This window comes from Oncorhynchus tshawytscha, linkage group LG08 (assembly GCF_018296145.1).
Source record: "Oncorhynchus tshawytscha isolate Ot180627B linkage group LG08, Otsh_v2.0, whole genome shotgun sequence".
In the NCBI taxonomy this organism is placed as follows: Eukaryota; Metazoa; Chordata; class Actinopteri; order Salmoniformes; family Salmonidae; genus Oncorhynchus; species Oncorhynchus tshawytscha.
Genome location: NC_056436.1, coordinates 8,654,483 through 8,760,080, shown reverse-complemented (window position 1 = coordinate 8,760,080; position 105,598 = coordinate 8,654,483). Strand labels below are relative to the sequence as shown.

At 42.8% G+C, this 105,598-nt stretch overlaps 3 protein-coding genes across 5 annotated transcripts; 2 read left to right on the top strand and 1 right to left on the bottom strand.

Moving 5' to 3' along the window:
- Positions 1–756: 756 nt before the first annotated feature.
- On the bottom strand, positions 757–2,949 carry LOC112256944 (complement component C1q receptor). Its single transcript, XM_024430539.2, has one exon. It carries the CDS (start codon positions 2,666–2,668, stop codon positions 881–883), a length of 1,788 nt encoding a protein of 595 aa, XP_024286307.1. The 5' UTR covers positions 2,669–2,949; the 3' UTR covers positions 757–880.
- A 44,031-nt stretch (positions 2,950–46,980) lies between these two features.
- LOC112255810 (calpain-1 catalytic subunit-like) lies at positions 46,981–74,000 on the top strand. Of its 3 annotated transcripts, XM_042325181.1 has the most exons (22): positions 46,981–47,110; positions 53,623–53,879; positions 54,002–54,071; positions 58,310–58,428; positions 58,642–58,775; positions 58,860–59,034; positions 59,652–59,726; positions 59,881–59,966; positions 60,949–61,023; positions 61,150–61,310; positions 61,422–61,588; positions 62,697–62,708; positions 63,385–63,593; positions 63,765–63,822; positions 63,929–64,009; positions 65,699–65,756; positions 66,246–66,310; positions 69,016–69,084; positions 69,230–69,308; positions 71,619–71,735; positions 72,187–72,239; positions 72,520–74,000. In XM_042325181.1, exons 2-22 carry the CDS (start codon positions 53,643–53,645, stop codon positions 72,544–72,546), a joined length of 2,127 nt encoding a protein of 708 aa, XP_042181115.1. In that variant the 5' UTR covers positions 46,981–47,110; positions 53,623–53,642; the 3' UTR covers positions 72,547–74,000. The 3 variants fall into 3 exon arrangements, 1 of the variants encoding a protein (XP_042181115.1); XR_006083861.1 differs by lacking the exons at positions 69,230–69,308; positions 71,619–71,735; positions 72,187–72,239; positions 72,520–74,000 and adding an exon at positions 65,904–66,005 and having other exon boundaries at positions 69,016–69,085; XR_006083860.1 differs by lacking the exons at positions 69,230–69,308; positions 71,619–71,735; positions 72,187–72,239; positions 72,520–74,000 and having other exon boundaries at positions 65,904–66,310; positions 69,016–69,085.
- A 9,641-nt stretch (positions 74,001–83,641) lies between these two features.
- LOC112256945 (calpain-1 catalytic subunit) lies at positions 83,642–105,389 on the top strand. Its single transcript, XM_042325180.1, has 22 exons — positions 83,642–83,778; positions 85,531–85,787; positions 85,910–85,979; positions 88,256–88,374; positions 88,592–88,725; positions 88,881–89,055; positions 89,591–89,665; positions 90,064–90,149; positions 91,883–91,957; positions 92,106–92,266; positions 92,433–92,599; positions 92,939–92,950; positions 93,124–93,332; positions 93,808–93,847; positions 94,186–94,254; positions 94,426–94,483; positions 94,797–94,861; positions 99,138–99,206; positions 99,780–99,858; positions 102,836–102,952; positions 103,166–103,218; positions 105,263–105,389. Exons 2-22 carry the CDS (start codon positions 85,551–85,553, stop codon positions 105,287–105,289), a joined length of 2,097 nt encoding a protein of 698 aa, XP_042181114.1. The 5' UTR covers positions 83,642–83,778; positions 85,531–85,550; the 3' UTR covers positions 105,290–105,389.
- The last annotated feature ends 209 nt before the right edge of the window (positions 105,390–105,598 follow it).

The following is a 105,598-nucleotide window of genomic DNA, read 5'->3' as shown; positions in this document are numbered from 1 at the left end:
TCTACACAGAGAGAGTAACAAAATCAATTTGGCCGCCTCGAGGTCAGGGTCCCTGGGCACGTGCCCTACATGCTATTGGTAATTCAGATCTGATTATTACAAGTTTAGATAGCTGGCTAGACTAACTCAAATAAATGATCGGTCTAAAAAATTATAACTGACATGGGCTAATTGAGTGACCGTCAGTGAATGACATGGGCTAATTGAGTGACCGTCAGTGAATGACATGGGCTAATTGAGTGACCGTCAGTGAATGACATGGGCTAATTGAGTGACCGTCAGTGAATGACATGGGCTAATTGAGTGACCGTCAGTGAGTGACATGGGCTAATTGAGTGACCGTCAGTGAGTGACATGGGCTAATTGAGTGACCGTCAGTGAGTGACATGGGCTATAACAAGAGGAAAACTGCTGATGCACAACCAAGTTTCGAAATTGCACCCTGTGTTTTCTACTATTCCAACTCAACAGTGAGTTGAGACCCTGACTGAGGTCTGTAAACCAGACGTGCACACAGCAATGGACTGTATAGGAAGGAGTATAGCAAAAATATAAATAATGATTACCGTGCAATAAAAGTAAGAAATGACCCACTGCTGGGTCAAAATACACGAATAACAAGAACTCGGGAAAATAGTAAAAATCAACCCAACATTTTTTTCGAGAGTATGACGATGAAATAACATTGTTAAACCGTTATGAATAAAACATACTTAAAATTGGATATGTGCTTTGATGAAGTCTTAAAACACGCTGTAAAAAATAAAACATTTGTATTCAGATTCTTCAACGATTTTTAAAATATATTTTAGTAGGTAATGCAATGTCTGAATATTATTTAGATTTGTTATCGTTTAACATTCCAAGAGTTCACACAATTTCAAGCTGTGCTTTCAAGTGACCCGTCAAATGTTTCCAACCGAGTCTCTATACCGGAAGCCACCCAACAATAACTGTCAGCAGTGGCGATTTTCTTCCTCGCTTCTTTTTTTGAATGGCTGCATCGAAATATGACAATAACAGAGGTTACTGCAATGAGAATAAGTAGTGGAACAACAGAAGCAATGACGCAAATAAACAGCCAAGAGCTAAATAAATGGTAATTATGCGTTGGCCCACTCATTCCAATGGTTTTGCTGGACGGACTATGCTGCGTAATGTCGTGCGTAATGTCGTGCCTAATAGTGTCTTGAGGTGGTCCGTGGGTGAACTGAGTCTCTTTTTTTAAGTCAACCGGCGATATGGTTATAATGTCCATGGTCTCGTCGTGTTGGTCAGTGTCTCTATGATCACTTGACGTCTCCGCAGTGGAGACAACAGTCACATCTCGAATGCAGGTCATTCCATTAGGGTGTAACCGGAAGTTCTGATGGCAAGAACACCTGAAACTACCAATGGTATTAGTGCATTTGTCCTCGCATCGATTACTGAAGCATTCGTCTATGTCTATACAAGTATTACCGTTCTCAGACACAGTGAACCCCGCGATGCAATGGCAGGAGAAGGATCCTTCAGAGTTAAGACATATTTGGGGACATCTAGATTCCGTGCACTCGTCTATATCGTGGCATTTGCCCTCATCCATTGTGTAGCCTCCCTTGCACCTGCATGTGTAACTACCTTGGGTATTGATGCAATGATGACCATCGCAGGCATTAATATGGCATTCATCAACATCAATACAACCAAATTGGTCTTTATCCAATTGGAAGCCGTTTGGGCATACGCACGAGAAGCCCGTCGGTCCTGTTACACATTGGTGCTGACATGGAGAACTGTGACAATATTCCTTTAGGCCACATGATACTCTGTCCTGTCCTAACACATAACCGTCCTTGCATTCACAACCGACACCACCAGCGTCACTATCAACGCACAAATGATCACATCCACCGTTTTTATATCCACAGTTCTGTTTATCTGAGCCGCAAAACGGACCAGGGATAGTCCAACCATAGACACCATCCGTTAATTTACAAATAGAAAAGTGATCAGTGTCATTGCATCTTATTTCAGCATATGTTCCAAATGGGAATGCAGTCATGTTATTATCCCCATTTAATGCATTTGCTGAGAATGGGAGCATGTAATTCACTTGCTCTCCTCCTGCCAACAACAAAGGTTTACACATTCCCTTGAAATAGAATTTGCACGAGTAAAAAGCCTCGTCTTTGCAAGATCCATCCGTCCATTTCAATTCATTGCGACTCCATAAAGAATAATGTACCAACACGCAACGCTCCTCTGTGCAGGTGCTGCGAGGTTCCTTCTCCCAGTTCGAATATTGGGAATATTCCCCTCCAGATATCCACTTAAAACCGTTGAGACTCATGTCCCTTATAATGCAATCGCCTTTACGCAATTTCAAACCGATCCAAAATTTGAAGTCCAAATAGCGATGTCTTTCGTCGATCTGCGAAAGGGTTGACTGAAGTTCTGCTATCTCGCTTTTGTCTTTAGTTGTTACCAAGTAACCTCCGTCACCATGGCATTTCAATCGAGCGTCTTCAAAGCTGACTCCCTCCATGTGAAAAGAGAAACAGGCATTGGATGTACACACAGTTGCTTCTCCGTCGGTGTCTGCTCCAGTTGCTCCCCACATAGAGAGTTGCAGTAAAAGTAACAACAGCATCATTCCCACATAATCCAATAAACCAACAGCAATCATTGATTTAATTTATTAAAGGCTACATTTACGCCTTATTGGCAAACGGACGACAAATTAGGCCCCTTATTCCCTGCAAGTGGTGCGAATTTGAATTGTACATTCAAGCTCCTGCCAACAACAAAGGTTTACACATTCCCTTGAAATAGAATTTGCACGAGTAAAAAGCCTCGTCTTTGTATGTGTATATAAACATTAGACCTAAAAAAAATATTGCAGCACATTTTTGTCTTCTGCTGAACAAAGTTCCATTGTGGAAACCAAAAACAATAGCAGCAGCCTCATTGTTTTGACTTGTTTTCCCGATGGCTACGTGTTTAGTAAACGTGACAAACTGCTTGTTTGGCCTACACCACTTTTAGCCGATGTTGAATTGCAAACGCAAAACATAGCATTTAATGATTTCGCAATCTATTAAATCAATTCCCATATGAAAGTAACAATTTGTACGTAACAATTGTTCATAGCCTATCATATGTATTTAATTTATTTCGAAAGCTGTTGATTTCATTATTTATTTAGTTATGTTGACTAACTTAATAGGCTACATTTAAGTTTAAAGAAATAAGCCTTCATTAAAAATTCCAAGTAGACAGACAAAAACGGCTTCCCAAATAGAATTAATTCAATCATTTGTTTCCATGTTGCAGAGAACAAGGCCTTTTCCTGACAGCCTTCTTTTAATTCATTTAAAAGCTCTGCTGAAATGAGAGCCCGGAAAAAAATGACAATAGTTAACTAGATGGTAACTTTACAAGTACAGTTGTGGGGCTTGGAAGTTTAACAAGTTTTATGGTAACACTTTCCTGGACACCCAGCATCATAACACATGATGACGTGGTCACAACCAAAATTTGTCATAACCTGTCATAATATTGTCATATTAACTGTTATGACCGTTCTATTTACTCCTTCATTTCAAACGTGTTTTCTCCCTGTCAAGAAGTGTCCTTCCATTTGAACGTTATGTTTTTCTTTGTTTGTATTTGTGATTCATTCTTTACGGTCAAAGGTTTTTTTTTTCCATCATATTTTAAGTAACTTGCAGAAAATACACTCTATGACACTGTCATGAAGCATTATGACCATCCTGTGTCACTTTACTTGGACTAAGATAATACCCTCTATGACACTGTCATGAAGCATTATGACCATCCTGTGTCACTTTACTTGGACTAAGATAATACCCTCTATGCCACTGTCATGAAGCATTATGACCATCCTGTGTCACTTTACTTGGACTAAGATAATACCCTCTATGCCACTGTCATGAAGCATTATGACCATCCTGTGTCACTTTACTTGGACTAAGATAATACCCTCTATGCCACTGTCATGAAGCATTATGACCATCCTGTGTCACTTTACTTGGACTAAGATAATACCCTCTATGCCACTGTCATGAAGCATTATGACCATCCTGTGTCACTTTACTTGGACTAAGATAATACACTCTATGACACTGTCATGAAGCATTATGACCATCCTGTGTCACTTTACTTGGACTAAGATAATACCCTCTATGACACTGTCATGAAGCATTATGACCATCCTGTGTCACTTTACTTGGACTAAGATAATACACTCTATGACACTGTCATGAAGCATTATGACCATCCTGTGTCACTTTACTTGGACTAAGATAATACACTCTATGACACTGTCATGAAGCATTATGACCATCCTGTGTCACTTTACTTGGACTAAGATAATACACTCTATGACACTGTCATGAAGCATTATGACCATCCTGTGTCACTTTACTTGGACTAAGATAATACACTCTATGCCACTGTCATGAAGCATTATGACCATCCTGTGTCACTTTACTTGGACTAAGATAATACCCTCTATGACACTGTCATGAAGCATTATGACCATCCTGTGTCACTTTACTTGGACTAAGATAATACCCTCTATGACACTGTCATGAAGCATTATGACCATCCTGTGTCACTTTACTTGGACTAAGATAATACCCTCTATGCCACTGTCATGAAGCATTATGACCATCCTGTGTCACTTTACTTGGACTAAGATAATACCCTCTATGCCACTGTCATGAAGCATTATGACCATCCTGTGTCACTTTACTTGGACTAAGATAATACCCTCTATGACACTGTCATGAAGCATTATGACCATCCTGTGTCACTTTACTTGGACTAAGATAATACACTCTATGCCACTGTCATGAAGCATTATGACCATCCTGTGTCACTTTACTTGACTAAGATAATACACTCTATGCCACTGTCATGAAGCATTATGACCATCCTGTGTCACTTTACTTGGACTAAGATAATACCCTCTATGACACTGTCATGAAGCATTATGACCATCCTGTGTCACTTTACTTGGACTAAGATAATACACTCTATGCCACTGTCATGAAGCATTATGACCATCCTGTGTCACTTTACTTGGACTAAGATAATACACTCTATGCCACTGTCATGAAGCATTATGACCATCCTGTGTCACTTTACTTGGACTAAGATAATACACTCTATGACACTGTCATGAAGCATTATGACCATCCTGTGTCACTTTACTTGGACTAAGATAATACCCTCTATGCCACTGTCATGAAGCATTATGACCATCCTGTGTCACTTTACTTGGACTAAGATAATACCCTCTATGACACTGTCATGAAGCATTATGACCATCCTGTGTCACTTTACTTGGACTAAGATAATACCCTCTATGACACTGTCATGAAGCATTATGACCATCCTGTGTCACTTTACTTGGACTAAGATAATACCCTCTATGCCACTGTCATGAAGCATTATGACCATCCTGTGTCACTTTACTTGGACTAAGATAATACACTCTATGACACTGTCATGAAGCATTATGACCATCCTGTGTCACTTTACTTGGACTAAGATAATACACTCTATGACACTGTCATGAAGCATTATGACCATCCTGTGTCACTTTACTTGGACTAAGATAATACCCTCTATGACACTGTCATGAAGCATTATGACCATCCTGTGTCACTTTACTTGGACTAAGATAATACACTCTATGACACTGTCATGAAGCATTATGACCATCCTGTGTCACTTTACTTGGACTAAGATAATACCCTCTGTGACACTGTCATGAAGCATTATGACCATCCTGTGTCACTTTACTTGGACTAAGATAATACCCTCTATGCCACTGTCATGAAGCATTATGACCATCCTGTGTCACTTTACTTGGACTAAGATAATACCCTCTATGACACTGTCATGAAGCATTATGACCATCCTGTGTCACTTTACTTGGACTAAGATAATACACTCTATGACACTGTCATGAAGCATTATGACCATCCTGTGTCACTTTACTTGGACTAAGATAATACACTCTATGCCACTGTCATGAAGCATTATGACCATCCTGTGTCACTTTACTTGGACTAAGATAATACACTCTATGCCACTGTCATGAAGCATTATGACCATCCTGTGTCACTTTACTTGGACTAAGATAATACACTCTATGACACTGTCATGAAGCATTATGACCATCCTGTGTCACTTTACTTGGACTAAGATAATACACTCTATGACACTGTCATGAAGCATTATGACCATCCTGTGTCACTTTACTTGGACTAAGATAATACACTCTATGACACTGTCATGAAGCATTATGACCATCCTGTGTCACTTTACTTGGACTAAGATAATACACTCTATGACACTGTCATGAAGCATTATGACCATCCTGTGTCACTTTACTTGACTAAGATAATACACTCTATGACACTGTCATGAAGCATTATGACCATCCTGTGTCACTTTACTTGGACTAAGATAATACACTCTATGACACTGTCATGAAGCATTATGACCATCCTGTGTCACTTTACTTGGACTAAGATAATACACTCTATGCCACTGTCATGAAGCATTATGACCATCCTGTGTCACTTTACTTGGACTAAGATAATACACTCTATGCCACTGTCATGAAGCATTATGACCATCCTGTGTCACTTTACTTGGACTAAGATAATACCCTCTATGCCACTGTCATGAAGCATTATGACCATCCTGTGTCACTTTACTTGGACTAAGATAATACACTCTATGCCACTGTCATGAAGCATTATGACCATCCTGTGTCACTTTACTTGGACTAAGATAATACACTCTATGACACTGTCATGAAGCATTATGACCATCCTGTGTCACTTTACTTGGACTAAGATAATACACTCTATGACACTGTCATGAAGCATTATGACCATCCTGTGTCACTTTACTTGGACTAAGATAATACACTCTATGACACTGTCACGAAGCGTTATAACCATCCTGTGTCACTTTACTTGGACTAAGATAATACACTCTATGACACTGTCACGAAGCGTTATGACCATCCTGTGTCACTTTACTTGGACTATGATAATACACTCTATGACACTGTCACGAAGCATTATGACCATCCTGTGTCACTTTACTTGGACTATGATAATACACTCTATGACACTGTCACGAAGCATAATGACCATCCTGTGTCACTTTACTTGGACTAAGATAATACACTCTATGACACTGTCACGAGGCGTTATGACCATCCTGTGTCACTTTACTTGGACTATGATAATACACATTATGACACTGTCATATGACCACTGTCATGAAAGATAATACACTCTATGACACTGTCATGAAGCATTATGACCATCCTGTGTCACTTTACTTGGACTAAGATAATACACTCTATGACACTGTCATGAAGCATTATGACCATCCTGTGTCACTTTACTTGGACTAAGATAATACACTCTATGACACTGTCATGAAGCATTATGACCATCCTGTGTCACTTTACTTGGACTAAGATAATACACTCTATGACACTGTCATGAAGCATTATGACCATCCTGTGTCACTTTACTTGGACTAAGATAATACCCTCTATGCCACTGTCATGAAGCATTATGACCATCCTGTGTCACTTTACTTGGACTAAGATAATACACTCTATGACACTGTCATGAAGCATTATGACCATCCTGTGTCACTTTACTTGGACTAAGATAATACACTCTATGCCACTGTCATGAAGCATTATGACCATCCTGTGTCACTTTACTTGGACTAAGATAATACACTCTATGCCACTGTCATGAAGCATTATGACCATCCTGTGTTACTTTACTTGGACTAAGATAATACCCTCTATGCCACTGTCATGAAGCATTATGACCATCCTGTGTCACTTTACTTGGACTAAGATAATACACTCTATGACACTGTCATGAAGCATTATGACCATCCTGTGTCACTTTACTTGGACTAAGATAATACCCTCTATGCCACTGTCATGAAGCATTATGACCATCCTGTGTCACTTTACTTGGACTAAGATAATACCCTCTATGCCACTGTCATGAAGCATTATGACCATCCTGTGTCACTTTACTTGGACTAAGATAATACCCTCTATGCCACTGTCATGAAGCATTATGACCATCCTGTGTCACTTTACTTGGACTAAGATAATACACTCTATGCCACTGTCATGAAGCATTATGACCATCCTATGTCACTTTACTTGGACTAAGATAATACACTCTATGCCACTGTCATGAAGCATTATGACCATCCTGTGTCACTTTACTTGGACTAAGATAATACACTCTATGCCACTGTCATGAAGCATTATGACCATCCTGTGTCACTTTACTTGGACTAAGATAATACCCTCTATGCCACTGTCATGAAGCATTATGACCATCCTGTGTCACTTTACTTGGACTAAGATAATACCCTCTATGCCACTGTCATGAAGCATTATGACCATCCTGTGTCACTTTACTTGGACTAAGATAATACCCTCTATGCCACTGTCATGAAGCATTATGACCATCCTGTGTCACTTTACTTGGACTAAGATAATACCCTCTATGACACTGTCATGAAGCATTATGACCATCCTGTGTCACTTTACTTGGACTAAGATAATACCCTCTATGCCACTGTCATGAAGCATTATGACCATCCTGTGTCACTTTACTTGGACTAAGATAATACCCTCTATGCCACTGTCATGAAGCATTATGACCATCCTGTGTCACTTTACTTGGACTAAGATAATACACTCTATGCCACTGTCATGAAGCATTATGACCATCCTGTGTCACTTTACTTGGACTAAGATAATACCCTCTATGCCACTGTCATGAAGCATTATGACCATCCTGTGTCACTTTACTTGGACTAAGATAATACCCTCTATGCCACTGTCATGAAGCATTATGACCATCCTGTGTCACTTTACTTGGACTAAGATAATACACTCTATGACACTGTCATGAAGCATTATGACCATCCTGTGTCACTTTACTTGGACTAAGATAATACCCTCTATGCCACTGTCATGAAGCATTATGACCATCCTGTGTCACTTTACTTGGACTAAGATAATACACTCTATGACACTGTCATGAAGCATTATGACCATCCTGTGTCACTTTACTTGGACTAAGATAATACACTCTATGACACTGTCATGAAGCATTATGACCATCCTGTGTCACTTTACTTGGACTAAGAAAATACACTTTATCATCAACAAATAAGCCAAAAAGGCAGATCAAGTACGTGTCCTTATGTCAATCATCAGTCTAAAAGAGGGTGTCTTGTCCTGCTCCTGAAATCTGCTTCTGCATTCAACCCAGTATTCGGCAACAGACCATTGGGGTGTGTGCATGTCTGACATCAATTTGTGCACAATAACAATAATAATTTAACATGGTCAATTTCAGAAACGGTTATATAACAAAAACATATTGTTCACTTGTAGGTTACGGTGTAATGGAATGTTTTGCCTTGTGTGGACGGTTGTGTGGGTTTTGTCATCTTATGTAGGTGTTATAACCAGCCGTACAACAATGCTATATATGTCACACAAGATCAAAATATATGTGTCGTCATGACAGCGTTATGACCATATTACGACAGGTTATGACAAGTTAAGTCAGCCGTTATGACATGGTTATGAATTTGTCTTATGGTGTTATGACACTGTGTGTCAAGTAAAGTGTTACCAGTTTTACTTTAATCATATTTTTTGAATAGTGAAATAATTTCAAATGCTCGTTCATAGTCAGTAGTGGGCAATAGTTTTTGGTCAGTAGTTGTGGTCAGTAGGTGTGTGGTTTAGTAGTTGTGGTCAGTAGTTGTGTGGTTTTGTAGTTGTGGTCAGTAGTTGTGTGGTTGTGGTCAGTAGTTGTGGTAAGTAGTTGTGTGGTTTAGTAGTTGTGGTTCAGCAGTTTTGTGGTCAGTAGTTGTGTGGTTGTGGTCAGTAGTTGTGGTCAGTAGTTGTGTGGTTGTGGTCAGTAGTTGTGTGGTTTAGTAGTTGTGGTCAGTAGTTGTGTGGTTTTGTAGTTGTGGTCAGTAGTTGTGTGGTTGTGGTCAGTAGTTGTGGTAAGTAGTTCTGTGGTTTAGTAGTTGTGGTTCAGCAGTTTTGTGGTCAGTAGTTGTGTGGTTGTGGTCAGTAGTTGTGGTCAGTAGTTGTGTGGTTGTGGTCAGTAGTTGTGTGGTTTAGTAGTTGTGGTCAGTAGTTGTGTGGTTTTGTAGTTGTGGTCAGTAGTTGTGTGGTTGTGGTCAGTAGTTGTGGTCAGTAGTTGTGTGGCTGTGGTCAGTAGTTGTGGTCAGTAGTTGCGTGGTTGTGGTCAGTAGTTATGTGGTTGTGGTCAGTAGTTGTGGTTTAGCAGTTTTGTGGTCAGTAGTTGTGTGGTTCAGTAGTTTTGTGGTGAGTACTTGTGGTTCAGTAGTTGTGGTTCAGTGGTTGTGGTTCAGTAGTTGTGGTTCAGTAGTTATGGTTCAGTAGTTATGGTTCAGTAGTTGTGTGGTCAGTACTTGTGGTTCAGTAGTTGTGTGGTCAGTACTTGTGGTTCAGTAGTTGTGTGGTTGTGGGAGGTAGTTGGAGTCAGTAGTTGTGTGGTTCAGTAGGTGGGGGGTTCAGTAGTTGTGGTCAGTATTTGTATGGTTGTTGTCAGTAGTTGTGTGATTGTTGTAGGTAGTTGTGGTCAGTAGTTGTGTGGTTCAGTAATTGTGGTCAGTAGTTGTGGTCAGTAGTGGCCATCAGTAGTTGTGTGGTTGTGGTCAGTAGTTGTGTGGTTCAGTAGTCGTGTGCCCTCCAATTAGTATGATACTGTATGTATTACGTATCTTGTATATTTTGTTATTGTTATGTGTCTATGGTCTATGGCTATGGGTTAGGGTTAAGATCAAGGTTAGGTTAAAGGTTTAAGGTTAGGGTTAGGGTTAGCTAACATGCTAATTATTTACAAAGTAGCTAAAAAGTAGTAAGTAGTTGAAAGGTTTCTCAAATGCAGAAGTTGTCTTTGATAAGATTTGAACACCCAACATTTGGGTTGCTAGACATGCACGTTATATGTTTTTGCCTTAATTGTGTAACCATACCAAACATAACATTTCATACTATTTTCAGAGTCCCGGATTTACATTTACTATGTTACGTCTAGTCTATGAGACCAGGCTGTTTACACAGGCCCGATTGCTTCTGCCAAATATAAGGCCCTGCCTGAAACCCGAAATCAGAAATAACTCCCTCAATTAGTAAATCCTTTAGCTGCTGCTCTCTGTCTCTCACTCAATCACTCCCGCATACTCCCATTTTCTTCTGAGCTGTCCTGTATTATTCACGACTGTAATCTAGCCTGGGCTTAAGCAAGGAAATCATGTTCTGATGCTGATTGGCTTATTTTTAGGCAGTTACAAAACAAGTGTTCTTTTCTTCTCAGGGAGGCAAAGTCTGAATATTTTATGTCTGTTACCACTGATAACCTGAATGACCCTAGAAAGTTTTGGAATGCTATTAAGTCTATGTCTGGTAACAGTAATGTTAACGAATTACCGTCATGTGTTTTGAAGGACTCTGTTGCTATATATGGCAAAACTGAAATGCTGAATTGTTTCAATGAGCACTTTGTATCATCTGGTAGGCTGTTTGAACCCTGTGTGGATGAAGTAGTGTCCTCTGTCACTGTACAACCCTGTGTGGATGAACCAGTGAGAGCTTGTCAAACATTTTTATCATTCTCAGTGCAGGTGGTACATAAAGCCCTGAAATCCTTAGATCAGAGAAAGCCTGCAGGTCCTGATCTTTTGGATCCCTGCTTTTAAATCTGGCAGCTGATTTCATAGCTGAACCACTTACATATCTGTTCAATCTAACCCTGGAATGTAATGAAATTCCAAAGATCTGGAAATCAGCATTTGTCCTACCACTTTTAAAAGGGGGAGATCCAACTCTTTTAAATAATTATAGGCCAATCTCAAAGCTGTCACCCCTGGTGAAAATACTTGAAACCCTGGTAAGTGAACAGCTAAAATACTTTTTATTTACTAACTCTATTTTATCAATGTACCAATCAGGCTTCAGGAAGAAGCAGAGCACAATTACAGCAGCCATGAAGGTTTTAAATTATATCACTGAAGCCCTTGACTGTTACGGTTTTCTAGTGGTGATGAAGGAGAGTCGGACCAAACTGCAGCGTGTCGATTGCGATCCATATTTATTAAACAAAACGTATTAAACAAAACACGTAAACACGAAACTAAACACTAAACACTACAAAACAAAAACGTAATGAAAACCGAAAACAGCCTATCTAGTGCAAACTAACAGAGAGTACAAGTAAGACACTAAGGACAATCACCCACGACAAACTCAAAGAATATGGCTGCCTAAATATGGTTCCCAATCAGAGACAACGATAAGCATCTGCCTCTGATTGAGAACCACTCCAGACAGCCATAGACTTTGCTAGATAACCCACTAAGCTACAATCCCAATACCACCACCAAAACCCCAAGACAAACACACCACAATTACAAAAACCCCATGCCACACCCTGGCCTGACCAAATACATAAAGATAAACACAAAATACTTTGACCAGGGCGTGACATTGACAAAAAACAGCACTGTGTCTCACTTTGTATTGATCTCTCTAAGGCTTTTGATACAGTTGATCATGCTATACTAAGGCAGAGATGGTTGAGTGTAGGTCTTTCAGAGCATGCAGTTGCATGGTTTGCTAACTATCTGTCTGATAGAACTCAGTGCACTCAATTTGATGGTCTTATGTCTGTTAAATTGTCTGTCCTTAATGGCTCTGTACTTGGTCCTCTCTTATTCACTATTTATATAAATGATTTAGACAAAAATGTCCAAAATGCACAACTTAATTTTTATGCTGATGATACTGTTATTTACTGTTGTGACTCATCTCTTACAAAAGCTTTCCAGAACTTGCAAACTGCTTTTTATACTGTTCAACATACCTTGTGTCAATTGAAGCTTATCCTCAATACTGACCAAACTAAACTAATGGTGTTTTCTAAAGCAAGAAATAGACCTCTGAACCTTTCACCTATTACTACCTGTCAGGGAAAGGAGATTGAGGTTGTAACCTCATATACATATCTTGGAATTCTAATTGATGACGGCCTCTCTTTAAAATTGCATATTCAACAACTTATAAAAAAATTGAAGCTGAAATTGGGATTTTATTTTAGGAATAAGGCCTGTTTTTCTTTTGAAGCCAGAAGGAGGATAGTATCAGCTACATTTATGCCTTTACTAAACAATGGGGATATTTTATACTGTATATGAATGCTTTCGCTCAGTGTTTGAGATCAATTGACACTCTTTACCATGGCACTTTGAGATTTATTTTAAACTGCAAAACCCTTACGCACCACTGCACTTTGTATACCAGGGTTGGCTGGCCTTCTCTAGTAACTCATAGGCTCAGTCACTGGTATACTTTTATTTACAAAGCCATTTTGTGTTTACTACCTTTTTATTTGGGCATTTTTATTGTTCAGAAATGTGGTGGGTACTCTCTTCATTCGCTGGACTTTATCCTGCTAACTGTTCCAAATGTCCGAACTGAATTTGGTTAAAGGGATTTTATGTACTCTGTGCCATTGGAACACCTTACAAAATACTTTTAAACTTAAGAACTTGTCCCAATTGGTGTTTTTAAATCACAGATGAATGATTATGAGGCTGATTCCCTGACCTGTCAATGTTTTTAATTAACTGTTTGATTTTGTTATACTCTTGTGAATTCAATGGTTTTTACTAGATTACTTGTAGTTTTTCATGTTGTCTGTCTGTCATTTTTGTAATGACTTTGTGCTGCCTATCTTGGCCAGGACGCTCTTGAAAAAGAGATTTTAAATCTCAATGAGCCCTTCCTGGTTAAATAAAGGTTAAATAAAATCAAATAAATGACACTGCTCATGGCGACTCTGAGCGTGTGAGAGTCCATAGCAACAGCTTCGATTGGGCTGCTCTGCTCGATGTAGAGATATGAGAGAGCAGTTAGCTGTTAGCTACTTTTCATCACTCTAAACTCCGACAAAAGCTCAAGGAACGTTATTATTTTATGTGAAAAAATAATCTCTCTTATATTTGACGAGGTTGAAGCACTTCTGACTTCATGTTTTGATTATTAGTCAGATATAACTGTACTGCGTAGCAGAGCACGAGAAAAATGACTCAAGATTAAAAATGTCAGTGATCAATTTAGTGATCCCCCAAGCCGTACAATAGTTATTGATGTGGTCAAAGTAGCTGATTTGTGTCAAAAGTTGCATTATTGAATTTACAGTGAAGGGATTGTTGGAAGTGATGTCAAAATGGGTAGCTTTAAAATGTTGAGGAAATGCCATGAAAATGAATAAATCAAATCAAAGTTTATTTGTCACGTCCGCCGAGTACAATATGTGTAGTAGACCTTACAGTGAAACGCTTACTTACAGGCTCTAACCAATAGTGCAAAAAAAGGTGTTTAGGTGAAAAATAGGTAGGTAAAGAAATAAAACAACAGTAAAACGAAAGGCTATATTCAGTAGCGAGGCTATAAAAGTAGCGAGGTAACATACAGACACCGGTTCGTCAGTCTGATTGAGGTAGTATGTACTATAAAGATTGACGTAAAGGACAAAAATGTATAACCTAAAAAGTATAAAATATGTCAAAGCGGAATACAAGCAAATCAAACCAGATCAGTTTACATGTTATAAAGTTTGAATGGTGTTTCTAGCTTAAACGGTGTAGAAGCAGTTGAGTGCTAAATAATTATAATAAAAGTAGGTAGGTTGAAGATTGAAGTGTTTTTTGCTTCGCAAGCCCCCATCATTTATAAAAAGATAAAGGCAGGGTGTTAGGAAGTTCCTGGGTCAGGATGTGTGTGTACAGCATGGGGACATATTTTTATGCGATTGTGAAGGGCTACTGATGGAAGCTCAGCCAGTCTCGCCACTCTCAGCAAATCTAACCCTGTTTTTACCCTTGGCAGACAGCGGGGCATTTCCTTTTTAGCTATCATTATAACTGATTTGAACCAAACATTGACAGATGTTCAAGATGTCTGTACGTGATTGTGTTCTATAATGTTAGTGGTATTAGCTATCTTGCGTATTGTGATTTTGTCATGTGTCTATGGTTTTATATAGTGGAGAAAAGTAAATGCAGACATTTGATATGATTCCCATATGGAATATTATTTATAATAATCTTTTGAAGTGTCTACCCACTGGGCACAAGCTGGTCGAATCAATGTTTTTTGGATGTTATTTGTCAACGTAGCCCGATTGTGACGTCGAATCTACATTTTAAACAAATTTGGATTATTTGCAAAATGTTACCAGTACTGTTTTCACATCATTTAAACCAGCTTTACAAACATTGAAATGAGGGTAAAACTTTAACTTCAATACAACGACTTAATAACCTGACTATCAGGGTTTTACAACATTCTATTAAACAAATATATAAATGTAAAGTGTTAGTCTCAAATAAAAGATCCCAGAAAAGTTCAATATGCAAGTAAAGCTTGTTTCTATCAAATGTTGTGCACAAATTTGTTTACATCCCTTTTAGTGAACATTTCTCCTTTGCCAAAATAACCCATCCACCTGACAGGTGTGGCATATCAACAAGCTGATTAAACAGCATGATCATTACACAGGTGCACCTTGTGCCGAGGACAATAAAAAGCCACTAAAATGTGCAGTTTTGTCATACAATACAATGTCACAGGTGTCTCAGGTTTTGAGGGAGTATGCAATTGCCATGCTGACTGCAGGAATGTCAACCCTGAGCTGTTGCCAGAAAATGTCATGTTCATTTCTCTACCATAATGTCATTATAGAGAAAGTGGCAGTACTTCCAACCGGCCTCACAACCGCAGACCACGTGTAACCACGCCAACCCATGTCCACCACATCTGACTTCTTCACCTGGGGGTTGCTGAGGAGTAATTGTGTCTGTAATAAATCCCTTCTGTGGAGAGAAAACATAATTATGTGTGTGGGCCTGGCTCCCAGGTGTTTTATTGTTGCATGTTGCATTTATATTTTTGTTCATTGTACATTTATGACATTGAAGTGGCTTTGGTGCATCTTTCACCATCTTTGTGTCTTCAGACGGGGTTTCATGAATCGCACTCCGACAAAAGTAAGCGAGGCAAAATGTATATTTCTTTCAGTAGAATTTCAACGTAGTTATCAGAACTATGTATATGTTCAAATTGCTTTAAAAAATGCCACGTAATTCACGTCAGCGTGAACGAGTCTACATATTATTCATAATATATATGCATAAGATAATATTGAAATGTAAAATGTTTATTATATTCATATCATGAATTTGCCGTTCTATTTATAGGGCTAAGATGCCATATGATGTTTTGTCATTTACTTTGCATGAAGTGTTGCCACTAGTGAAAAGGTGTCTTGTCAACCTGTTCGCGAAATCGTCTGACAGCTTCAACTGATTGACCCGATAATAGTAGTCTACTGTAATTTACACAGATAACAACCCATCTCAAGCTAATCAAGCCCTGTGGAGAAGAAGACCTCTGAATAGGTAAGACACAAACATTTTGTCACCTATAAATCCAAATGTCTCTTAGTTTAATGGTTTGTTGGACTAGTGCAATTTAGCTATGACTTCTCATAAACGGTGACATGAATTACAATGCGGATGTTTTAGCTCTGACAGAGTCTATCGATAATGGGACATCTGTCATACATACTGAAACTAGGGTAGATGGTAACTTGACTGACCCCTCCTCCATTGTTACAAGTGATCGTACTGAAAGGTTGTTTGATAGTGATGAGATTGAGCGGTCGTCTGATAGCGTGTGAAGCAGGATCTTCTCAAACTGCAAAAAAAAAGGTGGTATTTGTGAAGCTGGCATCTTGGAATAATGAAATCAACCTCACCAGGGGTGCAGTGGGTAGTTTATTGGTCATTCTCAAAGAAGAGGGGCTGAATATTCAAAAATATACCGGTGTTGTGCCGAATAGCTCCCCACTTGCAGAATTAGTAATGTAGGGTATGTAAACATTATATTAAGTGGCATTGTTTAAAGTGACTAGTGATACATTTATCACATCCAATTTTTAATTATTAGTGGCTAGAGATTTGAGTCAGTATGATGGCAGCACTCAATGTTAGTGATGGCTATTTAACAGTCTGATGGCCTTGAGATAGAAGCTGTTTTTCAGTCTCTCGGTCCCAGCATATGATCGTGTAGAGCAGGGTATATAGTACCCCATTCATATACGCTAACTACAACTTTAGAGACTATTGAAGAAAGTATCGTCTGACCAAGGGGAGTTTTGTTAAGACCCTCGACGCTTGCACTAAACATGAATACTCATCGCTTGAGGTACTCTTTGAGAAACATTAGGAATATATATATTTTTAAATATCAGAGAGAAATAATACTACAAAAAAAGTTAACTATTACACAACTTTTTATAGGGTTACCGTTTCCACCTGTCCAAATCTCCACGGTACACCGTGACAGTAAGTAACATTATATATATTATTTCTCGCTGACATGAAAGGTGACATGAACGATCACTATCGAAAGCGATTATTGACATCTCTAAATGTTAAAACACAGCGTCGGAATTGTAGTTTACGCAGAGCCAAATGTGGATGAATGTAATGGCTGAAAACCCTTTATGTGGAGAAGGGTTTTCAAAAAACTAGCTGTAGCAAAGACTCTGGTTGAGCATCCAGATTTCATTGAGGATTCAATAGATTTGAAAATCAACTTTGGTGGTGTTCCTCTCTAAATCCTCTCGCTGCCAATTTATTTAGCTTTCATTTTTGTGTTTGTATTTATTATGGATTCCCATTATCTGCTGCCAAGGCAGCCGCTACTATTCCTGGGGTCCAGCAAAATTAAGGCAGTTTATACAATTTAAAAAACCATTAAAATACATTCACAGATTTCACAATACACTGCATGCCCTCGGGCCCCTACTACACTACTACCACGTAACTACAGTACTAAATCCATGTGAACGTGTGTGTATAGTGCGTATGTTATTGTGTGTGTATGCACATGTCTGTGGCTATGTTTGTGTTGCTTCACAGTCCCGGCTGTTCCAAAAGGTGTTTTTTCAGGGTTTTAAAAAAAATCTTAATTTGACTGTTTACATGACTTCCATCCATTTTGTTTCCTTATTCTCTGGAGAGACTAAACCAGTGCCTGTGGATACATGCTTGAATGATGTCCTGTCTGAGTCATGTCCTGTCTGAGTTGAAGTTGCTCCTGGTTTCAGCTTCTGAAACATGCAGACTGTCTTCCTCTCAGAAAACCAAGGTGTCGGTGGCTCTGATCTCCTTTCCAGGCTTATTGCCAAAATAATTTTCCCATATACAGTTGACACTTAAAAAAATGATGTAGCTGCTGTAGCTGTCTGTGTAGCTGTCTGTATCAACCATGGAAAATAACTCCATATTGCCTTTGCGTGGTAGGCTAGGGCACATATCATCTAACTTCTCATCAGTTCTTGCTTGACTGATACTTGTCTCTGAAATATGCTGCAAACTCACCACATTTAGATGTGGCGGAAAGTTCACACAGGTTTGCGGGGCCGGTATTTATCAGGTCATCAATGGTTGAGAAGAGCACTATCGAATTATACTGAGTTAATAGTGATGAAGGTATACAAATAACCTTGTTATAAATGCCAAGTTGCTCTCTCAGAATATCATAATGGACCTGCCACTTTGACTTTCTCCACTTCCGCTCTACATTTCTGCAATTTCTCTTTTAATTGATTTAGTTTATTCATTCCAAGGGGCTCTCTGTTTGGTTGTGGCCTTTTTTCAACTTTACTGGAGCTGTGGCATCAATGGTTGCCCTTCATTTGCTATTACAGTTATTAACTAAATCATCACAAGAGGAAGGTAGAATAGGTGGTGGAGTATTGTTCAGACACTCAATCAAATCTGTAGCAACTTCAGAAATATTGCGTTCAGTATTGCCCTGTGCTGTGGGCAACACAGTGATGATCAGATAAAGCAACATCACAAATAGAGGATATGTCAATAGAAAACCTCTTGGTAATAACCAGATCCAGAGTATGGCCGCCGTTATGGGTGGGCCCAGTAGAAAGCCCCTTGATAATAACTAGGTCCAGAGTATGGCCACGGTTATGGGTGGGCCCAGGAGAAAGCCCCTTGATAATATCTAAGTCCAGAGTATGGCCACGGTTATGGGTGGGCCCAGGAGAAAGCCCCTTGATAATATCTAAGTCCAGAGTATGGCCACGGTTATGGGTGGGCCCAGTAGAAAGCCCCTTGATAATAACTAGGTCCAGAGTATGGCCACGGTTATGGGTGGGCCCAGGAGAAAGCCCCTTGATAATATCTAAGTCCAGAGTATGGCCACGGTTATGGGTGGGCCCAGTAGAAAGCCCCTTGATAATAACTAGGTCCAGAGTATGGCCACGGTTATGGGTGGGCCCAGTAGAAAGCCCCTTGATAATAACTAGGTCCAGAGTATGGCCACGGTTATGGGTGGGCCCAATAGAAAGCCCCTTGATAATAACTAGGTCCAGAGTATGGCCACGGTTATGGGTGGGCCCAGTAGAAAGCCCCTTGGTAGTAACCAGGTCCAGAGTATGGCTGTGGTTACGGGTGGGCCCAATAGAAAGCTCCTTGGTAAAGCCAGATCCAGAGTATGGCCACGGTTATGGGTGGGCCCAGTAGAAAGCCCCTTGGTAATAACCAGGTCCAGAGTATGGCTGTGGTTATAGGTGGGCCCAGTAGAAAGCCTCTTGGTAATAAGCAAGTCCAGAGTATGGCCATGGTTATGGGTGGGCCCAGTAACATGTTGGATGAAGTCCCTAGAGATCAAAAGATTCATAAATTCACTGGCCTTGGAGTCAGTTTCTTTGACAACACAAATATTAAAATTGTTCTCATGGACAATAGACAATAGTTCAGATAAATCAGTAAAGTTCAGGAAATCTCCAAGTAAAACAGAAAGAGAAGTACATTCAAATCATTTATAATCGGTGTGTCTAAACATCGACAGTTTGTGTACATTGAATTTACTTGGCATGGTTGTATTCTGTATATTGTGTGTTTAGAATCGCAGGAGGAATGTAGTCTCCCACCTCTAGCCACTACTGCCTCTAAGTAGGGTTGCCCGCAATGATGACTAATCAAGCCCTTGTCCCTGAACCCTAGCCACTGAACAACCACCTTGCCTTTTAATAGACTGGGAGGACCTTGTACAATATTAATTCAACTGATCCTTTCAAATCTACAAGTATGTGGCTAGTGGGGAGGTAGACTCAACCCAGACAGAACAGTCCATTGTTAGTGTAGTGAAACGTGAAACTGAGCTGAAATCTGTCTGGATTTCCGGGGTAGAGGCTTGGGAGGCATGTTGTAGAATTTTGGTTTAAAGTTTGGTAATGTGTTTAGTTTAACGTTTTAAAAGTCTTCCACTTCAGTAACATTTAAACGCTTGACAAACGTGTGTAGAATAAGGCTGGATGTTATTTTACACATATTTTATTTCCAGACAAAGGTCTACCCAAACCCCCACCAAAATATGCCCTGACGGACCAGAAAACCTGCCACTGCTACCAAGAAGGAAAACGCAAAAACGCAGCACAAGCCACCATGTAACGATGGGGAGGACGACCCTTCACAATGTATTCCAACCCCTTTTTCTTGATCAAAGGTATTCTAACTGTAAAAACAGCAAAGGTACAGGATGGCAGGCAGGCTCAGGGTCAGGCAGTGGTAAGGCGGACGAGAAAAAGGGAGACTAGGGAAGGTTTCCCCTAGTCTCTCTTTTTGTCGTGCGAGCAGAGACAAAACACTGATAGGCTTGAACAAACAAAACTGGCAAACTGGCATCATACAGACAGAAAGCACAGGTATAAATACACAGTGGATAACGGGGAAGATGGGCGACACCTGGAGAGGGTGGAGACAAGCACAATGACAGGTGAAACAGATCAGGGTGTGACATGTCGTACCGGATGGACAAATCCACAGAACCCTGACAAACGGCCTTGTGTTCTACACAGAACCCTGACAAACGGCCTTGTGTTCTACACAGAACCCTGACAAACGGCCTTGTGTTCTACACAGAACCCTGACAAACGGCCTTGTGTTCTACACAGAACCCTGACAAACGGCCTTGTGTTCTACACAGAACCCTGACAAACGGCCTTGTGTTCTATACAGAACCCTGACAAACGGCCTTGTGTTCTACACAGAACCCTGACAAACGGCCTTGTGTTCTACACAGAACCCTGACAAACGGCCTTGTGTTCTACACAGAACCCTGACAAACGGCCTTGTGTTCTATACAGAAGCCTGACAAACGGCCTTGTGTTCTACACAGAACCCTGACAAACGGCCTTGTGTTCTATACAGAAGCCTGACAAACGGCCTTGTGTTCTACACAGAACCCTGACAAACGGCCTTGTGTTCTACACAGAACCCTGACAAACGGCCTCCTGTCAACGATTAATTTGAAAGGACACAAAAGAAGAGGGTCTTTGAGGACTCCAACCTTTGCAGCATCATTATAGACACAGTTAGAAACATGACCTTCTACATGCCATTTGAATACATTCTCTAGCTAATATTTGTTTTCACCCCTTTTACAGCAGGTGTGAGTCTTGGCGAATCAAATACTACAGGCAGAAATACTACAGGCAGAAATACTACAGGCAGAAATACTACAGGCAGAAATACTACAGGCAGAAATACTACAGGCAGAAATACTACAGCCAGAAATACTACAGGCAGAAGTACTACAGGCAGAAATACTACAGGCAGAAATACTACAGGCAGAAATACTACAGGAAGAAATACTACAGGCAGAAATACTACAGGCAGAAATACTACAGGCAGAAATACTACAGGCAGAAATACTACAGGCAGAAGTACTACAGTCAGAAATACTACAGGCAGAAATACTACAGGCAGAAATAATACAGGCAGAAATACTACAGGCAAAAGTACTACAGGCAGAAATACTACAGGCAGAAATACTACATCCAGAAATACTACAGGCAGAAATAATACAGGCAGAAATACTACAGGCAAAAGTACTACAGCCAGAAATACTACAGGCAGAAATACTACAGGCAGAAGTACTACAGGCAGAAATACTACAGGCAGAAATACAGGCAGAAATACAGGCAGAAATACTACAGGAAGAAATACTACAGGCAGAAATACTACAGCCAGAAATACTACAGGCAGAAATACTACAGGCAGAAATACTACAGGCAGAAATACTACAGGCAGAAGTACTACAGGCAGAAATACTACAGGCAGAAATACTACAGGCAGAAGTACTACAGCCAGAAATACTACAGGCAGAAGTACTACAGGCAGAAATACTACAGGCAGAAATACTACAGGCAGAAGTACTACAGGAAGAAATACTACAGGCAGAAATACTACAGGCAGAAATACTACAGGCAGAAATACTACAGGCAGAAATACTACAGGCAGAAATACTACAGGCAGAAGTACTACAGGAAGAAATACTACAGGCAGAAATACTACAGGCAGAAATACTACAGGCAGAAATACTACAGGCAGAAATACTACAGGCAGAAATACTACAGGCAGAAGTACTACAGGCAGAAATACTACAGCCAGAAATACTACAGGCAGAAATACTACAGGCAGAAATACTACAGGCAGAAATACTACAGGCAGAAGTACTACAGGCAGAAATACTACAGCCAGAAATACTACAGGCAGAAATACTACAGCCAGAAATACTACAGGCAGAAGTACTACAGGCAGAAATACTACAGGCAGAAATACTACAGGCAGAAATACTACAGGCAGAAGTACTACAGGCAGAAATACTACAGCCAGAAATACTACAGGCAGAAATACTACAGGCAGAAATACTACAGGCAGAAGTACTACAGGCAGAAATACTACAGGCAGAAATACTACATCCAGAAATACTACAGGCAGAAATACTACAGGCAGAAATACTACAGGCAGAAATACTACAGGCAGAAATACTACAGGCTACAACCTGCCTGAAATGTGCAACAGACTGCAAGGGTGCAGCGGAAGGTTCACTGAGCAGCAGGAATGAAGGGATGAAAGAGGTCATAAATAGTTGGAAGCATCAAAGCCTTTTTTTGGCTCATTGTATATCTAGGTCTTTACTGAAGCCTGTGACAGAAATGCATGTTTTTGTCTTGTACATCTATTTTGTGTTGCAATAAAGGTGTTTATTTAAATGCATATCAGCTTTTACATGGACAGAGGTTCACACAATGCTGTTCCACGATCCAGCTCTAATCGTGTTACACATCATGACAGTAGCCAACAGTAGTACAGACCCTTAGTCTGGAAGATACATGTTGCACCATGGGTAGAATGGTATTATACATATCGGGTTTCTTTTCAAGTGTGGGCAACATCAAAGGTCCTGGTTGATACACTAAATGACCAAAAGTATGTGGACATCTGCTCATCGAACATTCTCATTCCAAAATCATGGCATTAATATGGAGTTAGTCCCCCCTTTTCTGCTGTAACAGCTTCCACTCTTCTGGGAAGGCTTTTCACTAGATGATGGAACGTTGCTGCAGGAACTTGCTTCCATTTAGCCACAAGAACATTAGTGAGGTCGGGCACTGATGTTGGCGATTAGGCCTGGGTCCTCGTCGGCATTAAGGTTAATCTCATTGATCAACGTCTCAACCAAATACTACTCACATTTCCACATGGAATTGATGTGGTGTGCACAGTGGGAGTAACCTTGGGTGGGGTCAGTGAATTGTTCTTGACTTCCTACGGTATGTAGATAAATGTGTGTGCATAGACCACTTCCTGGGTTTGTTTAAAGATAGGAAGCGCCAAAACACAGGAAATCGTGCAAGAGGCCCCTCGAGCCACTGGCCCTCTCCGGCTCTGCAGTCCAATTATTCTGTTCAATCTTTTTTTTTTTTTGCACGTATGAATATGATGTCACTTCCTGGAAACAGTCCACATCCATTACAAATGTTCCGTTAAAAGACTCCTATTATCAAAAGCCTAACAATCAACCCACATTTGGAAACTTGGAAACACTTATCTCCCTCACTAGCTTTAAGCACCAACTGTCAGAGTAGCTCACAGATTACTGCACCTGTACATAGCCCACCTATAATTTAGCCCAAACAACTACCTCTTTCCCTACTGTATTTAATTAATTTATTTATTTTGCTCCTTTGCACCCCATTATTTTTATTTCTACTTTGCACATTCTTCCATTGCAAATCTACCATTCCAGTGTTTTACTTGCTATATTGTATTTACTTTGCCACCATGGCCTATTTCTGCCTTTACCTCCCTTATCTCACCTCACTTGCTCACATCATATATAGACTTGTTTCTACTGTATTATTGACTGTATGTTTGTTTTACTCCATGTGTAACTCTGTGTCGTTGTATCTGTCGAAATGCTTTGCTTTATCTTGGCCAGGTCGCAATTGTAAATGAGAACTTGTTCTCAACTTGCCTACCTGGTTAAATAAAAGTGAAATAAATAAATAAAAATACAATTTAAAGATGCAAATGGAGGTTTAGTTGGTAATATGTCAAAGTTTGAGTTGAATTTTGACTGTCTGGTTCAGACATTAAATTATATATTTATCTTTTCTCTTATAGATGTCCTTCTATGAAATTAAACTGCACAGATAAACCCAGTTTTAGGCAAACAATGTTTTTGCTAGTGGATTTGGGGAGGTGTGCACTTTTTGTGGTACCAGAATTTCTCCCTCCTTTGCCCAGCCCTGATAGAGAGCTCCTGGCCAAGGTAACAGTTTGTGTTAATATGGTGTGGCACCGCCCTCTGCTGGCACAACAGGAGTCTGCAGAGACACAAAACTAATCTCAAATCATTCCTCATGCATAAACTGGTTGGTATATAGTAAACAATATGGTGAAACTTCAACCTAGCCTATCAGAGGGCAAGTTGGCACCATTGCGAGATTGTTTACACCAATCAAATCCTCTCAGATCGCCACAAGCCCCCCCACCCATCCCTTTATCAAAGGTGTAAATTATTTTTGAATAAATTAGCAAACATTTTTTTTAAACAACATGTTTTCCCTTTGTCATTATGGGGTATTGTGTGTAGATGTGTGGAAAAAGTCAAATGTAATATATTTCTAATTCAAGCTGTAACAACAAAATGGGGAATAAATCCAGGGGTGCGAATCCCTTGTGAAGGCTCTGTAAGAGTGGTTGAGTGGGAGTCGGTGCAGAAAGTCTCCTGAGAAGCAGAGAGTCAGTGAACACAGTCTCTAAGGTGCAGGTGACTGTCTGTGGTCTATTGAACAGATGTTCTGGGAACACAGTCTCTAAGGTGCAGGTGATTGTCTGTGGTCTATTGAACTGATGTTCTGGGAACACAGTCTCTAAGGTGCAGGTGATTGTCTGTGGTCTATTGAACAGATGTTCTGGGAACACAGTCTCTAAGGTGCAGGTGACTGTCTGTGGTCTATTGAACTGATGTTCTGGGAACACAGTCTCTAAGGTGCAGGTGATTGTCTGTGGTCTATTGAACTGATGTTCTGGGTTGGGCTGCGGTGGATATGGACGGTTGCACCAGTTTTTCTCCCCGTAAGACACTTGACCCTTCTTCCCCTGGTCTGCTGACACAATCAGGTCCTCAAAAATGAGGAGAGCGCCAGGGTTGGGAGGTTATTTAACAAGAATTATCTGGCTCTGTCTCCACATCAGAATAGTTATTTTGACCAACTGGACAAAACTTGAGAAATGACAGGAGACTAAGTTATTCTGCCCAATAAGCAAACGGTCTTGAACACTGGAATCCCAAAACTAAAAAAACTACACACTAAAGTCTCACTTTTCCCAACACAGTCTCAACTTTTCAAAACTCGCTACTGTATTTAAAATGTATGGACTGGTTTACATTTATAAACAAACCTGTCTCTAAGGCAATGCCACCTTTGTTTTTTTTATGTCCCATTCCTTTGCCCTGTCAGGTGAGTTCAACGACTTCTCTGTCTTTCACATACCGATGTGCAGCTGCATCTGAGGAGTCAGTGTGGTGTATTAGCAGTGGTTATATTAGCAGTGGTTATATGTTACAGTCAGTGTGGTGTATTAGCAGTGGTTATATTAGCAGTGGTTATATGTTACAGTCAGTGTGGTGTATTAGCAGTGGTTATATGTTACAGTCAGTGTGATGTATTAGCAGTGGTTATATGTTACAGTCAGTGTGATGTATTAGCAGTGGTTATATGTTACAGTCAGTGTGATGTATTAGCAGTGGTTATATGTTACAGTCAGTGTGATGTATTAGCAGTGGTTATATGTTACAGTCAGTGTGGTGTATTAGCAGTGGTTATATGTTACAGTCAGTGTGATGTATTAGCAGTGGTTATATTAGCAGTGGTTATATGTTACAGTCAGTGTGGTGTATTAGCAGTGGTTATATGTTACAGTCAGTGTGATGTATTAGCAGTGGTTATATGTTACAGTCAGTGTGGTGTATTAGCAGTGGTTATATGTTACAGTCAGTGTGATGTATTAGCAGTGGTTATATGTTACAGTCAGTGTGATGTATTAGCAGTGGTTATATGTTACAGTCAGTGTGGTGTATTAGCAGTGGTTATATGTTACAGTCAGTGTGATGTATTAGCAGTGGTTATATGTTACAGTCAGTGTGGTGTATTAGCAGTGGTTATATGTTACAGTCAGTGTGATGTATTAGCAGTGCTTATATGTTACAGTCAGTGTGGTGTATTAGCAGTGGTTATATGTTACTGTTACAGTCAGTGTGATGTATTAGCAGTGCTTATATGTTACAGTCAGTGTGGTGTATTAGCAGTGGTTATATGTTACAGTCAGTGTGATGTATTAGCAGTGCTTATATGTTACAGTCAGTGTGGTGTATTAGCAGTGGTTATATGTTACAGTCAGTGGTGGCGACCCATCATTCAGGTCCCCACCTGTTTAGCATGTAATTTTGGCATTAATACCTGTCACATATCAGTTTGCAATCAATTGAAACAATGTAAAAAAAAACATTGAGTTAATAAAGCCGCATACAAACTTGGTCTTTTCTTTTCTTTTTTTTGAGTAAGGCAGCTCCAAAATGCAGGGGTTTCAGTCTAGCTCAGTGCTTTCTGTGGTGGTGGGGCAGTGGAAAATCCAGAGCGTAGGTGTTGGTAATGTTCTCTAGTTGCGCCGTGAATGGCTCAATGTTCTGTCACTCATGGGGACATTACGTCACCTCAAAATCTACGGGTAGAGCTTCAAAATTGAAGTCCCTTGGGTGATGCCATAGAGTTACATTATAAGTGCCCATCCAAGAAGGCTCAATGTCATTGGCCACAGATAAAATGACGTCAAATCACGTTATATCTAATGTAGCTTTAATTGGACTGATCATGTCAACATCATACTTTCAAATTCTTAGCTAGCAAGCTAGTAGTAATCATCATGAATCAAGTCGACAATCTACTGGCAAATCCTTTTCAATCCTTGTCAAATGAAGAGAATAATGAAGATAAATTATAGATAAAATGTATTGGTGCTCATCGGCCATTGGACATAAACATTACACACATTACAACATGTTAGAACTTGCAAATTAAACAATGAGTGATTTGAAAGAAATCAGCGGCTAACTACAAGCATTGCAAAGCAATCAGTCGCCTGCTATTGCTTACCGCCCAAATAGGTCCACAGACGATGCAATCTCAACCACACTGCACACTGCCCTAACCCATCTGGACAAGAGGAATACCTATGTGAGAATGCTGTTCATCGACTACAGCTCGGCATTCAACACCATAGTACCCTCCAAGCTCGTCATCAAGCTCGAGACCCTGGGTCTCGACCCCGCCCTGTGCAACTGGGTACTGGACTTCCTGACGGGCCGCCCCCAGGTGGTGAGGGTAGGCAGTGGTTCTCCTCCCCGCTGATCCTCAACACTGGGGCCCCACAAGGGTGCGTTCTGAGCCGTCTCCTGTACTCCCTGTTCACCCACAACTGCGTGGCCATGCACGCCTCCAACTCAATCATCAAGTTTGCGGACGACACAGTCAGTGGTAGGCTTGATTACCAACAACGACGAGACGGCCTATAGGGAGGAGGTGAGGGCCCTCGGAGTGTGGTGTCAGGAAAATAACCTCACACTCAACGTCAACAAAACTAAGGAGATGATTGTGGACTTCAGGAAACAGCAGAGGGAACACCCCCCATCCACATCGATGGAACAGTAGTGGAGAGGGTAGCAAGTTTTAAGTTCCTCGGCATACACATCACAGACAAACTGAATTGGTCCACTCACACAGACAGCATCGTGAGGAAGGCGCAGCAGCGCCTTTCAACCTCAGGAGGCTGAAGAAATTAGCTTGTCACCAAAAGCACTCACAAACTTCTACAGATGCACAATCGAGAGCATCCTGGCAGGCTGTATCACCGCCTGGTATGGCAGTGCACCGCCCTCAACCGTAAGGCTCTCAGAGGTAGTGAGGTCTGCACAACGCATCACCGGGGAAACTACCTGCCCTCCAGGACACCTACACCACCCGATGCTACAGGAAGGCCATAAAGATCATCAAGGACATCAACCACCCGGCCACTGCCTGTTCACCCCGCTGTCATCCAGAAGGCGAGGTCAGTATGGTGCATCAAAGCTGGGACCGAGAGACTGAAAAACAGCTTCTATCTCAAGGCCATCAGACTGTTAAACAGCCACCACTAACATTGAGTGGCTACTGCCAACACACTGTCAATGACACTGACTCTACTCCAGCCACTTTAATCATGGGAATTGATGGGAATTGATGTAAACATATCACTAGCCACTTTAAACAATGCTACCTTATATAATGTTACACCCTACATTATTCATCTCATATGCATACGTTGATACTGTACTCTATATCATCGACTGCATCCTTATGTAATACATGTATCACTAGCCACTTTAACTATGCCACTTGGTTTACATACTTATCTCATATGTATATACTGTACTCGATATCATCTACTGTATCTTGCCTATGCTGCTCTGTACCATCACTCATTCATATATCCTTATGTACATATTCTTTATCCCCTTACACTGTGTATAAGACAGTAGTTTTTTTGGGGGGAATTGTTAGTTAGATTACTTGTTCGTTATTACTGCATTGTCGGAACTAGAAGCACAAGCATTTCGCTACACTCGCATTAACATCTGCTAACCATGTGTATGTGACAAATAAAATTTGATTTGATTTGATTTGATTTGATTTGGAGTGGGTGTGTGGTCAAAGTCTGGGTGACCCACTGGAATTGTGATACGATATAATCTGTCTGTAAACAATTGTTGGAAAAATTACTTGTGTCATGCACAAAGTAGATGTCCTAACCAACTTGCCAAAACTATTATTTTGTTGATAAGAAATTTGTGGAGTGGTTGAACAAAGAGTTTTAATGACTCCAACCTAAGTGTATGTAAACTTCCGACAACAACTGTATGTGCATTACGAAATCATGTCCAATCAATTGAATTTACCACAGGTGGACTCCAATCAAGTTGTGGAAACATCTCAAGGATGATCAATGGAAACAGGATGTAACTGAGCTCAATTTCCAGTCTCATAGCAAAGGGTCTGAATACTTATGTAAATAAGGTATTTCTGTTTTTATTATTGAATACATTTGCAAACATTTCTAAAAAAAAAAACTGTTTTCACTTTGTCATTTTGGGGTATTCTGAGTAGATTGCTGAGGATTTGTATTTATTTAATATGTTTTAGATTAAGGCTGTAATATAATTTTTTTGGTGGAAAAAGTCAAGGGTTCTGAATACTTTCCGAAAGCACAATATACCCCTTTATTTATCCTACGGTTCTGAGTTGGAGTACTGGGAGAGTACTCTAAGAACATGTAGCCAATGTGCAAGTTGTAAAAGTAAGCATTAACCTTGCGGATAACCCCTTCCATCTTGCTTGATGAACGCCGTTCTGGTGCAGCTGCTGGAGGAGGGCTCTGCGGCAGCTGTGATTGTTGTTGGAATAGTTGTGCTACAGTACTTGTGCATTTGTTCATATCAGCCACCGTGTTGTAGTCCGGCATCTTTCTCAGCCTGGCCATGAGTTGCTGGAAATCCATTCCCTCGTTTGTTGATGCATCTTTCCATTGCACAAACACATCGTATCAATGGGAAAACAAATAAAGAGCAAATAGCCATTTGTCTCATTTGCTGTATTTTGCAAGGTCTGGTTAGCTAGCTAGCTACCAAACTATCCGTTCTTCCACCAAAGTTGGGTAGCTAACGTTAGCCAACTATGTTTTGCTAAATAGCTAGCTAACCCAAACTATCTTTGACCTTGATAGTTTGTGATATGTAGCCGATGTGTGCCTTTAAAAAAAAAATGTATGTAGTTCTGTCCTCGAGCTGTTCTTGTCTAATGATGTTCTGTTATTATGTCATTCTGTGTTATGTTTCATGTTTTGTGTGAACCAGGAAGAGTAACTGCTGCTTTTGCAATAGCTAATGGGGATCCTAATAAAATACCAAAAACTTGCCAGCAACATTAGCTAGCTATCTATCTTGTTTGGTCAAAACAGCAAATTGCAACATTTGTTAGTTAGCTAGCTAGTAACTCTAGTTTTTGATTACTTTGGCTGTAGTAACTAATTGCTAATTGCTAACGTACAGCTGCTACAGTGCTAACTAGCAGAGATAGCTAAATATGTTAGCTAGCTAGATTGCTTTGTTGACAAATAATAGGACTGCTTCTTGTTGTTCTTTTTGGGGGAGTAAATCAGCTTTCATATTGCAGATGGGATGTGGCTTCCATTAATATAATTGTCTGCATAATTTCCAATCCACATATATATATATTTTTATAAATATATACAGTACGGTCAAAAGTTTGAACACCTACTCAATCCAGGGGTTTTCTTTATTTTTACTATTTTCTACACTGTAGAATAATAGTGAAGACATCAAAACTATTAAATAATACATATGAATCATGTAGTAACCCAAAAAGTTTGAATCATCATCAAAATATATTTATATTTGACATTCTTCAAAGCAGCTACCCTTTGCCTTGATGACAGCTTTGCACACTCTGCTAAGTGGTTCGGCACTGACAGACAGACAATAGTGGATTTAACCGGATGCAGAGCTAACACCATGCATCGTTACACAGTTTGTGTCTTGTTATGTGCTAGTTTCTCATGTCATCAATATAATTTCAAGCCCGCTGTTGAGGTTTGGGGCAAGGCATTGCAATCTGTATCAGAGGCACAGTTTATTCCAGTTCAGAGAATTATGAAGTGCCGTGCCTGTATAAAGTGCAGTTTGCCAGGACTACAGGTAACTGTGCTAGTACCAATTTTTAAGTAGGGCTACTTTTTTAGGTATTAGGCTACTTGGAGGTGAAACTATAAGAAATCAAGGAGCATTGGGAATCTGAGGGCAAAGATACAATTTATTTCTTAAATTGTAGTGGTAAAAAAAATGTTGATTTTTCAAATTTTTGTGTGTTTATTTTATAAAAATGAATCATTCTTATTATATGTTTTATTATCCATTTTTATATGGAACTTTGCATTGTACTATGAAACTGCTTAATTTAAAGTGATTAAATCTCCTTTGTCAACCAGCCTTTTTTAGCTTTGCCTTTAATCAATGAAGCCTTTGTGTTTTATTGCTGTGCTTGTTTTTTCTTCATTTTATTGTTTAAGTGTGTTGAGGGGATGGCTGCCGTTATACGGGCTCTAACCAATTGCACTATTTTGTGTGTTTTTCACAAGGTTTGTAACTTATTTTGTACATAATGTTAATGCTACCATCTTTTATGACTGAAAATATCTTCTGGACATCAGAACAGCGATTACTCTCCTCAAACTGGAGGAGGATTTCTCTTGATGTAAGGGGTATATATCCTGATGCCTAGTCACCTTACCCCTATAGATATCTACCTCTATCACTCCAGTATCCCTGCATATGTAAGGGGTGCGTAACTGGTGGCAGGGAAGTCAGACACTGGAGAGCAGAACTGGGTAATAACCGGAGCAGTTTAATTATCAAAACCAACTGCATCCAGAAATACAAAATATGGGTACAAAATCCGTCGTGCACCAGTCAAAATGTGCACAAGCACTTACAACAAACAATTTCACACACAGACATGGGGGGAACAGAGGGTTTAAGTACACGACAAGTAATGAGGGAAATGTGAACCAGGTGTGTGGGAAAACAAGACAAAACAGATGGAAAATGAAAGGTGGATCAGCGATGGCTAGAAGACCGGTGACGTCGACCGCCAAACAAGGAGAGGAACCGACTTCTGCGGAAGTTGTGACACTTTAGTAAAAGGCCCAAATCCCAGTCATTCGCTTGAAGAAAATCAGGAAAAACAGGGGGCGGAGATTAGGGTTAGGGTGCCTGGTGAGAATTTGTCATCAAGTGGGTAACCCGCCTCTACCATCTGTTCTATTGGCCAAAGTGCAATCACTGGAGAATAAACTGGATGAGCTCCTTTCGAGACTATCCTACCAATTGGACATTAAAAACTGTAATATCTTATGTTTCAATGAGTCGTGGCTTAACGGCAACACAGATAATATATACAGTGCTTTGCAAAAGTATTCACCCCCTTGGCATTTTTCCTATTTTGTTGTCTTACAACCTGGAATTAAAATAGATTTTGTGTAATTTGATTTACACAACATGCCTATAACTTTGAAGATGAAAAATATTTTTTATTGTGAAACAAACAAGAACTAAGACAAAAAAACTGAAAACTTGAGCGTGCATAACTATTTACCCCCTCAAAGTCAATACTTTGTAGAGCCACCTTTTGCAGAAATTACAGATGCAAGTCTCTTGGGATATGTCTCTATAAGCTTGGCACATCTAGCCACTGGGATGTTTGCCATTCTTCAAGGCAAAACTGCTCCAACTCCTGCTCCAACTCCTTACAGCAATATTTAAGTCATACCACAGATTCTCGAATGGATTGAGGTCTGGGCTTTGACTAGGCCATTCCAAGACCTTTAAATGTTTCCTCTTAAACCACTCGAGTCTTGCTTTAGCAGTATGCTTAGGGTCATTGTTCTGCTGGAAGGTGAACCTCCATCCCAGTCTCAAATATCTGGAAGACTGAAACAGATTTCCCTCAAGAATTTCCCTGTATTTAGCGCCATCCATCATTCCTTCAATTCTGACCAGTTTCCCAGTCGCTGCCGATGAAAAACATCAACACAGCATGATGCTGCCACCACCATTCTTCACTGTGGGTATGCTGTTATCTGGCTGATGAGAGGTGTTGGGTTTGTGCCAGACATAGTGTTTTCCTTGATGGCCAAAATGCTAAATTTTAGTCTCATCTGACCAGAGAACCTTCTTCCATATTTTTGGGGAGTCTCCCACATGCCTTTTGGCGAACACCAAATGTGTTTGCTTATTGTCTTCTTTAAGCAATGGCTTTTTTCTGGCCACTCTTCCCGTAAAGCTCAGCTATGTGGAGTGTACGGTGTGGTCACTCCACAGTGTACGGAGTGGTCCTATGGACAGATTCTCCAATCTCCACTGTGGAGCTTTGCAGCTCCTTCAGGGTCATCTTTGTTCTCTTTGTTGCCTCTCTGATTAATGTCCTCCTTGCCTGTTCCATGAGTTTTGGTCTGCAGCCCTCTTTTGGCAGGTTTGTTGTGGTGCCATATTCTTTCCATTTTTTAATAGTGGATTTAATGGTGCTCCGTGGGATGTTCAAAGTTTCAGAATATTTTTTGATATTCCAACCCTGATCTGTACTTCTCCACAACTTTGTCTCTGACCTGTTTGGAGAACTCCTTGGTCTTCATGGTGCCACTTGCTTGGTGGTGCCCCTTTCTTAGTGGTGTTGCAGACTCTGGGGCCTTTCAAAACAGGTGTCTATATACTGAGATCATGTGACACTTAGAATGCACACAGGTGGACTTTATTTAATTAATTATGTGACTTCTAAAGGTAATTGGTTGCACCAGATCTTATTTAGGGGCTTCATAGCAAAGGGGGTGAATGCATATACACACACCACTTTCCCATTTATTTATTTTTGAATTTTTTGAAACAAGTTATTTTTTTCATTTCACTTCACCAATTTCGACTATTTTGTGTCTGTCCATTACATGACATCCAAATAAAAATCTATTTAAATTGCAGGTTGTAATGCAACAAAATAGGAAAACTGCCAGGTACGCTGAATACTTTTGCAAGGCGCTGTATTTAGTTTATTATGGATCCCCATCAGCTACTCTTCCTGGGGTCCAGCAACATTAAGGCAGTTTATACAATTTTAAAACATTACAATACATTCACAGATTTCACAACACACTGTGTGCCCTCAGGCCCCTACTCCACCACTACCACATATCTACAGTACACTGTGTGCCCTCAGGCCCCTACTCCACCACTACCACATATCTACAGTACACTGTGTGCTCTCAGGCCCCTACTCCACCACTACCACATATCTACAGTACACTGTGTGCCCTCAGGCCCCTACTCCACCACTACCACATATCTACAGTACACTGTGTGCTCTCAGGCCCCTACTCCACCACTACCACATATCTACAGTACACTGTGTGCTCTCAGGCCCCTACTCCACCACTACCACATATCTACAGTACACTGTGTGCTCTCAGGCCCCTACTCCACCACTACCACATATCTACAGTACACTGTGTGCCCTCAGGCCCCTACTCCACCACTACCACATATCTACAGTACACTGTGTGCTCTCAGGCCCCTACCCACCACTACCACATATCTACAACACACTGTGTTCCCTCAGGCCCCTACTCCACCACTACCACATATCTACAACACACTGTGTGCCCTCAGGCCCCTACTCCACCACTACCACATATCTACAGTACACTGTGTGCTCTCAGGCCCCTACTCCACCACTACCACATATCTACAACACACTGTGTTCCCTCAGGCACCTACTCCACCACTACCACATATCTACAACACACTGTGTGCCCTCAGGCCCCTACTCCACCACTACCACATATCTACAACACACTGTGTGCCCTCAGGCCCCTACTGCACCACTACCACATATCTACAACACACTGTGTGCCCTCAGGCCCCTACTCCACCACTACCACATATCTACAACACACTGTGTGTCCTCAGGCCCCTACTCCACCACTACCACATATCTACAACACACTGTGTGCCCTCAGGTCCCTCTTCCACCACTACCACATATCTACAACACACTGTGTTCCCTCAGGTCCCTCCTCCACCACTACCACATATCTACAACACACTGTGTGCCCTCAGGTCCCTCCTCCACCACTACCACATATCTACAACACACTGTGTGCCCTCAGGCCCCTACTCCACCACTACCACATATCTACAGTACACTGTGTGCCCTCAGGCCCCTACTCCACCACTACCACATATCTACAACACACTGTGTGCCCTCAGGTCCCTACTCCACCACTACCACATATCTACAGTACACTGTGTGCCCTCAGGCCCCTACTCCACCACTACCACATATCTACAACACACTGTGTGCCCTCAGGTCCCTACTCCACCACTACCACATATCTACAGTACACTGTGTGCCCTCAGGCCCCTACTCCACCACTACCACATATCTACAGTACACTGTGTGCCCTCAGGTCCCTACTCCACCACTACCACATATCTACAGTACACACTGTGTGCCCTCAGGCCCCTACTCCACCACTACCACATATCTACAACACACTGTGTGCCCTCAGGTCCCTACCCACCACTACCACATATCTACAGTACACTGTGTGCCCTCAGGCCCCTACTCCACCACTACCACATATCTACAACACACTGTGTGCCCTCAGGTCCCTACTCCACCACTACCACATATCTACAGTACACTGTGTGCCCTCAGGCCCCTACTCCACCACTACCACATATCTACAGTACACTGTGTGCCCTCAGGTCCCTACTCCACCACTACCACATATCTACAGTACACTGTGTGCCCTCAGGCCCCTACTCCACCACTACCACATATCTACAACACACTGTGTGCCCTCAGGTCCCTACTCCACCACTACCACATATCTACAACACACTGTGTGCCCTCAGGCCCCTACTCCACCACTACCACATATCTACAGTACACTGTGTGCCCTCAGGCCCCTACTCCACCACTACCTCATATCTACAGTACACTGTGTGCCCTCAGGCCCCTCCTCCACCACTACCTCATATCTACAACACACTGTGTGCCCTCAGGCCCCTAGTCCACCACTACCACATATCTACAACACACTGTGTGCCCTCAGGCCCCTACTCCACCACTACCACATATCTACAACACACTGTGTGCCCTCAGGCCCCTACCCACCACTACCACATATCTACAACACACTGTGTGCCCTCAGGCCCCTACCACCACTACCACGTATCTACAACACACTGTGTGCCCTCAGGCCTCTACTCCACCACTACCACGTATCTACAACACACTGTGTGCCCTCAGGCCCCTACACCACCACTACCAATTATCTACAACACACTGTGTGCCCTCAGGCCCCTACACCACCACTACCAATTATCTACAACACACTGTGTGCCCTCAGGCCCCTACACCACCACTACCAATTATCTACAACACACTGTGTGTCCTTAGGCCCCTACACCACCACTACCAATTATCTACAACACACTGTGTGCCCTCAGGCCCCTACACCACCACTACCACATATCTACAACACACTGTGTGCCCTCAGGTCCCTACTCCACCACTACCACATATCTACAACACACTGTGTGCCCTCAGGCCCCTACTCCACCACTACCACATATCTACAACACACTGTGTGCCCTCAGGCCCCTACACCACCACTACCACATATCTACAACACACTGTGTGCCCTCAGGCCCCTACTCCACCACTACCACATATCTACAACACACTGTGTGCCCTCAGGCCCCTACTCCACCACTACCACATATCTACAACACACTGTGTGCCCTCAGGCCCCTACTCCACCACTACCACATATCTACAACACACTGTGTGCCCTCAGGCCCCTACTCCACCACTACCACATATCTACAACACACTGTGTGCCCTCAGGCCCCTACTCCACCACTACCACATATCTACAACACACTGTGTGCCCTCAGGCCCCTACTCCACCACTACCACATATCTACAACACACTGTGTGCCCTCAGGCCCCTACCCCACCACTACCACATATCTACAACACACTGTGTGCCCTCAGGCCCCTACACCACCACTACCACATATCTACAACACACTGTGTGCCCTCAGGCCCCTACTCCACCACTACCACATATCTACAACACACTGTGTGCCCTCAGGCCCCTACACCACCACTACCACATATCTACAACACACTGTGTGCCCTCAGGCCCCTACACCACCACTACCACATATCTACAACACACTGTGTGCCCTCAGGCCCCTACTCCACCACTACCACATATCTACAACACACTGTGTGCCCTCAGGCCCCTACTCCACCACTACCACATATCTACAGTACTAAATCCATGTGTATGTGTAGTGCGAATGTTATTGTATATATGTGTGTGTGTGTGTGTGTGTGTGTGTGTGTGTGTGTGTGTGTGTGTGTGTGTGTGTGTGTGTGTGTGTGTGTGTGTGTGTGTGTGTGTGTGTGTCAATGTTTGTGTTGCTTCACAGTTCCCATTGTTCCATGAGGTATTTTTTAATCTGTTTTTTTTAAATCTAATTTTACTGCTTACATGATTTCCATCCATTTTGTTTCCTTATTCTTGCATCACTTACTCTGTACTAGGTGGTGTTAGAGGAAGGCCTCAAAAACTCCATTCACCCAAGTCATAGACTGTTCTCTGTACTGGAGAGCCAAGTCTAGGTACAAAATGCTCCTTAACAACTTCCACCCCCCAAGCCATAAGACTGCTGAACAATTCATCAAATGGCCACCAGGACTATTTGCATAGACCCCCCTCACAATTTGTTTTTACACTGCTGCTACTCACATTTTGTTATCTATGCATAGTCATTTTACCCCTACCTACATGAACAAATTACCTCGACTAACCTGTACCCCCACACATATAGCCTCATTATTGTTATTTTATTGTGTTATTTAAAAAAAAAAATTACATTATTTTGTAAACATTTTCTTAACTCTATTTTCTTAAAACTGCATTGCTGTTTAAGGGCTTGTAAGTATGCATTTCACGATAAGGTGAAACATCAAACATTAAGGCACTAGGTGGGCCAAATGCTACACCTGGTTAAGTCTTCTACAAATCATTTACAATTCAAACAGGAAAAGGTATTCGGCAGATGTGACAAATACAATTTGATTTGTTTTTGATATTTTAAATGAACTTCAAATAAAGTTTGAATTGAAGTTTGATTTGATATTGAATCTTTAATTGAGGATTGTGTGAATATATACTTCATAGTCTGTCATTCTTCTTAAGACGTTTTAAAATGAATGAAAGACATATTTGGAGTAGATTGAATTCTTTCCAGACTCACATTAAGCATCTCCAATCCAAAATTAAATCTAGAATCGGCTTCCTATTTCGCAACAAAGCATCCTTCACTCATGCTGCCAAACATACCCTCGTAAAACTGACTGATCCTACCGATCCTCGACTTTGGCGATGTCATTTACAAAAAAAGCCTCCAACACTCTACTCAGCAAATTGGATGCAGTCTATCACAGTGCCATCCGTTTTGTCACCAAAGACCCATACTCTACCCACCACTGCGACCTGTATGCTCTCGTTGGATCCCACCACTGCGACCTGTATGCCCTCGTTGGCTGGCCCTCACTACATATTCGTTGCCAAACCCACTGGCTCTAGGTCATCTATAAGTCTTTGCTAGGTAAAGCCTAACACCTTGTCTAAAAATTAGACAAGGTGTTAGGGGCTATTAGCATGTGTAAAGATCCATGACCTTCCAGAGTTGACTAATCAAGACTGTTTTTATTCTGACTTCTCAATATTTAGCTTCTACTTCTTGTCAGTAAAGATATTCTGATTTACATGTACACACTCGGAAACAGGCCATTTCACGCAGTGAAAAGGATTAGATTGGTTGAGGTATAGGCGAGAGTGAGTTTCCACTATATTTCTTATACTTTTCTTTCTAATTAGTGAAGGGAATTGGGCAAGGCCACACTTTTTATTTATTTATTTTATTTTATTTCACCTTTATTTAACCAGATAGGCTAGTTGAGTGTAAAGCCTGTCGTGGAAAGTGTTCATGATTTTATTGATCAAAGGAACACTGAAACAAAGTAAATAAACAAAAGCGAACAGTTCTGTCAGGTAACAGATACTAAACAGAAAATAACTACCCACAAAACACAGGTGGGAAAAATCAGAATCAGAGACAATGATAGACAGCTGCCTCTGATTGGGAACCACACCAAAAACAAAGAAATAGAAAACATAGAAATAAAGAAACTAGAATGCCCACCCTAGTCACACCCTGGCCTAACCAAAATAGAGAATAAAAGCCTCTCTGTGGCCAGGGTGTGACATTGAGAGCAAGTTCTCATTTACAACTGCGACCTGACCATGGTTATACAAAGCAGTGCGACACAAACAACAACACAGAGTTACACAAGGAATAAACAAACATGCAGTCAATAACACGATAGAAAAGGTCTATATACAGTGTGTGCAAATCAGGTAGGATAAGGGAGGTGAGGCAATAAATAGGCCACAGTGGCGAAATAATTGCATTATAGCAATTAAAAACTGGAGTGATAGATGTGCAGAAGATGAGTGTAGCTGTTGACTTTGGGAGAGATAATTGGGACACAGCCACAGGCCATCATTCACAGGAAAAACATTTATGACATTTATCCAGAACCCAATTTGCCCGTGGCTGTTGATATGGAATTTACTCTGCGTGTGCAGGATAATTTTTTACATAGATGCTGCCTACTGCTGCCTACGTAGCTTGGGACACACTCTTCACTTTGATATGAAGTGATTTTTGTAACAGGTTAGGAGAGTATTTTCCCTAACCCTTTTCCTAACCTTAACCCCAGTCTTCTAACCTGCTATGTTAATAATGCTCCTAACCTGGTGCGTAAATTCTCCTAATCCGCTAAGAAAAAGTCACTTCGGCATCGGAGTGGCGTGAAAAGAGTGTTTCACTGTGTAGCTTCTGCTCATTGCTCCCACTCAGCTGCCACTTCACCCTTAGTGACATGAAGGGGGGAAACTTCATGTTCACCCTCAGTGACATGGAGGGGAAACTTCATGTTCACCCTTAGTGACATGGAGGGGGAAACTTCATGTTCACCCTCAGTGACATGGAGGGGGAAACTTCATGTTTAGTGACATGGAGGGGGAAACTTCATGTTCACCCTCAGTGACATGGAGGGGGAAACTTCATGTTCACCCTCAGTGACATGGAGGGGGAAATTCATGTTCACCCTCAGTGACATGGAGGGGGAAACGTCATGTTCACCCTCAGTGACATGGAGGTGGAAACGTCATGTTCACCCTCAGTGACATGGAGGGGGAAACGTCATGTTCACCCTCAGTGACATGGAGGGGGAAACGTCATGTTCACCCTCAGTGACATGGAGGGGGAAACTTCATGTTTAGTGACATGGAGGGGGAAACTTCATGTTCACCCTCAGTGACATGGAGGTGGAAACGTCATGTTCACCCTCAGTGACATGGAGGGGGAAACTTCATGTTTAGTGACATGGAGGGGGAAACTTCATGTTCACCCTCAGTGACATGGAGGGGGAAACTTCATGTTCACCCTCAGTGACATGGAGGGGGAAATTATTCATGTTCACCCTCAGTGACATGGAGGGGGAAACTTCATGTTCACCCTCAGTGACATGGAGGGGTTCTGAAACTTCATGTTCACCCTCAGTGACATGGAGGGGGAAACTTCATGTTCACCCTCAGTGACATGGAGGGGGAAACGTCATGTTCACCCTCAGTGACATGGAGGGGGAAACGTCATGTTCACCCTCAGTGACATGGAGGGGGAAACTTAATGTTGTACACTAAAGATATGGCCGGCATGTTCCAACTATACATTCCATGCCTCATGCGCTATTCCATGTAATTGTTTCATGTTGTAGCCTACACAAAAGACATGATCGACATGATTCAACAAACTTTGTTGTCCGATGTAACAGTATATGTAGGCAAGCGTATCCAACACATACAAGACATACAGGCAGTCAAAATAGTGATTTATTTTCTCATTGCAAACATTGGCTAGTTCTTTTTTTCAGCAATTCTCACTAAGATATGGCAACATAGCTATGAAGATTATCCTCACAGATAGTAGACAGTCTAAAGCAGTAGTTGATGAATTATGTCTAGATTGTTCGGCTGCCCAGAGGTGGAACAGCTGGGGGGGAGGCATCACGACGACTTGTGGGGAGTGGGTTCTGAACAACAATGGCAAAACATATGTACCCCCCAAAAAATATTTTATGGGAAATTATACCTCCACCCAATAGGGCACTTTGGAGAATAAGTGCTAAGGGGCAGATAATTAGATAATTGCATTTAATGCATGTATGATTCCACCACAGGCAATGTTCTTTCAATGCTTATTTTAAGTCATATACTCTGAGACCTCTGTAGTCAAAGTCAAGGGAAGCTTATTGTAGGAGTGCTACAGACAACAGCTTATTGTAGGAGTGCTACAGACAACAGCTTATTGTAGGAGTGCTACAGACAACAGCTTATTGTAGGAGTGCTACAGACAACAGCTTATTGTAGGAGTGCTACAGACAACAGCTTATTGTAGGAGTGCTACAGACAACAGCTTATTGTAGGAGTATTACAGACAACAGCTTATTGTAGGAGTGCTACAGACAACAGCTTATTGTAGGAGTGCTACAGACAACAGCTTATTGTAGGAGTGCTACAGACAACAGCTTATTGTAGGAGTGCTACAGACAACAGCTTATTGTAGGAGTGCTACAGACAACAGCTTATTGTAGGAGTGCTACAGACACAGACAGCAGCTTATTGTAGGAGTGCTACAGACAACAGCTTATTGTAGGAGTGCTACAGACAACAGCTTATTGTAGGAGTGCTACAGACAACAGCTTATTGTAGGAGTGCTACAGACAACAGCTTATTGTAGGAGTGCTACAGACAACAGCTTATTGTAGGAGTGCTACAGACAACAAGTCTTCTCCTTGGTATACCTTGTGTTGTTATTTGATAGTTAGTGTAAAAGTGGTTTGAAGAAGAACAAGAACTAACAGGTTTGACATTCAAGTCTCCATGCAGTCAATCAAGTTGCCCCATGGCCTTGTCAGTGACTCAACAAGAGCTTACATCCTCAAATGAACAAAGACAAGCATGCAAGTGTGAGAACAGGGGCAAATCTTCTGTGGCATAAGGGACAGAAGAAAAACTGGCTCAACTTTGCACCACAAAAAGCTGGCCTTTCGGAGACCCTAACCTGATTTACAAGATGACTGACATCTTGATTTCTCTATGAAATGACTTTTGACAAACGTACAGTATGTTATTACATACTCTGTACTATGTCACGTCCATGCAGGTAGACGTTGATCTGAAGCCATTCTTGTGATTAGTGACTTTTGCCATTGTAGTTGTTTGTAAGCTTGAGCAGTCTAAAATGAACCTATGATCGTATGCTATCCCTTTGTTTTTTGTATGCTGTTCTTTGTATGTGTTACGGTTTTCTAGGTGTGAAGGAGAGTCGGACCAAAATGCAGCGTGTAGATTGAGATCCATGTTTATTCAACAAACGTAACACGAATCTAAATACAAACACTATAAAACAAATAACGTAACGAAAACCGAAACAGCCTATACTTGCGTAAACTAACACGGAGACAGGACAAAAGACACTAAGGACAATCACCCACGACAAACTCAAAGAATATGGCTGCCTAAATATGGTTCCCAATCAGAGACAACGATAAACACCTGCCTCTGATTGAGAACCACTTCAGACAGCCATAGACTTAACTAGAACACCCCACTAAGCAACAATCCCAATACATACACACCACATACAAAAACCCATGCCACACCCTGGCCTGACCAAATAAATAAAGATAAACACAAAATACTTCGACCAGGGCGTGACAGAACCCCCCTAAGGTGCGGACTCCCGAACGCACCTCAAAACAATAGGGAGGGTCCGGGTGGGCGTCTGTCCATGGTGGCGGCTCCGGCGCGGGACGTGGACCCCACTCAATCAATGTCTTAGTCCCCTCTCCTCGCGTCCTTGGATAGTCCACCCTCGCCGCCGACCATGGCCTAGTAGTCCTCACCCAGAACCCCACTGGACTGAGGAGCAGCTCGGGACTGAGGGGCAGCTCGGGACTGAGGGGCAGCTCGGGAGTGAGAGGAAGCTCGGGAGTGAGTGGAAGCTCGGGAGTGAGAGGAAGCTCGGGAGTGAGAGGAAGCTCGGGAGTGAGAGGAAGCTCGGGAGTGAGAGGAAGCTCGGGAGTGAGAGGAAGCTCGGGAGTGAGAGGAAGCTCAGGCAGGTTGATGGATCTACCAGATCCTGGCTGGCTGGTGGTTTCGGCAGATCCTGGCTGACTGGCAGATCCTGGCTGACTGGCAGATCCTGGCTGACTGGCGGATCCTGGCTGACTGGCGGATCTGGCAGATCCTGGCCGACTGGCGGATCCTGGCCGACTGGCGGATCCTGGAAGAGTCTTGTTGACTGGCAGATCTGGAAGGAGTCTGGCTGACTGGCAGTTCTGGAAGGTCCTGGCAGATCTGGAACTGGGCGGATCTGGAAGAGTCTTGGCTGACTGGCAGATCTGGAAGAGTCTGGCTGACTGGCGGATCTGGAAGAGTCTGGCTGACTGGCGGATCTTGAAGAGTCTGGCTGACTGGCGGATCTGGAAGAGTCTGGCTGACTGGCGGATCTGGAAGAGTCTGGCTGACTGGCGGATCTGGAAGAGTCTGGCTGACTGGCGGATCTGGAAGAGTCTGGCCGACTGGCGGATCCTGGCAGACTGAAAGATCTGGCTGCTCCATGCTGACTGGTGGCTCTGGCTGCTCCACGCTGACTGGCGGCTCTGACTGCTCCATGTAGGCTGACAGCTCTGGCGGCTTCTTACAGACTGGCAACTCTGGCGGCTCCGTGCAGCTCCTTGCAGACTGGCAGCTCCTTGCAGACTGGCAGCTCCTTGCAGACTGGCAGCTCCGTGCAGACTGGCAGCTCCGTGCAGACTGACAGCTCCTTGCAGACTGACAGCTCCGTGCAGCTGGCAGCTTGCAGACTGACAGCTCTGGCTGCTCCATGCAGACTGACAGCTCTGGCTGCTCCATGCAGGCTGGCAGCTCTGGCTGCTCCATGCAGGCTGACAGCTCTGGCTGCTCTATGCAGGCTGGCAGCTCTGGCTGCGCTGAACAGGCGGGAGACTCCGGCAGCGCAGGAGAGGAGAGAGGCTCTGGCTGCGCTGAACAGGCGGGAGACTCCAGCAGCGCTGTAGAGGAGAAAGGCTCCGGCAGCGCTGAACAGACGGGAGACTCCGGCAGCGCAGGAGAGGAGAAAGGCTCCGGCAGCGCTGGAGAGGCGAGGCGCACTGTAGGCCTGATGCGTGGTGCTGGTACTGGTGGTACTGAACCGAGAACACGCACAGGAAGCCTGGTGCGGGGAGCTGCTACCGGAGGGCTGGAGTGTGGAGGTGGCACAGGATGGGCTAGACCGTGAAGGCGTACTGGAGATCTTGAGATGGAGCGCTAACCCAGGTGCCATCAAATCCCCGACACGTTCCGTCGGGCGAATTCCATGCAAAAAGCACCAACACAGCAACTCCCTCATTTCTCTCTCCTCCAATTTCCCCATTAACTCCTTCACAGTCTCTGTTTCGCTCACCTCCAACACCGGCTCTGGTTCTGGTCTCCTCCTTGGCTCCTCACGATAAACAGGGAGAGTTGGCTCAGGTCTGACTCCTGACTCTGCCACACTCTCCCTGAGCCCCCCCCAAGAAATTTTTGGGGCTGACTCTCAGGCTTCCTTCCGAGTCGCCGTGCTGCCTCCTCATACCGGCGCCTCTCCGCTTTCGCCGCCTCCAGTTCTTTGGGGCGGCGATATTCTCCAGGCTGAGCCCAGGGTCCTTCTCCGTTTAGGATTTCCTCCCATGTCCAGAAATCCTTATAGCGCATCTCCTCTTTGGGCTGCTCCTGCCTGTTGACACGCTGCTTGGTCCGTTGGTGGTGGGTGATTCTGTTACGGTTTTCTTGGTGTGAAGGAGAGTCGGACCAAAATGCAGCGTGTAGATTGCGATCCAGGTTTATTCAACAAACGTAACACGAATCTAAATACAAACACTATAAAACAAATAACGTAACGAAAACCGAAACAGCCTATACTTGCGTAAACTAACACAGAGACAGGACCAAAGACACTAAGGACAATCACCCACGACAAACTCAAAGAATATGGCTGCCTAAATATGGTTCCCAATCAGAGACAACGATAAACACCTGCCTCTGATTGAGAACCACTTCAGACAGCCATAGACTTAACTAGAACACCCCACTAAGCTACAATCCCAATACATACACACCACATACAAAAACCCATGCCACACCCTGGCCTGACCAAACAAATAAAGATAAACACAAAATACTTCGACCAGGGCGTGACAGTATGCCATTTTAATATTTGAGAATTAACCAATGATATTAGGCCACTCTTGGCCATGATTACAGACACCTGTGTGTGTCTTTTGACACTATATAAACGAGTCACCCTGCAGTGTTTGTGATTATACCCGGATGAAGACAGCTTGCCTGTCGAAACGTTGGACATTACATTTTTGCATCTGAGCTCCAAGAGTGTGCGGCTCTCCTTTGTTTTCAAGAAAAACTGGAAATTACCATTAGTTATTTATTTAGTCAATTTATTGTATATGTTCTTATCAAACATGGACAGTAGCATAGGATGATTCATTTAAAATTGTAATAAATTTTTTTTTAAAAAGATAATAATAGTTTCAGAAATACAAGACTGTTTTAGACATTCCACCTCATTTTATGTGACCAGTTTAGCTGAGGGAGGAGGCCTGTGATAAACGGAGAACATTTTAATAAAATCGCATTTTAAAATCTGCAGAACATGAGTATAGTACATGAGTATAGTTGTGAGTATAGTTGTGAGTATAGTATATGAGTATAGTTGTGAGTTGTTGTGAGTATAGCTGTGAGTATAGCTGTGAGTATAGTTATGAGCATTGTTGTGAGTATAGTTGTGAGTATAGTACATGAGTATAGTTGTGAGTACAGTTGTGAGTACAGTTGTGAGTATTGTTGTGAGTATAGTTGTGAGTATAGTGGTGAGTATTGTGGTTTTGGCAACATTAGATATGTCATGATTCATTTACTTTCTGTGTTTGTTGTGTGGGTTTTTTTCTCCCATGGCAGTTACTCTAAATGTCAAATATTGTTTGGGCAAATCCTTAAAATGCCACAAGTCTTGCTGAAGGAAGAAAAGACAAGCCCATGCAGGTGAGGAAAAATATGCTTGGACTAACATCCGCTGCCTACAGTGATAGGACATTTCACAGGATCAAACGACTGACTGTAGCTCAACTAGTACCCAGGCTTCACTTGATTATTTGCCTTTTGTAAACTATATTTTTTATTCTCAAGTTAACAATTTCAAATAGGCTAGCCTACACAATATTTATATATCCTATCTGATTTAGCAACATACATCGGTTGGCATTTCCCCTTTTCAAGTCTCGTGAACCTATTCTCTCTTTCTGTATTTTCAGAAGTTTCTCTTTTGATCTAAAGCAAAAATTAAAAAGGATGGCTATATGACTGACTAAACTAGATTTGCCACTACCCTATCCAATGGAAAGCTGTGGTAATATGAGAATCTAGGAAAGCAATGTATGTATTGGAGACCTACCTAATGTGGGCGTGGTTTGTGCCACGCCCACATTCAGTAGTCTACAGTACATTAGAAATCTCTGGAACCTTCAGGTATATAAAGATGACGATGACCTGAATTAGTTTCTGAGAGATTGAACACTGAATATAACAACCATTCCTGCGGTATTCTGAGGTGAGGCACTTTACCTGACTCTGATTTACAGCCCGTGTTATTAATGGTTTGTGTAGGCTACACGTGCCTGAAACAGACACGTCGATGTTACATTTCACCATGGCTTATGTGTTCATGTGATCTCTATGTGACTCAAACATTACAACAAAATATTTTGCTCTGAGTAGTCTTTTCTTCATCTCTGATGAAATATTGGTGATCTCAATTTTGTATTATTTAGTCATCACATATATCTGAACTTTTTCTCCTAAGGCTGATTACTTGAAAAAAAATATATATTATTGGGACTTCATGAGACAAATGAGCTTGGATTGAGACTTACATTTGAGAAATATGAGAAATTGATGAGATGAGACATTGTACCCTCCTCATGAGCACATTGTTTGTATTGTTTATAAATGACATATTTCTGTATTTTGCATTCAATACATTTGCTAAAATTTCAAAAAACATGTTTAACTTATGGGGTATTGTGTGTAGACAGGAAATTAGAAAAAATATATATACAGTATATATATATAGATATTTTATACATTTTTATTTCAGGCTGTAACACAACAAAATGTGGAAAAGTCAAGAGTTATAACTACTTTTTTTATAACTACTTTCTACTTTCTGAAGAAACTGTACATTGAGAACGTCGTTGTTAATTCAGCCTCCATCCAGTGGTGTGGTGGAGGGTCGGTATGCTCAGGTATATGCCATATACCCACTAATGTTTCAGTGTGCATTGCCTATACTAACTAACTCCATTTCATATGCTAGGTTATTTACAAATGGGAATGTCTTAGATATTCTCTAAACCTCAAAAGTGGGCTCCTGATGTGGTTTAAGCAACCCTAAGTCTAAATATTGCTGTTACACTGCACAACCTTCAATGTTATGTAATAATGATGTAAAATTCTGGCAAATTAGTTCGCAACGAGCCAGGCGGCCCAAACTGTTGCATATACCCTTACTCTGCTTGCAATGAACACAAGAGAAGTGTCACAATTTCCCTAGTTAATATGCCTGCTAACAAGAATTTATTTTAGCTAAATATATTTCTGTGTATTGATTTTAAGAAAGGCGTTGGTGTTTATGGTTAGGTACATTTGTGCAACGATTGTGCTTCTTTCACAAATGGGCTTTTGTTAAATCATCCTCCATTTGGCGAAGTAGGCTGTGATCCGATGAAAAATTAACAGGCACCACATTGATTATATGCAACGCAGGACAAGCTGCGTTGCATATAACCTAGTAATATCATCAACCATGAGTGGTTAACTAGTGATAATGTGATTGATTGTTTTTTACAAGATAAGTTTAATGCTAGCTAGCAACTTACCTTGGCTCCTTGCTGCACTCGCAAAAGGTGGTCAACCTGCCATGCAGTTTCCTTGTGGAATGTAAATTAATCGGCCGTTATCGGCGTCCAAAAATGCTGATTACTGGTTGTTATCAAAACTTGAAATCGTCCCTAATTAATCGGTCGACCTCCTAGTTTCAATAGTAGCCTACTTGTACTTGTACTTTCCTCTTAGCTATCCCAACCCCGGCCAACATCTCCGCACCCCCAGCAGCTACTCGCCCAAGCCTCCCCAGCTTCTCCTTCACACAAATCCAGATAGCATATGTTCTGAAAGAGCTGCAAAACCTGGACCCGTACAAATGAGCTGGGCTAGACAATCTGGACCCTCTCTTTCTAAAATTATCCACCACCATTGTTGCAACCCCTATTACCAGTCTGTTCAACCTCTCTTTTGTATTGTCCGAGATCCCTAAAGATTGGAAAGCTGCCGCGGTCATCCCCCTCTTCAAAGGGGGAGACACTCTAGACCCAAACTGTTATAGACCTATATCCATCCTGCCCTGCCTTTCTAAAGTCTTCAAAAGCCAAGTACCTTCTCTGCTGTGCAATCCGGTTTCCAAGCTGGTCATGGGTGCACCTCAGCTATGCTCAAGGTACAAAACAACATGATAACTGCCCTCGATAAAAGACAGTACTGTGCAGCCATCTTCATCGACCTGGCCAAGGCTTTTGACTCTGTCAATCACCGCATTCTTATCGGCAGACTCAATAGCCTTGGTTTCTTAAATGACTGCCCACGCCTGGTTCACCAACTACTTGGCAGACAGAGTTCAGTGTGTTCAGAGTTCAGACTCATATCAAACATCTCCAATCCAAAATCAAATCTAGAATCGGCTTTCTATTTCGCAAACAAAGCCTCCTTCACTCATGCTGCCAAACATACCCTAGTAAAACTGACTATCCTACCAATACTCAACTTCGGCGATGTCATCTATAAAATAGCCTCCAACACTCTACTCAACAAACTGGATGCAGTCTATCACAGTGCCATCCGTTTTGTCACCAAATCCCCATACACTACCCACCATTGCGACCTGTACGCTCTCGTTGGTTGGCCCTCGCTTCATACTCGTCGCCAAACCCACTGGCTACAGGTTATCTACAAGTCTCTGCTAGGTAATGCCCCGCCTTATCTCAGCTCACCGCAGTGGCAGTGGCTTCTTATTAAATTTTCACAGAACCACTTGTTGCAATTTTGATGATGCTCTCTTGTTCAGATATCGGTAAGTGGATTGGAGGCAGGGCATGAAAGGGATAACGAATCCAGTTGTTTGTGGAAAGTACCTATGTAATTGCGCACCCATCTCAGGTACTTCTCTATATCACATTTGACATTGGCCGTAAGCTTGAGTTCATTTGCACACTAAAAATCATACAATGATGGAAAGACCTGTGTGTTGTTCTTGTTAATGCAGACAGAAAAGAGCTCCAACTTCTTTATCATAGTGTGATAACATGCGTCTTGGTGAGAGGTGTAGGAGTCAGGCGCAGGAGAGAGCAGGGATGTCTGAGAAGCGTGTTTAATAATATAGTCCAGCAATACAAAAACGGCACAGACCAAAACCCCAAAACTACGCTCTCGAATAATCAGAAACTCGTGCAAACGCACGGAGGAACAAACACAGTTCCGACACTTTACATACACGTGCGTAATAGCGAAAAAACAACAAACATCAAATACGATCGAGCGCAATGCACACAAGTCTAATCCTGCAATGATTTGCACGAAATTACGAACCACTTGCAGGTAACAGGTGCCCTATATACCCACAGAAATCAAAGCAACTGAAACCAGGTGTGAAAAGGAACACAGACAAAACAACCAGAAAAAGAAAAAGGGAAAGGTAGCGGCTAGTAGACCCATCTAGTAGACTTCTCTATAGACCGGCTAGTAGACCGGCTAGTAGACCGGCTCAGTTGACCGGCTAAAAGACCATACAATGATGGAAAGACCTGAGCGCCGTTCTTGAACAGGGAGAGGAGTTACCTTCGGTAGAAGTCGTGACACAGCCTCAATTTTGTCCTGCACATTGAATATAGTTGGAGAGTCCCTGTAATCCTAGATTCAGATCATTCAGGAAATAAAAAACATCACCAAGTCGTGTGAGAAACTCATCATCATGCAAGCAGTCAGACAAGTGAAAAACATCACCTAGACAGGCCAGTTGTGTGAGAAACTCGTCATCATGCAAGCGGTCAGACAAGTGAAAAACATCACCCAGATAGGCCAGTCGTGTGAGAAACTCGTCATCATGCAAGAGGTCAGACAAGTGAAAAACATCACCTAGACAGGCCAGTTGTGTTAGAAACTCGTCATCATGCAAGCGGTCAGACAAGTGAAAAACATCACCCAGATAGGCCAGTCGTGTGAGGAACTCATCATCATGCAAGAGGTCAGACAAGTGAAAAACATCACCCAGATAGGCCAGTTGTGTGAGGAACTCATCATCATGCAAGCGGTCAGACAAGTGAAAAACATCACCCAGATAGGCCAGTCGTGTGAGGAACTCATCATCATGCAAGAGGTCAGACAAGTGAAAAACATCACCCAGATAGGCCAGTTGTGTTAGAAACTCATCATCATGCAAGCGGTCAGACAAGTGAAAAACATCACCCAGATAGGCCAGTCGTGTGAGGAACTCATCATCATGCAAGAGGTCAGACAAGTGAAAAACATCACCCAGATAGGCCAGTTGTGTGAGGAACTCATCATCATGCAAGCGGTCAGACAAGTGAAAAACATCACCCAGATAGGCCAGTCGTGTGAGAAACTCGTCATCATGCAAGCGGTCAGACAAGTGAAAAACATCACCCAGATAGGCCAGTCGTGTGAGGAACTCATCATCATGCAAGAGGTCAGACAAGTGAAAAACATCACCCAGATAGGCCAGTTGTGTTAGAAACTCATCATCATGCAAGCGGTCAGACAAGTGAAAAACATCACCCAGATAGGCCAGTCGTGTGAGGAACTCATCATCATGCAAGAGGTCAGACAAGTGAAAAACATCACCCAGATAGGCCAGTCGTGTGAGGAACTCATCATCATGCAAGAGGTCAGACAAGTGAAAAACATCACCCAGATAGGCCAGTTGTGTTAGAAACTCATCATCATGCAAGCGGTCAGACAAGTGAAAAACATCACCCAGATAGGCCAGTCGTGTGAGGAACTCATCATCATGCAAGAGGTCAGACAAGTGAAAAACATCACCCAGATAGGCCAGTCGTGTGAGAAAGTCATCATCATGCAAGAGGTCAGACAAGTGAAAAACATCACCCAGATAGGCCAGTCGTGTGAGAAACTCATCATCATGCAAGCGGTCAGACAAGTGAAAAACATCACCCAGATAGGCCAGTCGTGTGAGAAAGTCATCATCATGCAAGCGGTATAGTATAGAAAACTTTAAGCTCTTCTCTCAATTTAAAAATCCATGTCAATACTTTGCCCCTTAAAAACCAGTGCACTTCTGTATGTTGTGAAAGCATTACATGTCGCTGCCCATATCATTACATAGTGCAGAAAATACATGAGAGTTCAGCGGCCTTGCTTTAACAAAGTTAACCATTTTCATTGTAGTGTCCAAAACATATTTTAAGCTGTCAGGCATTCCCTTGGCAGCATGAGCCTCTCGGTGGATGCTGCAGTGTACCCAAGAGCCTCTCGGTGGATGCTGCAGTGTACCCAAGAGCCTCTCGGTGGATGCTGCAGTGTACCCAAGAGCCTCTCGGTGGATGCTGCAGTGTACCCAAGAGCCTCTCGGTGGATGCTGCAGTGTACCCAAGAGCCTCTCGGTGGATGCTGCAGTGTACCCAAGAGCCTCTCGGTGGATGCTGCAGTGTACCCAAGAGCCTCTCGGTGGATGCTGCAGTGTACCCAAGAGCCTCTCGGTGGATGCTGCAGTGTACCCAAGTGGCGTCGGGAGCAACTGCTTGAACACGCGTTACCACTCCACTATGTCTCCCTGTCATGGCTTTTACACCATCAGTACAGATACCAACACATCTTGACCACCAAAGTCCATCTGATGTCACAAAGCTGTCCAGTACTTAAAAATATCCTCTCCTGTTGTCCTGGTTTCCAGTGGTTTGCAGAAGAGGATGTCTTCCTTAATTGACCCCCCATAAACGTAACGGACATATACCAGGAGCTGTGCCACGTCTGTTGACTCATCCAGCTGTAACAGACATATACCAGGAGCTGTGCCAGACCCACCACGTCTGTTGACTCATCCAACTTTAACGCATAGAATTCACTGGCTTGATGCAAATGAGTAATTGTTTCAAAACATCTCCTGCCATGTCACTGATGCGCTGTGAAACAGTGTTGTTTGATGAAGACATTGTCTGTATCGTTTTTTGGCCTTTTCCTCCAGCATTGTCCCGGCCATATCCGCGGCAGCAGGAAGAACAAATTCCTCCACAATAGTATGGGGCTTGCCTGTCCTAGCCACTCGGTAGCGCACCATATAAGACACTTCTAGCCCCTTCTTATTCTTATTATTGGTATCTGTTGCTTTTATACTTGTCTTACCACTCAAAAGTCATCTTTATTCTCACTCAAAAAACTCCTGCGGCTTATTTTTCAAATTGTCATGTTTTGTTTCTAAATGTCTGTGCAAGAGTGAAGGTTTCCTGTGAGAAAGTAACGGTTAATATGATTGGAAGTTAATTATTTGACTAGGCTACCTGTATTTGACATTGTGTTTTTATTTAGCTTGAACACTAGATGGTTTAATTTGATTTTTGGCAGTGAAACGAGGCGACTCTGGCTTGGAAAGACACCTCACCCAAATGTATAGCCTCGTTGGAAAATACAAATGTACAGTTTGAAAATGTGAAGATTTTTTTTGTTGATGTTGTGAATCACATTTATATGTGACGTACCCCCGACGTACCCCAGTTTGGGAGTACCCTCTGCAGACTATTCTTTCTTGCATTTTGGGGGGGACTTTTCATGTGATAGATTGAATGTAGGCTATGTATTATGAATAAGATCCTTTAAAATATAAAATAATATCTTTAAAAATGAATGTACAATATACTACTGTATTAAGTAGTTTTGTATATCTGTTATTGTTACTTGTCATCAACACTTAATAATGTGATTTATATTTTGGCTCCACCTAGTAACTCAGAGTATTTCATCATTTCACCCTGCTAACAGATCCTGCATACAGGACAACAATGCCTCCTCCCGGTGTGTGTATGAGTATAATGCAGGAGCGCCACAAGAAAGAGGGTGTTGGGAGTCTTGCCAACCCAGAGAAACACAGCAACCAAGACTTTCAGCAGCTGACGCAATACTGTTTGGCCAGGGGAGTGAGGTACATCGATGAGATATTCCCCCCAGACCATAACTCCATTGGTGATGGGCTACTTTCCCCTGATGACATGGGCAGAGTGGTGTGGTTGAGACCAGCGGTATGACATCATCCCGATCTGCACACATTACAGCACAGAGTGTTAACTGATTTTAATATGTAATTATGAATATAAATTATAAACATTATTAATAGGTGTAATGTGTGCATTCACTCTTACAGAAAATGGTACAGAATCCAGATTTTATCCTTGATGGACTTTCAAGGTTTGACTTTGGGCAAGGAATGGTTGGTAAGTGGAACAAACACTCAAACTAGACAGTTGTATCTCCATCTCTTCATTCAAAGACTCAATCATGGACACTCTTACTGACAGTTGTGGCTGCTTTGTGTGATGTATTTTTGTCTCTACCTTCGTGCCCTTTGTGCTTTTGTCTGTGCCCAATACTGTCTGTACCATGTTTTTTTGCTGCTACCAGTGGAGTGAAGTACTTAAATAAAAACACATTAAACTATTACTTAATCGGTACTTTACTTTACTATTTATGTTTTTTATTAACAACTTTTACTTTTACTTCACTACATTCCTAAAGAAAATAATGTACTTTTTACTCCATACATTTTCCCTGACACCCAAAAGTTCTCGTTACATGTGTCACGTCCTGACCTTAGTTCCTTTTTTATGTCTCTATTTTAGTTTAGTCAAGGCGTGAGTTGGGGTGGGCATTCTATGTTCTTGTTCTATGTTTTCTATTTCTATGTGTTTGGCCTGGTATGGTTCCCAATCAGAGGCAGCTGGCAATCATTGTCTCTGATTGAGAACCATACTTAGGCAGCCTGTTTTCCCACTAAGGGTTGTGGGTAGTTATTTTCTGTTTAGTGTTTTTGTTGCACCTTGCAGAACTGTTCATTTGTCGTTTTTTTGTTCGAGTATTCATCTTTATTAAAAGTATTACGAATACGCACCACTCTGCACTTTGGTCCTCTTGTCCTTCTCCCAACGACAATCATTACAACGTGTTGAATGCTTAGCATGGCAGGAAAATGGTCCAATATCAAGAGAACATCCCTGGTCACCCCTACTGCCTCTGATCTGCAGGACCCACTAAACACAAATGCTTCATTTGGAAATTATGTCTGTGCGCTGTATTGTGCCCCTGGCTATTCATAAATAAAATTAAAAATCTGTTTTGCTTAATATAAGCACTTTAATTCTTATTAATATTTTTGCAATTACATTTACTCAAGTATGACAATTGGGTACTTTTTCCACCACTGGCTGCTACCATGTTGTGCTGCTGCCATGTTGTGTTGCTACAATGTTGTTGTCATGTTGTGCTTCTACCATGCTGTGTTGACATGTGTTGCTGCCATGCTATGTTGTTGTCTTAGGTCTCTCTTTATGTAGTATTGTGTTGTCTCTCTTGTTGTTATGTGTGTTTTGTCCTATATTTTATATATATACTGTGGGTCAAAAAAGTATTGAGTCAGCCACCAATTGTGCAAGTTCTCCCACTTAAAAAGATGAGAGAGGCCTGTAATTTTCATCATAGGTACACTTCAACTATGACAGACAAAATGAGAAAAAAAATCCAGAAAATCACATTGTAGGATTTTTAATGAATTTATTTGCAAATTATGGTGGAAAATAAGTATTTGGTCACCTACGAACAAGCAAGATTTCTGGCTCTCACAGACCTGTAACTTCTTCTTTAAGAGGCTCCTCTGTCCTCCACTCGTTACCTGTATTAATGCCACCTGTTTGAACTTGTTATCAGTATAAAAGACACCTGTCCACAACCTCAAACAGTCACACTCCAAACTTCACGATGGCCAAGACCAAAGTGTTGTCAAAGGACACCAGAAACAAAATTGTAGACCTGCACCAGGCTGGGAAGACTGAAGGCTGGGAAGTGTGAAAAAATCAACTGTGGGAGCAATTATTAGGAAATGGAAGACATACAAGACCACTGATAATCTCCCTCGATCTGGGGCTCCACGCAAGATCTCACCCGTGGGGTCAAAATGATCACAAGAACGGTGAGCAAAAATCCCAGAACCACACGGGGGGACCTAGTGAATGACCTGCAGAGAGCTGGGACCAAAGTAACAAAGCCTACCATCAGTAACACACTACACCGCCAGGGACTCAAATCCTGCAGTGCCAGACGCGTCCCCCTGCTTAAGCCAGTACATGTCCAGGCCCGTCTGAAGTTTGCTAGAGAGCAATTGGATGATCCAGATGAAGATTGGGAGAATGTCATATGGTCAGATGAAACCAAAATATAACTTTTTGGTAAAAACTCAACTCGTCGTGTTTGGAGGACAAAGAATGCTGAGTTGCATCCAAAGAACACCATAACTACTGTGAAGCATGGGGGTGGAAACATCATGCTTTGAGGCTGTTTTCTGCAAAGGGACGAGGACGACTGATCCGTGTAAAGGAAAGAATGAATGGGGCCATGTATCGTGAGATTTTGAGTGAAAACCTCCTTCCATCAGCAAGGGCATTGAAGATGAAACGTGGCTGGGTCTTTCAGCATGACAATGATCCCAAACACACCGCCCGGGCAACAAAGGAGTGGCTTCGTAAGAAGCATTTCAAGGTCCTGGAGTGGCCTAGCCAGTCTCCAGATCTCAACCCCATAGAAAATATTTGGAGGGAGTTGAAAGTCCGTGTTGCCCAGCAACAGCCCCAAATCATCACTGCTCTAGAGGAGATCTGCATGGAGGAATGGGCCAAAATACCAGCAACAGTGTGTGAAAACCTTGTGAAGACTTACAGAAAACCTTTGACCTCTGTCATTGCCAACAAAGGGTACATAACAAAGTATTGAGATAAACTTTTGTTATTGACCAAATACTTATTTTCCTCTATAATTTGCAAGTAAATTCATTAAAAATCCTACAATGTGATTTTCTGGATTTTTTTTCTCGTTTCGTCTGTCATAGTTGAAGTGTACCTATGATGAAAATTACAGGCCTCTCTCATCTTTTTAAGTGGGAGAACTTGCACAATTGGTGGCTGACTCAATACTTTTTTGCCCCACTGTATATCTTAACTGACTTACCTTGTTAAATAAAGGTTAAATATAATAAATTAAAAGTGGATTTCTTAGTAAGCAAGTGTCAACACATACCACACCATGTCCCCACCACACCATGTCCCCACCACACCATGTCCCCACCACACCATGTCCCCACCACACCATGTCCCCACCACACCATGTCCCCACCACACCATGTCCCCACCACACCATGTCCCCACCACACCATGTCCCCACCACACCATGCCCCTACCACACCATGTCCCCACCACACCATGTCCCTACCACACCATGTCCCCACCACACCATGTCCCCACCACACCATGCCCCACCTCACCATGTCCCTACCACACCATGTCCCCACCACACCATGCCCCCACCACACCATGTCCCTACCACACCATGTCCCCACCACACCATGTCCCCACCTCACCATGCCCCCACCACACCATGCCCCACCACACCATGTCCCCACCACACCATGTCCCCACCACACCATGTCCCCACCACACCATGCCCCCACCACACCATGTCCCCACCACACCATGTCCCCACCACACCATGTCCCTACCACACCATGCCCCACCACACCATGCCCCCACCACACCATGCCCCACCACACCATGCCCCCACCACACCATGCCCCACCACACCATGCCCCCACCACACCATGTCCCCACCACACCATGTCCCCACCACACCATGCCCCACCTCACCATGTCCCCACCACACCATGTCCCCACCACACCATGTCCCCACCACACCATGCCTCCACCACACCATGTCCCCACCACACCATGCCCCCACCACACCATGTCCCCACCACACCATGTCCCCACCACACCATGCCCCACCTCACCATGTCCCTACCACACCATGTCCCCACCTCACCATGTCCCTACCACACCATGTCCCTACCACACCATGTCCCCACCACACCATGTCCCCACCACACCATGCCCCACCTCACCATGTCCCTACCACACCATGTCCCCACCACACCATGTCCCCACCACACCATGTCCCTACCACACCATGTCCCCACCACACCATGTCCCCACCACACCATGTCCCCACCACACCATGCCCCCACCACACCATGTCCCTACCACACCATGTCCCCACCACACCATGCCCCACCACACCATGTCCCTACCACACCATGCCCCACCTCACCATGTCCCTACCACACCATGTCCCCACCTCACCATGTCCCTACCACACCATGCCCCACCACACCATGTCCCCACCACACCATGTCCCCACCACACCATGTCCCCACCACACCATGTCCCCACCACACCATGTCCCCACCTCACCATGTCCCCACCACACCATGCCCCACCTCACCATGTCCCTACCACACCATGTCCCCACCACACCATGTCCCTACCACACCATGTCCCCACCACACCATGCCCCTACCACACCATGCCCTTTGCATTACAAATGTCATGATCTTCATAAACTTGTCATTTTTTAGGAGATTGTTGGTTTCTTGCTTCCATTGGGGCTTTGACGTTCCAGAAGCACATCCTGGAACAAGTAGTACCCCTAAACCAAAGCTTTAAAGAGGATTACTGCGGAATATTCCACTTCAGGGTAAATTACCTTGGGCTAACTAACTTATTAAAATAACCATCATCCTTTGAGGATGTAATGTATTGACACAGAATACATTGTAATGAAAAGCTTCTGAGATGTTTTGAGAACTCTTGAATTGTAATGAATGATGACTGCTTAGGCGGCACCTTTCTCAAGCCCCGTAGAGAATAGTCTCTGTAGGAATCATTTTCCTCTGCTCCTATCTTTCAGTTCTGGAGGTTTGGGAAGTGGATGGACGTTGTGATCGATGACAAGCTACCAACAGTTGACGGCAGGCTCATTTTCGTTCATTCAAAAACTCCCAATGAGTTTTGGCCCGCCTTGCTGGAGAAAGCCTATGCCAAGTATGTGAGCCACATCAGTTATTTATATAAAATGAACAAACATCACCTTAATTGTTGGTCTTATTTACCTGTTTCTTCTGGCAGGGTGTGTGGCTCCTACGCAGACATGAATTCAGGGACCCTTTCAGAGGCTATGATGGACTTCACTGGAGGGGTTCACATCACATTCAAGCTCACTGACGCTCCACCAAATCTGTGGGACCTCCTGTTCAGAGCTGCCCAGTCAAAATCGCTGATGGGGTGTGGCACACCTCAAGGGGTAGCTTTAATGAAACTTTGAACAAAATACTTCATAGGGCAGGTAGCCTAGGGGTTAGAGTGTTGGGCCAGTAACTGAAAGGCTGCTGGATCAAATCCTTGACCTGATAAGGTAAACATCTCTTGTTCTGAACAAGGCAGTTAATCCACTGTTACCCAGTAGGCTGTCATTGAAAATAAAAATGTGTTCTTAAACTGGCTTGCCTTGTTATTTTTTTATTTTACTAGGCAAGTCAGTTAAGAACAAATTCTTATTTTCAATGACAGCCTAGGAACAGTGGGTTAACTGCCTGTTCAGGGGCAGAATGATAGATTTGTACCTAGTCAGCACGGGGATTTGAACCTTTCGGTTTCTAGTCCAACGCTCTAACCACTAGGCTACCCTTACTTTTTTTTTTTTAAACAAGTGTGTTATTAAGATACCGCAACTCATCCATTGATGTCAATAACATATCTGTAGAGTAATATGAGACGTGGCGTAGTTTAACTTGTAAACACAAAAGAGACGAAGGCTGTGTTCATATTGGGTTCTATTTTGTGACTGAAACCTCTGTTCTGTTACGGTCCAGTTACTTCACTTTATAATACCTATAATAACCTGTGTCTATTGTTCTGTAGGAAACATCAGCAAACACGGTGGCACCCAACGGATTAGTGAGGGGTCATGCTTACACCATCACTGGGGTTAAACAGGTACTGTATGGAACTAACAAGCTGAGAGAAATGCTTTGGCGCTGATATCTAGTTCTTCCTGGAGGGAAATTGGAGCATTTGTGTGGTATGATTTTTTTTTTGCACATCCCAAAATGAACCGTTTTCCTTGTGTTCATTCTGGTTTCTTCCACAGATCATGAGCCAAGGCATGTTAGTTAATCTGATCCGCCTCTTCAACCCCTGGGGCCAGGGAGAGTGGAAAGGAGACTGGAGCGATAAGTATGTATTTACAGTATAGTCTGACTGTGACCTGTCATCACACCCATTGTCTTCAAAAGGTCTTTATGAAATGTCAGCTAATCTCCCTTACCTTTTACATTGTCTTCAAAAGGTCTTTGTGAAATGTCAGCTAATCTCCCTTACCTTTTACATTGTCTTCAAAAGGTCTTTATGAAATGTCAGCTAATCTCCCTTACCTTTTACATTGTCTTCAAAAGGTCTTTATGAAATGTCAGCTAATCTCCCTTACCTTTTACATTGTCTTCAAAAGGTCTTTATGAAATGTCAGCTAATCTCCCTTACCTTTTACATTGTCTTCAAAAGGTCTTTATGAAATGTCAGCTAATCTCCCTTACCTTTTACATTGTATTCAGAAGTCACTCACAAGCAGATTTTACATTGTTGTCTCTTGTTTTGTGTTTTTGACTTGAAATGACACATTGCTAGTTTCCCTAAAGCTAATTTACCCCCCCCTGTTCCTGAAAAACAAGTTGTTCTGTCATAAGACTGATAATCCAGTCTAAGCATTACATTTTCACTCAGCTTAACTTTGTGTAGGTACTGTATGTAATGGTACTGTAATAGTATGTTCCTTCATGTAAGGTCATAATATTTGTATACAAGCAAGGTTTATGGTTTTGCTTTTACTCTTGAGCTTGCTTACGATGTAGCTGTCTGTGACTAACAGCATAATATTTGAAAACTACTTAAGACTTTCCCCCAGTTCATCTATTTTTGACCTTTATTTAACTAGGCAAGTCAGTTATGAACAAATACTTATTTTCAATAACGGCCTAGGAACAGTGTGTTAACTGGTCTAGGAACAGGCCTTTGTTCAGGGGCAGAACGACAGATTTGTACCTTGTCAGCTTGGGGATTTGAACTCGCAACTTTTTGGTTACTAGTCCAACGCTGTAACCACTAGGCAACCCTGCCGCCCCATTATATATCTATTGATGTATAACATTGGCTTTCCTGTCAGGTCTTCCATGTGGCAAACAGTGAGTCCTGACGATCGGAAGATGTGTCTGTCAGTGGAAGAGGATGGGGAATTCTGGTAAACCATATTATAATGCAGGAATTTGTTTTGCAGACCATGTAAATAAGTGCAACTGACACATGCAGCATTTCAAGTGATGATATTTCAACACCTTATCGGTCACAACTTTGCTTGTCTTCTCAGGATGACAATGAAACATTTCTGTGAGCACTTCGTAGACGTGGACATCTGCTGTCTGTGCCCTGATTTTCTTGATGGCAACTCCACTTGTCATTGGATCCCTTCATTCCATGATGGCAGATGGGTTGCAGGAACCACTGCTGGTGGTTGCATGAATTTCCCAAGTAAATCTTACATGACACGGAATTGACATGGAATTATATGCAGTTCATGATGACTACACCATTTCCTGAATCTATAGTCAAAATATCCATATTTTTTGTGTTGTCTCCCAGACAGCTTCTGGATAAATCCCCAGTATCGGGTGAAGATCAAGGGATTAGACAGGGACTGCTCTGAGACACAGGGCGACAACAACATGTTGGTGTCTCTGATGCAGAAGCCTGACAAGAGAAACAGACGCCTGGTCAAAAGTCTCCACATCGGCTTCTCCATCTTTGAGGTCCAGTGCCCTTCTTTGGTGAACACGTTTCATAAACCATATCACACCTCTCACACACGACCCAGATGATAAACCCGTATAACACTTCTCATATACGACCCACATATGACACCTCGCACACATGACCCAGATGACAAGCCATATCACACTTCTCATATTCGACCCACATATCACACTTCTCATATTCGACCCACATATCACACCTCTCACACACGACCCAGATGATAAACCATATCACACCTCCACAAATTACGCAGATGATAAGCCATATCACACTTCTCATATACGACCCACATATCACACCTCTCACACACGACCCAGATGATAAGCCATATCACACTTCTCACATACGACCCACATATCACACTTCTCATATACAACCCAGATGATAAGCCATATCACACCTCTCACACATGACCAAGATGATAAGCCATATCACACCTCTCACACACGACCCAGATGATAAACCCATATAACACTTCTCATATACGACCCACATATCACACCTCTCACACACAACCCAGATGATAAACCCATATAACACTTCTCATATACGACCCACATATCACACCTCTCACACATGACCCAGATGACAAGCCATATCACACCTCTCACCAACGACCCAGATGATAAGCCATATCACACCTCTCACCAACGACCCAGATGATAAGCCATATAACACTTCTCATATACGACCCAGATGATAAGCCATATCACACCTCTCACCAACAACCCAGATGATAAGCCATATCACACCTCTCACCAACGACCCAGATGATAAGCCATATAACACTTCTCATATACGACCCAGATGATAAGCCATATCACACTTCTCATATACGACCCACATATCACACCTCTCACACACGACCCAGAAGCACTACATTTGCTGCAGAAAATGTGTATTTCTATAAAGAAACTGAAATGTCTATGAAACAAGTTTATCTACAAAAGCTTTTTTTTATCATTAAAACTTTAAAAAATATGATCTAGACACAATTATCCAATATGAATCTACAAGTATAATGTCATCCCATAAGAGTAAATTCAACAGTCCAGATATGCTATTGTTCCTGCTATTGAATTGTATATGTTTTACTTTCTACAGGTGTCTGACCAAGTAAGCCACTTTTATACATAATTTTCACAAACACAGTTATACAGGAGCTAACAAAATACACTGTTGCTCTAGATAGGCCTGTGCATTCTCCTTGGTCTGTAGTTTCTGTGGTACTGTGGTTGTGCAACCTGGTCTCAGAGCATTTCGTATTATTCTGCATGTAAATCTGAGATAACCCATTTATTATGATATGTTACTTTTGAACTGCAAACTACTTTACAACTACTTAGCATGTAGCTAAACCTTCCCCGAACCTTAACCCTTTAACCTAACTCCTAACTTTAACCCTAATCCCTAACCCCTCTAGCCTAGCTAACGTTAGAGAGTTAGCTGATGTTAGCCACCTACCTAGAATTCACTACAGATTGTACGTTTTGCGAATTCTTAACATATAACATGAATTGTAATTGGTAACATATCATACGTAATGGACCTCCACAAATGAACACATACCATACGAAATGTAACATATCACACTAAATGGAGTGTCTCAGATCTACTTATTGAATAATACGAAATGCTCTGAGACCAGGTTGGGTTGTTGCACAACTATTATATAACATATATACGACCAGGTAACTTTTTTAAATTGTTGCATTACGGTTCAAAAGTAACATTTTACAAAGACATAATTTAGCACAGCCTTTTGTAATTTGTGGTTTTATTGTGATCTCAGTTCAAAGGACAGAGTGGGAAGTTTCCTGCCTCCTTCTTCAACAACAATGTGCCTGTCGCCCAATCGAAGAACTACCTGAATGCTCGGGAAGTGATGGAGTTCTTCAGGCTGAAACCTGGTGAATACCTGATCGTGCCATCAACCTTCAAACCAAATGAAACCGCCTCCTTCATCCTGTCCATCCTCTCCAAGGCAGAGACCCACATCCAGTAAGCACAGCCCCACCCCATAACGACATGAATAATAACGTAATGTCTGTTTTTTTCCCAATATTTTTTAAATATTTTTTTATATAGTCTGTGATCATAGCTAACATTAGGTCTCACGATAATTAATGTGTTCCTAACAGAAACAAAACGGTACATTTTTTTTCCTCTCAGTGAAAACTCCAATGACCAAGATATGGAGGATATCCTGTTTTCCCCGAAAACGCCAAAGGTTTCATCCCTCATATTTATCTAGGTGTATTTTAATGTAACACTGGTATTGCTTTGCTTCCACCTCCTTTATAACTCACTAAAACACATTTATTTTTATTTTTAAGCCCACATCTACAGACAAATTTGAATACAACGGAGGAGATGTGGATGACAAAAGAACTCTGTTTCAGAAGTATTCTGATGAGGCAAGTTCAGAGTATTTTGATTTAGTTCAAGTTCAAGCATTGGCCAATTAAAATTGTTGACGTAGTTGCACTTGATCAAAGGCTACATGTTAGCTGTTCCCATTACATAATCTGGCATATTTAGCCCTTTGCTAACCTCACCAGGTGGCAGTGTTTATATTCGTTTCAAAATTGACACTGCTAAAATAAAGAATCGACACTACTATAGGGTTACATACATTACATAGACGTGTAGGCCACATTTACATGTACAACATTTTATAACCATCTATTTCGTCACGTATGCGTTACATGACCCAAGGATCAACAGTGGCGTGTTTTTTTTTCTCGAATAAAAATCTTGCCCCGAATGGGTTACAAACTCACGGCATCTCACGGTTTCTTGGCTTACCACCTTAGTGAGTCACACCACCAATTAGTGATAGCAGGAAGAGGTAAATTTGACAAGATCTTGAGCCTCTGCTACTTAATTATAATTATTTATTTTTTTACAACATATACGGATCGAAACGTACATGTTGTATAATCCTCCTACATCTTTACTGCTGTGGAAGCACATGGATGTGTGTGGAACGGATAGGCATCAACGTGGGATTTTGTCATGTATGTAAAAACGAGCTTTGTCTAACATAACGTTAGTAAAGTAGTCTGGTCATGGATGCAATGACACTTGAGACAGACCAAGTGAATATGAACGAAAGTAAACCTTGAATTTGGAAGTTTAAATACAGTATATCCCTCTGGTTAGGCAGGTTTACCTATTTAAACAAATGCCATTTATTTGTGTATACATTTCTTTTAAAGGTCAAATTTTTTTAAAAGGTTGTACTGAAAAAAAGGTCGTGAAACTCAATATTAGGAAGGTGTTCCTAATGTTTTGTACACTCAGTGTAAGTGGATGCATGCGGCATTCGCGCAACATTGCGGAAAAAACTACTTAGTTGAGCCTGTTGTTCACACACGTATCTGCCCTGTTATTGGTTAGAATGGTCCCAACTGATCTTGCCTGCCTTCAAACATTGAGGACATGTCTTTCCAATGTTAGAGCGGTCATTCAGATATCTTGTCAATATAATAGATCATCTTTGGTTTTATATATATTTCCAAACTATGATGTTGAAATAATACTGTGAAATTGTGAAAATGAAGATAAGGCTATTTTACTGTAAGAGCTGTTTAAAAAGGCCTATAGTGACATCACCAGGTGGTGAATTAGTTAATAGACCAATAAGAATGAGACTTCCAAACCTCTCTGCCAATAATAGCTCGTTTTTAGTTTTCTCCTCCTCACTCAGACAGTCCTAGCAAAATATTTGCTTGAGAAATTGCTATTTGCGAAAAAAACTATTTTTGTTTATTTTTCAGCATTTTAATTTAAAACAATCACAGTAAGGTACTGAATTGTTACACAGAAATTATTTGATATTGAGAAAAGAAACTGGAACGCGGAATTTGTTTCAGGAAATAATCACACCCACTTGACGAGATTAGTATACGGCTAAATGTGCCAGATTATGAAATGGGAACAGCTAACATATAGCGTTTGAACTACTTCGACGATTTTAATAAACTGATTCTTAAACTTGAACTAAAGCTTAAACTTTTTATAATTTTCGCAAGTATGGCCCCATTGTTTTTAACTAATCGTTTAAAAAAAAATAACAGTATAATTTTCTTTTTACTAAAAAGTTTGAGGAGGTGAATGCTGAACAGCTTCAGAGCTGTCTGAATGAAAATCTCATCCAAGGTATGTAAAGAGAAAATCTATTGTAATTTATAGTGTTGGGCACTGATATGGAAAATCTATATCGATATTAGTAGCATTTTTTAGAACCAAAATCAATATTTTAACGGTTTGAATAAATAACACTGCAACTTCCGCGGCTTTATGAAGTTCAGACAACTGCTTGCCCATTGGGCCAGGTGTGAATGTCCTGGGCGTCTAATCTACCCAACCAGTAGGAAGGCCGTTGACTGCCCATCAGCAGACACTGAAGTACGCTATAAATTGAGAGCATGTGAGAAGGTTTTGTGCATGCAGGAACAGTCATGTATTTTTCTTTTACATAATGTAGGTTAACAGATATCACGTTATTCTTTGCTCATATCGATATCGTATTGAATAATCGATATTGATGCAAACCACAAGTTCTGAATAAAATCAGGAGTTTGTACACAGAGAATTGTTTAAATAAGTATGGTTTTCTAATGTGCCATCTTTTCCCATTTTATACAGGAAATGCAAAGAAAACACAAGGCTTCAGCTTGGAGTCCTGTCGCAGCATGTTGGCCTTAATGGATGTATCCTTAGTGACAGTAGCTTAGTGACAGTCTCCCATGATGCCTTCTGTCGTGAAATACCTTGAACAGTACTTTACAAGAGTACATTTTAACAGTCCCATGTAGCAGTAAAATCTGTGACTGAATGTATGAGTCTCTATGGTATAGACTAGAGAGAGAGAGAGAATTAGTTTCATTTTTCATCTTCATGTAATCTGAAAAGCAGTTTACAAACCCAGCAATCTGAATTGGAAAGGGAAAATACCGCAAATAAAGTTACAACAACATAAAACAGACCACAAACAAACAGCGTTATCCCACTACAGGTCAAAATGTCAACTGTTTTTTAAATCTGTCCTTGGATATTCCCTTAACCCAGGGGTTACCAAATTTGTTTGGCCCACTACCTCATTTTGATATCTGAAAATTCCCACGACCCAAATCAATGCAAAAATGCTGTATTTAATGAACTGTCAATGTTAACCTTATATTTTGATCGGGGTGTATTCATTCCGACGATTCTGTTGTAAAACTTTTCTTAAATGGTAGCAAGCTAAATTAAAATGGGGATAAACATACCTGAATTTGTCCAATAGAAACTTCAATTTGCTCACTAATGATTATTACTCACTAACGATTACACCCTAGATCAGCTAGATGCAGGCAAGCGTGTGCAAGGAGGTATTGAATGTGTCACTGTCCATCACCTTGATTATTCACATTTATATCTTGACCTGTGTGCACCTACGTTTTAAACTTGCATTCATGAGCTTGGTTGTGGCAACCTCATGATGGGTATAGAGAACATTAGAGTATCATGTAGTAGCCTAAACCTATCAATGTTATATTGTGCTGGGTGAATGGAATATGAATGACAGTTATCCAACATGCTGTAATAGAAATAAGGCCATGCTCATATGAAAAATAGCATCCTCCCTCATCTTAAATGGCACCAACCGCCACTGCCGTGAATGCATTTGGTCACATGACAGCTCGATCTGCTGTTTGATTTCACTTACAGTCTTGTCAACTGAGCCAGGATCACAGTCAAACGGATTGGGAAGTAGGTCCCAAAGTGCTCTTCCAAGCGTTGGAGGTGAGCAGTCCTCAGTGGTGTGGGGACAATTACTGATGCTGTTTATGTTAGAAACATGCACAGCTGAGGGAAGGTTGGCTTTTGAAAGGTGCTCTCTCCAATAAGAATGATTTCCTCTGAATCCAATGATTCGGACACTCATCTGGCCTTAATGGCCATGTACTCTTATAACCTCCACTCGGCACAGCCAGAAGAGGCCTGGCCACCTCTCAGAGCCTGGTTCCTCTATAGGTCTCTTCCTAGGTTCCTGCCTTTCTAGGGAGTTGTTCCTATCCGCACTGCTTCTACATCTGCATTGCTTGCTGTTTGAGGTTTTAGCCTAGGTTTCTGTATAAGCACTTTGTGACATCTGCTGATGTAAAAAGGGGCTTTATAAATACATTTGATTGATCAAATGTGTTTGTATTTCCCCTGCATGCTTGAGTTCAGTTCGTTCAGTTTCCAAATATTTCTGTCATCCTCTGATCCCAAATCTCCACATAGTGTTGTGAACAGGAATACGCGTAATGGATGTGGTTTTACAATGGAAGTTACCTGATGCAGTACATCTCAGAGTAATGTGCTCAACTCTTTTGGATGCCAGTTGCTCTCGGTGTGTCATATAATCCATCCATATGGCAGAGGGAGACACATTCATAACTAGAGTGCCGAGGCCTGCTCGCCGTCCCGCCATAGATCAAATAAAAATAAATCAAATCAAATCAAACTTTATTTGTCACATGCGCCGAATACAACAAGTGTAGAACCTTACTGTGAAATTCTTACTCACAAGCCTTTAACCAATAGTGCAGTTCAAGAAGAAAATATTTCCCAAATAAACTAAAGTAAACATTTAAAAAATAAATAAAAAGTAACACAATAACATAACAAGGCTATATACAGGGGGTACCGGTACCGAGTCAGTGTGGGGGGTACAGGTTAGTCGAGGTAATTTGTACATGTAGGTAGGGGTGACGTGACGATGCATAGATAATAAACAGCGAGTAGCAGCAGTGTAAAAAACAAATGGAGGGAGGGGGTCAATGTAATAGTCCGGTGGCCATTTGATTCAATTGTTCAGCAGTGTCTTATGGCTTGGGGGTAGAAGCTGTTAAGGAGTCTTTTGTCCTAGTCTTGGCGCTCCGGTACCGCTTGCTGTGCAGTAAGCAAAGAAAACAGTCTATGACTTGGGTGACTGGAGTCTCTGACAATTTTATGGGCTTTCCTCTGACACCGCCTATTATATAGGTCCTGGATGGCAGGAAGCTTGGCCCCAGTGATGTACTGGGCTTTACGCACTACCCTTTGTAGCGCCTTACGGTCAGATGCCGAGCAGTTGCCATACCAGGCAGTGATCAGTCAGGATGGTCTCGATTGTGCAGTTATCTGACAAAGGTATGGATGGTAGTTTCTGTGCCTCTGCCTCCCTACACATTTTTTCACCATAATTTGCGGACGGTAATATTAAAGTCTCTGTAATAGTGTGGTTTCATAAGCGTAGTGAGCCTAGCCATTCACAGTGAGAATGATTCAAGTGCAATGGTCAAGTCCAGCCTTGTCCCATGATCTAAGGGCACTCTCTGGTAGAACTGTATCTAAAAATGTTGTATTCTGCCTTTGTAGATTTCCTTAATAACCATTCCTTCTCCAGACATCAATCACTGGAAAACTGAACCTTGCAGAATTTCTACGTCTATGGAGAAAAGTTACCGTGTACAAGGTAAATTAATTAGCAGGTCTGTGGCAAAACCTCTATCGGGTTATAAATATTATTATTATTATTATTATTATTATTATTTAATTATTCAAATTTTCCAAGTACGTTTTACCTGAAAGTATTATTTTTATGTTCTTACATCATCCAGGACATCTTCTTCCGTACAGATGAAGACCGTTCTGGAATGTTGTCATTGAGTGAACTGAGGAACGCAATCATGGCTTCAGGTAACTTCTGACATGACAAACAAACAAACCAAAATATATTTTAGGGCCTAATGTAAAAATCAGGAAAACTTAACATCAGTGCATGATTTACGCGCAAGTCGGAGTTAGGATAATCAGGGTAGCAGTCCGTCCTTAAATTTGTAATAATCCAAACTGATGTGATGGACTCGGATCGGACCGGGTCTGGATCTGACCAGGTCCGTACGGAACTGGTCTAGTTGTCCTATAGCCTAACTCCAACTAGAGGCCTTCACAGGTCCAAGAAGTTTGGACCTGTTCTGAAATGGACCTGGGTCTTTCCCCATCCATTTTTTAAAAACATAGAGACTCATTCCAAACGGACCTAAGGACAACTAGACCAGTTCCGTACAGACCTGGTCAGATCCAGACCCGGTCCGATCCGATTGAGGGAAGCAGTAGAATATTAACCACAGCTGATAAAGCGCCAGGGAGAGGAGGTAGAGAGAGGTTAGCTCTAGCAGAGGCCGTGCTGTGTGGGATAATATGAGTGTGAGCGAGTGACACTGGTGCAGGGAGGAGGGAGAGAGGGAGAGACAGCAACCAACCAAGCTGACTCGCGCTATAGTAGATTAATAGCTGCCCATAGCTAAGTTATTTATCATCCAATACGATTACATAGTACCTGTCTTGACTCCATCACACTGCATAAATTCTCTCTCTCTCGCTCTCTCAGAACCATGTGTGGTAGGTTTGAAGCCTGTCCTCTCATACAGAATGTACATAACAGATTTTAGGCACTTAAGGCTGATTATGGTTTTAAAGCTTTTTACTGAGAATGTCTTCCCACAATAATGTTAGGGAGCTTAGATGTTATTTGAGGAAGTGGAATTTTCCTGTGCAGACGGGGTAGACGGCTTGCAGCTAGCCACATACTGTAACTGGCTATAGCCCCTCTAAATTCACAAATTCAAATCAATTTGTCACATGCGCCGAATACAACAGGTGAAACACTTACTTACGAGCCCCTAACCAACAATGCAGTTTATAAAATATATATATATGAATAAGAAATAAAAGTAACAAGTAATTAAAGAGCAGCAGTAAAATAACAATAGTGAGACTATAAACAAAGGGGTACCGGTACAGAGTCAATGTGTGGGGGCACCGGTTAGTTGAGGTAATATGTACATGTAGGTAGAGTTATTAAAGTGACTATGTATAGATGATAACAACAGAGAGTAGCAGCAGTGTAAAAGAGGGGGGGGGGAATGCAAATAGTCTGGGTAGCCATTTGATTAGATGTTCAGGAATCTTATAGCTTAGGTGGGTAGAAGCTGTTTAGAAGACTCTTGGACCTAGACTTGGCACTCCGTTACCGTTTGCCTTGCAGTAGCAGAGAGAACAGTCTATGACTTGGGTAGCTAGCGTCTTTGACAATTTTTAGGGCTCTCCTATGACACCGCCTGGTATAGAGGTCCTGTATGACAGGAAGCTTGGCCCCAGTGATGTACTGGGCCGTACGCACTACCCTCCATAGTGCCTTGCAGGCGGAGGCCGAGCAGTTGCCATACCAGGCAGTGATGCAACCAGTCAGGATGGTCTCGATTGTGCAGCTGTAGAACCTTTTGAGGATCTGAGGACCCATGGACCCAGTCCATGGGTCTCAGTCTCCTGAGGGGGAATAGGTTTTGTTGTGCCCTCTTCACGATGTTGAGGGAGAGGTTGTTGTCCTGGCACCACAAGGCCAGGTCTCTGACCTCCTCCATATAGGCTGTCTCTACTTTGTCGGTGATCAGGCCTACAACTATTGTGTCATCGGCAAACTTAATGATGGTGTTGGAGTCATGCCCGGCCGTGCAGTCATGAGTGATCAGGGAGTACAGGAGGGGACTGAGCACACACCCCTGAGGGGTTGTTGAGGGTCAGCGTGTTGCGTATGTGTTGTAACCTACCCTCACCACCAGGGGCGGCCCCTCAGGAAGTCCAGGATCCAGTTGCAGAGGGAGGTGTTTAGTCCAAGGGTCCTTAGCTTATTGATGAGCTTTGAGGGCACTATGGCGTTGAACGCTCAGCACAAGTTGGCCCATTGTCTGGCATGATCGGCAACATCTGTATTTTTAAAGGGGCTAGTTTGTCCTTTGAACCTTCCACACTTGTGACCTTTAATTCAATAAGTTGCCTCATTCCTGTCACAACATCCATCATAATTTCACTCACTGCAGATACCTCTACTATTAGGGTAAGACGACACATTAGTCCATTTACATGACAGCTGATGCGTAATACATCTTACCCAGTGAACTAAAGGTGTGAGACGTGAACCCAGTCTGCCTCTCCTCTCCTCTACAGGGATCAGGGTGGGTGATGACATGTTAAACCTGATGGCTCTGCGCTACGGTGGTTGTTCTGGAATCATCAGCCTGGAGAGTTTCATCAGCCTCGTCCTACGCATGGACTGCATGGCCAGTAAGTCCACAACTAAAGAATAGTTCACAATACATCTTTGTGCATGCACACAAGACACATTCCTCATTATGTCTGTCATGGCACTCACAGGTTTGATCTTAGTTAGTTTGCTATATCAGTACCCCCCTACCCCCCCCATCCGTCCTTCAGTGCACGTTTTGGTTTGTACCGTAGCACTACACAGCTTATTTCAATAATCAACTCATGATCAAGCTTGGATTATTGAAATAAGCTGAGAGGTGCTATGGCAAAATCTAAAACGTGCACGGGGCGGGGGGGGCACGACCGAGTTTGGAAAACCCTGATCTAGAAAACTAATTAGGATCACCCTGTGAGAGCCATGGCAGACATAATGAGGAATGTGGAAACCCTATGCTAGATGAGGGTTTGAAGCCATGGTACTGTGTTTATCGACATTGTAGTATAATGTAATTTGTGTCCTTCTCAACAGAAATATTCAGACAACTCAATGATGGAGGGGTCATATCTCTTCAAGAGAATGAGGTAATGAACAGTTAATAAAGCTACTTCATCACCAGGGGGTTTTCAACTCCAGTTCTACAGTACGTTTTTAACCTTTGAGTGTACGTTATGAGATGGCACACCTTTCTAGTTGTCAAGACAACGGAGAACAGCGAGAGATTTTTTTTTATTGCATTTCATTTGGGGACATTTCTTATTGGAAGAGGTCCACTCAGAGGTCAAACCCAACTTGATACTATTATATACACTTAATATACACTACATGATGTTTCTTGATTTTTTTTTTCTCTTCTTCTTCCAGTGGATGTACATCTCTATGTATACGTAAACCGAGGACCAAATAGGACGGACAGAAGACTGCCGTTGGAATTGTGAGATTTGGAAGGGGGGGGGGGGAAGCGTGCTGAGGTGATGCTTTGCTGGACAAACCATTCCTTTGCACTGCAGCAGTTTCAGGGTGATTTGTTGCACTTTGAGATGTGATGCTCTTGCAGTTCAAAGAGAACAGTGAAAAGATTGGGTGCTTAGCAAGTGACTGTACTCTGGTTGAGTGATGGGGTTTATAGGCTATAAAACATAATGGGTTACATTCTGGTACATTATATTTTCTATCTGTTAATGTGGTAGTTTGTGTTTCTGGGTATACTGTAAGGGTTAGTAAGGTCCTACTGTATTTGAGTAGGGCAGTGGTGTCCATCTCTAATAGTTCTGGAGAGCTACTTGACAAATAAAACATTTCAAATGTAACCTTTTATTTAACTAGGCAAGTCAGTTAAGAACAAATTCTTATTTACAATGACAGCCAACACCGGCCAAACCCGGAGGACGCTGGGTCAATTGAGCGCCGCACTATTGGACTCCCAAATCACAGCCGGTTGTGATACAGCCTGGATTCGAACCAGGGTGTCTGTAGTGCCTTAAACTACTGCGCCACTTGAGAGCCCACTCGGGAGCCCACTTGGGAGACCACTACTGTAGGTGTTCCGTCTTTTGGTCCAGCCCTGCACTAAACACAACTGATTAGACTGACGGTGGTCCAGACTGAGGATCACCTGTTTATTTGAAACAGGTGTGTTAGTGCAACAAAAAAACAACATAGAATAACTAGACTATTAACTATTCAAAACTCAAACCTTTTTGTCTATACCAGCAACTAACATCCATTCGATTTTATATTTGCCTAGTAGTGTATTCTCTGCATATTTAGATTTGTCTACTACCTTTCATTATCCATGTAACCGTGGTGATATATTGGTTGTTGGGTTTTATATGAGGGTTTTTTTGTTAAATAGAAATTCAGTCAAACACAACTTCTCCTTTGATGGTTTGAAGCAATGTTCTATTGTCTACACAAGTATTGGATTAGTAATGTGAATCAAAACTAAAGGGGGGGGACTCCTTGTTTCACTCTTTATAACACCTTCATTGTATTGCCTGTATTCATTAAACAAGGTTACATGCTATTAAATGATTATGTCATCCAGGGAGATTCTAAATGGACACAAGCTTTGACAACCGACTTTAATCAAATGATCCCTGCTGGGCTTTGTTGCTCGAAACCAGAGAGCGAGAGGCAAAACGAGTGTTCACTCTGCCCAAAATCTGTCCATGTTAAGTAGATCATTAATTATTATCCGGTTGCGGATTTTCTGGAAACTCATTTGCCGATGCTATTGATATGGTGATTTGTGCGCATGTGCAGGATATTTGTTTAAGTGTCTGCTGCCTACAGAGCGGCTGCTTTGTGCTCCAGCCTAAGCTAAATAAAGTCTTCATGTTCGACCTCTGCGTTCCATGCCTCAAGTGCGATTTCATGTTGTTTCATGTTGTAGCCTACACAAAAGACATGCTCGTCATGTTTATACACACTTTGTTGTAACAGTATATTTTGGCAAGCATATCAAACATGAGCCGCTCCTACAAGCCCTTCTGGATCGCGCACGCCACAGCTCGTGCAGGGCTACATATATCAACCACAAGCAAGACACATCCAGGCAGTGAAAATGGCGAATATTTTCTCATTGTCATTGCAAATACAAGTATTTTTCTTCCCAGCAACTCTCGCTACGATATGGCAGCATAACTATGAATAATATCATCACAGATAGTAGGCAGTCTAAAGCGGTAGTTGACAAATGACATAAGGAATAATAACGCGCCAGGTTCGGTGTGGTGAGATAATAGAGCCATGTGATGATAGGACCGTTTACTTCAGAGCTCTCCATAAACGACGCCCCATTGGACAGAGCTTAGCATTTTGCACTGGGACAGTTTTAATAGGAGAAAAATAAACAGAGAAACAACAATGATTCTTGACAGTTACAATTTACTACCTACATTATTGGGATCATCTAGTTAGCACCAGTGTTTGGAATATATTAGAAATACACACAGAGAAATAAATGGTGTTTTGTTTGAACATATGGGCCTTTCTGAGAATAGAAAATCCAGTTTTCTGCCTGAGTGTGGCGCTGTTTGTATAGTTTCTCTGGAAAATGTATTTATACAGCTCTTGATCTGTTATCCTACCTACTACTGCAACAACTTGTCAGTTATTTTCCCTTTGAGAGAATACCCATTTTTTTTAAACTAATGACTCAATGGTGACCATTAACATTAGCTCTATATCCATTGTGACCATTAACATTAGCTCTATATCCATTGTGACCATTAACATTAGCTCTATATCCATTGTGACCATTAACATTAGCTCTATATCCATTGTGACCATTAACATTAGCTCTATATCCAATGTGACTATTAACATTGGCTCTATATCCATTGGCCTTCTCCCAAAGTATGGATTTACACATTTCTTCTCATCTCAGGGATTTAACCACGGTCTAAAATAGCTCAAGCCAATGCTTACACCTACCTAATGCTTGGATATCCACGAGGAGAGGGATGGACAATTGGTATGATCTCATTGATTGATCATGGATTGATCTCATTGATTTCAGGTGGCTTCATCAACAGTTGAAATTGTGTCCCAAATGGTGCCCTATTCCATGTACATAGTACACTAATGTAGAGCTCTGGTCAAAAGTAGTGCATTATTCAGGGAAACGTTATACACATGTCGTCTGTATATCCCTACTCTGCCTATTGTAAACCATTTCTCCGTTCCATTCACCCTGTTACACAAATGAAGGGGAGCGGTTGTGACTATAATTGATGTAGTAAATTACTTTTCCTGTCAATGACTTTATTTGATAAACTTCCTTTATTGTGCGTGTGTGTGTGTGTGTGTGTGTGTGTGTGTGTGTGTGTGTGTGTGTGTGTGTGTGTGTGTGTGTGTGTGTGTGTGTGTGTGTGTGTGTGTGTGTGTGTGTGTGTGTGTGTGTGTGTGTGTGTGTGTGTGTGTGTGTGTGTGTCCCTTTTGAAGGTTTAATAAAACCCTCATTCAGCCAAGAAATCCATCTTTTCATTGATGGAATATTCAACAGACTGAACAGTCTTGTACCAATGAGATTAATTGTGGGGCTTGCGAAGCAAGAGCCCCAGCTTAGATATTCGACATACTTCTTCTTCTTCTGCACGCCAGAAACGCCGCTCGATATTCAAAATGTCCGGAATGGTCTCTGTTCAACTTTTTTACATTATTAATCTTCTTTTTTGTTGTTGGCCTAAATCCGCTTTCATTTCATCAACATTCTAAAGATCCCAATTGTGACATCATCACTTCCAACTTGTCATTGTCTTTGAGAAATCACACAAATCAGCTAATTTTTCCACTTTGCAACAACTCAGACAAAAAGCAAAAAATGTATATTCGGATGAAAAGTTACAGCAGTTTATGTAACCGCACACAGCATGGAACAGCCTTCATTTCTCAGAACAAGAATAGACTGACAAGTTTCAGAAGAAATTCTTTGTTTCTGGCAATTTTGAGCTGGTAATCAAACCTACAATTGCTGATGCTCCAGATACTCAACTGGTCTAAAGAAGGCCCGTTTTATTGCTTCTTTAATCAGAACATAATTGCAAAAGGAGTTTTCTAATGATCAATTGGCCTTTTAAAATTATAAACTTAGATTAGCTAACAAAAAGTGTCATTGGAACACAGGTGTGATGGTTTCTGATAATGGGCCTCTGTACGCCTATGTAGATATTCCATGAAAAATCTGTTGTTTCCAGCTACAATAGTCACTTACAACATTAATAATGTCTACACTGTATTTCTGATCAAGTTGATGTTATTTTAAAGGACGGGAAAAAAAGCTTTTCTTTCGAAAACAAAGACATTTCTAAGTGACCCCAAACTTTTGAACGGTAGTGTATATACAAACCCTTAAACAACAATGAAGTTTTAAGAAAATGTAAAATAGCAATAACGAGGCTATATACTGGGGTCAATGTTTACTACAGGTTAGTAGAGGTAATTGAGGTAATATGTACAGTACATGTAGGTAGGGGTACAGTGACTATAAAATAGACAGTGAGTAGCAGCAGCGTAAAAAAGGTGGGGGTGGGGTCAATGCAAATAGCCCAGGTAGCCATTAGATTGACTGTTCAGCAGTCTTATGGCTTGGGGGTAGAAGTTGTTAAGGAGCCTTTTGGACCTAGTGTAGAAAAAAAAGTCCATTCTGCTCCTCTCCTCTCTAGAGTCCTCCCAGACAGTTCTTGGAGCTTGCTCAAGCACAGCGTAATTTACGACCCTGTGGCACCAGGCCACATCTGATAAGGTCTCAGCCTGGCAGATTCTCACACAAGGCTGGAGTGAGAGGGTGCCGTAAACATTGATCATTTGTCAATCCAAGTAATAAGTGTTTCTTTCTCTCTCCAATAAGTGCATTTTTAAGTTTATATCGAGGCTGTATTTATAGCCCATTATAGACATGGTGTAAGTAAAATGCCATTTGTCATTTATTCATGTACATATACAGTACCAGTAAAAAATGACCAAGAAGGAGAGTGATTGAGTACTGCATCAGATGACCTGGCCTCCACAATCACCCAACCTCAACCCAATTGAGATGGTTTGTGATGAGTTGGACCACAGAGTGAAGGAAAAGCATCCAACAAGTGCTCAGCATATGTGGGAACTCCTTCAAGACTGTTGGAAAAGCATTCCTCATGAAACTGGTTGAGAGAATGCCAAGAGTGTGCAAAGCTGTCATCAAGGCAAACGGGTGGCTACTTTGAAAAATCTCAAATATAAAATATATTTTGATTTGTTTAAACACTTTTTTGGTTACTACATGATTCCATAAGTGTTATTTCATACCTTTGTTCTCTTCACTGTAATTCTACAATGTAGAAAACATAAAACAAATAAAGAAAACCCTTGAATGAGGTGAGTGAATGAATAGGTGAGTGAATGAATAGGTGAGTGAATGAATAGGTGAGTGAATGAATAGGTGAGTGAATGAATAGGTGAGTGAATGAATAGGTGAGTGAATGAATAGGTGAGTGAATGAATAGGTGAGTGAATGAATAGGTGAGTGAATGAATAGGTGAGTCCAAATTTTTGACTGGTACTATATGTATATTTTATAGTTATAACCCTTAACTAATACTGTTTACATGTGTGAATATCATTGTCTTATAGAACCACAGCAATAAGATTCCAAGTATCTTTCAGGTTACCAAACACAGCTGTGTGTGTGTGTGTGTGTGTGTGTGTGTTGTGACTATCAAGAGTACCGTGATGGGCCTCAACATCATGTTCTAACCAGAAAGCATGATAGAGGACAGAACCACACCAATCAGTTGTACAGTAAGTATATAACGGGTGAGGACATTCACAGCCGACTGCTCAGACGGGTGAGGACATTCACAGCTGACTGCTCAGACGGGTGAGGACATTCACAGCTGACTGCTCAGACGGGTGAGGGCAGCTGACTGCTCAGACAGGTGAGGACATTCACAGCTGACTGCTCAGACGGGTGAGGGCAGCTGACTGCTCAGACGGGTGAGGACATTCACAGCTGACTGCTCAGACAGGTGAGGGCAGCTGACTGCTCAGAAGGGCAGCTGACTGCTCAGACAGGTGAGGGCAGCTGACTGCTCAGACAGGTGAGGACAGCCGACTGCTCAGACAGGTGAGGACATGACTGCTCAGACAGGTGAGGGCAGCTGACTGCTCATGAACAGCTGACTGCTCAGACAGGTGAGGACAGCTGACTGCTCAGACAGGTGAGGACAGCTGACTGCTCAGACAGGTGAGGACAGCTGACTGCTCAGACAGGTGAGAACAGCCGACTGCTCAGACAGGTGAGAACAGCTGACTGCTCAGACGGGTGACGGCAGCCTACTGCTCAGACAGGTGAGAACAGCCGACTGCTCAGACAGGTGACGGCAGCCTACTGCTCAGACAGGTGAGAACAGCCGACTGCTCAGACGGGTGACGGCAGCCTACTGCTCAGACAGGTGAGAACAGCCGACTGCTCAGACGGGTGACGGCAGCCTACTGCTTTACTGCTCAGACAGGTGAGAACAGCTGACTGCTCAAACAGCCTACTGCTGACAGGTGAGAACAGCCGACTGCTCAGACGGGTGACGGCAGCCTACTGCTCAGACAGGTGACGGCAGCCTACTGCTGTGACGGCAGCTGACTGCTCAGACAGGTGACGGCAGCCTACTGCTCAGACAGGTGACGGCAGCCTACTGCTCAGACAGGTGAGGACAGCTGACTGCTCAGACAGGTGAGGACAGCCGACTGCTCAGACGGGTGAGGACAGCCGACTGCTCAGACAGGTGAGAACAGCCGACTGCTCAGACGGGTGACGGCAGCCTACTGCTCAGACAGGTGACGACAGCTGACTGCTCATACAGGTGAGGGCAGCTGACTGCTCAGACAGGGGAGGGCAGCCGACTGCTCAGACAGGTGAGGACAGCTGACTGCTCAGACAGGGGAGGACAGCCTACAGCTCAGACAGGGGAGGACAGCTGACTGCTCAGACAGGGGAGGACAGCCTACTGCTCAGACAGGTGAGGACAGCTGGCTGCTCAGACAGGGGAGGGCAGCTGACTGCTCAGACAGGGAGGCAGCCGACTGCTCAGACAGGGGAGGGCAGCTGACTGCTCAGACAGGGAGGGCAGCTGACTGCTCAGACAGGGGAGGGCAGCTGACTGCTGACAGGGGAGGGCAGCTGACTGCTCAGACAGGGGAGGGCAGCTGACTGCTCAGACAGGGGAGGGCAGCCGACTGCTCAGACAGGTGAGAACAGCTGACTGCTCAGACAGGAGGGCAGCTGACTGCTCAGACAGGTGACGATAGCCGACTGCTCAGACAGGTGAGAACAGCTGACTGCTCAGACAGGTGAGAACAGCCGACTGCTCACAGGTGAGGACAGCTGACTGCTCAGACAGGGGAGGACAGCTGACTGCTCAGACAGGGGAGGACAGCCTACTGCTCAGACAGGGGAGGACAGCTGACTGCTCAGACAGGGGAGAACAGCTGACTGCTCAGACAGGTGAGAACAGCTGACTGCTCAGACAGGGAGAACAGCTGACTGCTCAGACAGGTGACGACAGCCGACTGCTCAGACAGGTGACTGCTCAGACAGGGGAGGACAGCTGACTGCTCAGACAGGGAGGACAGCTGACTGCTCAGACAGGGGAGGACAGCTGACTGCTCAGACAGGGAGAACAGCCTACTGCTCAGACAGGGGAGGACAGCTGACTGCTCAGACAGGGGAGGACAGCTGACTGCTCAGACAGGGGAGGACAGCTGACTGCTCAGACTGACTGCTCAGACAGGTGAGGACAGCTGACTGCTCAGACAGGGGAGGACAGCTGACTGCTCAGACAGGGAGGACAGCTGACTGCTCAGACAGGGGAGGACAGCTGACTGCTCAGACAGGTGAGGACAGCTGACTGCTCAGACAGGTGAGGACAGCTGACTGCTCAGACAGGTGAGGACAGCTGACTGCTCAGACAGGGAGGACAGCTGACTGCTCAGACAGGGGAGGACAGCTGACTGCTCAGACAGGGAGAACAGCCTACTGCTCAGACAGGGGAGGACAGCTGACTGCTCAGACAGGGGAGGACAGCTGACTGCTCAGACAGGGGAGGACAGCTGACTGCTCAGACAGGGGAGAACAGCCTACTGCTCAGACAGGGGAGGACAGCCTACTGCTCAGACAGGGGAGGACAGCTGACTGCTCAGACAGGGGAGGACAGCTGACTGCTCAGACAGGGGAGGACAGCCTACTGCTCAGACAGGGGAGGACAGCTGACTGCTCAGACAGGGGAGGACAGCTGACTGCTCAGACAGGGGAGGGCAGCTGACTGCTCAGACAGGGGAGGACAGCCTACTGCTCAGACAGGGGAGGACAGCTGACTGCTCAGACAGGGGAGGACAGCTGACTGCTCAGACAGGGGAGGACAGCTGACTGCTCAGACAGGGGGAGAACAGCTGACTGCTCAGACAGGGGAGGACAGCCTACTGCTCAGACAGGGGAGGACAACTGACTGCTCAGACAGGGGAGGACAGCTGACTGCTCAGACAGGGGAGGACAGCTGACTGCTCAGACAGGGGAGGACAGCTGACTGCTCAGACAGGGGAGGACAGCTGACTGCTCAGACAGGGGAGGACAGCTGACTGCTCAGACAGGGGAGGACAGCTGACTGCTCAGACAGGTGAGGACAGCCTACTGCTCAGACAGGGGAGGACAGCTGACTGCTCAGACAGGGGAGGACAGCTGACTGCTCAGACAGGGGAGGACAGCTGACTGCTCAGACAGGTGAGGACAGCCTACTGCTCAGACAGGGGAGAACAGCTGATTGCTCAGACAGGGGAGGACAGCTGACTGCTCAGACAGGGGAGGACAGCTGACTGCTCAGACAGGGGAGGACAGCTGACTGCTCAGACAGGGGAGGACAGCTGACTGCTCAGACAGGGGAGGACAGCTGACTGCTCAGACAGGTGAGGACAGCCTACTGCTCAGACAGGGGAGGACAGCTGACTGCTCAGACAGGGGAGGACAGCTGACTGCTCAGACAGGTGAGGACAGCCTACTGCTCAGACAGGGGAGGACAGCTGACTGCTCAGACAGGGGAGAACAGCCTACTGCTCAGACAGGGGAGGACATACCAGCCAGCCATTCTCATGTGGCCCTTAAGACGGATTTAGTGAACAACAGTTTTTTTACATGGTCTGTAAATTCTCTGGATTTAGCGACCAATACATTTTACACCTAGACTTGGTGCTCCGGTAACGCTTTCTGTGCGGTAGCAGAGATAACGGTATGAATAGGATGGCTGGAGTATTTGACAATTTTAGGGCTTTCCTCTGACACCGTTTGGTATAGAGGTCCTGGATGGTAGGAAATCAAATAAAACAATGATTTGAAGCTCCTGCCCCAGTGATGTACTGGGCCGTATGCACTACCCTGTGTAGCGCCTTGCGGTCGGATGCTGAGCAGTTGCTCTCGATTGTGCGGCCGTTGACATTTTTGAGGATCTGAGGACCCATGCCAAATCTTTTCAGTCTACGGAGGGGGAAAAAGTGTCGTGCCCTCTTCACAACTGTCTAAGTGTGTTTGGACCATGCTAGTTTGTTGGTGATGTGGACCCGCTACACTACAGCCCCGTTAATGTTAATTGTGGCGTACTTGGCCCTTCTCTTCCTGTAGTCCACGATCATCTCCTTTGTTTTCATCACGTTGAGGGAGAGGTCGTTGTCCTGGCACCACACTGCCAGGTGTCTGACCTCCCTATGGCCAGCAGTCTCAAGACAATATCCATAAGGACTATAGAGGTATTAACACTTCAAGACCCTATGGTCAGATGTCTTTTTATAAAGATGTCATGGGAAGAAACAGAATCCAAGTTTCTGGTGAGTGCAGGGGAGAAAGAACCAGTGGAAGCAGCAACAGGTTGGTAGCAGGTAGCAGGTAGAGGGGGACAAGGAGGGATTGGCAATCTCATCCAGGTGTCAGGCCAGTGTGTCCTCAGCTGCGGTCCAAGATCCTCAGGCCCTCTGGAAGGGGAGACAGGATGATAAAATTTGACGTACCAATTAGGATCTGGATAAAAAATACTTGTAATCAGTTATAGAACTCATTGCCCTTTATGGTAGTGAGGTCTGGGGTCCGCTCACCAACCAAGAATTCACAAAACAGGACAAACACCAATTTGAGACTCTGCATGCAGGAATCTGCAAAAAAATAAATAAAAGCTGGAATAAATCATTCTCTCTACTATTAGTCTGACATTTCATATTATTAAAATAAAGTGGTGATCCTAACTGACCTAAAACAGGGAATTTTTACTAGGATTAAATGTCAGGAATTGTGAAAAACTGAGTTTAAATGTATTTGGCTAAGGTGTATGTAAACCTCCGACTTCAACTGTATGTCCTGCTCCTCTGTATCTTAGTTGGTGGCGCTTGAGTCGTGGGTTTGATTCCCAGGACCAAAAAACGTCTGCCAAATGGCTTACTATTATTTTCTTATAAGAAGCAGGATAAAAATGTCAGACAAACCAGCAGAATTACTGGCGGCGGCCAATTGTCTGTCTCTGAGTTCTACACAAACCTGATGGATGATGTATCAGCTACACTAAAAGGAGGATCCAGCCTTCTGCAGCTCAAAATCCACACCATGGGAGTTCCTTTAACCAAAAGACAAGGGAGTTCCTTAAAACCAGTTGAGCTGACAGACGTTTTGCACTGTTTCGCTATGGTTTTTGTCATCAGTCTAGCAGGAGGGTGATATTTTATTAATGTAGTGGTGCTCATATGCAATGTTTCTGCTAGCAACGTAAAACAAATGTTTGATATCCACACAAAATTACTTCTTTACTTATTTTAGGTTTAGGGAAGTGTGTAGGTCGCATTGTTTATCGAAGAGCTAGGAAAGTTATGTATTAAGACCCACCTGCTCGAGACAAATTCAGCGATTACTTTGCCATGTCTGTGCCATGAAGCAGTAGAGCTGGTTAAGTGTTTTTCTAAGGACCGCCCCCGTGACGTAACGTTGAAGTGATGTGATATAAACTGATGTAACGATGCAGCCGACCACCAGAGGGAGGCAAATACAAGTTTATTCGACAGAGGATGTTTAAATGGCTGTCTATTGACAAATAAAATGGTGAGAAATCAATAATATAATCATGAAAGCATATTTTTTAAGTAATTCTTGGGCCGTTTTGGGGGGACTGTCAAGACATGGGAGTTCCTTAAACCAAAATACATGGGAGTTCCTTTAACCAAAGAACATATGAAGTCCTTTAACCCAGCAACTATGAAACAATGACATATTTCTAAGCAAGTCAGATACTGTATACTCACTTCAGGCGGTCTGATGTAATGGTCTTCAGCATGTAAACGTCCAGAGAACACTGATTAGAGACAATGGCATTTAACGCAGAGATTCCATAATTACACAAGATTTTCCATTAGAATAGCCTAACCAATGGAAAGCTGTGGTGATAAGGGACACGGCTCACAGCCAAAGCAATGTGTGTGTGTAGTGTGGGTGGTGCCTGTCCACACATTACGTCATAGTCTACTGTACAGTGCTATACGGCAGCAATCAAGTATATAAGAAGACTCTTACTTGAATTGGTTTACAGAAGACGAAAACCCTGGTTAAAATAGTGATATTCTGAGGTAAGTAACTTTAACCAACTTTGATAGCTAATGTCCCTGGGGGAGTAAGATTTCAATACCGTAGTACATCTTACTACTGCTTTGTTATGCATCAGAAGTGATCATGTTTCCATTTGCAATTATTGAATAAATTAGAATTGATTAAAGACCAATTTACTTAATCTAGATAGCACGAAAAATGATAACTTTTTTATTTTACCTTTATTTAACTAGGCAAGTCAGTTAAGAACAAATTCTTATTTTCAATGACGGCCTAGGAACAGTGGGTTAACTGCCTGTTACTAGTCCAATGCTCTAACCACTAGGCTACCCTGCCGCCCAGTGGGTAACATTACCTAGTTAGTATGATAGAGGATCATGTGGATAACATTACCTAGTTAGTATGATAGAGAATCATGTGGGTAACAATAGCTAGTTAGTATGATAGGGGCTCATGTGGATAACATCACCTAGTTAGTATGATAGAGGATCATGTGGATAACATTACCTAGTTAGTATGATAGAGGCTCATGTGGGTAACATTACCTAGTTAGTATGATAGAGGATCATGTGGATAACATCACCTAGTTAGTATGATAGAGGCTCATGTGGGTAACATGACCTAGTTAGTATGATAGAGGATCATGTGGATAACATTACCTAGTTAGTATGATAGAGGCTCATGTGGGTAACATTACCTAGTTAGTATGATAGAGGATCATGTGGGTAACATTACCTAGTTAGTATGAAAGGGGCTCATGTGGGTAACATTACCTAGTTAGTATGATAGAGGATCATGTGGATAACATTACCTCATTAGTATGATAGGGGCTCATGTGGGTAACATTACCTAGTTAGTATGATAGAGGATCATGTGGATACATCACCTAGTTAGTATGATAGAGGCTCATGTGGGTAACATGACCTAGTTAGTATGATAGAGGATCATGTGGGTAACATTACCTAGTTAGTATGAAAGGGGCTCATGTGGGTAACATTACCTAGTTAGTATGATAGAGGATCATGTGGGTAACATTACCTAGTTAGTATGATAGAGGATCATGTGGATAACATCACCTAGTTAGTATGATAGAGGCTCATGTGGGTAACATTACCTAGTTAGTATGATAGAGGCTCATGTGGGTAACATTACCTAGTTAGTATAATAGGGGCTCATGTGGGTAACATTACCTAGTTAGTATGATAGAGGCTCATGTGGGTAACATTACCTAGTTAGTATGATAGAGGCTCATGTGGGTAACATTACCTAGTTAGTATGATAGAGAATCATGTGGGTAACATTACCTAGTTAGTATGATAGGGGCTCATGTGGATAACATTACCTAGTTACTATGATAGATGATCATGTGGATAATATTATCTAGTTAGTATGATAGGGGCTCATGTGGGTAACATTACCTAGTTAGTATGATAGAGGCTCATGTGGGTAACATTACCTAGTTAGTATGATAGAGGCTCATGTGGGTAACATTTGGAATCAAGAGTCAAAGCCAAATGAAATAGCCAACATTTAAGGTTGTCAGTTGTAATTTGTCAATTTTCAACATTGACTTCCCTGAAAAACTGTTTAGTGTGTTCAGTCAAGGAGTACTGACTTTTAATTACACTGGTGAACTTACTGCACCCACCTTTATATATATACCATGTTTCATCACCTTCAATTACATTTTTGATTTGGATGTTAATAATGTGATTTATATTTTGGCTCCACCTAGTAACTCAGAGTATTTCATCATTTCACCCTGCTAACAGATCCTGCATACAGGACAACAATGCCTCCTCCCGGTGTGTGTATGAGTATAATGCAGGAGCGCCACAAGAAAGAGGGTGTTGGGAGTCTTGCCAACCCAGAGAAACACAGCAACCAAGACTTTCAGCAGCTGACGCAATACTGTTTGGTCAGGGGAGTGAGGTACATCGATGAGATATTCCCCCCAGACCATAACTCCATTGGTGATGGGCTACTTTCCCCTGATGACATGGGCAGAGTGGTGTGGTTGAGACCAGCGGTATGACATCATCCCGATCTGCACACATTACAGCACAGAGTGTTAACTGATTTTAATATGTAATTATGAATATAAATGATAAACATTATTAATAGGTGTAATGTGTGCATTCACTCTTACAGAAAATGGTACAGAATCCAGATTTTATCCTTGATGGACTTTCAAGGTTTGACTTTGGGCAAGGAATGGTTGGTAAGTGGAACAAACACTCAAACTAGACAGTTGTATCTCCAAGGATTGGTTGGTAAGTGGAACAAACACTCAAACTAGACAGTTGTATCTCCAAGGAATGGTTGGTAAGTGGAACAAACACTCAAACTAGACAGTTGTATCTCCAAGGATTGGTTGGTAAGTGGAACAAACACTCAAACTAGACAGTTGTATCTCCAAGGATTGGTTGGTAAGTGGAACAAACACTCAAACTAGACAGTTGTATCTCCAAGGATTGGTTGGTAAGTGGAACAAACACTCAAACTAGACAGTTGTATCTCCATCTCTTCATTCAACGACTCGGTTGGTAAGTGGATTTGGTTGTAAGCAAGCATCAACACCACACCATGCCCCTACCACACCATGCCCCTACCACACCATGCCCCTACCACACCATGCCCCTACCACACCATGCCCCCACCACACCATGCCCCTACCACACCATGCCCCCACCACACCATGCCCCTACCACACCATGCCCCCACCACACCATGCCCCCACCACACCATGCCCCCACCACACCATGCCCCTACCACATCATGCCCCTACCACACCATGCCCCCACCATACCATGCCCCCACCACACCATGCCCCTACCACACCATGCCCCCACCACACCATGCCCCCCACCACACCATGCCCCCACCACACCATGCCCCTACCACACCATGCCCCTACCACACCATGCCCCCACCACACCATGCCCCCACCACACCATGCCCCTACCACACCATGCCCCCACCACACCATGCCCCTACCACACCATGCCCCTACCACACCATGCCCCCACCACACCATGCCCCTACCACACCATGCCCCCAACACACCATGCCCCTACCACACCATGCCCCCACCACACCATGCCCCCACCACACCATGCCCCTACCACACCATGCCCCCACCACACCATGCCCCTACCACACCATGCCCCCACCACACCATGCCCCCACCACACCATGCCCCCACCATACCATGCCCCCACCACACCATGCCCCTAGTACACCATGCCCCCACCACACCATGCCCCCACCACACCATGCCCCCACCACACCATGCCCCTACCACACCATGCCCCCACCACACCATGCCCCTACCACACCATGCCCCCACCATACCATGCCCCCACCACACCATGCCCCTAGTACACCATGCCCCCACCACACCATGCCCCCACCACACCATGCCCCCACCACACCATGCCCCTACCACACCATGCCCCTACCACACCATGCCCCCACCACACCATGGCCCTACCACACCATGCCCCCACCACACCATGCCCCTACCACACCATGCCCCTACCACACCATGTCCCTACTACACCATGTCCCTGCCACACCATGCCCCACCACACCATGCCCCCACCACACCATTCCCCCTACCACACCATGCCCCCACCAACTTCATGCCCCTACCACACCATGTCTCTACCTCTACCACACCATGCCCCTACCACACCATGCCCCCACCACACCATGCTCCCACCACACTATGCCCCTATCACACCATGCCCCACCACACCACCCAAGCCCCCCCCTACCACACCATGCTCCCACCACACTATGCCCCTACCACACCATGCCCCCTACCACACCAAGCCCCCCTACCACACCATGCCCCCACCACACTATGCCCCTACCACACCATGCCCCTACCACACCATGCCCCCTACCACACCATGCCCCCACCACACCATGCTCCCACCACACTATGCCCCTACCACACCATGCCCCCTACCACACCATGCCCCCTACCACACCAAGCCCACACCACACCATGCCCCACCACACCATGCCCCTACCACACCAAGCCCACACCACACCAAGCCCCCACCACCCATGCTCCCACCACACTATGCCCCTACCCCACCATGCCCCACCACACCAACCCCCACACCATGCCCCCTACCACACCAAGCCCACACCACACCATGCCCCACCACACCATGCCCCTACCACACCAAGCCCACACCACACCATGCTCCCACCACACTATGCCCCTACCCCACCATGCCCCCCACCACACCATGCCCCCTACCACACCAAGCCCACACCACACCATGCTCCCACCACACTATGCCCCTACCACACCAAGCCCCCACCACCCATGCTCCCACCACACTATGCCCCTACCACACCATGCCCCCTACCACACCATGCCCCCTACCACACCAAGCCCCCACCACACTATGCCCCTACCACACCATGCCCTTTGCATTTCAAATGTCATGATGTGTATAAACTTGTCTTTTTTTTTAGGAGATTGCTGGTTTCTTGCTTCCATTGGGGCTTTGACGTTCCAGAAGGACATCCTGGAACAAGTAGTACCCCTAAACCAAAGCTTTAAAGAGGATTACTGCGGAATATTCCACTTCAGGGTAAATTACCTCAGGCTCAGTATAATATCTTTGTGAGAAATGCGTTGACCTATTGCAATAACTGTCATTCTTAAAGGGTTATTAAGTAATGAAAAGGTTCTCAGTGGTATTGAGAACAATACTGAATAATGACTCTCTCTACTTAGGCCACGTCTTTTTCTAGCCACGTAGAGAATATTCTCTGTAGGAAGCTTTGTCCTCTCCTCCTATCTTTCAGTTCTGGAGGTTTGGGAAGTGGGTGGACGTTGTGATCGATGACAAGCTACCAACAGTTGACGGCAGGCTCATTTTCGTTCATTCAAAAACTCCCAATGAGTTTTGGCCCGCCTTGCTGGAGAAAGCCTATGCCAAGTATGTGAGCCACATCAGTTGGTTATAAAACAGTTTAACCCCTCCTTGATGTAGGACTTAATGACCTGTCTTCTTCTGGCAGGGTATGTGAGCCACATCAGTTATTTATATAAGGAACTTAATTGTTGGTCTTATTTACCTGTTTCTTCTGGCAGGGTGTGTGGCTCCTACGCAGACATGAATTTAGGGACCCCTTCAGAGGCTATGATGGACTTCACTGGAGGGGTTCACATCACATTCAAGCTCACTGACGCTCCACCAAATCTGTGGGACCTCCTGTTCAGAGCTGTCCAATCCAAATCTCTGATGGGGTGTAACACACCTCAAGGGGTGAGCAGCACGACCACCCCCTGAAACACCACGATGGCTCTTTAAACAAGCCAGTTAGTAGAGCAGAAATGTAGTGTAACTCAAAGTTACCACGAATCATGCACCGATGTCAAGATATATGAGAATATGATAAGTTACCACGAATCATGCACCGATGTCAAGATATATGAGAATATGATAAGTTACCACGAATCATGCACCGATGTCAAGATATATGAGAATATGATAAGTTACCATGAATCATGCACCGATGTCAAGATATATGAGAATATGATAAATTACCATGAATCATGCACCGATGTCAAGATATATGAGAATATGATAAGTTACCATGAATCATGCACCGATGTCAAGATATATGAGAATATTAGTTCTTAAGCGTAGTTGAAGTTCAGACTTTAACATCTCTTAACCCAAAAGAGACGAAGGCTGTGTTCATATTGGGTTCTATTTTGTGACTGAAACCTGTGTTCTGTTACGGTCCAGTTACTTCACTTTATAATACCTATAATAACCTGTGTCTATGGTTCTGTAGGAAACATCAGCAAACACGGTGGCACCCAACGGATTAGTGAGGGGTCATGCTTACACCGTCACTGGGGTTAAACAGGTACTGTATGGAACTAACAAGCTGAGAGAAATGCTTTGGAGCTGATATCTTTTGGCCATATGCTCTCTTTCCTTTATTGCCAAGAAGAAACACTGTTTGCTTTGTCAGAATAGAGCCAGCTATTTACTTTAGTTCCACCTGGAGGGAAATGGGAGAGGAAGTGTGGTATAATTCTGCCATGAACAATTTACCCTATCCCTGTGTAGCGAACATGAGTTGGACTCGTGGTCTTGTGATGAGGCAGCCTTGCCTGAGACTTCTAAATTAGTGCCAGCATTCGGTCCGCTATGGAATTCCTCTTGGTCTAATGGTCAAGATGCTGGTTTGACACATCGGGGACCCAGATTCATTTCCTGCTCTGAGATTACAGCTGGTGTTCATTCTGGTTCCTTCCACAGATCATGAGCCAAGGCAGACCAGTGAATCTGATCCGCCTCTTCAACCCCTGGGGCCGGGGAGAGTGGAAGGGAGGCTGGAGCGATAAGTATGAACTAGCTATTCACAATAGATAACTTTGTTCATTAGATTCTTCCTCAGTATGTGTAATTGTTCTGTTTTGCTGTATCAGCAGTATAGTCTACATATTTTGTTTATATATACACTACCTGTCAAAAGTTTTAGAACACCTACTCATTTAAGGGTTTTTCTTTAGTTTTACTATTTTATACATTGTAAAACAATAGTGAAGACATCAACACACTCAAATAACAGATATGGAATGATGTAGTAACCAAAAACCTAATCAAACATATATTTTATATTTGAGATTCTTCAAATAGACACTCTTTGCCTTGTAGACAGCTTTGCACAATCTTGGCATTCTCTCAACCAGCTTCATGAGGTAGTCACCTGGAATGCATTTCAATTACTTTCGTAAGAGTTAATTTGTGTATTTTCTTTCCTTCTTAATGCATTTGAGCCAATCAGTTGTGTTGTGACAAGGTAGTGGTGTTATACAGAAGAAAGCACTGTTTGGTAAAAGACCAAGTCCATATTATCGCAAGAACAGCTCAAATAAGTAAAGAGAAATGACAGTCCATCATTATTTTAAGACATGAAGGTAAGTCAATATGAAAAATGTCAAGAACTTTGAAAGTTTCTTCAAGTGCAGTCGCAAAAACCATCAAGCGCTGTGATGAAACTGGCTCTCATGAGGACCTCCACAGGAAATGAAGACCCAGAGTTACCTCTGCTGCAGAGGATATGTTCATTCAAGTTACCAGCCTCAGAAATTGCAGCGCAAATAAATGCTTCACAGAGTTCAGACACAACTCAACATCAACTGTTCAGAGGAGACTGTGAATCAGGCCTTCATGGTCAAACTGCTGCAAAGAAACTACTACTAAAGGACACCAATAAGAATAAGGGACTTTCTGGAGCCAAAAAACACAAGCAATGGACATTAGACCAGTGGAAATCTGTCTGGAGTCCAAATTGGAGATTTTTGGCTCCAACCACCGTGTCTTTGTAAGACACAGTGTAGGTGAACGGATGATCTCCGCATGTGTATTTCCCCACGTAAAACATGGAAGAGGAGGTGTTATGGTATATGGGTGCATTGCTGTTGACGATGTCTGTGATTTATTTAGAATTCTATGTACACTTAACCAGAATGGCCACCACAGCATTCTGCAGTGATACACCATCCCATCTGTTTTGCGCTTAGTGGGACTACAATTTGTTTTTCAACAGGACAATGACCCAATACACCTCCAGGGTGTGTAAGGGCTATTTGACCAAGAAGGAGAGTGATAGAGTGCTGCATCAGATGATCTGGCCTCCACAATCCCCTGACCTCAACACAATTGAAATGGTTTGGGATGAGTCGGACAGCAGAGTGAAGGAAAAGCAGCCAACAAGTGCTCAGCATATGTGGGAACTCCTTCAAGATTGTTGGAAAAGCATTCCAGGTGAAGCTGGTTGAGAGAATGCCAAGAGTGTGCAAAGCTGTCATCAAGGCAAAATGTGGCTGTTTGAATAAACTAAAATCTAAAATCTATTTTGGTTTGTTTCACACTTTTTTTGGTTACTACATGATTCCATGTGTTATTTTATAGTCTTGATGTCTTCACTTTTATTCTACAATGTAGAAAACATAAAAAATTAAGAAATTATTAGGTGTTTTAAAACTTTTAAAGCTAGTCTCTGGAGCACTACCACTAACTAACCAGTGGCCTTACCGCATCCAAACTATTGACATGTTTGTACTTCAATCAGGTCTTCCATGTGGCAAACAGTGAGTCCTGACGATCGGAAGATGTGTCTGTCAGTGAAAGAGGATGGGGAATTCTGGTAAACCATATTATAATGCAGAAATTTGTTTTGCAGACCATGTCAATATTTTGTTGTAAGCGATTAACGCATACAGTACAGTGTCAGTACACGTCTATACTGATATTTCAATACCAGAACCAATTCACAATTTTGGTTGTCTTCTCAGGATGACAATGGAAGACTTCTGTAGGCACTTCACAGATGTGACTATCTGCTGTATGTGCCCTGATTTTCTCGACGGCAACTCTAAAGGTCTTTGGACACACTCCTTACATGATGGCAGATGGGTTGCTGGAACCACTGCTGGAGGTTGCATGAATTTCCCAGGTAAATCTTACCTTGATTGACGCAGAATTATATGCAGTTCATGAATTTCCCAGGTAAATCTTACCTTGATTGAAAGGTTTTGCTTTCAACAAGGAATTATTTGCAGTTGATGACTATAAATGACCAGAATTTACCGTCAACATGTCCATATTTTTGTGTCTCCCAGACAGTTTCTGGATAAATCCCCAGTATCGGGTGAAGATCGAGGGATTAGACAGGGACTGCTCTGAGACACAGGGCGACAACAACATGTTGGTGTCTCTGATGCAGAAGCCTGACAAGAGAAACAGACGCCTGGTCAAAAGTCTCCACATCGGCATCAACATCTTCGAGGTCGGTGCCCTTCTTTGGTGCCCGCCTTTCGTTATGTTATATACTGTAGTTTATCTCAACTTTATCCCCCAAAAAACATGTACAGATTGAAGCAAAGCTACGTGCTTCCTCTGAGGACTTTGTTTCACTGTTATTGTGCCATAAACTGCCATGTCAGTAGTTAAACGGGAGATCTCTTTGTAAGGTCCTCTTACGTATATTGGCACTGTGCAGTTCTCAATGCAAATATGCCCATTTGTGAACCTACATGTAGGATGTTATCCCAGAACAATACATTCAACTGGCCCAGGTATGCTATTGTTCCTGCAATTGAATTGTCTTTGTTTTACTTTCTAACAGGTGCCTGCCCAAGTAAGTAGCTTTTAAACATACAGTTCACAAATAACGTTCTAAAAGTTAGAGCAGACACTAGACTATCTGGCCAATATAATAGATCATCACGTGGTAGAAATGGCTTCAAGGTCCAGTTTGAATTGGAAATGATCTGCAGCCTTATGTAAAACATTCTATGATTGTGATCTCAGTTCAAAGGACAGAGGGGGAAGTTTCCTGCAGTCTTCTTCAACAACAATGTGCCTGTCGCCCAATCGAAGAACTACCTGAATGCTCGAACAGTGGTGGTGTTCTCCAGGCTGAAACCTGGTGAATACCTGATCGTGCCATCAGCCTTCAACCCAAACGAAACCGCCTCCTTCATCTTGTCCATCCTCTCCAAGGTGGAGACCCACATCCAGTAAGCACAGCTCCTCCCCATTCATAATAAAGGGGTTGTTTATCCAAGTTATATCATTTCATATTGGTTTCCTTACAAATAAAGTTAGTTTAAGATGATTCGGACATAAAGCGTGAAAAATGTATCCAAAGCATGGATTGCGGTCCCAGCTTATCCGTAGATTGCTTTCAGGGAAGCCAATATGGAATTTTGTAACTTGGGTGAACTAATGTCACATATTTTTTTCAGTCAGTGATCATAGCAAATATTAGGACTGGAATTCAATCCGTTTGCGCCTGTAAACACCAAAGGTCATTTTCAATTGAGCCAATATCTGCAATGTTTTACTGTGAATGCAATCTCTGCGAACGCTGTAGCTTTGACTTTAAAATCTGCATTATTAACAACCCGCGATGAGATTGAATCCTGGGCTGAGTTTCACTATCATTTATGTTTTCCTAACAGAAACAAAAACAGTGTTCATTTTTTTCCTCAGTGAAAACTCAAATTACCAAGATATTGTGGAAATCACCAAGGTATTTAAGGAAAACCTTATTTCATCCCACATGTAGATATGTAGATATTGTGGAAATCACCAAGGTATTTAAGGAAAACCTTATTTCATCCCACATGTAGATATGTAGATATTGTGGAAATCACCAAGGTATTTAAGGAAAACCTTATTTCATCCCACATGTAGATATGTAGATATTGAGGGAATCCCCAAGGTATTTAAGGAAAACCTTATTTCATCCCACATGTAGATATGTAGATATTGAGGGAATCCCCAAGGTATTTAAGGTGAACTGTGTATTCTTATTTATCTTCTGATATTGTTTTCCTTTTTAAATGTCTTATATTTCATTTTTTTTAGCCCATGCCTACTCACAATAGAGCAGATATGGACAACAAACAAACTCTGTTTCGGCAATATTCTGATCAGGCAAGTTCCCAATATGTTTCATTTGAACACAAAACAAGGCCATGTGAAATTAAAACACAAAAACTAATAAAAATTATAGCATTTGAGAATATTACTACTTTTTAACAATTGTTAAACTATATATATATTATATATATATATAATAATATGTGTTTTATTTTCACTGAAAAGTTTGAGGAGGTGGATGCTGAACAGCTTCAGAGGATTCTACATGAAACTCTCCTCCAAGGTATGTAGAGAGAAAATCAATCACCATGGAGACTCCCAATCACAATGGAGATTCCCAATCACCATGGAGACTCCCAATCACAATGGAGATTCCCAATCACCATGGAGACTCCCAATCACAATGGAGATTCCCAATCACCATGGAGACTCCTAGTCATTTGTCACCAAAAGCAGGAGTTTGAACAGACATACATTAGTTGTGATGAGATCAGAATCACACACAAGGATACGGTGGGTGTTTGGTGAGCAATGTGTTGCTTGGTGGAATCTGTAGGATTTTTTTTTAATGTGCCATCTTTTCCCATTTTATACAGGAAATGCAAAGAAAACACAAGGCTTCAGCTTGGAGTCCTGTCGCAGCATGGTGGCCTTAATGGATGTATCCTTAGTGACAGTAGCTTAGTGACAGTCTCCCATGATGCTTTCTGTCGTGAAATACCTTGAACAGTACTTTACAAGAGTACATTTTAACAGTCCCATGTAACAGTAAAATCTGTGAATGAATGTAGAAGTTTTTGCAATGACCCTTAGGCGCTGTTTATAGCTGGTGCTAACATGCACCCTTTGTCCTGATTGTTTCTACATCCTGATTGTGCCCACCTTTGTAGACAGGTATTTTTATTTTTACATTTTTTTTTAACCTTTATTTTACTAGGCAAGTCAGTTAAGATCAAATTCTTATTTTCAATGACGGCCTAGGAACAGTGGGTTAACTGCCTGTATACAGTCGTGGCCAAAAGTTTTGAGAATGACACAAATATGAATTTTCACAAAGTCTGCTGCCTCAGTTTGTATGATAGAAATTTGCATATACTCCAGAATGTTATGAAGATTGATCAGATGAATTGAAATTATTTGCAAAGTCCCTCTTTGCCATGCACATGAACTGAATCCCCCCAAAACATTTCCACTGCATTTCAGCCCTGCCAAAAAAGGACCAGCTGACATCATGTCAGTGATTCTCTCGTTAACACAGGTGTGAGTGTTGATGAGGACAAGGCTGGAGATCACTCTGTCATGCTGATTGAGTTTGAATAACAGGCTGGAAGCTTCAAAAGGAGGGTGGTGCTTGGAATCATTGTACTTCCTCTGTCAACCATGGTTACCTGCAAGGAAACACGTGCCGTCATCATTGCTTTGCACAAAAAGGGCTTCACAGGCAAGGATATTGCTGCCAGTAAGATTGCACCTAAATCAACCATTTATCGGATCATCAGGAACTTCTAGGAGAGTGGTTCAATTGTTGCCAAGAAGGCTTCAGGGCTCCCAAGAAAGTCCAGCAAGCGCCAGGACCGTTTCCTAAAGTTGATTCAGCTGCTGGATCGGGGCACAACCAGTACAGAGCTTGCTCAGGAATGGCAGCAGGCAGGTGTGAGTGCATCTGCACGTGTAACAGTATAACTTTAGACCGTCCCCTCGCCCATACCTGGGCGCGAACCAGGGACCCTCTGCACACATCAACAACAGTCACCCACGAAGCATCGTTACCCATCGCTCCACAAAAGCCGCGGCCCTTGCAGAGCAAGGGAAACTAGCGCGGACACCGCTCACTAGTTAGCCATTTCACATCCGTTACACACGCACAGTGAGGCAAAGACTTTTGGAGGATGGCCTGGTGTCAAGAAGGGCCGCAAAGAAGCCACTTCTCTCCAGGAAAAACATCAAGGACAGACTGATATTCTGCAAAAGGTACAGGGATTGGACTGTTGAGGACTGGGGTAAAGTCATTTTCTGGATCTGGACAGTGATCAGGAAAAAAAGCATCGATATTTTGGGTCCATGGCCAGGAAACTCCCCAGACCTTAATCCCATTGAGAATCATTTAAATCATAATTATAACATCTTCTTAAATAATTGACATGTGGCACCATTGACTTATGACATCAATATGTGTTTTAAAATAAATAACTGCATATTATTTGTAAAGACTATCAGTGAAATAATTAGTGTACAGTTAGTATACCAGGAAATCTGGTCTCAATGCAGACACAGTGGACAGATAAGAGACAATACCATTCCACTGGACACAAACTGGATAAATCAACATCATTTGTCAATGTATTGTGACGTGGAATCTATGTGGAAAAAACATTGGATTTAAAAAAAAAGGTCAGTTGCACTGTTATTTTGAGGGTCAAACTTCCACAGGCTTATGCCATCATGGTGACCAAATTTCAACATAGACAAACCTTGTATACAATATTTTGAATTTCAGATCAGATCTTCAACGTAATATCCACGAATACAAACAAAACAATAGGCTGGGCAGCACCTCCTATTGGAGAGTTGATCCATCTACAGCTACTCGTTAGTCTACCATTCAGGGTTATAACCAAGCCCTGCTTATCAAATCCAATTTTATTGGTTGTGTATGCTGATTTTGCAATGTTATCACGTGTGTCGCAAAATGCTTGTGTTCCTAGCTCCAACACTGGGGTGGCAGGGTAGCCTAGTGGTTAGAGTGTTGGACTAGTAACCGGAAGGTTGCAAGTTCAAGCCCCCGAGCTGACAAGGGGTTCTGTCATTCTGCCCCTGAACAGGCCACTGTTCCTAGGCTGTCATTGAAAATAAAATATAAATCACAACCAATGACTTGCCTGGATAAACAAAGGTAATAATAAAACAAATGCTTAAGTTCCAGGCTGCAACAATATTCCCTATAATGACAAAACACATTCTTAGTAATTTTTGCTATTAAAAAATAATAATACAAAATTTTAAAAACTATTTACATAAGTAAATATGTGTTTCCATTGAACATCCTTGAGATCTTTCTACATCTTGATTGGAGTCCACCTGTGGTAAATTCAATTGATTTGGAAAGGTACACAGTTGACAGTGCATGTTGGCTACCAGCTGGTACTCTACCTTGCACCTTAGAGACTGCTGCCCTGTGTACATAGTCAATGAACACTGCACACTTTAATAATGTTTACATACTGTTTTACCCACTTCAATAAAACTATTCATACAGTGGCTTGTGAAAGTATTCACCCCCCTTGGCATTTTTCTTATTGTGTTGCCTTACAACCTGGAATTAAAATAGATTTTTTTTCATTTGATTTACACAACATGCCTACCACTTTGAAGATGCATAATCGTTTTTATTGTGAAACAAACAAGAAATAAGACAAAAAAACTGAACTTGAGTGTGCATAACTATTCACCCCACCCCAAAGTCAATACTTTGTAGAGCCACCAGTATCTCGTGGTATGTCTTTATAAGCTTGGCACATCTAGCCACTGGGATTTTGGCCCATTCTTCAAGGCAAAACTGCTCCAGCTCCTTCAAGTTGGATGGGTGCACAGCAATATTTAAGTCATACCACAGATTCTCAATTGGATTGAGGTCTGTGCTTTGACTAGGCCATTCCAAGACATTTAAATGTTTCCTATACTGCTTTAGCAGTATTCTTAGGGTCATTGTCCTGCTGGAATGTGAACCTCCATCCCAGTCACATTCTCTGGAAGACAAACAGGTTTCCCTCAAGAATTTCCCTGAATTTAGCGCCATCCATCATTCCTTCAAGTCTGACCAGTTTCCCAGTCCCTGTTGATGAAAAACATCCCCACACCATGATGCTGCCACTACCATACTTCACTGTGGGGATGGTAGTCTCAGGGTGATGAGAGGTGTTGGGTTTGCGCCAGACATAGCCTTTTCCTTGATGGCCAAAAAGCTACATTTTAGTCTCATCTGACCAGAGTACCTTCTTCATTATGTTTGGGGAGTTGCTTATTTTTTTCTTTAAGCAATTGCTTTTTTCTGGCCACTCTCCCGTAAAGCCAAGCTCTGTGGATTGTACGGCTTAAAGTGGTCCTACGGACAGATACTCCAATCTCCGCTATAGAGCTTTGCAACTCCTTCAGGGTTATCTTTGGACTCTTTGTTGCCTCTCTGATTAATGCCCTCCATGCCTGGTCCGTGAGTTTTGGTGGGCTGCCCTCTCTTGGCAGGTTTGTTGTGGTGCCATATTCTTTCCATTTTTTTAATAATGGATTTAATGGTGCTCCGTGGGATGTTTAAAGTTTTGGGTATTTTTTTATAACCCAACCCTGATCTGTACATCTCCTCAACTTTGTCCCTGACCTGTTTGGAGAGCTCCTTGGTCTTCATGGTGCCACTTGCTTGGTGATGCCCCTTACTTAGTGGTGTTGCAGACTCTGGTCCTTTCAGAACAGGTGTATATATACTGAGATCATGTGACAGATCATGTGACACTTAGATTGCACACAGGTGGACTTTATTTAACTAATTATGTGACTTCTGAAGGTAATTGGTTGCACCAGATCTTATTTAGGGGCTTCATAGCAAAGGGGGTGAATACATATGCACGCACCACGTTTCTGTTTTTTATTTTAGATATTTTTTTTGAAACAAGTTATTTTTTAAATTTCACTTCACCAATTTGGACTATTTTGTGTATGTCCATTACATGAAATCCAAATTAAAATCCATTTAAATTACAGGTTGTAATGCAACAAATGAGGAAAAATGCCAAGGGAGATGAATACTTTTGCAAGGCACTGCAGTTAGTTCTACCAACATAAAAAAGACCACATAACTAAACATATGGCTTTTGCCCATTACAGGGCAAAATGTACAGACTTTTTATATTTTGCCTTTGTAGATTTCCTTAACGTTCCCTCTCCAGACATCAATCACTGGAAAACTGAACAGTTCTGAATTTCTACATCTATGGAGAAAAGTTACCGTGTACAAGGTAAATTAATTAGCAAGTGTGGTAAAAGGTTATTAAACAACTAATTACAGCCTCCTGGGTGGCGCAGTGGTCTAAGGCCAGTGACAGGCCCTGAGACTCTGGGTTTGAACCCAGGCTCTGTCGCAGCTGGCCGCGGCCGGGAGGTCCATGGGGCGATGCACAATTGGCCCAGCGTCGTCCGGGTTAGGGAGGGTTTTGCCAGTAGGAATATCCTTGTCTCATCGCGCACTAGTGACTCCTGTGGCGGGCCGGGCGAAGTGCACACAAACCAAGGTTGCCAGGTGCACTGTGTTTCCTCCGACACATTGGTGCGGCTGGCTTCCGGCTTGGAGGCGCGCTGTGTTAAGAAGCAGTGCGGCTTGGTTGGGTTGTGTTTTGGAGGACGCATGACTTTCGATCTTCGTCTCTCCCGAGCCCGTACCGGAGTTGTAGTGATGAGACAAGATAGTAACTACTAAAAACAATAGGGGAGAAAAAAATGGGGTAAAATTAATTTAAAAAACAAACAAACAAAAACAAATTCTATATTTTCCAGAATACCTGAAAATATTCATATTTTCTTATATCTTCCAGGATATCTTCTTACGTTCAGATGTGAACCGTTCCGGAATGTTGTCATTGAGTCAACTGAGGAACGCAATCATGGCTTCAGGTAACTTCTGGCTAGACCAACAAACAGGGCCTGCCACTGACCTTAGATAACCGTACCTGCTTACAGGGACTCATGTAAAAATCTGGCCACCTAACTAGCAATCTCCGACTGACATCAACGCATGATTGAGTTAGGACTGTCAAATTAGGATGACCAGATGGATTAAAGTAACCTCTGCCGTTACGACTAAACAGCAGTGCGTGCATGAGTGAGTGCTTGTGTTCTACGGTGCGGAGAATCAGAGCAGGTGGTCGGTCCTGTTAGGGTTAGAATCAGAGCAGGTGGTCGGTCCTGTTAGGGTTAGAATCAGAGCAGGTGGTCAGTCCAGTTAGGGTTAGAATCAGAGCAGGTGGTCAGTCCTGTTAGGGTTAGAATCAGAGCAGGTGGTCAGTCCTGTTAGGGTTAGAATCAGAGCAGGTGGTCAGTCCTGTTAGGGTTAGAATCATAGCGGATGGTCAGTCTAGTTCAAGTGTTCAGCAGTCTGATGGCTCGTAGATACCAACAGGCTCTGAGACAGTTTCTATCAGACCTCATGCTCTGATACCATCTGCCTGACGGTAAGGGAGAGAACAGCTCATGGCTGGGGTGTGTGGGGTCCTTGATGATTCTTACTCAGGCAACTTTTCGAGTAGATGTCCTGGATTGGTGGGCGCACGGTCCCAGTGATGTACTGAGCAGTCTTCATCACCTGCTGGAGGGCCTTGCAGTCATGGACTGAGCGAGTCCCGCACCAGGCCTTGATGCAACCAGGTCACGTTGCTGTCAATGGTGCAGAGGTTGAATTTGGAGAGAAGCTAAGATGGCATACCACATATCTTCAGCAGCCTAAGGAAGTAGAGACGCTGTTGCTCCCTCTTTACAAGAGTGGTGGTGTCCATGTCAAGTCCTCTGTGATGTGGATGATGAGGAATTTAAAACTTCAGACTCTCTCCACTGCATTCACGTTGATGTGGATTGGGGCATGTTCCCTCCTCTGCTTCCTAAAGTCAACAATCAACTCCTTTGTTTTTCTGACATTGAGGGAGAGGTTGTTGTCCTGACACCACAATGCCAGTTCACTTACCTCCTTCCTATAGGCTGACTTGTCGTTGTTGGTTATCAGGCCTACAACCGTGGGGTCATCAGCAACCTTATGATGGAGTTGGTGTTGTGCAAAGTCACACAGTGGGTGAACAGGGAGAGACAGTGTGGAGGAAATGTTGCTTCCAATCGTTACAGACTGTGGTCTACCCATCAAGAAATCCAGGATCCAGTTGTGTTGGTTGTTATCCAGACCCTGAGCTCTGAGCTTCGTGTCAGGTTTGTAGGTAGAAATAGTGTTGAATGCTGAACTATAGTCAATGAACAGCATTCTCACGTAGGTGTTCCTCTTGTCCAGATGTGTTACAGCCGCGTGAATAGCGATTATACATGGCATCTTCTGTGGATCTGTTTGAGCGGTAGGCTAATTAGAGTGGATCCAGTGTGCATGGCATGCTGGCTTTGATGTGGGCCATTTACCAGTCTCTCAAAGCACTTCATTAGGACTGGGGTGAGAGCAACAGCAACACCTTGTTTTTCTTGGTCACTGGGACGATGGTCCTTGAAGCAAGGTGGGCAATACAGCCAGGGACAGGGACAGGTTGAAGATGTCCGAGAAGACCCCTGCCCAGTGGTCAACACACTCTGAGGACGAGACCAGGGGATGCCTTTTGGGCCGGAGGCTTTGTGAGTATTCACTCTTTTGCCGAGTTTTCCTCACGTCAGCCTCGGTGAGAGAAAGACCCTGGGTTGTTCGAAGCAGCGAGAGTCTTCCTGGATGGCTCGGTATTGACTGCCTCGAAGCGAGCGTAGAATGTGTTAAACTTGTCTGGGAGGGAGAAAAAATGTCTAAAAAGACATTTTCAATTTGTCATTATAGGGTATTGTGTGTAGATTGATGTGGATTGTATTTTAATTTCATCCGTTTTAATATAAGGCTGTAATGTAACAAAATGTGTAAAAAGTCAAGGGGTGTGAATATTTTCCGAATGCACTGTATATTCCCCAATGTTGATGGATGAGACATGGGTGGATGAGTCTTTGAACATATTCCAATCAGTATTCTCAAAACAGTCCTACATCATTTTTTTCTTGTGCGGCAGGATACATGTTGGTGATATGCCTATTGCATTTTTTTATTTGAAATGTGCTTGGTTAAAATCATCTGTGACAATAAATACTGCTTCCAGGGAGAGGACTTTTGCTGGCTAATTATCTTGTATAGTTCGCCGAGTGCCAACTTGGTGTTTGTACACAGCTTTAATAACACACGTGAATTCCCTCGGCATATATTGGGGTCGGTATGTTAACATTTTAACATCAGAAACTCCATGTCGGATGAACGTGAGCTCGAGACCTTTTCAACTTCAGTACACCAGGAATTGTTGACGAGGAAACACATACCCCTAACCTTACTCTTAACAGAAGCTGCTGCTCGATCGATATGGAAAATTGAAAGGTTGTCTGGTTGAATAGCAGCAGAGTTGAGTGTAACGTCCATAAGCCACATCTCTGTAAAAACAAAGACACAGCATTCCCTGATGTCCCTCCGCGATTGAAGCCTTGCTCTGAGTTCAAAGTTTATTTTCCAGCGATTGGACATTAGTCATCAGGATGCTAGGAAGAGGAGGACATGTAGCCAGTGTTTACAGCCTAGCTTGGAGTCCCCCAGTGATTGGACATTAGTCATCGGGATAACAAAGGAGCGAATGTAATATAGAGATAGAGATAAAAGTGTGTAGCTTCCGATTTCATGATCCATAAGGCTTTTCGTTCCTAGAAAATTATTGCGCAAACATTCTGAGCCAAAAACAACGGAGTAATTAATGTAAGAATAGCAATAAAAAAGCAGAGTTGAGCAGGAACCGTCAAGACACACGCCCTCCTGAGGGCCGACATCTTAATACCTGTGAAATAACTGTGGCATAAAAGTGTGAGGTCTGTCTGTCCTCCACAGGGGTCAGGCTGAGTGACAGTCTGTTGAACCTCATTGCTCTGCGCTACGGTGGATCTTCTGGAAACATCAGCCTGGAGAGTTTCATCAGCCTCGTTCTACGCGTGGACCGCATGGCCAGTAAGTCCACAACTAAAATGAAAAGGAGACCAATTTTTATTTCGCTGGGATTTTTAATTTTCCATCAGTGGCATTATAATGAGCGCGTATAGTGAGGCTTTCGTGGCACTCACAGGATCATCCTAGTTAGTTTGCAGGATGAGTGTTTGAAGCCATGGCCTTTGTATAATTTAAAGAAATTGAAAATTGTGTAATTCATGCCACTTTCAACAGAAATATTCAGACAACTCAACGAGGGAGGGGCCATATCTCTTCGAGACAACGAGGTAATAAACTGTTAATAATGCACCAGGAACTTTCAACTCTGATCCTGCAGTACGAGGTGTACGGGCTTTCACTCCAGCCCTGCAGTAACACACCTGATTCAGTTAATCACGGTCCAGACTGAAGGCCATAATTGGCTGAACATTTTGCATCAGGTGTGTTAGTTCTAGGCTGTGCTGGGCTGGAACAACAGCCCTAAAGTCTTGCTTCGATCGGTCTAAATCGCAGCAAACCTTCCGATGATTGATTGTAAGACAACATAAAACGTTGCCTTAAACCAAAGGTCACACGTGTGTGCAAGCAGCATATTCTTATCTGAGAGATGCAAAGATTGTGCAAAAATGTCATCAAGACAACAAAAAAAGGGTGGCTATTTGAAGAATCTGAAATATAAAATATATCTTGATTTGTTTAACACTTTCTTGGCCACTACGTGATTTCATATGTTTCATAGTTGTGATGTCTTCATTATTATTCTACAATATAGAAAATAGTTAAAATAAAGAAAAACCCTTTAATGAGTACAGTAGGTGTCCAAACTTTTGACTGGTACTGTATATACACAGAAACATATGTGGACACACCTTCAAAATAATGGACTAAGCGATTCCAGCCACAACTGTTGCTGACAGGTGTATACAATTGAGCACACAGCCATAAAATCTCCATAGACAAACATTGGCAGTAGAATGGCCCGTACTGAAGAGCTCAGTTACTTTCAACATGTGGCACTATTGAAAGGGTGCCACCTTTTCAACAAGTCAGTTTGTCAAATTTCTGCCCTGCTTGAGCTTCCCCGGTCAACTGTAAGTGCTGTTATTGTAAAGTGGAAACGGCTAAGAGTAACAACGGCTCATAGAAAGGTACCACCGAGTACTGAAGCGCGTAGCCTGTAAAAAATAGTCTGTCCTTAGTTGCAACATCAGCACGAGAACTGGTCGTTGGGAGCTTCGTGAAATGGGTTTCCATGGCCGAGCAGCCGCACACAAACCTAAGATCACCATGCGCTATACCAGGCGTCGGCTGGAGTGGTGTTTAGCTCGTCGCCATTGGAAACGTGTTCTCTGGAGTGATAAATCACACTTTAATCAATCACATTTATTTATAAAGCCCTTTTTACATCAGCAGATGGCACAAAGTTGTTAAACAAAAACCCAACCTAAAACTCAAAACAGCAAGCAAGCAATGCAACGCATCTAGCAAGTCCAAAGGGCGAATCGGTGCTTGGCGGATGCCAGTAGAACGCTTCCTGCCCCAGTGCATAGTGCCAACTGTAGAATTCGGGGGAGGAGGAATAATGCTCTGTGGCTGTTTGCCATGGATCGGACTTGGCCCCTTTGTTCCAATAAAGGGAAATATTAACGCTACAGCATGCAATGATATTCTAGACTATTCTGTGCTTCCAACTTTGTAGCAACAGTTTGGGAAGTTCCTGTTTCAGCATGACAATGCCCACTTACACAAAGCAAGGTCCATACAGAAATGGTTTGTTAGTGTGGAAGAACTTGACTGGCCTGCACAGAACCCTGACCTCAACTGACCTTTACTTACAGAACCCTGACCTTTAACCTTTATTTAACTAGGCAAGTCAGTTAAGAACAAATTCTTATTTACAATGATGGCCTAGGAACAGTGGGTTAACTGCCTTGTTCAGGGGTAGAATGACAGATTTTTACCTTGTCAGCTCTGGGATTTGATCAAGCACCCTTTCAGTTGCTGGCCCAATGCTCTAACCACTCGGCTACCTGCCGCCCCATATACAAATCCTTCCCATAAGAGTGGAGGCTGTTACAGCAGCAAAGTGGGGGTACCAACTCCATATTAAAGCCCATGATTTTGTAATGAGATGTTCGACAGATCAGGTGTCCACATACTTTTGGTCACGTAGTGTAAGAACCTGAAATACACCGTCTGAGATGCAGTTATCCAGAACAACTTTAGCAATATGTTAAGATGTCATTTCATTGTTTCTATTTTACACTGTATATGACTAATGAACGTGCTAGTCAAATCTCACTGTTGTTTTTTCCTTCCTTTTTCTTCCAGTGGATGTACATTACTATGTATGCATAAACAACAGACCAAATAGGATGGACAGAAGACCGTTAGAATCGTAAGGTTTGAAAAAGTTCTATGGCGGTGCTGGACAAATCAATAAACTTCTCCGTGACAATTTCAGAGTATTTCGTTGCACTTAGAAAACTTGATAGAGCATCTTCATTAATAATCCTGCAGCACCTTCTTTGCACCAATCCACACGCTTGTCTTTTCTTACGAGCACTGACTTTGATGATAGCTACTTTAAGGAAGAAATGTACTTAGGCTACTATGACTGAGGTGTGGTTGTCTCCCCTAGCCATCTTAAGATGGATGCACTAACTG

Bases quoted from the DNA above. Each gene is read 5' to 3' on its own strand.
- LOC112256945 (XM_042325180.1), top strand. From the start codon at position 85,551: ATGCCTCCTCCCGGTGTGTGTATGAGTATAATGCAGGAGCGCCACAAG. The intron at 90,150-91,882 runs GTATGAACTAGC...TACTTCAATCAG, and splicing joins AAGGGAGGCTGGAGCGATAA to GTCTTCCATGTGGCAAACAG. The intron at 99,207-99,779 runs GTAAATTAATTA...TATATCTTCCAG, and splicing joins GAAAAGTTACCGTGTACAAG to GATATCTTCTTACGTTCAGA.
- LOC112256944 (XM_024430539.2), bottom strand. From the start codon at position 2,668: ATGATTGCTGTTGGTTTATTGGATTATGTGGGAATGATGCTGTTGTTA.
- LOC112255810 (XM_042325181.1), top strand. From the start codon at position 53,643: ATGCCTCCTCCCGGTGTGTGTATGAGTATAATGCAGGAGCGCCACAAG. The intron at 53,880-54,001 runs GTATGACATCAT...TCACTCTTACAG, and splicing joins TGGTGTGGTTGAGACCAGCG to AAAATGGTACAGAATCCAGA. The intron at 66,311-69,015 runs GTATCCTTAGTG...TTCCTTCTCCAG, and splicing joins GCATGTTGGCCTTAATGGAT to ACATCAATCACTGGAAAACT.